Raw genomic sequence first — 144,179 nt, forward strand, 5'->3', positions numbered from 1 at the left:
ACTTTTAAATCTACTTCGGCTACCTGTTTATAGAGTTGCTGCTATATGGGCTTGTGATTTTTCTGGTCTCATGTTGGAAGTATGAATCGCCTTGAATCTCTTATGTTATGCGTGAGCAGGTACTTTAAGCTGAACTCAATGCCCAGCCAAGCATATTTCTTGTATCTCCTCCCAGAAGTACATGGAATCACAGTATAATAACTTGTGGGCGTCATACCTGTAACAAGACTTCACAGCCAAGTAGACACTGTCCTAAAGAATTATACAATGCCCTTCTGTTCTTTGGGGTTAAAATAACTTCACTTGAATAATGGGCAACTAAACTATAGAGTTAGGTTTCAAGAAATATCCCATGTTGAAATTTAATTTCTGATATTTTATGTTTTGTATTTCATGACATGTTAAAATTGGCAGCTATCTTTTTGGAGAAAATAATGTGAAGTTAGCTCAGAAAAATCACCTGGAATTTGCTTTTCTGCCTAAACATCAAACCAGGGAACTATTAAGACAAGGGGTAGTTTTGTGCAAATACCTGAACAGGTAAAATGGGGACTTCCAGCTATGCAGAAGTCACTTGCTTTGGCAAGATTTGGGTGGGACTCAGATTGCACACTTTGGTTCTGTTGGCAGAAACCAGCCCATCTTAATTTGGAATGCATCCTGAGTCGAAATGAAAATTGAAACGTTTCTAAATCTAGGATAAATTATGTAAATAAAAGCCCCTTTTCCCAATGGCTGAATTAGAGCATTTATTTTACAATGTTATAACTCTATTTGGAATGTTTTGAATCAATCTGATTTAATTTTTGATTTGGAAGTACTGTACTTTCAACTCACGCAAAGGTAGTCATTGCATTCCTGTCACGTACCACTCTTTCAAATGATACTAGTTATATACACTGCAGCAGTTTGCATCTGTTCTGAATACGGTGGTTTAGCCAACAGATCTGTTGTAATGTTGAGACAATGAGACTAGAATATCCTTGGGATAATAAGAGAGCTTAAATTTATTAAGAGTTTTTTTTTTTCACTCTGGTTCATTTTGCCTATTTCACACCAAAGCTGCTGAGTTTTTTTAGTTGTATTTTTTTCCCCCAATTTTTCAAATTTACTTGAAGGTCTCTGAGATAGGCCCCTACTATATTTGTTTTTTCAAAGTAGAACTCAGATGTAAAAGACTTAGAGAGCTTGCTAGCATGCACAAGAATCCCAAGGAGTAGGCATTTCATCTATGTCCAATATAAGAAGTAGCAGGATGGGTCCCTTTGGAATTCACTCATTTCATTTTAACTTGTTAGTGCTGAAAATATTATAATGACTTAGGTATTGGAAGATTGAACCATTAAAATACGAAGTATGAATTTTAAATACTCCGAAATGCCCTATGAGAATGTCCTTTTTTTTCTGCTTTCATAATATTCAGGCTAAATTGGCATGTTGAGCATGGTATACACTTTCAAATGAGGTAGAAACATATCTAACATGGAAAAGGTTGAGTTTCCCAAACTGATTTTTTGATATGTAAGCACCAGTTTTCAAAAAGATTGGGGGTCAATCTTTTATTTACTAGGGTAGATAATACTAAGCTTTCCCCAAAATATTCTTTCTAGATTTGCTTACTGTAAAAGGCTATTCCTTCTACCTGTTTGCACTAGCAATGACTTGGTAAAACTCAACTACACTTAATCTCTATTTCTACTAATCATGTCTTTTTTTTTTCTTTTTTAATTTATGGACTAATTTCGAGCTTTGAATAGAGATGCTTTTGGGTTGAGGGGAGGAATTTCAGATGCAAGCTGAAGGTTAAGAGACATTCAAGGTTACACTTTTTCTCAAAGTCTACTCTGTTACACATAACAAATCAACAAAAGATAACATTGGAACCACAAGCTCCCCTTTAGAAATTCCTTCATTGTACTAAGTGGTAAGTAACTCTGGGAATAACTTTCACAATTAATGTAGAAATGGGAGCTGAATATAGAACCATGACTTTACAACTAACTCCCCCTCCCCACGCACATATACAATGTCAAGTTTTGTTGCGTTTAGCAGATGCCCTTGAAAGTGTAAATTGCTACTGGGTACCATATATACTTATGAGAGAAAAGAAAAGGTAGGTTCCTCCAAGAGAAGAACAGAAAAATCTGAACTAGTAAGGGATAGAATGAGCTGCTCTGCTCATGAAGAAATACTCTGCCACTGAGAACTGCTACAGTGAGACCTAATAGGATTCCTATTGACGCATGTTTCAATGTACTCCAAATGTATCTTTCCCAACCTGTCTCCCATTCATTACACTGGAGCCAAGTGTTTAATCGTTTCCTTGCCTGTGCCCCTTATTTTTTACCACAATATTTTTGCTCATGCTATATTTTCTCTGCCTGGAAATCCACTGTCCCTATCTGTCAAAACCCCTCTCTCTTCCTTACTGGGGATTGAATCCAGGGATGTTTTACCACTGAGCTATATCACCAGCCCTTTTTAAAAATTTTGATACAGGGTCTCCCCAAGTAGTCCAGGTTGACCTCAAACTTTGTGATCTTCCTGCCTTAGCCTCCCCAGTGACTAGTATTATAGGTGAGTGTTTCAGCTCTCTTATGTTTTTTTTTTTGTGTGTGTGTGTGGGGGTGTACTAGGATTGAACCCAGGGGTGCTTTACTACTTGCTACACCCCTATCCTTTTATTTTTAAAATTTCAGATGCTGTTTCCCTAAATTGCTGAGGCTATCCTCAAACTTGAGATCCTGCCTCAGCTTCCCAAGGTACTGGGTAATATTATAGACCTGTGCCCTGCACCCAACTCTCTTCTGTTCTTTTAAGTTAACTGCTCAGGTGGCCTTGCAACATGCTGATTTATTTTCTACCTGCTTCATGGCACTCTGCTTTCTGTTACATACTTCATGCATTCCTTGTTCATAATTACTGGTACTTTTATATTATGGGAAAGTAGTAGGCTGTGTTTTATTCTGATGTCATGTTTTTATGACAAATTTAATGAAAAAGGTGGAAGCTTTGAAGAGGCAGATGTGGGGAGGTTAAAAAACGGATTAAACTGGACAATATTTCATATGATTGAATATGTTCTAGTGCAGATATGACACTATGGAGATGTCCCTGTGCACATTTCAACTCAAAAGGCCTATTTGCTTTCCCCAGGCTGAGACATTGTGAAAAATAATCCAAAAGTAAATGTATAAAAGTTGCCTGGAGACTCACTAAGCCAGCCAGTCTTGGGGCCCCTAGGAGGGATCCAGAGTGCCACTTGCCTCACCAACATTTAGAGCTGTACAGAGGGGTTCTAATCTGGCTTTTAGATTAGAAAGTGCTAAGACATTCCAGATATCACTGTATTGTAACTAATGGTCCTGTCTTGCCAAAGATCAAACTTAATAGATGCAGTTTAAGAAACACAGGTGAGGGCAAGTGGGTCCTAGGATACAGTGGTAGAAGCCTTGTCCCATGAACTGGACTGGCTAGTTTGTGCACATCAAGTTACCTAGGTGACACTTAGGAACAGAAAGACCTGGAGACAAGCAGAAGCCATTTACTTAATTTTGTGTATGTATAGTTAGGGGGAGGGCTCTATTCACACATTTTCCTTCTAACTCCATTTTCCCAGCCGGTTGCTAGAGCTTGGATGGGAGTAAAGAGCCATTAGAAGTCCCTCCTTTATCTGGAATACTGGCCAGGCTGTCACTTTGAATACTTATGTTTCAATAGTATCCCACACGAAAAGAAGGTCCCTTTTTACCTGAAAACCTGGTTGGAGTAAATGACTAGGTAACTGCCCACTAGAAGTTATACCATTTAAAATGTCAGTAAGACCATGGTTAATTCATACAGTAAGCTGGTGTTATGGAAAATTGAGAATTTGAGATCAAATATGCCATCGTCCAAGAAACCTTGAATTGAGACATAACTTCTTTCCCCTGAACTCTCCCCCCCTTTTGTTAACACATCTCTTGTCAAACTTGTTATTTATACCCGCATTACATCTTCATTCAAGTTCTGTAGTTAGGGATGATGCTCACTTTAATTCCTGTGCCTGTCGTTGTTTATAGTAGGTTCTTTATCTTGAGCGAATGTTCAAAGGGATTCTAGACTTAGGAAAGTCTTTCAGAGAAGGTAAATCTTACCCTTGACTCCTAGGCCCATGCTTCTCTCATACAGGACTACAAATAATGGATGCTCTCAATATCCTCCAAGTGCTACCCATTCCCTCCTGTCCTGGTACTTACTCCTTTTATTCTTTATTCTACAATTGAAAAACTAGAGGATGCCTACATATTAACTCCAAATCTGTGCATCAAATACCAGATTAGTAGGTCCTTAAACCTTGTAAGGTTGGCTGATCAATTTATGTTTACGATCATGTTTGGAGAAAAAAAAAAGACAAAAGATTGGTTTGTTTGGTTCCTGATCAAGATATAATCAAGATGGTATTCATTAAGTTACTAGATTAAATTTTTGTATGTTGAGCTGTCCTTGGTCAAATGAGTCCATACTTCTTTTATCAGCAGTTATAAAATTCAGTTAAATTAATAAATGTTTAATCCATATGACATAGTCAACTCCACTTTGTTTCCTTGATTTTATACTCCGTTTGGGAAGACAAGGCTTTTCAGGTGGATGACTTAGGGCAACAGAGGGGGAAAAGATTAGTTGAAGGTTAAAAACATATATATGGAAGAGGTAAGTTAAGACCATTTGGCTTTCAAAACTTAGCTTTCTATGGTCTAGAGTCATGTCCAAACTTTTTTGGCAAGGTTTTGACTTGGGATAATTGCCTTAAATTTTCATCAATGAATGGAAAGTAAGGTCAAGGTCATGGTGGGAATTATATAGAGACTAACATAAAACAGGTGCTCAGTAAAATATTGTGGCATTCAGATTTCCCAATCTTCCTAGTCTGCATGTGATGACAGCCATTCTATCAGTAGAGCCTACTATGGTGCCTTCTACTCAGTTGATACTTGAATGCTAGCTATGGAGAAAAGGCATATCAGTGCTTGATAAATGCAATCAGAGCTAGAATTTAGGTCTCTTAGTACTGAGCCCTGAGGCAAGCATGACATAATTCACCAGTGAGGAAATCTCTGGGGCAAGTCAGGGAATGTCACTAAACCCACTGCTCTGCAGGGCAGATAGATTGGGGAGGAGGCCTCCAATCTGTTTGCTTGTTTTGGTACCGGGGATTGAACTCAGGGGCACTCCACCACTGAGCCACTTTCCCAGCCCTATTTTGTATTTTATTAGAGACAGGGTCTCACTGAGTTGCTTAGCGTCTCACAGTTGCTGAGGCTGGCTTTAAACTCATGATTCTCCTGTCTCAGCCTCACAAGCCACTGGGATTACACGCGTGCGCCCCTGTGCCCAGCTAGGCCTCCATTCTGAAGGACCGTTCTTGGATGACATCTTCTGATGGAGGAAGAGGACATAAGAATTTCAGAGAGAGACTGAGACGATTAATGAGACTGCTTTGCAGTTTACACTGAGGAAGTGGGGCTAACATTCACTGTCATTTTGTTTAGATGACAGACCTGTGTTGTAACTATTATCCCCAAAGAAACCAAGCACCACAAAAGTCTTGCTCAATGAGGTCATGGGCCTGCAGTAGTTGCACCTCAGGCAGGCTTTGAGTGGGAAGCTGGTGCCTTTTCTACTGCATTAAGGAAACCACACACCTCAGAGTCAGGGGGAAGTCCTTTTTGTGTGTGTGCAATAAAGTGATACCTGGAGAAGTGGAGTAGAAAAGCCTTTCAAGATCAAGTAATTCAATACTATTGTTTACAGATGGGAAAACTAGCTTTAAGGGGAAAAACAGGAAGTGATTTTACTGTGACTGCCTCCATATTCACCATATGACATACTGTTTAACATTCCACTGTGTCTTATCATGCTTCTATCCATCGTAGTGGTCTTTAATGTCTGTTATTTGAATCTTTTGGAGGCAAAGAAGTAGCTATGTGAGGATGGGGAATAGGGGTGGGAAAAACTGGTTTCAAATAAGTTTGTCTTTTAATCAACTAATGAAAAATTTAAAAGGTCAAAACATTTTAGTTCATTTTTAAACCAGGGATTGAGAAAAAGTTTTAGTCTGCAATATTTTAATGCCAAGGCCAGACAAGAGTGAGGGCCATTTGTCAAAGTGTCAACCATATAAACATCTGAAAGAAGTTCCATTGATATAAAGCAAACATATGTCTCTGTGGAAAGGATGGGAACAGTGTTTTCTGATTATAAGGAGTGTTTTTTGGAGCTACAGGAGTCCAGAAGCAATTTCAGGAACATTCCCAGGGTGAGATTTTGTGGGGGAGTTTGGGAGAGAGCTGGCCCAGCACCAGCCACACCTGCTGTAATTTATTTTCATATTACTGTAGTTTAGTTAATGGTATGAATTTAGACACCCGCCCATGGTCTGAGGTGGCCCCACTTTTTCTGCTACTGCAACCAAAATAACAGGGATACACAGTGGGAAATATTCTTAAATCTCGTGGGAAGTTTCTTGTTACGATTAAGTTGTGGAGGGGGAAGCAGGCAGGGAGCTGACTTGGGGTCACTAGTGTTGTTTCCCTCGGGACATCTCACGAGTTCTGCTCTGATGTAGTTTTTTGATTTTTCCAGAAGCTTGGGCGGAAAGAATTCAAAAAACTACCTTGGGAAATGGGTTCCAGCCTTCGTAGGACATATAGGCTAAAATACCAAAGTGAAGTGGTGTCCTGATTTGTGACAAGAGTCTCAGGTGAGAAGCTGGACTCAGAGGCAAATCTCTCAGGGTTGTGAAATATCTGGCTCTCAGGGGAAAAGATTAAGACTGTGAACTTGAGGACCCAAACTGACTCCTCTTTAAAAAATCTCCCCCTACCTATCTACCAGAATGCCTAGGAGGGGGTTCCAAACCTAGCACTAAAATAGAGAAATGACAAAATCCTTTACAACACGGTGCACACCTTTTTTTCCTTTCTTTTAACCCATCAAAATGTCCAAAGTTTGGCTTTAGAAAATCTCCTTCAACTCCCATCTTTCCAGGAGAGTAAGCAGCCCAATAAGTAGCTTGCCTATGGTTCCATGTTGAGCCTGAGGTAATGCCAGAACAAGGAGCCTCTCACTGACCTCCGACTATTTCACAAACCAGGTTACTGGGTTTCTGCAGTTGTGTAAGAAAGCAATTGAGCTTGGAGAACTGCAGAGTCACAACAGGTAACACAGAGAATTGCAGAAGGGGCCGGAAGTGGGAAAGGGAGGCCCACAGGCTTGGAAGCTACACGAAGCCAGCAAGTCTTTCATCTCCTGATTAGTTAGCTGTTACTGCTTTGTAGCTGGTTAATGGTCTTATGTAGAATGTAAGTTTTATTGCTAGGCTCACTGAAAGGCATATTTTTGTCTTGCCATCCATTCTCTATGCCAGGACTTTTTGACCTAGTGTGCCAATGGAAATTTTCCAGAGCAATGAAATTTCAAAATGAATGGGGCAAGAGAAGAAATAGAAACCTCAACCTTAAACCAAACCCTCATCTCCCTCAGAAATAAATCAGCATCTTCTGGCAGAACTTGGTTTCATAAAACAAGACGTGCAAAATGATGAAACAGGAAATACCAACAGAGAAGGAAGCAGAGGGAGGAGTAGGGGGAGAGCAAAAGAGGGAGAAGGGATGTTTGGGATGCTAACTGGGGAATCGTTAATGATCCTAAAAATTATTGGGCAATAATTTCTGCTTTGAAACTCATTTTGCTGTTCTGAAGAATGGAAAAGCACCTAAAATTGTTGCTTTAAATAACCACACAGCTCCATCTAAATGGCACAGACTAGCACCCACGTAAGAGCAAAGCTATCTTGTGCAAAGCTGTCTCTATGGCTTAAGAAATCCTCTGGAAGCATCAGAATAACAGTTCAGTAGAGGTATCATCTAGTCTGGGCCCTCGAGAGTGGAGGTCACTCCGGATTGGGAGAAGGTGGTAGGGTGCCCTTGTCCACACTGAAGTTCTGAAATCCTCAGCTGAGATAGTCAGATCCAAGTCACTGCTTCCCTTCTGTTAACGTTGGATTGGGGAGAGGGAGATGTCATTTTAGAGCTTTCAAAAAGTTCTTTATTTCTGCAGGGATTTCAACCTATCCAAGGATGTTCCCTCTGTCCATTGGGACTTCAGGATACCAGGAGACCAAAGCCTTGCCAATATGTATAATTTTTCTTACACTGATACAGTGGTTCTCAAGGGCAAACAACTCAACTAAAACAAGGGATATTTTTTTTTTTTATTCCTCCCTTTAAACATAAGTTCTTGTTCCTGGCTTCATAGAAGTGGAGGAACATTGGAAGCTTCTTGATTAATATTTCTGGAGTTGGTTTCTAAGGGGAGGGGCTTAGTGAAGGAAAAGAAGCCAAATTCTATTTTAAGAATGTACTTCCTGTCTGTTGATTAGAAAAAAATTGGTTGGCTCATGAAGTAAAGATTCCATACATCATGGGAGAAAGGTCCTTTCACCCTTTCTCAACAGATCTTAGTAGCTTCTCAGAGTACAAATCACCTAGCTAGTAAGTCACGAAGGAAATATAACCCACAGAGAAAACACAGTCTTGCCTGTCTCTTCAGAGCTGGGGTGCAGGGTAGGTAGAAGGTGCAGAAGTTGCTGGCTGAGTAAGTATGATAGCTTCCAGAGTGCTGTTCATTGTCCCTGGTCCGGGCTTCTGGCCAGACTGGGAAATAGTTGCAAATCTCAGATCCTGACCCCAGTCCTAAAGCTGATACAGACTGTACCACCACCAAGCACTCTGCTTGCCAGATTCTTCTTCTAAGAAAGCAGTTGCTATAGGCATAATGATAACCCCCTTCAGTTTCAGTATGTCTCAATTAAGGATCTAATTTTCACAAAGGACTGTTATCAGGGGTGGTACCAGTTTGGCTAGAGCACTAACCTCCTCTATGCAATCTAACATCCTGGAGCCTTACAAAACACCATCTCTTTTATGATGCTCATGAAGATGCATATACTGAAGGAAAGGAACCATCTCTCATTAGTTTCTTTCCAAGTATTAAAAAAAAATAAGCCTATGAAAAATATTGGTGAACTTCTGAAAGTGATCCATTTCTTGTTTATTGCCAGCTTGGAAGAAGAAATAATAGGAGTCAAATGATTGACCCCCTTTGTCTTTCTAGACTCAAGCAAAAAAATAGAATTAATTCCAGATATTAATTACACATACACACAAATAGACATTTTTGTTTCTGTTCACATCTGTCTTTGTTCCTGTTTTATATACTTAGCCAAGAACTGACCCTTGGTGTTTGAAAGGACAAGAAGAAAAAGGAGTTCAGCCATTCATTTTGGCTGCTTTTGAAACAAGTGAAATACATTGTAAACTAATAGGGAAATATTACCATCTGGCTCCTGGGATTAGTTTCAGTTTTGGAGACCAGTGAAGTCATCAACTCCTCTCTGCCACTATCTAAGCCTCCCACTATGTATAAATACCAGTCTGTCCATGCAAAAGGTTTGAAACCAGTGAGTCAGTCATTGCACCTAAATCAGTTTTTCATTCACCATACCACTTGGCATCTGTACTCCCATCTCCTGTGCTCAAACTGAAGAAGAAATTCAGAAGCATTGCACTGCTGCTTGGAACCACCTAAAAAATATTGGGCCACCTAAAAAATATTTGATTTTCTATAGTCATGAAATTCACATAATGTATTGCTAAAGCCTTACTACATTATACATGGATAATGGCATCTTCTCCTCCAAAATGCTTCCTTTCCTAAATCATTGATTTTATCATGATTGATGTCCCTTTTTCACCATTGTTCACCTTTGATAGAATGGTACAAAAAGAAAAACAATCTGCAAATTTTCCAGAGAAGAAAGCCAACAAGAATTGTGAGGGTCCCTGTACTTGTATTCACAATCCACAAGGAGGGTTAAAAAATCAAAGTGACATTAAATTTTTTAGTTGGGCCAACATCCCATTGACCTGTTTATATACAGATTCATAGAACAGTTAGGGCTGGGTGGAGTTTATACCACTCTCTCCCCTTTGTGTATTCAGAGAAACTAAAGCTTAGTCATTTACCTAAGGTCACTCAGCATATTAGTGTGGCAGGACTAAAATAAGGTTCTTTTCACTGCTTGTAGAACTCTCCTTTCACATCAAATCTCTACAAGGAATAGTAAGTTTGAAATAATCTGAGAGAAGATTTTAGGGACATCACCCTCCTGTTTCCCAGAGAGCTGATTTCCTTGATTGTTGGATACTGTCCCCCAGTCTTGGCAGCTCCCAATGGCCCCATGTGTTAAATATGGCAGTATGGTGGCAGAAGCCAGGGACCCAGCAGAGGTTGGGTAAATGCCCAGGGGATTCCTGTGTCAGTGGGATTCTGGATATTGCCTTTGAGAAGGCCAGTTTGGAACCTGTAGGGTTTTTTTTTTTTCTTGAACAATTAAAATTTATTTTCTTGCATTTCTCTGGCCTTTGTTCTGTGCTCAGATGTTAGAGTCTGCTGACTGTGAGTGTGTAGGAAGAATTTCTTAGAAGGATTGATATTGTCTTTAATCTCTGACAGAGACCTGGTGCCTTTGTTGCCTCATTCACCTCTACTGTAGATTTCCTGAATTCAGTCCAGTAAGGAGTAAAGTGGGGAGAAGAGCATCACTGTTTATTTATTTATTTTAATTAAAAATAATCTTTACCTAAGTAAAGTGAATACAGTGCTCATGAAAAAAGGCTCATAGCAGTTCAGAGACCACTAGCCCTGAACTGGTAGTAGTCACTCAAGTCCTCTTTGACTTTTCCTCTTTTGGACACATATTTGTGGTGGGGGAAAAGATGGTCTTAGATGAAAGATTCCCACACAACTCAGCTGCTACCACTCAAGATTTATTAGGGGAAAAAAAGAAAAAAAGGACTCCAGGTTCTATCTCACATTATCCACAGCTGGGTTATAGTTAACCTCTTTGGTCTACACAGGCCAAGAGAACGGAAGGCAACAATCAATTGATCTTGGGCTTGGATGCAAACACCGAAGCCTCAAAGCCAGTACGTTTTTGGGACACATAATGCATTCTCTTTATCTAAATCACTCAAGTTCTTCATCGTGGCCTGCTTTTTTTTTAAATTAAAAATAATCTTTTTTTAAAATATAAGCCTACATATATATATATATATATATATATATATATATATATATGCCTATATAGGCATTAACAATTGTGCCACAGAGAATGGGAGGTAATTCCCTGGGGGAAGGTGCTTTAGGGAGCATTTAGGCACCGCTCCTCTTCCATCTGCTCCATCTTGGGGTTGCTGTACAGACACAAGTAAAACCCCAAAGCGTCAGGACACACTGATTGTCAGCCATCTCTCACCATGCTGCCTACAACTTTGATCAGAAGTCAGCACACTAAGGTACAAAGTAAGAAATGGAACTCCAGTATTAGGGCCATGTGCCCAAGCAGGGAAACTGCTGTAGACAGTAGTGCCATCATTTCAGGCATAGGGATGACAGAGGGGACAGAGTCCTGCTGTTTCTGCATTGCAGACCTCCCATCTGAATGTCCTTGTCCTTCATCAGCACCCTCCAGTCCCCCCAACCCCCAACTCATCTCCTACTCCCGCTCTCTTTTCTCTGGAGTGCCCTAACTATACTAGGAAAATTCTGGCACTTCAGAGTTAGGAGGAAAGAGAAATATTCGTCTAACTTTCCCAAATGTTAAAGCTAAACAAAGCACCTAAAAGAAAAAAAAAAGACTTATAAAAATATAATGGGGACATCCCCCCAAACTTCTCACATTATCTATGATACATGAAATGCCAAAATATAATGAACAGACTTTCTACATATTATCATCTCTTCCCCCACATACACCTAATCCACAGCAGCCTCAGTACTTCCCTTTCACCTCTTAAAACTTTCCTCTGTAGATCCACTAGGTAATAAATCTTTTTCATCCAACTGGCCCCCCACCTTCCCCAACATGCACCCATTTGCAATTCCAAAGAGACTCTCCAAAAAAATAGACATTTGAAAAAAGTACATCTGTTTATACTCAGTCTATCTGCATATTACTTCTTGAGATTATTACTTTTTTTTAACCATAAAAAAGATTGCATATTGGCAATATAATGAGAAAACCATGGCGGCCATTTCCGGGTACTGGTGGAGGGTTAGTGGGGGTAGGTGTTGAAGCACAGAAGCGAGAGGGCTTACCGGAGAATGAGTGTGGTCCCTCAACTTGAGACATGGGGATTGAGGTGGGGTCACTTGATTCCCAATCCTCAGGCCTCTGAACTTTAGTCACTCTCTTCTCTTCTGTCCACCTTTCCCCATCTCCACTACCCATGCCCATGTGTACAACCCTCTTGAAGCAGAGGTGGAATGGCTTTTTGGCATGTGTACACATGGGCCAGTTTGAAGACAGATATGGCATTTGGAGGGATATGATGTGGGACACATGCCAGAGCAAGCTTATTTTGTGACTGTTTCCACTTTGGGAAAAATTGTCCATCACTTCTGTGACTTTAAAAATTTAAGCAGTTACTAGGCTGATAGGTTAAGAAATAAATCTTTTGTTCTTGTGGTTTTGCATTAATATTAAGCATGAATATATATCATATATTACATTGCTTTCCTTCTGCTCTGGGCAGACTGTACTCTCCTTCCAAATAGGAAAACTGCACAGTCCGCGGACTCAAATTTTAAAAGTTGTTATTCCCCAACTCCCCATCCCCACCTATGCCCCACCCTGCCTCCCTGGCCCTCGGTTGGTTCCTATATTAGAAAAGTCCCGCCCGCCCCATCCCCATCAACCCACCCCAGGTTAAATAGATAGTGCCACATTCTAGAATTCATGCATTAGTGCATTTTGCTATTGCACATATTGCAGAGAGAGAGAGGGAGACAAGAGTTGTGTATGTGCCCCTCCCTCTTCCCCTCTCTTCCTTAGCCTCCCAGATTCCTGTGCGCTTCCCCACTGCCCTGTCCCAGCCTCCCCCAGCATCCCCCCACATCCCAGCCCTTCACTGGTTGTGGACGTCCTCTCTGCGGACAATCTTGTAGATGATCCAATAGAACATGTTGAAGATGAGGAAGGCCATGGGGAAGCCAATGCGGGATATTTTGTCAATCTTCTTGGCTCTCTGGATGAAGAGTTTTCGCATCTCCTCCGGGGACTTGGATGGTGCGGGAGGCGGGTTGGTGGTGTTGTTGTTGTTGGCGCCTTTGACCGAAATGCCATCCTTGCCCTGCAGGCAGGCTGGGCCCATGCCATAGGCAAAGTTGAAACGGCCCTCTCCTGCCTCATCCTCCTGGAACAGATTCAACATGGGGCTCTACTTAAAATAAGACAGGGGCTGGGCACCCTCCCTGCAAGGCACTCCCCCGGGGCCAGGCCATGCCCATCTGGCTCTCCCTGACCCCCACACTGTACTCTCCCAGGTGTCTGAAGGCTTTTTGGCTGGCTGGGGAGTTCTGCCTTATAGAGGGGCGCCACTTGCATGTGGAAACAGGTGCAAACCAGGGGATGGGAACATGGTTCAAATTCTGGAGATCCATGCTAGATCTCAGCGCCATCGTGGGCTGGCAAATCCCTTCCTTCTGTGAGTCTCAGAGTTCTTCCACTTTTTCCTGTTCTTACCTCACTACCTTTCAAGGCTTTGACCCTCAGACATTTCACTGGGTCAATACTCAGTGCTGTGTAATGGATTTTGGTCTGAAGTTCAGAGGACAATTTGGACAGATCCCCTGTTTTGCCTCTGTTGCTTCCTTGCCCTGGTCCCCACCCCCTTGTTACCCAGGAAGAGAACAAGAGCTCTCTACCTTCCTGTTTCACAAGCCAGGGAAGCCATAGTTTCTTCCTGCCTCATGTCCCCACGTCTCTGGAAGTTGTAACCTCTGGGTTTTTATGATGATCTTGTTCATCATTTGGTTCCAACTTACCTTTTCAGGGTGCCCCTCCCCCATGTGCTTTGCACCTCTGCCAGCTTTGTTGGACTATTTCTGTTTCCCTTGTGCAAAATGCCTGTTTCCCTTATCCCACTGGCTTGTCCCTGTTCCCGGTCAGTGTGATCTCGCCCTGGCCTGAATCATGGAAGCACTTTTGTCTGCTCTCGTCACATCCAGCCTTGCTATCTCTCCGTGAAAATTCTGCAGTGGCATTGAAACTCCAGTATTTTGGTTTCAGCTGAACTGTTTGTTGATTCAGTGTGTGTTTCTGGGAACGTTTTATCAGCTCACATGGCCTTCCTAGATATGGAGTGCTTTTAGGATAGGAATTCTGTCTTTTGCTTGTCTCTGTGCAGGACAGGGCTAACCGAGAATAAGATATTCAATACAGAACTTGCCGGTGCCTCTCTGTCTCTACTTGTGCCACCCTAGGATGGGCCAGCATCTGGATTTGTTGCAACAACCTTTAGCTTAGTCTGGAGGCTGCCAGCCTCCGTGACCCCCCCTACCCATCTGGATTGTTATAAAAGAGATCTTATTGGTTATCTTTTTCTTGGAACTTTTTAATAGGGCTGCCATTGACTTCAGGAAAAAGAAAATCCTTAACATGGTGAGCAAGGCCTCAGATGACCTGGATCCTGTCTACCTCCAGTCTCCCTGTGGCATTCTCTAGGTAGCTTTCTATGCCCCAGTCACCCTGCAGTATTTCCATATATTTGAAATATATCTGCCTTTTCTTCTTTGGATCTCTGTTCGAGTTGTCCTTTTTTTCCTGGAATACAACCTAGCCCTAACCCTTGCCTCTGACTCCTCTTTTTTCTTCTTCTTTTCATTTTTTCTTTTCTTTTCTCTTTCTTTCATTCATTCTTTTCTCTTTTTCCCCAGCACTGGGAATCACCCCAGGGTCTCATGCACTCTAGGCAAGAGTTCTGCTACTAAGCAAGGTCCCCTGTCTCTCTCTTTCTTTCGCCTAATTTCTTTCTCAGAAGTTCACTGGATTAGACAGAGGGGAATGAAGGGAGGAGTGGGGGGTGAGAAGAGAAAAGAGTAGAATGAACCGGACTTTCCTATGTTCACCTACGAATACATGACCAGTGTAACTCCACATCATGTACAACCACAGAAATGGGAAGTAATACTCCATGTATGTGTAAAATATCAAAATACATTCCACTCTATGGTCACGTGTAAATAAAAATAATAAGAAAAAATATTATTTTTTTTAAAAAGCCTTCCCTAAGCTCCCAAGCATAGGTTAGCTATGTGCTCAGTAAAAGTGCCCCTCACTCCCCGGCACTTTTAAAGCTCTTATTTCCTGGGGTTTTTTTGCCTAGAATGCAAGAGGCTCTAGGTTCCACCCCCAGCACTGGAAAAAAAAAAAAAGCTCTTATTCCACTGTACCTCCTTGACCAATGTCTGTCTCTCCCATTCGATTGTCAGCTCTGTGAAAGCAGAGGGAAAGCTTGTCATGGTCACTACAACCTCAACACATGTGAACAGGTCCTGGCACATGAGCTCAAAGTTGATTGAATAAATAAATGGTTACTCATACTTCTTCACTGTCACCAGCCTTAGCTTCCTGGTTTTTGTTCATTTGTTTAAAGGGGGTTGTATTCCTGGCACCGGGAGGGTCTGAGACGCATGATAAATGCCAGGGAAATGTTGGTCAAATGAATAAACCTGGTCCAACACCCACACCACAGAAGTGGAGGAAAATAGGCAAACTCTGTTACACATAGGTTCTCAACAAATATTCATTCATGAGTAGGGCAATAGAAGAGGGCTTATTTCAGGCCCAGGAGAGTAGTACTCGTTGGCCAGATTACTAGGCTCGATACATGAAAGGGGTCTAGCTCTGACTCTGTGACATTTAAATATAAATCTGCCCTTGTGGAGTGATGAAGTACACTCAACATTTGGGCGGGACGACTGTATTTATATGTAGGGAAGTACCACCACATTAACTTTCTATGTATCTTAGGAATGAATTTATTCTCTGCCTTTCTCATCTGTTAAACACCAGAATGGAAGGAGCTGAGGTTTGGAATTGAAAGTTCCTCTGAGTCAAAAGATTATCAATTTCACATTGTATCTGGGAGAAAGGAAATTCCTTAGGAATGACCGGAAAAAAGCTTGCTATTCCTATTACAACCAGCAGGTGGCAGGAAACATCTGCCTATCCGCTGTTGGGGTTGAGGCTGGGGTGTGGAGCTGGGGAATCTGGTAGTGTACCCTGGAACCTGGAGAGGTTGCTCATGAACCTGCTGAGTCTAAGCCTCACAGAATTTTCTAATAATCTGCCTAATGAGGCTGCCTAGGGATTGGAAGACTAGATGCTTTCTGCCCAACAAATGAGGTAACATGGGAGAATGGTGGGAGTTGGGGAGTTTGGCCAAGATCACAGTCTTCCAGAAATTCAGGCCTGTGTCTAGTTCCTCTCCAATCACAATCTGGGGCCTAAAATCCCTTCTGCATACTACTGCTAAAAGGAGATTTCTGTGACCCACACTTGGATACCTCTAATATATAAACCTCAGCTGGAATGGCTTAACCCAAAGGAGGTTCTTTGCTATGGTGAGGCCAATTCTGTGTCCTTGTAGTTTCTGAGATTTGGGCCAAGTTCAGAGTCCTTATGAATGAGGTCACATAAACTCAAATGTGCCAACAGGACAGCGGAGAGAACTGCAAGTGCTCAAATGAACTGGGGCTGAACAATCTGTTAGAAGAGGCGGTGGTAACCTGGAGAATGCATTCTGTACTCAAAGACAGTTCCGGCACATGAATTTCATGTGGGATTGTGTAGCCAGCATGGCCAGATGCTGTGATTTTGTCAAGTGACACCAAAAGTGTGGTTTTAAAAAGATCTGAGCACCTTATTCTAGATTTTTTAAACGCTGCTGGCTAAATCCAAGATATTTGCATTTTGGATTTAGCCTTCTTAGTACCAGTCAGTGACCTGTGCCTTGAGTTACGCCTTACTTCTTGTTTATGATCTCATAAATTCAGGATTATGTTTATCTGCTTCACTGCTTAACAGATAAGAGCTCCTGGTGTATGGTTAATGTTTTGGAAAGAACACCTTGAGCACTTCCCCTGCCTGTGCCATTTGTCCTTGCAGTGGGATCCTGGGGGCTTGCTCTGTCTCACTGTGGTCAGTGTCTCTCTTCAGTTGCAAGAGAGGAGAGAAAGAGATGATTTCTGAGATTCTTTTGCAGGAGGGAGATGAGCAGGAGAATGTGATCAATTCTGGATAGTGGTTTTGTTCACACCTTACCTGGCTGGAGATAAAAGTTTTTGCTTTCCTCTAGGGGGGAATTGGGTATGGGGACGTTGGAGATAGCCTTTGGGAGTACAGTAGCCCACCTGGTACCTAACCACAGGGGGACTCATTTACACTGTAGCCTATGCAAATACACCTCCTGGAGTTGTGTAGTGGTGGTACCCAATTGAAAGGTTTGGTTTAGTCACATTTTTGGACATAGTCTTTCCAAATAAGTGTTTCCAACAAGTGTCTTTAGCACAGGAAAATGCAAAAAAAAAAAAAAAAAAAAAAAAGTAAATAAAAATGAATCCCAGAGGACTGGGTATATAGCTCAGTTGGTAGAGTGCTTGCCTTGCATGTACAAACCCTGGGTTCAATCCCCAGGACCACGTAACAAAAAACAAAACAAAACAAACAAACAAACAAAAAATTCCAGAGACAATTGTATTTGGTCAGTTTCTTTCCTACATATTATTATTATTACTTGGTACCCAGGGATTGAACCCAGGGACTTAAATGCTGAGCCACATTCCCATCCCTTTTTATATTTTATTTCTAGAGATGGTCTCACTGAGTTGCTTAGGACCTCACTAAATTGCAGAGACTGGCTTTGAACTGTGATCCTTCTGCCTCAGCCTCCTGAGCTGCTGGGATTACAGGTGTGTGCCACCAGGCCTGATGCTTACGTATTTTTTTAATAGTCAGGGAGTAGCTAGGAATCTAGTGTACAGTATAAAAAGGACTAAGGCTAGGGGTCTTTTAAGACGGTCTAGCTTGCAGAACCCACGGTTCCCTTTCCCAATACATGGTGATGTCAACTCCAAGGGCTTCCTCTGTCTCAGAAGGGGTGCCTCTTCCCTTTAGCATACTGCCAAAAGTCAACTGAATCATGTCACTGATGTTTAAGAAACACATTGATGGAAATGTGTGTGTAGTAACCATTTTAATTCAAAAAAAATTTTTTTTGTAGTTGTAGATGGACAGAAATGCCTTTATTTTATTTGCTTTTTATTTTCATGTGGTTGGTGCTGAGGATTGAACCCAGGGCCTAGCACATGCTGGATGAGCACTCTGCCACTGAGCCACAGCCCCCGCCCTCATTTTACTTTTTGACAGTTTCTCTGGCATCCTCTAATTTGATCCCCACCAGTCTCTCGCATTGGACACATTAAGTCCATTTTAAGGCTGGTGAAACTGGGCCCAGAAAGAGGCTAACTTGAAGTCATATTCTAAAGAAAATCCAGGTGACAGTTTTTTTGTGATTGATAGCATTCAGTAGTTATTTTAAATAGGTCTGTCTGAAGCTTGTAAGACCTTGGTATGTCACAGGTGAGTGGTGTGACCTGATAGATTATAGTGTCTGGGGTCCTTGATTGCCCTAATCTGCCACTGGAAGTATTTCAGGGCAGGCTGTCTGACTGGAAGGCTTCCTCTTTATCCATTAGTGTGTTTTTCCCTTTGTTCAAATGTTTAACAAGACTTATTGTACGTTCATAATACATCAGGCTCCGTGTTAGGTACCAGACATGTAGTACTGAGCAAAACCAGACGTGGTCTCTGTCCTTATGGGCCTTATAACTCAGTGACTAAGAGAAGGACATTAAACAATCACATGGTAGAACGTGTAACTATGGACCAACACAATGTTTAGAAGGATAGAAATCGAGTTCATTTGGAACATGGCCTTGGTTAGCATACACAGCACCTTTATGCTCATTCGAAAAAGGGGGTCCGTTTCTCTGGGCATGTGAACTGGAGTCCTTTCAGATAAAGTGTCAAGCCAGAACATGGCTTAGGAAGAGTCCCTCCTCGGCTAGGGCCCTTGTAGGATACAAACTGCACGGACACACCTGATACCCTTATATGAAAGCCTTAACAAAGGACCTAGGCCTTCAGCAGCTGACAACTAGACAGGAGTGGGTTGATATCAAGTGTGGTGGTGCACTGGTACTGGAAAAGCAAGAAGAGAAGAGAGAATGAGATGTCTGATGTCCTTTGTGTATGAGGAGCTAAGAAAAAAGCTATTGTGGTTAGTGATCAGACAGCAAAGGGATGAGGCTAGAGAGGGAAGTGGAGTCTCTGATCCCCAGGAGAAAGGTCTTGTGGGGAGGTCGATATGGTCCAGGGCAGGGGGTGGTTGGATCCAACAGGTTGCCCTCTCCCCAATGGCATTTCATAACCTCTGAGTTAACAGATGTTGGTGACTTTTAAAAGACAGCCTGCCAAACGTCCCTTTATTCAATCCCCACACTGGGAGGAGGATTTGCTTGTGGCCCCTCCCTGGAGACAGGCAATAAAGACTTGGAACTTGGACATTCTGATTTAAGATCCTGTCTTTTCTAGCACAGTTTCCTTCTGGAACCAAGCCCAACGAAGTAACGTAGTCTTGCAGAAAAAAAAAAAGCCAAAAAAAAAAAAAAAACCCAACACACGTCTCCCACCCTCCCGTCTTTAGGTATATAGTTAGCTATTACCTTGACCCTTCAGCTTTTGCTCCATTAGTTCTGCCTTTAGGTAACCTGGTAATTTCTGCATGGTTGCCATCATGATTGTAGGAGTGACCGCCTGTTGACCCAACTAGGTCATTATGTGGGGTGTGGGGCGTGAAACTAAAGATCTCTAGGACTTTAATTCCTATTTCTTGCTTGCTTAGCCCAATGAGAAGGATGGCCCAGGGAAAAAAAGGTATCCCAAGACAAGACTTTCCACCCACTGCCAGCTGTCCCTCCTTAGGTAGTGACCCAAAGGCCTACCTTGTGATGTCTCCGCTTCCTCCTGAATCGGAGCAGCTCTTTGTGTTGCCGAGAAACAAAGTTGACAGCGGCATACTCTAGCAGGGCTGAGAACACGAAGAGCAGGCAAACTGCCATCCAAATGTCAATGGCTTTCACGTAGGATACCTGGAGGGAGGGTAGGGAGAAATGCAGCGGGGTGAGAGCCCAGGAGAGTGGAACAGCAGTCCCCCTTTACCTCCCACTTTATTTTCCACAGTTTCGGATGTGACCATGCTCCTAAAATATTAAATGGAAAGTTCCAGAAATAACACTTTATCCGTCTTAAGATGCACAGTGTTCTGAACTGCGTGATGAAATCTGGCATGATCCTGTCCCATCCTGTCCAGAACATGAAGCATTCCTTTGTCCAGCATATCCATACTATCTGTGTTACCCATCCACAGGCCACTTGGTAGCTTTCCTGGTTATCAGATTGAAAGTCAAAATATTGATGTTTTGTGTTCAATATTTTTTTTTTTACTTAATCATTGCCCCAAGGCACAGGAGCAGTGATGCAGGTAATTTGCATATGCCAATTTGGATATCTCTCACCATAGCATATATGAGGCTGTCATTTTAAAAAGGACTTGCTTGCAAGGTTGACCCAGGACTGGTGTCTGGGATCTCGCATTTGGGGACTGTTCCTACTTTCCCTAACTGATGAGCATGGCTCACTGTGCTGTAACTGCTTATACAAGAACATGCTTTATGCTGAACATTTGATTTCCACCAAGGAGTCTGAAATTTTGGTACACGCTAGGCAGAAAATACCAACCTCCAGTTAAAACTTTGGGTGCTCAGTACCAAGAGAGTCTCTGTCTCTCTGGACAGATGTATCATGCGTCTACAGTTTTGTTGTTTGAATAAGTAAGCTCTTTGTGACTCTTCATGGGAGGGAGAGAGTTAAGAAGCCAGCACATGGATTCTTGTGTCTGACTATGTTATTATAATCTAACAGTGTATCCTTAGTTTGTTACTATGATAAATCTTAGCTGGGAGTGCAAGGTTATACTGAGTCCTGAGTCCTGTCAGCTCTCTGAATGTGGCGATGGTCTTGGAGATCCCTGACACAAGTATTTGCTACTTACCGTGAAAGGAGAAGAATATGGTAATTAGCTCTAAATGTGCATGGAGGAGAATGGAAGTTAAGAATTTGAGGTTTTTGGAGACAGAGTCTTGTGACGTTGTTGCTGAGGCTGGTCTGGAACTCCTGGGCTCAAGAGATCCTCCTGTCTCAGCCTGTGGAGGAGCTATATACCACTGCACTTGGCAAGTTTTAGTTTTCCTTTTTTTTTTGTGTGTGTGTGTGTGTTTGCAAAGTTGAGTTTGAATAGTAGATGAAACAGAGTGTGTGTCTAGTGATAGTAGAGAATGGAGCAGAAGGTGGTGTCTGGCAGCCTGTATGGAATGCAATGTTGAGCCTGGTGCAAGGTTGGATGGACTAGAACACTGGACCGTGAACATATAGTAGGTAAACACCACTAATAAGTTCCATATGCTCCCCTCATCTCTGGCAGTCTAGACAGATGAGTGCTGTCTTTTTCTATGCAGGTGTTCTGCAGTGTCACTTACCTTGGGCAGGGATGCTCTGGAGCCAGAGCTCTGAGTGGTCATGGTGAGCACAGTGGTGATGCCCAGGCCCACACGGGCTGGTGCTGCATCCATGTTTATCCAAAAGGAAATCCATGAGAGGATGACGATGAGCAGGCTTGGAATATACATCTGGATCAGGTAATAGCCCATCTGCCGCTCCAAATGGAACCGGGCCTCAATACAGGTGAATTTACCTGTAAGATATTATAGTGAGAACACAAGTTAGGCTGGTGAGTGGGAGCAAAGGGTTTGGGGTCAAATAGCTTTGAGTGGAGTTCTGGTTCATCCATTTGTTAGCTGTGTGCTTCGGCAAGAGTATGAATGGTTCTGTATCTGTTTCCTCATCTGTGGTTAATTGGGGATAATACAGTTTGTCCTCCATAACAGCAGGTTCTACATTCATGGATTCAACCAAATGTAGGTAGAAAATATTCAGGAAAAAAATGCACCTGTATTGAACATGTATGGACTTTTTTTTTCTTGTTATCATTCCCTAAATGGTAAAGTATAACATGTATTTACATAACATTTGCATCGTATTAGGTATTGTAAGTAATTTAGAGATAAAGTACACAGGAGGATGGGTGTAGGTTATGTGCCAATACTACACCATTTAATATAAGGTTCTTCATTCTTGGATTTTGGTGTCCAATGGGGGTTCTGAAACCAATCCCTTGTTGATACCAAGGGATGGCGGTAATAGTAGTAGTAGTAGTAATACCTACTTCATGTGGTTATTCATATGGTTATTGTGAGGATAAAATGAGATGATGCTTTTGAAGAACTTAGCACAATCCTCACATATTATAAATGCTCAGAATTGTTACTTGTCTCCATCATCATCATCATCTCCAATATCACCATCCTTGACCTTGGTCCCCACTCCCTCCCTTGTCGTGAGCATATCCTGTACTTTCACTTGCTCAGGGATGAAGAGAGTGACTTTGGAGGCTCTGAGACTTCTCTGAGCTGACTCAGAAGGGGATCCCAGATGGACCAGAATCCAGGCTTTCTGTCCCTTCAACTGGGATTTCAATTTGCACGAGAGCCCGCAGTGGCTTCTCTCAGTCCCTCCCCTTCACCCCTTCTTCTCTGTGACCTGCCACCAGTCAATGCCTTTCCTCTCAGCTGGTTCAGACAGCAGCTCCCTACCAGCCTGCCAGCTGGCATGCCAGGTCACTGATTGTACCCCACAGTGCTTCCGTGAGCTCTCTCCCAGTCTGTGACAGGGCATGCAAAGCTAGTCTTCATCCAACACCAGTTCATTCCCGTATCGATCTCCCCGCCAAGGCTGTGCTAGTCATGGAGACAGGGTGTGAGCTAAGCAGTTGTGGTTTTCCTGTCTTCCTGTGGCTTCCAGGTGAGTGGACCCCTTCTAACTAGTTACTGATCTGAGCCGCCTCTTTGTACCTCCCTCTTGCTGAGGTCTCGCATGAGTATTCTCTATACTTTTGCCCTATCAGAAATGCCAATTCCTGGGTGATAGGGACTGTCCTCCCAATATGAGTTCTTCCCCTTCAGCCTTAGGAACAGGATCCATTCTGCTATCTGGAATAAAGACTATATTTACCAGCTTCCCTTATAATTAGGTATGGCCTAAACTTAAGTTACTTACCCCAGGACTCACGGGGAGAAAATTTCAGAACCACTTTTTGGTTTCAAAACCTATTCTCTTAACCGCTAGGTGATAAATACAGATCTGTGAGCACCACGGGCACTGTACAAGCACTATAGAATCAGTGATAGAATATGAGCATTTGAGATGACCTCTGGTCCTGGTTGGGGGTGGGATCTGAGGACAGCAACCTCGTATACCTACCTGTGTTGTAATGCTTGGTGCAATATCTCAAGTCCTTCTCTTCCTTCAGGATAAACTGGGGCAGGGTTAGTCCATCTGCCACCTGTACAGCTCCTTGCTCCTGCCACTCAAAGATGAGGTCATTCATGGTGTATCCAACTGGGATGGGATGAGAAGAAGCGGCAGTGATTACCCAGGGTCACTTGTTTGAAGCGTGTTGTGGTTAGGGTTAGAGGCTGGGCGAGCCATCAGTCACTTGATGGAACTCATGGGATCATGCAGCCTTCTCTTTCTCACAGAGGAGGGCAAAACTTTGTTTACAGCTACCCCATAACCCTTCCCTCTCCCTCTTTCCTCCACGTCCTGCCTTAGCTTGTCCTGGTGCCCTCCCCTCCCTGCCAAGCTGAAGAGCAGTTGACACCTGATGCTCTGCCTGCACCCCATCTTGGCCAGCATCCTCTTTTTCTTGCAGCAGATTTTCTTGGGTGGGGGAATGACTCTACTGTTCAAGCTCATGGTAGGACTATCTGCTGGGAGGGGATAAGGTATGAAATAGTGACCCAAGCTAGACTAATCAGACTCTCTGCCCCAGGACTTTTGACTCTTGAGAGAGGTAAAGGAGGTTCTGAGTTGGCTGGTACTGATTCCCCTCGGAGGCAGTGCTCCAAGCAAGTGGTCCATTAGTTCCCAACACTTAAATGCTGTGCTCTGGTTCGTGTACTTTTAAGTTAATCAGTTGGTTTCTATATTTGCAATGTAGGGAGTCAGGTTTTCTTTCTTTTTTTCTTTCTTAGCACTACTGGGAATTGAATCCAGGGAAACTCTACCACCGAGCTATCTCCCAGACCTTCTTAGTTTTATATTTTGAAAGATTCTCACTAAGTTGCTCAGGCTGGGCATGAACTTGTGATCCTCCTGCTTCAGCTTCCAAGTTACTGGGCTTATATACATGAGCCACCGCACCTGCTTCCAATCTGTTAAAATCCTGGTCCTTCACAAAGCCTCCAATACCCTCTCCTTCCAGAAGAGGAAAGGACTCCTCTGCCAAGTGGCTGCAGCATTTGCATGTCTAACAACATTCTTAGCACTGGCTGCCCTTAGTAAGAGTTACTTGTGCAGTCAGTCGCCTCTCCTCCGCTGAAGTGAACATTCCTGGGAGTTCATGGACCTTGGCCTACTTTCTCCTCAGTTCCTGATATGCACAGTCACAAGAGACATGGAACAATGCTTCTTTGGAGAATGCTGCTGACTCCAAACTTGGGCCTCGGTTGAAGAAGGTAAGGGCAGTTATATTTCTAGTGTATTTTCTAAAAGCAAAGCCCTTATGTAGTGTTTTGAGTTTTTACAGTGTTTTTGTTTTCTTTTCTTTTTTCTTTTTTTTTTTTTTTTTGGTAAATGGGAGCCTAGTTCTCTAGAAAGGACTCATGCAAAGGACTCACAGCTTTCCAGTTGCATGATACAGGTCTGGACATCCATGGGGAAATTCTTCAAGTCCATGGGGCAGGCCAGTGTCAGAGTGATTCTAGGAAGAGAGGGAGTTAAATGATGCTGAATCCATATTCAGAGAGACTGCGTCTCCATCCTAGTTACTAGCAGAAAAGCAATTATTCCGGACAGAGAAAGAAGATCAAAAAACTAGTGTTTATTGAATAAATGTATGTATAGTTCCAAGTTCCTTATATGGAAATAGAGGCTTAGAGAGACCAAGTAGCTTGTCTAAAGTCACACAGAGTCAGAGGAACTTACAGGTTTATTTGGAGTCTGTCTGGCTTCTAGAGACCCATCTTTAATAGGTTGCCTGGAGGTCAGGGGCTGTCCCTTCACCCCCCTATTCCAACTCTTCTGAAGAGTCCTCAGGTAGAGACAGAGTCCAAGTTATCAATGGAGCTGTACCAGGTTCAGGCATCCTCCCAGGGGCTGTAAGTGGATCCTGACTGCCTCCCCTCACATGCTGGGCTCCTTAGAAGTTATTTCAAAGAGGGCCCCTGTCTGCTGAAGGTTCACACCCAGCTGACACATCTGTGGGCTTCTGCCAGGGTCAGGTGGCAGGCGGCAGGCTCCCCAGGATTCTGGGCCAGCTATTTATTTCAGGTTGTTCAACCTTTGCCAGGGCTGCAGGCTTTCCCCCCTCAGGGGAATGGACGCCTGTGGCTCGGGCTGGGATATGAGACTTCCCCTGGAAAGGCTTTGCCAACATCAAAACGCCCACTGCAGGTGGCAAGGAAGAAAAGCTCTCAGATCATCAGGCCAACTACCTCTTCTGACAGGTGGGGATACTAGGGTGCAGGGGAGAATAGATTGGGACTTATCTAAGGTTGCAGAGCAAGCTGATGGCTCAGCCAGGAGGCAAAACCATGTCTCGGAGCCTTTGGACTCAGACTATCAGTGGGGTTGGCTTGTGCGTCGCTGGCTGGTTTTCCTGCAGCGCTGTCCTGAAATGTTCCCCGTCACACCCCAAGATGCCTAACTGATGCTGTTCTGGGGAGACTTAGCTGTGGGCATCTCAGCTGTGCATGGAGAAAACGGCCCTTTGTGAACCTTCTCCCTCCAGCTCACACCCACAGCTCTGCATGTGGGTCCCTTCAAGTACAAAGGAGAAGCAAGAAAGGGAAAGGGGGAAGGAAAAGGGAGGGGAGGAAGAGGGGAAGGGAGGAAGTGGGGAAAGGAGGGGAAAAACAAAGGGAAAGGGAATGCAGTGGAATTCTGAAGATAAAAAGCTCCAAAGTGGGGCAGCTGTCACACTGGGTTAATTTCCTGAAGTTGAATGACCTTGGGAACATCACTTTCTGCTGATTTGTCCTTCTGTCATGCAGCACTGGGACTTAGCTTCCTGGAGATATGAAACTAGCCTGCCAGCAGTAAAACTCAAGCAGGGTGGCCCGCTCCTCCCCCAACCATTTCCTAAAAACCCATGGCTCTCCCCCTCTGCATGCATATGGCACTGAGGGAGGTGAGCCTGCCCCTGGGGGTGGGTTCCTCACACCCCCTCCCCATCTGTCCCATGGAAAACTGGGTCTAGCTGCACCTGAGGGTTAGGTGTAACCTCTCCCACAGGCCTGACCTTGAAGTCTCATCTCCCAATAGAAATAAAGTCCATTCCCCTGAAGAACTGAAGGGAGAGGGCGAGTCATTTCTGACCAGTGTCCTTTAAAGCACTTTGAAATAAACACGTATTCATTCGTTGAATATTTAAGTACCTATTGAATATCATTCCCTGCTGTAGGCTTTGAGATTAGCCCAGGTGGGAATCTGGGTTCTGTGATGAACTAACTGTGGGAATTTAGGCATGTTATTTGAATTTTTCAGACCCTCACTTGCCTCATCTGCAAAATGGGCATAAGAAAACCTATTTCATACAGTTGTGGAAAGGATTAGATATACAAAAAATACTTAGCACAGTGAGTAAATTCTCAATGAATGGTAGCTGTTAGTTTGCATGTGTCAGGCCATGTCTTTACCTCTTGGCCATTGGTCATTGTCCCCATACCTTGGGGGAGGAGATTTGGGACTAGGTGGGGAGGAGTGGCAGGGCACTCTGAAAGCTTTGCCCCTATCCAGTGTCTTCAGAATACCCCGCAGCTGAGGAAGGGGGTCTAGCCTCTTGATTGTCAGCTCTGTGGTAAGGGGGTTGACAGAGGACAGAGCAGTCCTGCCTGAGCTTGTGGCAGATTCATCCACCCGGCAGGCCATCAACTTCCTGGTTGCTATGATTTTTCAGGCATTGTGCCATTGCTTCTGCCGATGGTATTTAACTCCTCTTTCTTGTTCTGTTGAAATGCTGAGTTACTTTAACAACACCTTTTCTAGCATCCCTTCCCTATCTCCTTGGTTATGTGAACCACTTGCCCCTGGGACTCCACGTGGTATTTTGTTCTTACTCATTGAGCTTAGGTTACAAACCTGCGATGCCTATGCTGCAGAGGGGTTGAGTTGCAGGGCCTGTTCTTCTCTGTCGGACCCCCACTTTGGTGCCTGCAGTGGGCAAAGGCACGTTCTCAGGAGGGAGTGGACGGACCTGGAGGGAACTCACCTGATGCTGTAGAGGACATTGCCATTCCGGGAGATTCTCAGCAGTTTGTTGTCTGTGGTGATCTCATGGAAGTGGGCCCCCTTCTCGTTGGCAAAGAACAGGTCAGGTTTCCAGATGGAATCCAGCATGGATGGGTCCAGGTCCAGAGAGTCATCGGGGTATTCATTATAGGCCAGACGGGGGTCGTTCCACTGTTGCCGCAGAAAGATGTTGACCCTATAGTCCTGGAGCCAGGAAGCAAGGAGGAGGAGGCAGGGTCAGGCCAGGGGACGCCAACTCTCAGAGGGCTGTCACCTTTCAGCCAGGGTCCCCCCAAAATCCCTCCTGGGGGACATTATTGGAGTGTGGTTGCATCTTACATGGGGTAAGAAGTAAAGTCTGTGCCTCAGGGACCTTGAGAGTTGGAATGACTCCGGACAATTCTCTCAATACCTGGCTAAGTACACTCGACTCTGAACTGAGGTTATTTAAGTGTTATTATTTCTCTTAAAAATTTTAAAAGGTTTTGGGGCTGGGATTGTGGTTCGGTGGTAGAGCGCTTGCTTAGCATGTGTGAAGCAGTGGGTTTGATTCGCAGCACTACATATAAATAAATAAATAAATAAATAAATAAATAAATAAATAAATAAAATGAAAGTCTATTGACAACTAAAAAAAATTTAAAAGGTTTAAAGACTAATGTAATATACACCTGTTTTCATCATCCTCTTTTGTCATGTTTCCTTCATTTTCTTTTTGGATAAAAGAAATGACAGATCAAGTTGTATCATTTAAGCACGGTAACTTCTCTGGACCCCACGTGACCCAACTCTCTGCTGAGGGCTTAACTGTCCCTGCTGATCCTGGTGGAGCTGAAAAGAGTCCATTTAGTTTCCATTCACAACTAGAGGAGGCAATAAATAGTGTGTGTTGGTCTCAGTGGCAGAAATCTGGGTAATGCGATTGAATCTTTCATTAGGAAAACTTTTGTATTTTGTCAGTGATTCATGTACCATGAATCATGTGGCACTACAAATAGAATTTGGGGTTTCCCAAGGAAGAAGGGCATAGATTCTGTGTTGGATTCTCAAAAGGTCCTATAGTTCCCCCAACGACTTTTTTTTTTTTTTTTTTGATACCAGGGATTGAACCCTGGTGTGCTTAACCACTGAGCCACATCCACAGCACTCTAGATAAAATAAAATATTATAAAATATTTTATTTAGAGACAGGGTCTCACTAAATTGTTTAGGGCCCTGCTAAGTTGCTGAGGCTGGCTTTGAACTGGCGATCCTCCTGCCTCAGCCTCCTGAGTTCACCACCACCCTTATATCCCCAAAATTAATAACCTCATTTAAGTCCAACTTTATATTTCTTTCCTTCAAGAAATAATGTCCAGGGCTGGGGATGTGGCTCAAGGGTAGAGATCTTGCCTTACATATGCAAGGCTGTGGGTTTAATCTCTGCATCTCTGCCAACCCCTCCCCCCCCAGAAAAAAGAAAGAAAGAATGTTCACACATGAGGGCTGTTATTGCTCTTTTTCTGAGGGTGATGTATGCATGAGGTCATACTATGTGGGTTTTTTTTGGTGTGCTGCTTCTAAATCCTCATTAGTTTCAGTCCATCATCATGGGGGAGGGCTAACAACCTTCCCACTGTGGCCCTCACCCCTGCCTGATTCCTCCCTCAGCACATGCCTCACTGTTTTTGCCTGCAGAAATATCAATAACTTCATAAAATGTTCCAAGGTATTTTATAGGCTTTTCCTCTAATTTAATCAAAGACTCTCCCTCCAGCACCATAGAAAGTGACATTTGGTCTCATAATCTCGTGTCTTATAAGTCCCGTGGTGGAGGGAGAACTTGAGGCCAGGCCTAGATGTAGGTACTTTGTGTTTTTTTTTGCTGATGATAATGGATACCTCTGAATCTGGCCCCACCTGACCAGGGGGTTGGAAACAGCCCCTCTCCCCCCCTGTGGTTTTACGTGGTGTGTGTGTGTGTGTGTGTATGTGTGTGTGTGTGTGTGTGTGTGTTATGATGAGGAGTGATGAGGAACGGGAAGAGTCCCATCAGAGTGAACAGAATATAAATGGTTCGGCAAAAAAGTCTTCAGTCCCCAAACCCCTGCTGTACTTTTGATGTTCCTGCCAGTGACATGTCAAGACTGTTTATGTAGCTGGAAGGAAGAAAAGAAAGTGACATTTCTTAAAATGGTCTGTTAGGCACCAGGCGCTGTTCTAGATACTGTCACACACATTTAATTCTCACAAAATCTTTGCAAGCAAAGATTCAGATTCCCCTCCGCGAGGGTAAGGAAGCAGGTTTGGAAAGGTGGAGAAAGTGTCTAAGCCTGGGGTGAGTGAATCGCAGGTCTGGGGTCAGAATTGGCATGGGTGGAACCCTTTAGTGAGTACTCCCACCTGATCTCACATGGGTGCAGGGAGTCGATTCTTGCTGGGGACACCCTCTCTTGTCCTCATTGCTTGGGCAAATTCTGCCTGTTCGGCTTAAGCCTTATCTCCTGCAGGAACCTGGATGCTCTGGCACCTGTAGGCTTTTTTTTTTCCCCCCCTATCTGATCTCCTAGGAGATGGGAATCACCAGAAGCATTTAGCTGAGCACTTGCTCCCTGTGTGTGACTTATTTCCTCAAATTGTTTGGTAGCAATTTGAAGGGATGTAGCAGATTTAGTTTCTCTTGCTCCATCCCTCCTACCCTCCCAGTCAGTGTACATATCAGCTGCCCAGACCCAGGAGAAGGGGAAGGAGAAAAAGTCGGAACAGGTTGGAGCATCATTTGATAGCTGAAGACCCTGAGACCCTGAGAGGGAAGGCCTTATTTAAGGTCATGTAGCATTTCAGGAAAGGACTTGGTATTAGAATCTGGCTCTGTTTCTCTAGACCTCATTGTTAGAAATTAGGTGAGATGGTCTCTAAGAACCTACCCAAATCCAATAGCTGAGTGTCATGAGTTTCATTTTACCCAAGAACACTTAACTTAGCATCTACTAAGTGCCTGGCACTGTTCTACATCCTGGGGAATCTTCTGAGAAAAAGAAAAGTCTATTTATTCAGTTACAGAGCTTACAGGGTAATGTTGGTACCATGCTGAGGGCTCTGGTGGGGGCTATGTATGGTGTTGGGACTACAGAAAACAGGTGTTCTGCATCTAGATGCAGGGCTGGAGGTCAAAGAAGTGTCCAGGAAGAAGCAATGTTTAAAGTGAGACCAGAGGTTGAACCAAAGAGGAAAAGCATCTCAGTCACTCGGAAGTACATTTGTGAAGGTCTTGAGGCAAAATAAAAGGGTGGAAAGACTGACAGGTAAATGATGAAGGAGAGGAGTGGGAGAAAGCAGAAAGGGTCTTGCAAGCCATCCTGAGAAATTCAGATTTTATTGCAACAGTAATATGAATCTTTTGAAGAGTTTTAAGTATAAACGGACATTATTCCACTTGCATTTTACTATTAGTATTTAAAAATATTCTATTTTTTTAATTGCAGAAGTAATGCAATTTGTTGACAGTAAAAATATTAAAATGTTCATTATCTACAAGAAAAAAATAGAACCCGTAGTGTCTCATTATAAGATGACTAATGAAAATTTAAAGCAAGAGACCTGGAGAACATGCTCAGTGTCTGTCCCCAGGCAGCTTGACTCCTTCTGCGGTAGCAGTCGGCTCCTTCTCTCGGCAGCTGCTACCCAAACGAGTTGCCACCATTGATTTTTCTCCTCCCAAGTTGGTAAACAGCAGTGGGAAATGCAGTTCAGAAGAGATCAATGTAATTGGTGTAACAGGCTGAAAGCTAAATGCTGTATTGCTGACTTTGCCTTGTACTTCTGTTGGTTGATGTTCGACATGCTGGGGATCCATGTTCAAGTTCAGGGGCTAGAGAAGCAACATTTGAATTCTTCAGCCCAGAACTCCAGCTTCCATTTACAGTAGCATGTTTCTAGGTCCCCCAAGGTAGCCTGTTACCCCGAAACAGGGAGATTTCTAGAGTTCAAGTCCAATGGTCTTTAGCATCAACTCACTCATCTTGCCTTGAGATTCCTTGATGTTCTGATTTCTGGTAACTGGGCAACTAGCTGTTTGGCTTCTAGAGCATAAGCTCATCGTTTGTTCATTCTGCAAACACATATCAAGGACTTGCTATGTGTCACCTGCAGTTAGATCCGTCCCCAACCATACCCTTACTGTGTCTAATTTGAGATTCTAACTTCTAATAAGCTCTTAATTTAGTATTGCAGTAAAATAGAATGAAGTGCTTTTAATAGGAAAAAGCTAAGAGGTGTGAGTTGGTGGGAAGGATATGTGGAAGGTATGAGGCCTGTCCATTGCCCTCAGAACCAAGAGACATGGCACCAAAAGGTGGACCCCAAGAACCAGATTCAGAGACCTTTTGAAGTCTCAACTTCCAGCTCTCAAAGGGATATCTCTTCTCTCCACACCCAAATCTACAAGCATCTGTAAGACTGAGTTGAAGTACAACGGGGTGGTGTGTGGAAGTAGAAAGTCTTGGTCTCTACACTCAGAGCTCAAATTGTCTAGCAGGAGAGAGAAAATTTATTCACAAGTACTTGCCATAGAAGACGGCAAGTGACAAGGGTCATGAGAAGTCCTAACAAACTGCTGTTAAGTATTCTCTCAGGTCTCAGAGATTCATTCCAGCCTGGAGGGGTGAATCAGGAAAAGAGAGAAGGTGGTCTTTGAAATGCCCCCTTTCCGTTTGTTCTTCTGCTAGCATCTCTAGATCTCGAATTGTTCACTGGGAAAGGAGCCCGGTGGTTGAGAGGAGAATGACAGAGGTGACACCTAGAGGCTTAGAGCAGGACCGGATAGAGGGAGCAGGGCCACAGCCTCAGAGCATTTAGGATTGGGATGCGTAGCTGGGGTAAAAGGAATCTCATATTTTAAACATGGGACAATTAAAACTAAAGCTGCTCTAAAAAATTAAAGTCATGACAATAATAAAAAAAATGGGACAATCAAAGGAGTAGAGGCATTCAAGTGGCTCCTCCTCGCTCAGTCACTAGCAGTAGAAGTAATACCAGCGCTCTCACTGAGGACCTAAGCACACGATTTAGCTTATTTTATCCTTAAAATAATCCCATGACATAGCTGTGTTCACCCTGATACTATTTTATTCACGTCCCACAGTGGTAACGGGTGGGGAGGGCTGGATTTTGAACCTATTTTATCTCATGATATAGAGTCCTTGCTTTGCACCACTGGGCTGTCATAAGGCGGTGAAATGAAGGGACGTGAGCTCTGGATATGCTTGATTGTCAAACCAGGGTATTTGCCTTTTATTTTGTAGCCCATTTGACACCGTTGAAGACTTACTGGGTGGACCGGTATCAAGGTTCAACTTCATAATCAGCAGGGCAGGACTGATTGTGAGGTATTGGAAATGAGAGGAAACAGATACAGGGAGGTCTGGTTTGAGGCCGTTTGACAGTCCCGTTGAAAGGTTAAGAAGAATCTAAACTAAGACAGTAGGAAAGGGAACTGGGCATAGGCAAGAGAATCATAGTTATTGATCATCATTATCATCATCATCATCATCATTTGCACCATCAAATATTATAGCTAGAAAGAACCTTGGGGACCTCTTTCTTCTTCATTTTACACAAGGCTCAGAGAAGGAAAGTGCTTTTCTCCAGGCCCTACATCAATTAAGTGACTAAGATGGAATGCATATGAAGTCATTTTTACTTCTATCCTACTTCTTTCTGTTTCTATATTGTATACCTTTGGAGGTAGCCCCAGGCCCAGGAGGAGGAGGACACAGATGAATCTGCTGTCAGGCTGGCTCAGCTTTCCTGGAGAAGTTTTAGCATGGGCTTGGCTCTGACAGGGTTTGGGATTAAGATGCATAAGAGCTGAGTCAGTCTGCCAAAGACCAGGAGCCATGGGGTTCATTCCGAGTGGGGATGCTCAGGCTTGGTTTATGACCTATTGCTTCCTTTCTTACTCTCTGCTCTTCTTCTCACTTTCCTGGACCTCTGAGAAGCACTATGACACGAGTCTTATGTGTTTTTTTTTTTTTTTTAACCCTGCAAATATGGTAAGAGCCTCATTCTCTGCACTGTCCTTTGAGCATGTGAACCTGGCTCAGCTGGCGCAAGTAGGGTTTACTAAACCATCGCAGAGTGGCAGGTACAGTGTGAAGCACTTTATAGGGAACTTCTCACCAAATTCTCACAGTGACACTGTTTTGCAAATAAACTGAGACCTGGGGATATTAAATGCTTTGTTATAAATTGAGTGGCAGAGCTGAGATTCAGCTCCAGGACAGTTTGACTTCAAAGTTCTATACTTTTAAGTAACAAACCTATTGGCTCTTATTACTAACAATGTCTTATAATTTGCTACTTTTTGTTTTTCCAAGCCGTCCTCACATTAGATTTTGTCTGTGAGGTTGGTATAGAAGAGAAGATTCTTCTCCCCATTGAACATATGTGGAGATAAGCCCTCAAAGCTCAAGTTCCCATTGCCAGATATTGGTAGATCCAGGACTGATAGTAACAAGGTAAATAAGACGAATACATGGAGACTTTACCATGCACAAGAAATAAGAACTTTGTATGTGTGTTATTTTATCTTCACACTATTCCTGTAATGTATGTTATATTATCATTCCTGTTTTACAAGTAGGGAAATCAAGGCATTCAGAAATTAAAATATCATTGCCGACATCAGACAACTAGTCAGTGGCAAAGCTGGAATTCGAACCCAGGATGTTAAAGCCAGAGTCTAGGCATTTAAACTATAGAGCATCAAGCATCTCCCAGAATTGCCTTGAGAATTCAAGACACCACAATGCTATCAGTTATGGCCTCTGGCTGCTGTTACCTACCTGTGGGTTTGTAGTCGCCCACAAGTAGCAGGAAGTATCACAAAAGGCAAAGAACAGAAAGCTTTTGCCCCAGGTTTAACAGTGCCTTTTTCCTTATTTGGCCCACAGATTTGACTCAGGGTCTGGTTATACTCAAGTCCAGTGCTGGCAGACTCCCCAGATCCTGCCTCTTGTCTCCTTGTCCAGATGCCTAATTTGTGCTTAAACCTCTCTAAGTCACCATGCTGTCTGGTGCATGCTCATTTGGAGATCACACAGTCAGAGCTACATTTGTTGTTAAGAACTGTAGACATTTGGATCAGTGGAGCTGAGCATCATTCTAGGTCTGTAGGGAATCACTAAAGCCCAGTATGAGTTTAATAATCACATAAAAATGCTAATAGCTGCTACTTTTATTGGATGGCTAACATTTGCTAGAACTGTAAATGTATTTATAAACTTTTTATCAACCTAACCTACTGGGTATTACCATACTCATTTTATGTATGAGTAAACAGTGAGGTTAAAGCAGAGGTTAGGAGTCTTACCTAAAGTCATGTAGTTATAGGTACTAGAACATCTATACAGATACAGGACTTATGGTTTCCAAGTTCACACTCTTTTTTTTTAATATAATTTTGTTCTGTTTATTTCCTTTTTTGTAAAAAAAAATCTAAGCCAAGTTCCATCTACTCTATTCTAAATTATCTATTTGAAATATTTATAATTATTATATTTAAATATTTATTTGAACTAAATATTTTAAAATTAAATACTATTTAAATAGTAAACATTTTATTAAATATTTAAAACATCTCATTAAAATTTTTATTCAATATTAGATATAAAATTTAAAACAGTCTCTGGGGTAAATGAAGGAAATATAGTAGACTGAGCTCATGTGACAGGTTCGCTCATAAATATTCTCATAGTCAGTATCAGACGGACAACTTTGGATTGTGATATTGAACCATGGGGTGGATTTATAATTGGTTGCCAAAGGATGCAAACTGAAGGGTAGATATTAACTCAGAAAGAGGAAGAATGACACTGTGGCAGTGAAGTCCACAGTCATGAGACATGCCACTAGAAAACATGGAAGGAAAATCATCAAGAAGGCCCAACAGAGGCGCCCAGTGCTCATTTCCTGCAAAGAACCCCAAATAACAAATAGATAACTACACTGTGAGGAAATGATCTAAGGAAAAACACTGGAATTTGGCAAGGGACAGATGGGAACACTGTAGGACATGAAAATTCAGTTACATAGAGAAGGGACCAAAGTACTCTGCCTCTATGACACTGGTGTTTTAGTCAGATTTTGGATTACTGTGTACAAAAAGACCAGACAAGAACAAACTTAAAAGAGAAAAAGTTTATTCTGGTTCATTGTTTCAGAGGTTCAGGTCATGGTTGTCCAATTCTGGACCTGAGGTAAGGCAGAACATCATGGCGGAAGGGTGTGGTGGAGGAAAGCAACTCAGGACACAGCAACCAGGAGGCAGAGAGAACTCTTCTCACCAAGGACACAATATAAAAACCAGAGGCACACCACCAGTGACTTACTTCCTCCAGCTAAATTCTACCTGCTTACAGTTACTGCCCAGTTAATCCATATCAGTGGGTGGATTCACTGATTAAGTTACATCTCTCATAAGGAAATCATTTCATCCTGAAAATTCTTGCATCTTCCTACCCATAAGCATTTGGGGGGCACCTAAAATATAAACCATAATAACTTGTTTCCTAGATGGATCAGCTCAGAGGCAGGAGAGACTTCTTAATGTAGGGAAAAGGTAAGAAGGAGATTTCCAATGCCCCCCATTACTAGTGCGATCACTATAGTCCTAGCTATAGGAGAGTTCATTGGCCCCAAGCTCCGTTTAGGGAACTTCCTGGAGTCCATATAGCTGTACTGCTTCAGTATAAATTGTTCCCCTTACTCAATGGGACTCAAACTGCTATAGCATAGCACCAAATTGAGAACACACATTGATTACGTTGAATAAGTCATATGAGACTATGTTACTGTGATCACCCAGAACCAAAGCCATGGCACCCTACTTAATCAATACCTTAGTCCCTAACTACAGGAAAATTCCCTACAAAAGCTAAAAAGAGATCATGGTTCCACCATATGTTCATATATCAATAAAAACACACACACACACACACACACACATACACACACACTCACACAAAACATGAAAAGGCAAGGAAACATGACACTTCTAAATGAACCAAATAATTCTCTAGTAACAGGCCTCAAAGAAAAGGAAATCAACAGATTGTCTAAAAGGAAATTCAAAATAATAATTTTAAGGAAACTCGGTAAGGTATTAATGAATAAAGATAATTCAACAAAATCATAAAATGATTTATAATATGAGAAACGAAATAAGAAATTCAACAGAGATCAATATCATGAAAAAGACCTGAACAGAAATCTTGGAGATCATAATTGAAACTCATTGAAATAAAAATGTAAATTGAGGGCCTCAACAACAGATTAGATTAAGCAGAACAAATTGGTGAATTTACCAAAAAAAGAAAAAAAAAGAAAAAAAAGCAAATGAAGAAAACTTATAAGACAAAATATAAATGTGTAAATGCATTATGGGCATTTCAGAAGGAGAAGAGATGGGGAAACGTGTAGAAAACTCAATGAAATAATAGCTGAAAACTTCCCAAATTGTGAAAGAGATATGTATATCCATGTCTAGGAAGCTCAAAAGCCCCCAAATAGACTCAATTCAAAAAGGTTCTTTCTGAGGCACATTATTATCAAACTATCAAAAGTCAAAGACAAGAGAAAATTCTATAAAAAAACAAGACAAGCGGCTGGGTTTGTAGCTCAGTGGTAGAATGCTTGCCTTGCTTGCATGAGGTCCTGGTATGATCCTCAGCACCACATGATAAAATATATAAATAAAAAATAAAGATACTGTGTCCATCTACAACTAAAAAATAAATATTAAAAAGAGAGTCAGGTCTTACATAAGGGAATCCCCATTAGATTAACAGAAGATTTCTTACCAGATTAGGAGGGAATGGGATGCTAAATTCAAAGTGCAAAGACAAATTTGGAAATATAGGAAAGAAGGTCACTTTCTGAAAGCTAAACTGATAACAGAGATGAATACAAACTAGAGGAATTTGGAGAAGGCCCAGCATCAATCAAAATGGTGCACATGTGATCTCCATGTTTTAATACAGGAACTCATTTTAATTGAATAAAGGGAACCCTAATTTTTTATACTGCATCTCATTTAGAGAACTATTTTATAAACGTGTGAATTCATAATATGGTACAAGAAAGGGCAGATCAAGAAGCAGAAATTTGGGACTGGGGATGTGGCTCAAGTGGTAGCGCGCTCGCCTGGCATGTGTGCGGCCCAGGTTCGATCCTCAGCACCACATACCAACAAAGATGTTGTGTCCGCCGAGAACTAAAAAATAAACATTAAAAATTAAAAAAAAAAAGAAGCAGAAATTTGTAGTTGGAAATCTAGCATTATCTGGGGGGCCAGCATGGCCATGTGTAAAGGAACCAACTTTCTTGTCACTGGAAAGAGGTTATCTGTGTGGTGAGTTCAGCATGGTTTCTTAGATCTCCCTCTGGCTTGAATCCAATTTCCCTCAAGGAGGTTTACCTCCCTTTCCTCCACTGGTAAAAGCAGCTTTTGCTTGACTTTCCTTGTACCGGATAATGGTAAGAAGCACACATGAACATTCCTATTATTAGAATGGGAAGCCCCATTGTAGATTGAAATAACTCGGCAGTCTGATTTCACCACCTTAGTCTTTTGTGGATTTGATTTCCTGAATTTGATCTCACGGAAAGCTACACTCTGACCTGTCATAAAGTCATGATTGTGATGCCTTCTTTGGTGGTGTACTGAGATAGAGTCATCCAGCAGGGGAGGCTAAGACTCCTCTTAATCCCATTTTCTTCCTGTAACAGAATCTATTGGCCTTTTTGAGGGCTTACTCCTCTGCCCTCATTTACCAAGGCTTTGTGGAGTCGAGCCATATATATGACTGAATGCCATTTAATAGGCTTTCTCTTGGATCTCCCAAATCCAAGAGTACCGAAATAAGCTAATAAAAGCTGTGTAGAAAGGTGGAAAGGGTAGCGGAAAAAGCAACAACCAAAAAGATCTTGTTGACAACAAAAACCAACCTCACAAAATATCTAGAAATAAACCTACACAAGAAATGCGTGCATTGTGTACATTAAGAAATCCAACAACTACAAAACTTTATGGAAAGCCATAAAGGAAAAACTATATAAGTGGAGAGATATACCATGTTTATAAAATATCGCAATGGTATTATTTCTCCCCAAGTTAACCCATAAACTCAGTGTAATCCCAATCAAAATCTGAGGGGATTCTTATAAGCCTCAAAAAGCTGGCTCTACAGTTCATAGGAAAGAGAAAATCGACTGGCAAGTTCAAGAAAACCTTGTAAAAGAACAACGGAGGGCTTTTTCTATCAGATATGGACACAAAAGTTTAAGTCATAGTGATTAAAGGATTGGTGTTAGTCTAGGAACAGGTAGGAGCAAGGTTGCGTTATGTTTTGGAGGTGAGGTGTCCCCCAGAAGCTCATGTGTGAGACGATGCAAGAAGGTTTGGAGGAGAAATGATTGGTTTATAAGAGCCTTAACCAAATCAGTGAATTAAGCACCCGATGGGATTAACTGAGAGGAAATTAAAGGCAGGTGGGGTGTGGCTGGAGGAGGTGGAGACATTGGGCGTGTGTCTTTGGGCATATATTTGTATCTTGCTAGTGGAGTTTCTTTTTGCTTTCTGATCGTCGTGTGAGATGCTTCCTTCTGCCACACTCTTCTGCCATGATACTCTGCCTCACCTCGAGCCTGGAGGAATGGAGCCAGCCTCCAAGGACTGAGACCTCTGAAACCATGAGCCCCTAAATAAACTTTTCCTGCCCTCAGATTGTTCTTGTCTGGTCTTTTAGTCACAGTAGCAAGAAAGCAGACTAGAACAGGAAATAAACTGGAACTAGAAACTAAAAATGTATATATGGGGATTTAGTGGATGAGAAAGGTAAAATTTCAAATTGTTGGAGAAATAATAGCTATTTTACAAATGGCATTGGAATAATTGATATCTAATCAGAGAAAAATAGAGTTAGACAACTAACTCCATAGAAGATTAGATTCCAAATGGAGGTACATATAAAAATCGTCTCTATTACTCAAAATGCTCACTGAACTTACGCAAAGATACTCAAATTCAGTAGGAATTTGGAGTATAAATCAAAAAAAGACAATCATGCACCATTTTGAAATGATATTTGATGGAAAAAAAATAAAGCTTGATAATGTTTTGGATTGGCAAGGATGGAGAGTAATGAACACTACTGAAGGGAATGTAAATTACTGAAGTGTCTCTGGAAGGAAACTGGGTAATAGTATCTATCAATGCACATTGGAAATTAACATAGAATTATGCAGCAGAATGTTCACTGTGGTATTGTTCATAATAGTAAAAATTGAGATGGACCTAAAGGTGCACCATGGGGAAAGTATTTGAAAACCATGAAACAGTGGTATGTCCACACCATGGAATGTTATAGGGCAAAGTCCAGAAGCTTACATGGCATCATTATATCGTGTACTTAATGTAGTATTAATAAGTCATTTGTTATGTCCTCTCCCACATTTCCAAATTTCTGACCTGAAGGGAGTTAAAGAGAATGAGGTAGACCTAGATGTGGTGATGTTGACAGAGATGCCCAGCCAGGGTGGAAGGAGGAAAAGCAAATTGTGTTATTCAGAGGCATGCATGTATACTTAAATGTATGTGTATTCAAGGGAAAGTGACTGGTGGCATGTACACTACATTTTATTTGTAGTGGTTACCTCAGGGTAAAAAAGTAGGAATTGAGGGGAGGTAGAGCAGGAGTGTTCTTATTTCTCTCTTGCTCTATTTTCCTTCCTTCATTTCCTTCCTTCCTTCCTTCCTTCCTTCCTTCCTTCCTTCCTTCCTTCCTTCCTTCCTTCCTTCCTTCCTTCCTTCCTTCCTTCCTCCCTCCCTCCCTCCCTCCTTCCCTCCCTTCTCTCTTTCTCTCTCTTTTCCTTTGGTACCAGGGATTAAACCCAGGCATGCTTAGTCACATTCCCTTTTAATTTTTTATTTTGAGATAGGGTCTCACTGAGTTGCTTAGGGTTTCACTGAGTTACTTAGGGCCTCACTAAGTTGCTGAAACTGGTTTGAACTTGCGATCTTCCTGCTTCAACCTCTGAGGGATTACAGACGTGCACCACAGTGCCTGGCTCTTGCTCTATTTTCTTTTCTTTTAATTTTTTTTGTAATTGTAGATGGACAGAATGCCTTTATTTTATTTGTTTCTCTTTAAGTGGTGCTAAGGATCGAACCCAGTGCCTCACATGTGCTAGGCAAATACTCTGCCACTGAGCTACAGCCCCAGCCCATCTTGCTCTATTTTCAATTGGATTAATTACAAATGATTGTTTTCAAGTATTACTCAGGTACATATATAATGGAGTTCTACTCAGCCAGAAAAAAGAATGAAATTATCGCATTTGTTGGTAAATAGATGAAAATGGAGAATATCAAGCAAAGTGAAAAAAGCCAAACTCAGAAATTCATATGCGGAAGCTAGAGTACAATGTAAGAGGAAGGGAAAGAACCAATCAAATACAAATTAATAGATGAGTGAAAGGAAGTGGAGTAAAGGAAGGAGAATGGGAAGGGAAGGTAGGACAGGAGGGAAAATGGAGGGGCGATCATGAACTGAAATCAATGTCCATGCACATATGAGTCTCTCAGGATGAACCCAATTATTAAGTATAGCTATAAAGCTCTAATAGAAAAAGTAATGCTTTGCACAATTTACAATAGCTAAATTGTGGAACCAAACTAGATGCCCTTCAGTAGATGAATAGATAGGGAAACTGTGGCATATATACACAATGGAATATTACTCAGCATTAAAAGAAATAAAATCATGACATTTGCCAGTAAATGGATGGAGTTAGAGGATAGGATGCTAAGTGAAGTTAGCCAATCCCCCAAAAACAAATGTTAAATGTTTTCTCTAATATGTGGATTCTGATCCATAATGGGGATTGGGGGGTGGGAGCATGGGAGGAATGGAGGAACTTTGGATAGGGAAAAAGGGAGGGAAGGGTAGGGAGGGGACATGGGAGTAGAAAAGACAGACATCATTACCCTAGGTACTTGTAGGAAGACACAAATGGTGTGACTCTACATTGTGTACAACCAGAGACATGAAAACTTATGCTCTTTATGTGTACTATGAATTGAATTGCATTCTACTGTCATGCATAACAAACAGAATAAATAACTAAATAGATTAATTCAATATACCAGAATAAGGATGATGATGCCATCCCTTTGCTCTGCTCTGACCACTCCCGGGTGTATTAAGATGGAAATCAGTGCATGGATGCAGTCTAAGGAGAGGGCCCCACATGCATGGTGAAGCGATTGACATCTAGAGAGAATGGTTGAAGAGGCTAGGCTTGGGAGGTGTCCAGAGAGCCAAGTTCATTGACTTAAAGGGTCGTCAGGTAAATAGATTGTTTCTGTGTAGCGCCGGGGTCAGGACTCAAACCACTGGTAAGTAGAGATTTGAGAGTTGTCCAAAGATGAAAAGGCTGCTGTTTGAGGTAGTAGAGTCTCTATCACTGGCGCTATGCAAGCAGGAACTACTTGGCCACGATGTTTGTGGCAGGGATTCTAACAACAGATGAAGGTCAGACTAGAGAATGTCCAAGGTTAATTCTTTTCACAAACACTGATTAGCTCCTGTGATTCAAGCCATGTGTTGGGCCCTGGAAATGTAGAGCTGATTAAGAGGAGAGACAAGGTCCCTGCTCTTGGTAAAAAAAGTAAACAAGTCAACGGATGGACCAATAAGAAGCTTCAAAATTTTAGGTATTGCTCTGAGGATAGAGAACATGGTGGTGTGATAGAGAGTAGCTAGGAAGGGGAGCAATTTTTTAGGCAAGAGGGTTGGGATACCTGAGCTGAGAGCTAAAGGATGAGAAGGAGCCAATCCTGCAGAGATCTTTCTGGGTAGAGGGAACAGAATAAGTAAGAGAATTAGGAGGCAGGCAAATTCTGTGATCTGACCTGGGGTTTCAAATGAACCCCCAAGTAACAGTCGGAACTGGAAGGGGACAGGAGGAGCAGACGGAGGGAAGTCAGGTGACTGTTTTTGTCAAGCAAGAGAGAGAGATGATGTCAGTTTTAACCAGAGTTGACAGCAGCAAAGATGGAAAACAACAGATGGATTCCAAGGATTCGCAATATCTCTTTCGCTCAACCCAGTTGAATGGCAATGGGCAGTGAATGCTTCCTAGCCAGTGTGTTAATATTTGTGGTTGGGCTGAAGGGGTTTACTCTTCCTTGTGAGAGAGCCATTTCCTATATCTTTTTTTCCCCCTGTTTTCCTATATCTTGAGGTCTTTTTTGCAAATACCTAAAGGGATGGATGGGCAGAGTCTTCTCGTAATAAATGTTCTGATAGAATTAAATAAATACCATTTAGCATTTTAATTGGAAAAACCCTGGGGCAGAAGACCAGGGTGGGGTTATGTCGTCACATGGCTCTGCCATCTCATCTCATCTCTTTACCTTTTGCGGTACTGGGGTGGGAACCCAGAGCCTTGCACGTGAGAGGCATGTGCTCTACCCTGGCACTACACGCCCAGCGGCCACCTCCCTCTTGCCTCATGCTTAGCAATGGTCCAGGCCAAGGACAGGCCTCCAGGAGTCAGGGGGCCTGGAGATCAGAACTGCCTTTTATAATCTTCCCATGTTTTTTTTCCCTTATGTTTTTATCCTTTTCATGTTTTCATCAGCTGGAAAAACTTGGGTGTATCAAGACTCTCTGAGCCCCATTTTCCTCATCTATAAAATGAGGCTGTTGTATTATATGACCTAATTACCATAATTCATTAACCACAGTTATCTGGCTTTCAGAAAAGTATTCAATACATGACAAACACCAATACAAAACCTCACACTCCATTCACGGCAGAGCTTTTAGAAAGACCTTATCTGTATGCCGTCTTTGTATTCGTTTGCCTTTTGCTTTCTTTATGCCTCTGAAATCACTTTCCCTAATTTCGTACATGTTTCCTCCTCCTATGTCCCTCTGCCAAACCTACGGATGCTGTTCTATTTTCCTCTATGATTCTATTTATTTTATTCATCCATTTGGTGCTGGGGATCAAACCGAAGACCTCACCTATGCTAGACAAGTGCTCTACCACTAAGCTACATCCCCAGCCCTTATGTTGTAGTCTTACTGGACCTTCCTCTTTTTTTGGCACTACTGAGCACAGACCTGTTTTTTCAAAGGCCTCATCCTTTGACTCATCCCCTGAAACTGTTCTCTCTTGGAAGATTTTAACACGGAGAATAGCACGATCAGATTGCTCCAGTAGCAAAATTACTCCAAATCACAGAGCAGCACTTTTCACAGTGCTTGGCACATGATATGCATTCAGTAAGTACTAGCTTCTGGTATTTTTGGTTATTAATATTCTCTGTGTTCTATAACACCCTGGGCATACCTCTGTAATCTCACTCATCAGACTCTACTATTATCTTTGGTTTCTTTGCCCAATAGATTCCTTGAAAACGGAGACCTACTATTCCCTGATGCCTTGTTCCTGTTTATTTCTAAAAACTTGGGAGGAGTGTACTCTTCAGGCAGGGCCATGTGTTTTTATTTCAGTGGTAAAATGGGAGCAGATATGGCCGATGTCACTTATAGGTAAAAAGCATTTACTTGTCTCTTGTTATGGATTGACTATTTGTGTCTCTCCAAAATTTATAAGAGGATTTTCTGATACCCAGTGGGAATGTATTGGAGAGTCTTTTAGGAGGTGAAGTGAGGTCATAATGGTGAGGCCCTAATCTGATAGGATTAGTGTTCTTAGAAGGAGATGAAGGTGTGTGTGTGTGTGTGCGTGTGTGTGTGTGTGTGTGTGTGTTGGTCTCTCTGTCTGTCTTTCTCTGCATGCAGAGAGAAGTAGCCCTGCAAGGACATAGTGAGAAGAGAGCTGTCTACAAGCCAGGAAGAGAGGGCCTCACCAGAAACCAACCTTGATGGCACCTGGATCTTGGACTTGTAGCCTCCAGAATGGTGACAAAGCAAATTTCTATTGTTTGGCATTTTGTATGGTGGCCCAAGCGGACTAATGCACCCGTGCATCCTGCCTTTAATGGAAAATGTGAACTTGTGAGTTGATGTGGAAATGTAGTGCTGAGCCACTGCCCCGAGACAGTAGCCCTGGAGAGTCCTCTAGATCTGCAGCAGGCTTTGTAGGAGGGGTGAATCTTTGTTGTTTTAAGGCACCGAGATTTGGGAGTTTATTTGTTTCTGTGAAAATGCTTAGCTTAAAGACCGAAATGGAACTCCATCCCTAGAACCTCAACCACACTGAGCACATATAGGACCTTCATAAGTAGGGTGAAAAGAGCCCTGGATTGAAGAGAGAATAGCAAACAGATACAACCAACCAACCAGAAAGGCATTTCCCCATGTGTATGTGTTGGAGCCCTTGTGTGATTAGTTCCGCGGATAATAATGTTCTACATCTCTGTAGCAGTCACCGAATGCTTACATCCCCATTGCTCTGGGTAATCTATGCACCATTGTTAGAACAGGGTGCCTGGGGGACCCGAGCCTCATAGGTGGCGGCAGGGCTGCAACTCAAACCCTGGTGCCGGGGGTTTGGATCACTGTTTCCCAGGGCGCACAAGACGGCGCCTTTGTAAGCACACGTGTTAAGAGAAGCTGGCTTCTATCTCTAGATCAGGACCCCTTTCTTCCACTCTCTTATGTATTCCTGCATGTACTTTTATCTATTTTATATTTTTTAAATTTTTTTTAGTTGTTGATAGACCTTTATTTTATTTATGTATATGCAGTGCTGAGAATGTCTCTCACACGTGCCAGGCAAGTGCACGACCCTGAGCCACAGACCCTGCCTATGGACTTTTACCTTCCTATAGGGCAGATTCAAAAAGAGCCCTGGGAAGGTCAGATGAAGGACAGGCCAAGTCAGGCTTCCCCGGGATGGGAATGGACCGAGGCCCCGTGGCTTTGCTGGCTGCCTCTCTCTGCTCTCAGGTCTGCTAGCTCCAGTGAATAGAGCCAAGCCCCGGGAGGCAGACACTTAGGCCTGGGGACTCCAGCTGTCTCTGGAGCTGCTCTGCATCCTGCTGCTCCTGGGAAGCAAACCTAGTCTGGAAAGTTTCTGACACTGGGACTATGTCCATGTGCACAGCCAGCTCTGTGTGGGTGGAGAGCCAGAACCCAGGGCTGACCGCGGCACCTATTAGCTCTGGGTTCACGGGCAAGTTCAATCCTCTCTCCAGCGGCCTGTTTCTGTGTCTGTTCAAAGGAGCACCCTTTCGCTTCTAATTCTCTATAATCGAAGGAGACAAGCAATGGCTGGGAAATCCCAAACATCCAGGAATCAGATATTTCTATTTGGCTTAGGAAACCATGTGCTGGGGTCAGAGAGCTCTGATTTCAAATTCTACCTCTCTTATTCATTAGCTATGTATCTTTGGGTAAAAAAACCCTAACCTTTCTGATCCTTAGTTTTCTCACTTATAAACTGGGTATATAACCTTCCCTACTTTCTGGGGGTTATTGTGAGGCTGAAATGAGGTGATATATACAGAATTGCTTCACACACTGCCTGACACAGGGTAGCATCTGAAATGTTCTTCAAGAACAAGCTGTTGTTCGTGTTGTTATATGAATACAGGTGCAGCATTGCTCCCCAAGCACACTTTGAGTGACAGGTGAAAGGCCCCAGTGGGAAAGTGGTCCAAAGGGGGTTGGTAGGGTCTTGGGGAGAAAGAAGATGAAGGGAAGAAAAACCTAGAGAGCATGGGGCCTGGCTTTCTGTCCCCCTGTTTCATGCCATGTGACCTTGCTCAAGGGAATATATCACACTAGCCATCAGATTCTCTCTGTAAAACTGGGTTAGACAGTTTCTAAAGCCTCCTCCACCCCCAGGTTTGAGATTCTAGGTTTTTTTTCTTCTAAATTATCTGCAAAGAAAATGTAACACATACAGGTAATTAAGAAGCTAATGAAAAAATTCACAATATCACCAAAGGTGCAAGCTGTAAATGGCGCCCCTGCCCTGCCTTGGATTACCTTAATAAATAGGAGGGAGCAACGTGAACTGTGAACTTCTCCTTAGGGAGCTCTCACTGCCCAGCCTTCATTTCCTCTCTAAAGATGATTAATCTTCACCAAAGGGGCCATCTCCTCTGGGCTTCTTTTATTGGTCATCTCCATTATCACTTGGTGTGTGAGCCGGCATAATCTGGGGTTAGATTTCTTTTCCTTCTCTTTCTTTTTTATTTTTCTTTTTTGTTCTTTTTTTTTTTTTTTGGCGGGGGGATAGTACTGGGGATAGAAGCCAAGGGTGTTCTACCACCGAGCTACACTCCCCAGCCCTTTGTATTTCATTTTGAGACAGAGTCTTGCTAAGTCGCTGAGGCTGGCCTCCGATTTGTGATCCTCCTGCCTCAGTCTCCTGAGTAGCTGGGATTACAGGTGTGTGTCACTGTACCCACGATGGATTTCCACTTTTGAGAACCCTTTGGTTTTTGCTTCTCTGTGATTTGTAGGTCTCTGGCCCCCGGTTCCTTGAGCTCTTCGCTGTTGTGGCAGTGTGGTAGAGAACACTTATCTATGGGTTCTGAACATCAGGGCTCATTCTTTCTTGGTCTCTAACTGCCTGTGGGATGTAATTTCTCCGTGTTGGCTTCCTCAGCTGTAAAATGGGGTGTAAGCCAGGTCCACTTCACAGAGTGGTGGGAAGACCCAGCATTTGGTAAAGGAATCAAGTGAGCAGGTGAATGTGAAAACGTGCTGACGGGGCAGGTGACATTTAGTAACAACCGCTGACTTGCATTGCCTGTGTGCTCCGAGTCAGGCCCTGTGCTTAGCACTTTTCACACTGTCTCTTCTGACAACAGGTCACGAGATGAGGCCATCTCTATTTCCATCTTACAGTTGAGGAAGCTGACTTAGGTGGCCTTGCCCAAGGTCACAGTGCTGAGTCTCAGATTTTGTCTGGGTTTTGAAGACAGTGCCTTGATCACTGTGCTATACTGTCTCTCTAGAAAGCAAAAAGTGGCAAGAAGGAGGGGGTAGAAGACATGGGGGTAGGGAAGGGAGAAACCAAGGCTCAGAGAAGTCTAGGGATTGTTCATGGTCACACAGCTAATTAGTCTAAGTGTTGGGGCTTCAGTGTCCAGAATCTCCACCACCATCATCATCATCATTGTCTTTGACATCGTCATTATCTTCAGCCAAAATATTTAGTAACATTCATAAAGCATTTACTGAGATGAATACTTTCCTGCATATGGTACACAAAATAACCTGATGAGGTCGGTGTGATAATCACCCCTGGGGTTTTACAGATGAGGAACTTGAGGCTTAAAGACATGAAGCAAATAAACTCCTTGCAGATGGAGAGTGAATTCAAATTCAGGTCTGTGACTCTACAGCAGGGGCTTTTAATCTCCACCCAGACAGAATAAGGATATGCCCTTATTCTTTCAGGAATCTGTAATAAGGAGATAAATCTGTTGGGTCATAAAAGGAAACCAGTGTGAGTAGGGGTGGGAGGGTGGCGTGCAGATACCTGCCCTGACCTCAAAGAGCCAGGCCCCTTACATAACCAGGTGGTCCAGACTGTGACTTGGTTTGCTAACCGTCTACCACTGAGGAAGAAGAGTGCAAAAGTAATGGGTAGTGCAGGTGCCAACATGTTTCTGATTTGGGAGGAGAGGAAGGGAAGCAGAGGGCTCCTTCACAATTTTTGTGAGACAGTCTTTCAAGGGGTAGAAAACCTCGGCTCTTTGGCCTGGACACCTGGTGAAAAGCAGCCACTGTTATTCCTAGTTCACAGCTGCCCTTCATGTACTGGGTCTTCTTGATCATATCCAGACAAGTCTCCTTGCAAAAGAATAAACTCTGGGGACATTTGCTCCATGACCTGCAAAGCCTAGTGAATTTTGCCAGTCTTCGACTAAAAATTTAAATCTAATCTTCATAAACGTTTTTAGGAGTGAATAATGGTTCGAACTCACAAACAATATATCCTATTTGCTTTATTTATTTAAAAATTACTAAGTGCCTACTATTGAACCCCTGAGCTAGATGCTGAGGTGGCTCCAGGAAAGGGAAAAGATTCCAGTCTGCAAAGAACTTACGTTATAGTCATAGGAGGGACAAAGAATACAATGGGTACAGTGGCAAGTGCCGTTGAGGGAGTAGTAAAATGTGTCTTGACATAACAGAAGAGACCCACGGCGTCTAAACCCACACACCCATGCACACATATGTTGGAGAGGGAAGGTGTCCTGTGGAGGGACTTCTAAGCACCGTCTTGAAGGAGAATAGGAGTTGGCGAGGGAAAGAGGTGGAAGCAGGTGCTTTAGGCAGAGGCCTCAGGACATCAACCAAAGCCTGTGAACCCCAGAGAAGCCGTCTGTGTGGCGAACACTGAGCAATGGGCATAACTAGCGTACGGTGGGCAAGAGAAGAGATGAAGCGGATCAGGATCACAAAGGGCCTTAAAGGCTTTGCAAGGAATTTGGGTTTAGAGCAGAAGCAGGTGGGCAGCTACCAGGAAGGCTTACACAAGGGAGTGGGTGGCTAGATTTGTGTCTGAGAAATGCTTCTTTGCGGGATCGACTGGAGTGGGGCAAGAAGGCTTTGTAGGAATGTGTGCAAGCCATGACAGACACTTGAACTGGAGAAGGGGCAGGTGGGTGGAGAAATGGATGATTTGAGAGCTCGGAGCAGCAGTATACTGCCAGGTTTCTGTTAGCGACTAAAAGGCTCAGGGGTCACTCCAGTTAAATTGGGCTAACTGGGCTGCACGAAATAACCACACAAGAGACACAAATACCTTTTTCTTTGGGGTCGCTGTGACGGCTCCTCTGATCTTAAGGGTCCACAGAAAGAGAGAGAGCAAGAGCACTTGCTGACTCCTTTTATTGAGAAGCTATTCAAATGAGGCAAGGGGTCAGGTTTCAGGGGGCTGAGTATCTTCACGATGCCCACTGTCAACAGGTTGACTGACACCTGGGTAGGCCACACCCAAGGGCACAGTAAGAGAAGGGGACACACACAAGGCACTTCCATGGAAGATTCTATCCTAAACAGGGCAAGGGGTTATATTACAAAGGAACAGGTGAGCGTAGCTCCACCCAAGGGCTGTAGCAAGACACACCCATGCACCAGACACTGACCCTCGAACCCAAGAAGGGTGGGGAATGCTCTGCCACATTTCTGTGACTGAGCGCCTCAGCACCCAGCCAAAGAGTGTGACTCAGTCAAGTGCAAGGTTGGTCTCCCACAGTATACATGGCACTTGGCTTCACTGGCTGCCTGTCTCTCTGCTCAGAGGGTTGATTTTTGGTTGCTCTGATTATTTTTTCACATTCTAGATCATTCTGTTCACATGAGTACAATTGATTTATTTTTTGTTTGTTTCCAAAGGTTGAGAAAAATGTTAGTTATTCGAATATATCTGTGATCATTAATGTAATATTCACTCCTTGTAGAGATTTGAAAAATACAGCAATACTGAAAGAATAAAACAAAAATTATCTGTAAGTCAGTGATTCGGAGACAATTGCTATTAACACCAATTTTTGCTTTATGGTCTTTTTTTTCTCGTATAATTGATCTATTTTAAGCTTTTATTGCAGAAAAAATTTTAAATACACTAACAAATGGAGCAAATCGCGCAGTTAACCCAACATATCATTTTAGCTTCTAGAACCAGAAGTCTTCTGCCATTCTGCAGTCAAATTTTAAACATATGACCAGGTTTTCACATTTTCTTGTAATCTAAAAATTTAGCTTGTTGAATAGTTTTGTTTTTTGTAATCCTGGATATTTGGCAAGTGTTAGCCGTGTTATTATCATTATTTTTTTTTATCCATTTTCATATGTTATGTATATTCCCACAGCTTTGAATAGTACAGTAAAAACACTGGAGCCCTGTGGTTTACCACTGAGACCTGACAATAAAACACTGAGTTTCTACCTCCTTGGGGAAGATCAATACAGAGGATAACTATTTCCGGGAGAGACATATCCCCAGTGGGAAGGAGCAGCTTGTATTTTGACTCACTCACCATGGTCGTCTCAGCAATGGATCCGAAGCTGTTGATGAAAATGTTGCAGCTCACGTTCACGGGAGGACCTGCCAATCAAGAGAGATTCCTGCTTAGCCTCGGGCCATGGAGAAATCCACAGTATAGGACCTATTCCAGAACACTGACTTCAGGGACGGGTCCCCTTGATGGAAGACCTCCTTACTTGCCTGCTACCCCACCCCCAAGCACAGGAGGGGTAGGGGGGGGCTCCATTTAACATCTCTATGCCAGACTTCCTTGTCCCCAGGTGAGCAGCAGGTATAGAACACCAGAGGCTGAGCTGAGATGTGCTTTCATTAACACAGGATGATTCATCATGCTGCCATATGGTTGAAATCCCTTCCACAAACCCCACTGGCTGCCTCCTAATTTATGTCTGAAATGTATTTATGGCTCCAACATTTGGAGGCCATCTTGGGAATCGCAAGGAACAGCAAGTTCCTTGCCCTGAACTTATGAACTAAGAATGATTGCCTGAAAGGGCGATGATAGGAATTACCAGTGGAGAATCCAGAGGGAATCTCAAGGAAAGTCCACATATTTGTTAAACATTTTCAAGGCAAGTTTTTTTTTAATTTAATTTAATTTTTTTTTTTATCTTACAGCCAAAGATAGGAAAGAAGTGGAGGAATATTTGCTGCATTGGTATCTCCTTGTTGGAGAGCATTCTGTCTAGCTGGAGCCCAATTTCTTTTATCATATTTATTATAGCAGTTACCACTTTCCAAGCAATATAGCATTTGCTGCTGTGCTAAGTTTTACTAAAGATCATCTCATTGCATTCTCCCAACAACTTCATGAGAAGGAATGGTTATGTTAGCTGATGAGGAAACAGAGGCTCTGAGAGGTTAAATTATTTGCCCAGTGGCCACCACTGTTATTCAACGGTTGAGCCAGAGTTTGAGTTCAGATTTGCCTTCTACCAAAGGCGGTCATCATAATGTCTACACTCTAGGAGAGATTCAGGGGAAGGAAGAGGCATGCTTGAGTTACAGACAGTGGCAGAATCCAGAATTTTAATCACTGGGCTTCCACATTTGCTGACAAGAGCATCAGTGTAAAATAATAAAAGAGGAATGCAAGACCTTGGGTATGGGTGATAAAAACAGCAGGAGTCGGGCTGGAGTTTGTAGCTAGAGAGCTTGCCTAGCATGTGTGAGGCACTGTGTTCTTGATTCTCAGCACTGCATGTAAATAAGTAAAATAAAGGTACATCAACAACTAAAAAAAAATTAAACAAAACAAAGCAGCAGGAGTCTAGGTGAGAAAGGTTCTGAAGATTGAGACAGAGAAGACTTTGTAACAGTGATGACCTTGAGCTGAACTTGAGGGTGGTTAGAGCTTCCATAATAGGTCATAATCCTTCACAGGATGATTGCAATTTGCAGTTTTTGAAAATTTTTTAAAGTCCAGTTTCATGTTGATCCCCATGAGGGACTGAGGTAGGCAGAAAAGAATCATTGTCCCCACTTCATTTATGAGCACAGAGTTTTAATAACGGCCTCAGTCTCATTTAGCTGAAAAGTAGTGGGGGTGAAACTTTGGACTTGAACCAAAGTTTGCTGAGAGTGGAAAGAAGGAAGTAAATCTCTGTTTGTCCTCTGGTATCCAATCCATTCTGTTCTTCTTTTAAAGGTGCCCCAATTATTGTACCCAGACTTAGCCAAGATCTCCTTCTGTTCTGAGACCTTGGTGCATAGGAGGAGACTTAGGCTTGGGTTAGAATCTGGGTTCTTCCTCTGCAGGAGTGTCAGGACCTATGGAATTTAGGCATGACTCCAAGCACTCATTGGCTGTTTGACCTCAGGAGTGCCCCTCCCATTTGACAGGCCTCAGTTTCCCTATCCATCTGGAGAGAGAGTAGCTCTTGAACTAGGTAGCCATTCTCAGCCCCAGAGGGCTGGGATTATCTTAGGGAAGCTCTCCACTAAAAATTGCTCTGCTTCAAGATCCTTTTGAATTTCAGAGTTACAAAGTTTCAGGGCTGGAAGATTGCTTACAGGTTACCTCATCCTTGGCTTTTAAAACAAATGTGCAGACCAGACTCTAATGGGCACTAGAATTACCCAGGAAACTTGTTATTTTGCAGAATTCCTGGCCCAACCCCACACTTGGTGATGCCAGATCTCTGGAGATGGGCCCTGAGGCTATTGTTCAATGAGTTTCCTGGGTGATGCCCATGCATAGCCAGGTTTGGGGACTAAGGCAATTCAGCAGCTCTCCTCTCAAGACTGATACCTACGCACCCCCAGTAGGGGGATGCTCAGCCTGTCTCGAGCCCTTTTCCTATCTGGATAGCTCTCTGTGTTATTTTTCTCCCCCTTCCTTGAGTGGAAATGTGCCTCATTGTTACTTCCACGTAAACAAAAGCTTGTTCTTTTTTTTTTTTTTTTCTCTCCCTGTTTAGCCTCAGACTTCGGTTTTTTTTTTCATTTAGCCTCATACCATTAAGATGCCCCAAAGAGTTACTGCCCATGGCTAGAAATGACATGCAGGTTCCCACCCAGGCCCTGCAATTGTCTGGTACTGTGAAGCCCATATAAATTAGATCCTGATTTATGTGTGCAAGAGGGCGCCTGCCAAAAGGACCCCCTGGGGAGTTGCGGTTCATTGACATAAATCTGAAATTAAATTATCTCAAGAAAATTGCAATCAGGCTGCCTTTGGCAGCAGGATAATGTATATATTTCATTAAATATTAAAGTTTAATTTTGCTTTTGTGTGAGTGTTTGCATCGGGCTGTGCCCCTAATCCTGGGAGCCATTGTAATCCACGAATTCTTAGAAAAAGAGGCAGAACATCAGAGCTGGAAAGGCCTAGTCCTACTGGCTAATTTTACGGATGCTGGAAAACAGAGGCCCAGATACAGTGAATGATTGATTCAGGGTCACACTCATCATGTACATGGGGGAGGATTACAGTCCAGTTCTAGTGCTTTACAGCTGCAGTATGATTTGCATTACCCTTGGGCTCTGTGGACCATGCCTGTAGTTCCTGGCCACCCCTAGCTTTAAGAGCTGGGAAATTTCTGATGCCTTAAGGAAGCTGCTGAGTGATTGATTAATCATTCTGTGGAGTTTTTTTTTTTTTTTAAATGCTGGCTTCTCCCTATGTGTTGAGATCGTTGGGGGCCTGACCTACGTGCCCTTTTCAGGAGCCCTTTGGAGAACCTTTTTTGGGCCTAAGTGGAAATGCAAAGGAGATTGTGGGGCTCAGGGGTGGGATATCGCTCCTTACCAGCTTTTTAAACTCTCACCACAGAGAAAGTAGCAAACCCGTCCTTCAGTTCCTAACGTGACGCTCCAGAGTGGGAAGGGGAAGGGCCCTGATTCAGTGGTCTGGATGAAATAAAATGTTATTTCTTTTCTTTTTCCTGTGGTACTGGGGATTGAACCCAGGGCCTTGTACGTGCGAGGCAAGCACTCTACCAACTGAGCTATATCCCCAGCCATAAAATTTTTATTTCTTGAAAGTATTCCCGCTAAGTAAGTAAGTAAATAAATAAATGAGTAAACAAGCGTTAGATAAAGAAGGGAATCATAGTAGCTGGATTAAGATCCCTGGTCTTGACAGCATGGATTGGGAAAGTCATTTTACAGCTCTAAGCCTTCACCTCGCCTATGTGTTGACTCATTGGGTCACTCACTCATTTATGGAGGGTTTATTGAGGGCCTTTCCTATGCTGGCATAAGTGACCCACCCTGGGCACACCCACGTGGAACAAATGAAGGAATCTTTGTCAGGAGAGCAAGACCATGACCCCAGAGGATGAAGTTCTGAGAGAGTCCACCAGGGGGCGTGGTGGACTGGAATTCCTAAGAAACCTCTAGTGGTAAAGGATGGGACCTGGTGGGGAGGCTTATAACCCATTCCCCGTGGGTTGGGTTCAGTCAATGATGTTTTTAAAGGTGGTGACTTAATTGTCAACTTAGAGAATATTGGATAAAACCCTAGATTTAAGTCCTATGTCAAGGCCTGGCATCCCAGGGCCCACATTCCTTCCTGCCAGGAGCCACAGGCAGGAGTTAAAGAGAGGCTACCCTTCGATAAGCTTGTGTCTTCTGATTTTTTTTTTTCTCCTCATCCTGTTTCATTCATGAGAAATTCTTGCCTGGCCCATCAGGGTATTTGAGATTGTGACTCTGGTGAAGGAACTGGGTCAACGGATTGGGTCAACTGTGCTATGCCTGCAACCTCAGGCCTGACTCACCCGTCTTGCTAATGATGATGGAAAATATGGCCTCAGAGGCAAGGGGCAGGGGCAGGGGTAGTGTAGGAGTGTTAAGGTGAACAGGGTTGGGGGGGGGCCCAAACACAAACCTGAGTGCATCTCATGGACTGTTTTCTATTTGCAGAGACTTGTGGATAGAGCCCTCTGAGAAGGGGACTCAGAGAACAGGGGCAACCTGAGCCAATATCAGAAAGCCATTACAGCTGTCACATCCCTTGTTTGCTCTTGGACTGGAGCCCAGAGGAGCTGAGGAAGGGCATCTGGAATCAGGAGTTGGTTTGGAGGTTGACCTGCAGGTCCCTGGAGTAAGATTTTTGCAGGGGTGCTAGGAGGAAGGTCATTAAGACCCCCAGACTTGAACGAGGCAGTTTAAGGTGATTACACCTTCAAGGCCTCAGCAGACATAGAGAACTGTTCTCTTGTTATAGACATTGAGATCTCAAGGCCCTATGAGAGCTCAGAGAACCTTCTCCGATCGCCTGGACTAGAGTTTGCAATTTGATAAACCACAGGTGTATCTAGGTCACAAACAGGTTTCATTTGAATTGACATGTTTAGATGTTAGGAAGTCTCACAGATCTTGATTTCTGGCTCTTCTCAGACTACCGGGTTCTTTAGTAACACGGGGCCAACATTCCTATAGGACCTGCAGTCCGGGACTTAGGGGAGGCCTCTCCATTCAGAGAAGACTGCACTTCATTTTGTCTATGGTCTGCACACCCCCTATTTTTTTCCATGGGAACCTTTCAGCAGATGAATTTGAGTTGGAAGACCTTTATCCAAAACAGACGGAAGTGGAGCTGCTTGGGAAAAGGTGAGGTGGAATTGATGATAATACCCCCTTGTTTCTCCATTTTGGGGCACCCGATGATAACCCCAAAGCTCCACAAAGCATATGTTTTAAAAGCTGCAGGTGTTGCCAACCACATCTCCCAGAGAGAGGGAGTGGCTTATTCAAGAATAAATTTGTAGCTGGGTACAAGGGTGCATATTTGTAATTCCAGCAGCTTGGGAGGCTGAGGCAGGAGGATCGCTAGTTCAAAGCCAGCCTCAGCAAAAGCGAGGTGCTAAGCAACTCAGTGAGATCCTGTCTCTAAATAAAATACAAAATAGGGCTGGGGATGTGGCTCAGTGGTTGAGTGCCCCTGAGTTCAATCCCTGGTACCCCCCCTGCCCCCAAAGAGTAAATTTGTGCCTGAGCCAAAACTAGAACCTATTTTTCCACATTCTGTGTTTATCCTCTGTCTACACCAGAGGTAGTAAATAGATATTAATGTACTTATTGACTTCTAGTAGCCAGAAGTACGGTTGAGTCAGATTCTCTGAGGCTTTGTCTGGGCTTGGTGGGAGAGGAGACTGAGGAGACTGAATTGATGAGCAATGTCTGTCCTGGGTACAGAAAGAGTATTGGGATTTTACCATCTGCATAAATACCATGTTGTAATTTGGGAAAGCATTTTCTTATGGATCTGAAAGGAATTTTTTTTTCCTCTACCTTTAAAATTGGGCCTGATCCTGGCATCATATCCAGAAGTTCTGCCCATCAGCTTATCCAGGAAATCCGAGGGTGACATCGGCTTGGGCGCAGAGCGGGCAGCTTCAGCCTCCTTAGAAGCAGCAAGGCTAAGAAGAGCAAGAGAAAAGCAAAGGTTAACGGTGACCCTTTCTCATGTGGTGATCAGATCCCAGCCTTGTCCCGCCCTGTGGAACCTCTGGAATGTTCTAGCCCCAGAAACAGTCATATGGTCTCTAATGAAGGACGGCCCAGGCTAAACTGTTTACCCAACCCAAATATAAACCACTGTGGGATTCTGGCAGGCAGCCAAGTGTCTGACTGATGCTGAGAAACTACGGACTCCTGTAAGGTGTCATTTCTGGGATTTGGAGGAAATCACACTTGGCTGCTGTGTTCCCCTAGGGGGTGAGATTGAAGGGTTAACCCTTTGACAGCCTCTGCCTGGGTATCTGCCCTCTCGTAGGTCCATGGAGCAGATAACTGAACGAACCTTGGACAGGGAATTATCCAGGCTCTCTCCCCAAGGCGTCTTTTTAGAATCAGTCACTGAGTTAAAAAAGAAAAACAAAAGTTGCCAATGTCAAATGCATTTGGCAATACAAATCCAACCAGACATCCTCACCTCAGGTCTACACAGAGCTTTTAACAAATTCATATATGTGTGCTTCTGGGGCTACTATCTCATGCAACACGCATTTAAAAATTGCTTAATTGGAAAAGTTGAGACCCAGCTCACAGAAGAAACTAACGTAGATTCCAGAGTCAGTCAGTGGTCTTTGTCTCAAGAGTTGGGTACTTTGAACTCAAACTCCTGGGAACGCCTCACATCGTTTCTGTCCCCCACTCCCTCAGCAAAGCAGTTTCACATCCTCACAGTCTGAATCGCTCATGTCTAGGAACAGTGACCTTCCACCTGACAACCTCTCAAAGGTGCACAGATTTCAACAAAGTCAAGATCTGAGGCTCCAGGTTGAGGAACAATCGTTGGGTTGCTTGGGCCACTGAACTCTCCTAATCCTGAAATGACCCCCAGAGCAGAGCCAGAGCCAGGTGCAACCCAGAGCTCTGTGCTTGCGGGGCTGATGTGTTGGAGGGAGCGTGGGGAGAGACGTATGTCAGGGAGTTAAGTAGGACATGGCGGTCCCCAAAGATTCCTTCTCAACTTATTCTTCAGGCCAGCTCCCTTTCTGATCTCCTCAGTTGTAAGTGTTCAAGGGGTCTGCTCTAAAGGACGACTCACACGTCTCTATCTCGACTCTGGGCTCTCCCTTGAAGGCCTCTTTCCTCAGTTGCAAACACCTGCAGGCCCTGTGCCTCAAGTCCACCTGTGACTGCTACAGTTTCCTTCCCAAACTTGCCCTTCCAGATCCCAGTTTCCCCAGAGGACGCCAATGTATCCCTGTTCTCTAGGACTAGAAGACCCTCTCTTGTCCCCCTCTCCTGGCTCATCCCTCCTCTAGCAGGTCCCGTCAAGGCACAAGCCAGGTCACTTTGCAGCATCAGTATTTGTGCTTGTCTTACAAGAGTGGAAATCGTGGTGGTTTTATTTATTATTTGTTCTCTTAACCCCCCACGGTGTCTACCATAATGTCTCACACTTAATTGGAGCTCGGTAATTGCACGGTGAATGAATGAATGAATAAGATGCCACTTTAATCAAATATCCTGGCTAGTAGGAAGCGTTCATAAATATTTATATATGGATTAGCGATTTAAAAATAATGACACTATTTTACACAGTCATGAAAACACTGACACCATCTGGTATTCTTTTGAAGATTCAGAAGGTATTCTAGGATTAGACAATCTGAAGATACCTTATGCATACCCCGAAGAGCTAGTTTTGATGGACAGGATGAGGGAAAGGTGCATTTTTCTATGTGTGTGACTATGGATGCAGGTGAGTTTCTGAGATGTAGGTCTCTAGGTGTCCTGGGTATGATGTGCGTTATGTGTACAAATGGACAGACGTGCAGTATGTGTGCCGGGGTTGGAGCATGGACAGGAGTGTTTGTGGCTGTGCGGTGGATTGTTACATAAATATGTGCAAAACGATGGATACCTGTGTTTGTGATAAGGGTGGCATTTCGTGTGGGCATTTTTGTGTGTGTATGTGGGGTATACGGTCTGAATATATAAAATGCCTCTGTAGATTTTGTATCTTTGGTGTGTTTGTTTTTGAAGGTACTGTGAGATATAAGATAGCGCAGAAGAAGAAGAGAACAGGTGATTTGAAATCAGTTCTACCTCAGTTATTAGTTAGGTGTGTTACCTGGGGAAAGCGAAGTAACCTCTCTGAACTTCAGTTTTCTCATCTATCCCATTAGCTTCATACAAGGAGTATCTGAAATAGCACTGTAAATAATATCCAGGACAGTTCTTGGCACACAGGAGGCCCTCCACACAGTCTTCTTTATGCTGTGTGTGTGTGTGTGTGTGTGTGTGTGTGTGTGTGTGTGTATGTGAGGGCTTCTCCTCTCACACTGCTCCCAGGTGCACCATGGACCTGCATGGCTAAGCCCTCTCTCAGGCCCAGTGCTATCAGCCCCACAGTTTCAGCCTTTCCCTATTCAGCAGGAGACTCCTGGCCACTCTGCAGCTCTGGGGAGCAAAGGAGTCCAGGCACACAGTGGGTGATGTGAGACTCTTCTGCTTCTGATTCTCCCCTAGAACCTCTTTCAGAGTGGCAGTTTGATAGTCAGATTCGGGGACATAGCACTCCTCCCAGCAGCTACTAGAGCACAAGCCATCTCTTGGCTCTGAGGCCTCTTTCATAAGCCTGAATCCTATTAGGCGGTACAGTGGGAGAATGGATTCGTCCCCAATTATCCCAGACCGTTTGCTATTAGCATAACGTGCCATTTAATACTGGGATCCTCCACCGCTGTCCTCCACCGAGTCCTCTAGTTATTCCAGCTCACGCATCTGCAGCAAGGTATTTGCAGTCTGGTCACCTGGCCATTGGCTCACTGAAAATCCTGACGCTGAGGTGAACTGGAGGGGACTCTGAGAGGTTAAATAACTGGCTCGGGTCGCACGGCACTTTCTTTCTTGATTTATTTTGGTACCAGGGATTGAATCCAGGAGTGCTTAACCACTGAACCACATTCCCAGACCCTTTCTTATATTTTATTTTGAGACAGGATCTCACTGAGTTCTTTAGGGCCTCACTGAGTAGCTGAGGCTGGCTTTGAACTCGAGATCCTCCTGCCTCAGCCTCCCAAGCAGCTGGGATTACAAGTGTGCACCACCGCGCCCGGCCACAAAGCACTTTAATGAGAGAAGGGATAAGAACTCAGATTTTCAAGAGCTGTCTTGTAGAAATGCTACGACATAAGGAAAGGCCTTTTGTAAATGGTGAAGACTGTAAATCAGGATAGCTACTATGATTGTTATTTGTTTTTTTATTTTCTTTTTTTCCATATGTTTATTGGTGTACTGTAGCTGTAAATAATGGTGGGATTTGTTGTGTTGTTCCGTATTTATATATGCCACAATAAGACAATATGATCTGGCCAATCATTCCCCGGTATTTCCCCTTTCTCTTTCCTCCTCCTTCTTCCTGGACTCTTTCCTCGACTAATCTCCCTTCAATTTTCGTGAGATTCCCCCCAAAACCTCTCTTTACCTTTTTCTTCTCTAGCTTCCCCATGAGAGAGAAGACATGAGATCCTCCACCTTCTGAGTTTGGCTTATTTCACTTAACGAAATGGTCTCAAGTTCCCTACATTTTCCTGCAAATGACATAATTTCATTCTTGTTTTTTCATGACTGACTAAAGTTCCATTGTGTTTATGTACCACCTTCTCTTTATCCGTTCCTCCAAGGGTCAGAGGGCTGGTTCTGTGGTTTAGCTATCGTGAATTGTGCTGCTCTAAAGATGGGTGTGCATGTTATCACTGTAGTATGGTGACTTTAATTCTTCAGGATAAATACCAAGGGATGGCATAGCTGGGTCATATGGTGGCCCTATGTCTAGCCTTTTGAGGGAATTTTATACTGATTTCCATAGTGATTGTACTAACTTACAACTCCACCAAGGGTGTAGAAGTGTACCTTTTCCTCCACATTCTTTCCAGCATTTATTACTATGTTTTTAAATTTGTTCTTTTTAGTTATACATGACACTAGAATGTATTTTGACATATTATATACACATGAAGTGTAACTTCTCATTCTTGTGGTTGTATATGATGTGGAGTTACACTGGTCGTGTATTCATATATGAACATAGAAAACTTATGTCTGATTTAGTCTATTGTCTTTCTCATTTCCATCCCCCTCTCCCTTTCCCCTATTTGGCCCTGTCCAATCCAGGGAAACCCTCCCCCCCACCTCCAGCCTCTTGTGGGTCAGCATCTGCATATCAGAGAGAACATTAGGCCTTTGGTTTTGGGGGATTGGCTTATTTTACTTAGCCTAATAGTCTCCAGTTCAATCCATTTACCAGCAAGCACTATAATTTCATTCTTCATCACTGAGTAGTACTCCACTGAGTATGTGTAACACATTTTCTTTATCTATTCATCTATTGAAGGGTACCTAGGTTGGTTCCGTACTTTAGCTATTGTGAATTGAGCTGTTATAAACATTGATGTGGCCATGTCACTATAGTATGCTGAATTCAAGCCCTTTGGGTGTATATATTGAGAAGTGGAATAACTGGGTCAAGGGTAGTTCCATTCCAAGACTCTCCATCTTTCTTTCCAGAGTGGTTGCACCAATTTGCAGTCCCACCAGAAATATATTCCTATATCCTCACCAACATTTATTGTTATTTGTATTCTTGATAATTGCCATTCTGACTGGAGTGAGATGAAATCTCAGTGTAGTTTTAATTTGCATTTTCTAATTGCTAGAGATGTTGAACATTTTTTTAAATATATTTGTTGATGGATCATATTTCTTCTTCTGTGAAGTGTTTCAGCATCTATTATTGTTTGTGTTCTTGATGGCTGCCTTTCTAATTGGTGGGAGATGAAATCTCAGTGTAGTTTTGATTTGCATTTCCCTAATTGCTAAAGATGTTGAACATATTTTCATATATTTATTGACCATTTGTATTTTTTCTTTTCAAAAGTGAGGGGATTGGGATGATCTCCTAAGAATCCTTTTCAAAAGAGTCTGTTCATTTCATTTTCCCATGTATTAATTAGGTTCTAAGTTGGGTTTTTTTGAGTTCTTTGTATATTCTGAATATGAATCCTCTGTCAGAAGAGTAGCTAGCAAAGGTTTTCTCCTATTCTGTAAGTTCTCTCTTCATATCCTAATTGTTTCCTTTGCTGTGCAGAAGCTTTCAACTTGATGCTATCCCATTTATTAACTCCTGGCATTATTTCCTGAGTTTTAGGAGTCCTATGGAGAAAGTCATTGTGTACATCTATATATTGGAGAGTTGACCCTATGTTTTCTTCTAGGAGTTGTATAGTTTCTGATCTAAGTCCTAGGTCTTCGATCCATTTTTAATTGACTTTTATGCAGGGTGAGAGATAAGGATCTAGTTTCATTCTTCTACATATGGATAACCAATTTTCCCACCACCATTTCTTAAACAGGCAGTCTTTTCTTCAATGTATGTTTTTGGCACTTTTGTCACAGATCAGATAACTGTATCTGTTATTATTTGTTGTTGAAGCTTGTTAGATCCTGTTGTATCCCAGATCATCAAAACACACATCTGACTTCTAGTGATCCTGACACGCACAGCTTTGACTGACAACACTTGAAAATGGAGAAGATACAATCGCCAGATACCAAAGGATCCTTTGTTAAGAGATTCACAGCAGAATTCTTTGAAATTTTGAGGTTCTCTGGTCCAGTCTTTCCCATGTATCATTTACCAGTGGTTTTCTGTGATCCTTTTATAACTCATGTTCTGTTTGTATACCACCTCTACTATTTACTTCACTTAAAAAAAATTAAATGGTCTCACTTCTGTTAAATGTACACTCTTTCTTTGTAAAAAAGGAAACTACATTTTACTACTCATAAGTGGAAAACTTGTGTCACTTCCTGTAATAGAAGATAACAATAATAGCAAGTGTCATGAGAATAGGCAAAAAGAGAAGCATTTAAGATGCTGGGCTGTTGCTGCCTCTTGTCAGAGTCCTGAATCTGCAGGCTGCTCAAAGGAAGATCAGCAGTGTTCGAAGGCGTTAGAGACGTACTGACACCTCACTGAGACTTGTTTAGATGCAATGATGGTTAAGAGGATGGGTTCAATAATAACTTAATGTTATTTGTGTATATTCAATGATGATAAATCAGCCCCACCCCATTTCTCACAGTTCTGGTTCAAAAGTTCCCCAGTGTTTTCCCCTGTGAAATACAAAGGGTCTCCTTTAATGACAAAATAGCCATTTCCCTCACTTGGTAATCCTATATTTAGACAGTACAATTTGCACAGGATTATTTTAAGCCTCCCCCCACCTATAGGGCATCTGTGTTCTGTGCCTCTGAGTAGAGTAAACACGCATCAGGGGACACTGAGACACATTTGTAACTCTGTTGGTCTTAAGCATTTGCTCCTAGACTCTGAGATGCTGAGCAGAGAAGCTGGGAATGAATCTGAGAAAGCAAACACTCACTAGGATTTTCTGACCTTATGAAAGTATTTGGAAATGATACAAATTGTTTCAGGGATTACTGAACGTCATAGGTGGGTCAGGCTCAGTTTAGACAGCTTTGATTAGTAGTAATCTTTGAAGGACAGCGAGGACTTCTGGGATCAAGTTTTCTGTTCCCTACTGACGGCTTATGGTGATAGGTACTTTGGGTGGACCATTAGATGGCTGTCACCTCTAGTTGGGATTTGTCACATTGAGAGTGTGGTATTTAAAGAATCATGACAAAGACCACAGAAAGGTTTAGGAACAGATTTTGACAGAGGCCATGGGCTGTCATGAAGTGGGGACTGTGTGACCTTGGGTGAGCCAATTCCCCTCTTGTCTTCCAGCTTCCCAAAGTTATAAAGTGAGGGAATCGGGGTGATCTCCTAAGAGTCCTTTAGTTGTAAGCCAGCATTTTATGAATCTGTAATATTCTCTCTTATTGTTCATGCATCTGGTCTGAGAATCTGACTTTGCCTGAACTCCTGTGGGGAAATATGTTTATCTTGTTTCTTTCTCATCCAGTCTCAAGATCTCTCTCCAGTGAGCCAACTGATTTCTCAAGAATTTGGTGGAAGGAAGGCCAGATGGATGCTCAGATTCTCATTCTCCAGTTACAACATCAATTGGAAACAGAGAGTCAATGTGAAACTGTCAATGTGAATTTCAGATGAACTGGGGTTTGCCAAAAGAGTGGGGAGTAATGATTTCAATTCTCCCATCCAGGGCATCACACCTCCCAGAACCACTCTGGCTTCGCAGGGCTGTTCCCAGAGTCCACTGGCCTTGTTCACTTTGGGTAGGAAGTCCTGGAGGTCAGGTAGGAAGAGGAAGGGAAGGATAGGTGAGGGGCAGAAGAGGGACCGAGAGGCTGAGGGTAACCAGAGGTGGGACTTATGGGGCTAGAGACTGAGGAGGAAAGGAGGCAGGAAGTGGGGAGGAAGAGGAGAGTGTGACCGAGGAGGAGATGTCTGAGGCATGTGCTGTGCTGTTACCGAGGAATTGGGTGTGCCTAGAGGTTGTGCACTCAACTGCTGTGGATGGAAGGGCAGTGATGGGGGTTGGGGTGATTCCAAGAGGGTTTGGAGGTGCAATGGCTTTTGTGGCAAAACTTGAAGCTTGGTATGGACTTGGCTTGGAGAAATAGGAGAGGAAGTTTGCTTTAGGTAAAAGGAGCTGCTTGTGTAAAGTCTAGAGGCGAGAGAACTTGGAAAAGTGAAAGAAGTTTGATGCATGTACAAGATGTGGGGAGGTAGGGACCATGGTAATTGATGAAGATGGAGCACTAGTGTCCGCAGGAGTTGCAAGGATGGGATCCTCTGGTCTGTGTCCTTATGGTGTGTCTGAAAGTTCAGGTAAGGTTATCCTTCCTCAACCCATTTATGGTAACAATACTTAATCTGATGTCTCATCTCTCATCTGGTTAAACTGAACCGTGGCCTGGCCAAGCTTGGGGAATGGGTCCTCCAAAGACACCACCCAATGGTCAGTGTCTTTGGTTTCCACGCAACTTGTCCTCTGACTTGACCCACTTTGCCTCGGCAGGAGGTACTCAATGAACTGGAATTTATTCTGTGCTGAGGATGCCTGGTCAACTAGTCCAGCGTTGTTGGAGGGCCTGCTCTAGGTCACCCTGGGCATTTTATTAATACACAACTATCAAGGTGGCTGTGAAATTGAGCATAGAGCATTGAAGTAGGAACCAGGAACCCTGGGTAGCTTTGGATGGATGTCCAACTTTCTCTGTGAACTTAGTCCCACTACTTTTCCTAGGTGGACCTCGGTTTCCTTGAGTGTAAATGGCAGTTTTTGATTATGGCAAATAGTTTTACCTGGAGCGCTGATACCACTGGTCTTAACTGCTCAGAGAAGGATTCTGGGGCTGAACCAGAGGGAGGAATAGTGGGATAGATTATCAGTCTCTGCCAAGGCCCTGTGCTGGGGAGTAGTGGCACTTCTGGCTTCCATGGGCTCTCTTGCTCCAAAATCCTATGACTCTTTTGATTTGTTCAGCACTCCTTGTATGCATAAGCATATGAGGGTGGGTACAGGTTAAATATGTTACTGCCTACCAGAAAAAGTGCCCCAGGTGGATGGAACTTGTCTGTCTTTTTTGGTGCCTGGCATGTAGTAGCAATCCGTAATCATTTGTTGAATAACATTTGCCCTCTAATTATTTCTTGTTCAGTGGACAGAATAGATTAGGTACTTTAGCAATCATTATAAGAGGTGGTCACCTGTTTGAGGTGGCGTAACTGGACCGCTCTGGTATTTTGGAGGAGGAAGGCAGTATTTAGGAGGCGGCGGTGGGGCGGATTCATCAGAGAAACTTTGAATTTTGCTGATATTAGTTTCTGTGTAATTTTAAAAAGATTCAACATATGGCCTTGTTCAAGTTGGGCATTTGAGGGAGAAAGACTTCTCCTGCTCCATTGCAGGGGCTCTGCTTTTGGGAAAGGAATTGGAGGGTAAAGGACTAGGTGCTGTAGGCCCCTGGGGATAGGTGGAGCTAAGCCAGAGTGGCTCTCTTGGTCTTATGGAAGGAACCAGTTTCCTATTCCTGGTTGGTACTTGCCGTGCAGCTTGGGCCGGCTGGTTACCCTTGTTCTTGCCTGAGTTTTATCATCAGATCAACATCTGGCTTCCCCCAGCCAGCTGTGCAATTCTGATTTTGTTTGATTTCTGTAAGGGGCTTAGGCTGGCAGGGGAGTGCCTGACGTTTTATCACTCTTACTTCTTGATCTGCTCAGCACCCCTGGGAGCACAATGTCACAGTCGGCATGTCCTGAGCCCAGGGTCTTAGGGAACAAGACACACTTCTCTCCTTCTTGTTCCCCCTTCCATAGCTGAATCTCCTCCTACAAGGGGCCTTCTCTGGGTAAGGAGCATATGCACTTTCACATGATTCTCTTGTGATAGCAAAATACAATCCTGGATTCTCGGAGCCGGCAGGAACCTTGATATTCTATCTGCTTCTGCCCCAGATTCTCTAGGGATCCCTTATGCTATCATCAATTCTAGTCTATTCCTCTAGACGAATAAGTTTTGTGATTTATTTTATGTACCCCACAAAGCAGGGTCAACAATAGAATGAGGTGCATGAGGTGCCTAGCAAAACTCCAGGAAAACTCTCAGGCTTGTGCAAGTACCAACTGTGCCCTGGCAGGGACCACAGGCTGAGTGTGTCCTTAAACTTGGTGCCTTACTTGCCTTCCCTGAGTCCTGGCCTTGCTACTGCATCTTAGAGCATTAAGCCCCACTCTTCAGGGTAGGGATTTCTTGTAGATTGTCTGAAGAGGAGACTCTACCTCTCATATAACCCATTTTATTTCCCCAAAGCTTCATTTTGGTTTTTCTTCTTTAGTGATAAGAAATAATAACAACTAAGCACCTACTATTCCTATTATGCACTCTAAAAGACACACTCCACGCCCCCCCCCCACATATTGGGGGATACTGAAGATTAAACTCAGTGGCACTAGACCACTGAGTTTAATCCTCAGTAGGGGTGCTGAGAATTGAACCCAGTGCCTCACACATGCTAGGCAAGCGTTTTACCACTGAGCCATAATCCTGGCTCCAGCACCTCACTTTTGCTGAGGCTGGCTTTGAACTTGGGATTCTCCTGTCTCAGCCTCCTGAGCTGCTGGGATTATAGGCATGTGCCACCGCACCTGGCTCCCACTATGCATTTTGTATCATTTCATCCTCCAAACAGCCTGAGAAGTGGAGATGTTTGTTCCTATTTTATACATAGGAAAGTCGAGGCTTGATTGAGCGGTGATTTGACCTGCCCAGCTCTGGTCTTCCACGCTGCACTGATGCTTTCTTTTCTCTTGTCTCCTTTCCCCTTACTCCATGTGTATGTGCCAAGCCTAGACGCATGGAAGCCTTCAGTCTTTTCTGGTTCAAGGGCAACCTTCAGTTCAGTAACCTTCCTTTTCCTCAGAATCAGGGTGTCAAGCAAGGTCTTGTGTAGACAAGACCCAAAGCACGATTCCCACAGTCTTCTTTTTGGGCTCTTTGTAGACATGGTTTTCATGAAACACAGAGCCTGGTGCATGATCATGGCTTCATAGATTTTGTTGACTAGTTGCTATGTACCTGTAATTCCAGATTTAGCTGTGCAGCCATGTAGCATCAGTGATGTGTTTGGATGGAGTCAAAAAAAAAGCCCTGAACTCTGTTCCTGGTACCCTTCACCCCTTAGGGAAAATGCTTAATGTCCTCTGGGGAAATCTAAGGTGGAAAAGTAGGGAAGAAGTCCTCTCTCTCTCTCTCTCTCTCTCTCTCTCTCTCTCTCTCTCTTTATTTTCCCTAAGAGAATCGAGCCTTCCTATGCAATGACTTGGGCAACTGACCTAAGCCAAACCTATATGTCTGTTCATAAACTCCGTGTTCCTGCCTCTAACGTCACTCCCTATAATCCTACAACAACTATGTCACTTGGCCCTGATTGCCCCTATATGTCTCATTTGGGGAAATCTTCCTGTGCCTCTCACTTTCATTGCCATTCTGTAGTCTGATCATTTGGTGAAAAAACTCTCAGTGCAAGCCTATCTGCATTGTGCACCTCCATGTGGTACACCGTGAGGGGTCCTGGGGGTTTTCCAAAGGTGTGAGTGCTGGAGGCCAGGCCTATGGGGCTTATTCTGCCTGAGTAAAAGCTCTTAGCAGGCCCTGCGTAATTAGCATGCATGCCACGAGCTGGACAGAGAGAGCAAATGGCTCTCATTACCTTCAATGCAGCATTCTTTTTAATCAGATAAATCACACTACAGAAATGCATCTTTACAGAGGATGGAGCTCAGAGCTTCTGGACAAAAAGTTTTGGGAAAAACAATGACAATGATCAGCAGGGATTGGTCACTTGAAGCCTCGGGGAGGGGTATAAATAATGGGAAGAAATTGTAATAGCATCAAAATAGATGGAGACACTGGATCAGCCAATGAGAGGAATAGCTAGCTACCACTGAGAATTCACGATGGGCTGGACACGTTCCATACGTTACCATATGTAATCTTCCTAGTCATCCCCATGATGGCATCATTATCCCCATTTTATAGATGAGGAGGCTGACACATTGGTTTTCAGATATTTAGCCAAGATCTTGCAATTGGTGAATGGTAAGTCCATGAGTCAACTGGTCTCTAAAGCCCACACGATTAACTACCACAGTCTATTGCTTCCTTCAAGTGATAGTGATTTGCAAAGTCCCTCTGAGGAGCTGCTCCAGTTCATGATAGAAATGTTCCCATGACTTTTTGGAATTACAAGAGAGAATCTGGAGCAGGAGAGAATTGGAAAGTATGGGTTGGGAGCCACGTGGCAATCGTTTGCACACATATAACACTTTCCATTTCTATGGCACTTTCACATCCACAACAGTCTTTGATCCCCACAACCTCCTTGTGATAGCATCTCCATGTGCAGATGATGGTGATAAGGCTCCACTGGAGGATGAGGGACTTGCTTGGGGTCTTGGATGGTTCAAGCATAACTTAAGGGGGGATCTCTAAGTGTGTCTGAGACACCTGCTTGACCACCTGGCCACCCCCCCCACCACCAAGTGAAGCATGGGGTTGGGTAAACCTTCTTGACTATTTATTAAATTGATTCTATCAACATTTCTCTGAATTCAACTGTCTTTCATTTTACCCCTTTCTGTCCCAGTTCTCTCATCCTTAAAATAGTCTCAGTCTTTACCAAGGGCAGGCATTGTTTGAATGGTAAAAGCACTTTCCACAGTGCTTTTACAAATGCTGTGGAAAGAAACTCTTCTTTTTCAGATTTGTTAACTTTAAAAGGCACTCTGAGGGAATGATCATTCCATCTTAGTTTATTATTTCTTTTATTTACTTACATATTCAAAATAATAACAACAACAATAATAATAATGACAAAAATGATTACAGAATGACTATTATGTGTTCAAGTACTAAGTGCTAGAGCAGGATATAAATAAAAACAACAACTGCTAGTCCTTGTTGAGTGGCTCTGAAGTACCATGTATTATACTAATAGTTTTGTGTGTAATAATATTTAATCTCCCCAATAACTCTGTGAGTTAGGTATCATATTCCCATTTTACAGATGAGGAAACTGTGATTCATAAGATTAAATGGATTATCCAGGTTCACCTGCCCTCACAGCCTTCTCTTTTACCTTTATCAATGATGAACATGTGATAACCATTGCTTCCCAGGGACGTTCCAACTAGTAGAGGAAAATCTCTGTGAAGACAAATATGTGCTTGCCTTTCTGGGCCTATTAGGAAAAAGTACATCACTTTCCCCTCCCAAGTCTACACTATTTCTAACCTGTAGTATAAAAAAGCCAAACTGCAATAAACCCATGGGAAACGCATCAGCACAAATGGTGCCACTGATCCCCTCCAATGGTTTTCATTGGAATGAAGTTTGTGTGGTCTTCAAACATTCAGAAGATTATGGTGCAAAGGATGATGTCCAGAAAACAACCAATCCTTGCTAGGCACCAAGGAGGAAAGGATCTTAAATTGTAGAAAGAGCAATTTTCAGCAAAACTCGAAGCTGACTTTAATAAGCTCAGGGACAGGTCTTCAGAAAATGAGCACTTTCCGATGAGTTAGGAGGGTTTCGCTGAAGCAGGTATTTGGATATTAACATAGAATTGTAGGGAAGATCCAGGTCTCTAGTTCTCCAAATTGGTGATTCCCTTGAATCTCCAATCCAGAATCAAAGCTACCGCTATTCTCAGTAGGGTAGAATCTGTCTCATGCGTCAGGTTCCAAAGTCTTGGGAATAGATGGGTAGAAGGGCCAGACTTCAGGGACCTAGTCATCTTGTGCATTAAAAACAACAACAACAACAACAACAACAAAAGTTTGTTGACCATCTGCTATTAATTAATGACTGTATAACACAGTCCTGCAAGGTCAGTAGGGATTGTCATTTCTGGTTTATATATTATGCAAGAGATGACTCAGAGATGAACTGAGAATAGTGATAGCTGTCAATGGTCTAGTAGTTTCTAGATGCCATGCACAGAGTTGAGAACCTTTTCCTAGGAACTTTTTAATCCTCCTTAACAACCTTAAGGAACATCAACCATGTTCTTCTCTGTTTTTCAGATAAGGAAATTGACATTCAGAGAGGTCGACTGAACCAAGGTGACATGGAGGCAGAGTCGATACGTGAATCCAGCTGAGGTGGAATTTTGGCAGAGGCTTTGGAACAGCTGTTCAAATCTGCTAGAACAGCTCACTCAAATATGCATTGTTTTAGATTTCTGCTCCTCTGTGGTGTAGTATAAGCTTCTATACAAAGTCCCCGGGAAGCCATGGGAGTATTAGGAGAATTCAGGAGGGGTGTTATGAACAGCTAGTAGGATTCAATGAGATGGAAAGAAGATCGATGTCTGATATTGGAAGAGCAAGGTGCTATGTCCAGGGACCCTTCCTGTTTTCAAATGAAAAGATATCAAGTATTTTCATCTTGGGGTTTTATTCCTCTTCACTTCCTGCCTCCAGGATTCCCTAGTAGGGTCACCTCTTTATAGCTCAGGGGGACAAGATCAGAGCCAAGTTCCCACTGCCTCCTGCTTTTTTTTTTTTAACTTTTATTTTATTTGTTTTTATATGGTGCTGGGGATGGGGGAACCCAGTGCCTCACCCATGCCAGGCAAGTGCTCTACCACTGAGCCACAACCCTGGCCCCTCCTGCTTCTTTTTGCATGTCACAGAGGCCAAGGGAAGTGACTCAAGGACTGGGACAAGCTCTGGGTGCAGAGGCAGACATCCTGAGTGTGACTTCTTTCTACCTATTGTGATTCTTCCCCTTATGATCTTGGACACGTCCCTTGTTATTTTAAACATCAGCTTCCTCACCCATAAAGCGTAGGTACCCTCTGTGTTAACTTGTAAAATGCAAGTTGAAATCATGTCGAGGACTGGGGTATAGCTCAGCGGTAGAGCTGTTGCCTTGCATGTGTGAGGCCCTGGGTTGGATCCCCAGAACGGAAACACCCAAACCCACCATGTCAATGAAAGTGGAAGATACGAAGCAAACAGGAACTCATTTTTTGGTGGAAGGCTGAAATAGTGTATGTTCCAGGGTTCAGCAGGTGGTCTCAGGGATCAAATCCAGGCTCTACCATGTATAAGTTATGTGGCTTGGGACAAGGAACTTATCCTAAGTCTTTGCTTTTATGTTTGTAAAATAGAGAGAATAATAGTTGCCTCTCACCACATTGTTAGAAAGAACAAATATTTTTTTATAGTGATTTCTTTGGTACTTGGTGCATTGTAGATGTTCAATATAACTCTTATTGATTTAAAGAGAGTTGGTTGAGCTAGGCTTTGTGATAGGGAATAAGTATATGAACTTCTACAGGGTTTCTTTGTGTGCCACACTGGAGTCTATGAGGAGACTGGAGTCCACCCACTCACACACCTAGAAGAGTCGCACAGCGCTCTCAGGTAATTCTATTGCTTTGCTCTTAGTAATTTACCACTTAAGTAGTAAATTAATAGCATTACTTTGGCATTTTAATCAATAGGATTAAGATGATCTGATGGTAACAGAGTAGTAATTGCTGCTACACAGATGGACCTTGTCCAGTGGAAACCTGATCTTCCCGAGCTGGCTGGCTGCCCTCAGACCAGATTCTTTCAACCCTTTAAGAAAACATCATTTTCCTCTGATGATTAAAGCAATAAATGCACATTGGAAAAATTCAATGAAGTTCAAATTAAAAAATAAAACCCACTTGGAAATCCCATTATCTGGATACCTACTGTTAACATATTGGTCGATTATTTTTTTAGGTTTATTTCCCCCCCCCCTCTATAGATCATAATCAGTTTTTGTTTCCTTCTTTTTTATGAACCAAAGATTCTAAGTGAGCATTTCCTCTCATTATTAAACCTTTAGAAACACACTTTTAAATTGCTACATATGCCGGGTGTGTGGCTGCTTTAGTGTTCACTTAGCTATCCTCCTGTGGATGGCCATTTATACCGTTTTCAATTTTTAGTGGTTATAAATTATGCTGTGAAAAACCCCCTTGGTGACAAACCTCTGTTCATGTCCTAGAAGCAAAAGTGCTGAGTCAAAGGGTAGGAATATTTCTGAGGCAGAAAGGCTCTACCAGTGTGGCAGTGCCCCTCCTAGCCCCCAGGACCAGCAACTTGGGGTGGGGGGAAGAAAATAAATTCTTCTTCGTAGTACAGAGTCTGTTACAGGCAAAGACCAAAGGCAGTGGTGAGAAGTGAAAGTGAAAGAAAGTGAAAGACTGCTTCTACATTTCCCTCTTTCCCTCACTGACTCATATTGCCCATGGAGCCACAGACCTGGGGACACGCTAGGGGGCAGATGGGGACATCTTTGTGATAGGTTGTTCAGAAGCCCAACATTGCTCCATGTCCTGCATCTCTTTGAGGATTAAATTGCTTTGCTGTTGTCTTCTGTTTTGTGTCACATGTCATCCCTGAAAACCCTTATATCTTCTAAATGCTTAAAATGGGAGGTGGGGATAGCATGGTGGGCCCCATGTTGATTGATGTTGATTGTGTCACTTAACTAGCTGTGTGACCTTGGGCAAGTCACTTAACTCCTTCAACTGTTTCCTTATCAGTAAAATAAGGGAAATAAGAGACCCCCTTCCTAGATTGTTGGAACTACCTGTGAACATATGTTATAAGGGCTAATCACAGTTGCCAGGCACATACAATCCATGGAGTATGATAGCCATTTTTCACAAATATAAAAATTAAAGTATCTCTTCATTGGTTTAGATATTCTTCACTAAAATTTTAGCCCAGCCTAGGTGAAAACAAATAATCCTGAGCAGGAAATACTGGATGTGGGCTGTACTTTAAATCTTGGCTAATTTATAGTATTCAGTTGTAGGTCCTGCATTTTAAGAGGGACATTAACAGCTGGATCAGGTCCAGAAAGGAACAACTGGGCTGGTAAACAAACTTGAAATTGACCTATAAGGAATAATTAAAGACTCTGTGGGTGTTTGGCTCAGAAAAGATTCAGGCAGAAGGGATCCGTCTGCTGGGCTGTTGTGGGGAAGAGGGAACAAACTTAATAAAATAATGATCTTGAGTATTTTTCTATTTTTCCAGGCATTGAGCTAAGCCCTCTGCAAATATGATTTTTTTTCATCTCCAAGACACTGTACATAGAGGATGCATGCATTTGTATTCCTATTGTACAAATGAAGCCACTGAAGCACGTGGGTGAAAGTGACTTGGTTCAAAGTTACCTGGCTAGTAGGTAGCAGGGCAGGGATGGAACCAGATCGTTCTAATTCCATAGTTTGGGCACCTTCTATAGCCAATGGACTGTTCTAAGAGACCAGGAAAGGCAAGTCTGACTTTCAAAGGGTACAGCTGCCTGATACTTGTAAGGAAAGAATATTTTGACCATGACAGTCCCCTGGTAGCGGGGGTGGCTGCCTAGGTAGATGCTGGATTTCTGGCCATCAGAAATGTTCAAGTAGAGGCTGTAAGGATGACATCTGGGGTGTATGATAGGACCGTGACTCTACTGAATGCTTGTGCTTTCTTGAAAGTTGCTTAACCTCTCTGAGCCTCAGTTTTCTCTTCCATAAACTGGGAATACTGGCTAATTCTAGAAACAGTTGGGGAGAATTTAAAAAACACAGACCAAATTTTTAGCTAAGAACCTAGTATACATTATATATTAAATGAATAATTATTTATGATTTGCATATTTTCATCTGCAGCTCTCATTTATATGATGACACTATCTACACACTTCATCACGGGGGTCAATTTCTGAGCTGAGCAGGTCTCCAGCAGCATGAGTTTTCTTTTTTTTTAAAAAATTTTATTTTTTTTTATTTTTTAGTTTTTGATGGACACAACATCTTTGTATGTGGTGCTGAGGATTGAACCCAGGCCGCACGCATGCGAGGTGAGCGTGCTACCACTTGAGCCACATCCCCAGCCCCAGAATGAGTTTTCTGAGGCAGGTAACTACTAGTTTCTGTCTCCTCTGGCCAGTGAGAGGTTGGACTTGAAAATAGGGGCAGTAGAATAAATAAATGAATGTTAGACTAAACTGTTAGGCCACAGAAGAGATATTATGAGAACAGAGATTAGAATTACTTTACCCATTGATCAAATATCAGATGGATTTCACTACGCTGTGTGGATCAAGGGACGTTCAATCAATGAAGGCAATGTTTGTCTTCCAAGGTCTGCAGGCCTGAGATGGCTCAAACAATCACCAAGAGATTAGCTAATAGGACTGAGTGTCAGTCCATGCTGAATCTTTTGGGTTGGATTATAGCCCCATTGGCCGTTAGACGAGGGTGGTTGGAGGCAGTGGTTTTGAGAAGATGCCCTTGGGAGATCTGTTTCCTGGGACTTTCTCCTTTTGGTGGTCCCCAGGGTTTGTTTTAGCAGGCACAATGTGACAATCTTGCAATTTTGGGTTTCTTGGGACATATTTCTAGTCATTTCACTGGGATGTCTTCCGGGGCTTGGGAATATGCTAATCATAACAATAGATATATTGTTGGGCTTGGAGGAGGACGACCTTCCAGGCAACCTTCTTTTCTCAGAGGGAACAGGGCAGCATCCTGCCTCCGATCAGGATTCATTCAGACCTCTGTTCTGTACACATCACTTTAGGCTGATTGTAAACCACCATCAGCCGTGGGCCTCACCAGAGGGAGGCATGGAGTTGGCTGCGAGAGGAGGAAAGCTTTAATTGCTGAAGTTCTTGATGCTTTCTTCCTCCTCCTTTTTGCAACAAGAGAAGCAGATTCCAGTTGCTCTGGAAGATGCCTTCTTTTCTTCTGTTTTCCTCCTCCTTTCATCATTCCTCCTTAGCATTTACTTCTTCTTTTCTGTTTTTTTTGACCTTCCATTACCTTCAATATGGCAGACCTGAGAGAGTTCTTAAAAGTCATCTAGTGCAAGCTACTCATCCACTTTACAGATGAGAAGACTGTGGTCCAGAGGAGACTCATACAGTGAGTTCCTGGTTGACCTGTGTTTAGTGTTTACTAATTATTACTAGGGGGCTGGGGATGTGGCTCAAGCGGTGGCGCGCTCGCCTGGCATGCGTGCGGCCCGGGTTCGATCCTCAGCACCACATACCAACAAAGATGTTGTGTCCACCGAGAACTAAAAAATAAATATTAAAAATTCTCTCTCTCTCTCTCTCTCTCTCTCTCTCTCTCTCTCTCCTCTCTCACTCTCTCTTTAAAAAAAAAATTATTACTAGGCTTATGTTTTCCTTTCTCTCCTCTTCCCTCTTTATTGCTCTCTTGATTTCTCTTTCCCTATCCTTTCTTGTTCATTTTTAAAATTTTCCATTTTATTTCTTGCCCAATATTATTATTATTATTTTTTTGAGACAAGGTCTGCCATGTTGCCTCTGTTGCCTTGGCTGGCTTTGAACACTCAGTTCTTCTGCCTCAGCCACCTGGGTCTAGAGATCAAATTGCACTCAACTCCAACATCTTTATTCATCTCATGTTTCTTCATAAATCCCATGGTGATCAATGGAAAGGAAATCAGGATTTTGGGCAGCAGAAATGAGGGGGAAGTGTGTTGACAGGTTCCCCCCACCTCTGTTTCCCCACTGGGAAAGGCTGTCATTTGGGGTGAGCACCTTTATTTCCTTCTTCACATCCTGCCCCCCCACATCCCTGGAGGACTTTGTATGCCTTTCTCATATGAAACATCCTTCATTTGCACTTGGATTGGCAAGGTGGCCTAAAGGGGTCCCAAGTTGGTAAGATTACTACCTTAGTCTATCCCTGAATGGAGATGATAATAGTACTTACTTCATAGGGTTGCTATAAAGATAAATATTTAATACATCCAGAGCTTTTAGCCTAGTTCCTCACATAAGCTCCAACTACACCTTATTTGCTAACCTTATTAATTATAAATATTATTAGAGGAATTATTGTCCATAAGGCAATGTTGGAAGTCACAGATGTCATTCTAACATGAGGAAGGAATCGAAGACTGTGAGTACATGACCCACCAGAGAAGCAATTTGGGTTTAAATTTAAAGTTAGGTTTGCTCAGAACTGGCCCAGTTTCACAAGTCCTTGTGATAGTTTTCACTTTCTCCAAACCCCAATGAACCACTTGCATAACATGCCACAAGTTTTGCTTGATTCACATACTGTTTTTTATTTATTTATTTATTTAATAAATACCGGATTTTCTTTATTTATTCATCTATTGACAGACAACTAGGTCGTTCTGCAGCTTGGCTGTCGTAAATTGTGCTGCTATAAATATGAGTATGCAAGTAATGCTTTCAATATGCTGATTTTAATTCTCTGGGGGTAAATATCAGTGAGTGTATAGGTGGGCCATATGGAGATTATATTCCTAGTCTTTCGAGGAACCTCCATACCAATTTCCATAGTGATTGTACTAATTTACAATCCCACCAACAGTGTATAAATGTTCCTTTTTATCCACATCCTCTCCAGCACTTTTTATTGTTTGCATTCATTATGATTGCCATTCTAACTGGAATGAGGTGAAATCTCAATGTAGTTTCTTTTTATTTATTTATTTATTTATTTTGGTAGCAGGGATTGAACACAGGGGCACTCAACCACTGAGCCACATTCTCAGCCCTATTTTGTATTTTACTTAGAGACAGGGTCTCACTGAGTTGCTTAGTGCCTTGTCTTTGCTGAGGCTGGCTTTGAACTCACAATTCTCCTCTCTCAGCCTCCCAACCCACTGGGATTACAGGTGTGTGCCACTGCGACCTGCTCAGTATAATTTTGATGAGCATTTCCCTGATAGATAAAGACATTGAACATTTTTTTCATATATTTGCTGGTTGTTTGTATTTCTTCCTTTGAGAAGTGTCTGTTTAGTTCATTTGCCCATTTATCGATTGGGTTGTTTTTTATTAGTTTTTTATGGTAAGTTTTTTTTTGAGTTCTTTCTATATTTTGGATATTAATACTCTGTTGGAAGAATAGCTGGCAAATATTTTCTCCCATTCTGTAGATTCTCTCTTCATGCCCTCATTTTCTTTGCTGTGCTTTTTAACTTGATGCCTTCCCATTTACTGACTCTTGGTTTGGCATGTGCACCAATATGTTGAAAATGATGACCCTATGTTTTCTTCTAGCAGTTGCAAAGTTTTTGGTCTAATTCCCGAGTCTTTGATCCATTTTGAGTCAACTTTTATGCAGGGCTAGATAAGAGGGACCTGTTTTTATTCTTCTACACATGGATATTCAGTTTTCTCAGTATCATTTTTTCTAAAGGCCATCTTCTCTGATGTGTTTTTTGTTCCTTAGTCCAACCAATTTATGCTTTGGAGAATTATCACTTTTTTATTGTACAACTCACATCTTTTTGTGTTCTGGGAAATGGCTTACTGCAAAGAAACATTCTTCCTTGTGACTTAGATAAGACTCACAGATGATGCCCTGATAGCCTATGACAAAGCCAGACCTCCAAATTCCCATTCTTTGTCTCATTCGCTAATCTGAACTATTCTCATTTACTATTCTGGTTGGTTAGTGTCTGAGACCTGACCTGCTATTTATTTTTTAATTTGACTTTTATCTTAAACAATTTAAACATTATTAATATTATAGTGGAATTGGTAAATCTTCTACCAAAGTAAAATTCATTGCGATTTACCTCGAACACTACCATTGGCACACTTACTGGATTTTAGGGAACCTTGTCATGGGCATAAGAGACTCAGAATCCTCAGTTATTTGGGGGGCTGAGATCTAATCCACTGTAAATTTAAGGAATTGGGCCAGATAATTCTTTTCATGGCTAACTCTCTCTTCTTTTGTGACTAGGAGGATTTCATGAAATTGCATATGGAATTGGTGGCACTCATCCCTCTAATGAGACTATGTCCCACTCATCACTTTGTTCTATAGACACAAATAGCCTAACTCTGGCCTTTTGTTTTATAGTGATATTTTACTTCCAGAAGGATGATATCAGTGGGAAAAGCAGCTTCTAGTTGCTGCTCAGAAAACTCCAATGACCACACCAAATGGTCTCGGCCTCTAGGCTCATTTGTGCTTGAAGAAAACACAATCAGCTCGACCAGTTGTCTTTCTTTGGATTTGTCATTTTCTCCTACCTGGTTCAGGTTGTCTTTTATTAAAGAGGGCTCCAAATTTGTATGTCCCCAACTTTGTACTCTCTGACATCCTCTTTTTTTCTTTTTACAAAAAATACTTTTCATCTTTTAAAAGTAATATATAATATTCAAGCATTACAGAAATATTTAATGTAGGAAATAAAAGTCCCCCTTAGTCTCATTCTCAAGAGGTAATAAAAAGTATAAACAGTTCTGGGTCCATTTCTCTAGGTTTTTGTCCTTGTATGAGAACATGAATCCATATAAAAAAGTAAAAATGGGATCCTACCATAATACTCTTTTGCTACTTGCTCTCCCCACACCCACCTGATTTAATCATTCACCCAGGATATTTTTGACTTTTCTGCTTGGAATGAGGTCACCTGGCATGGCTCTGACTGATCATGTGATATTCATGGTCATTTTTCTCAGGGGTTCAGTTTCCTCACCTGTAAAAAGAGCAGCCTCCTCTAACTCCCTGTGATAGAAGGCTGAAGAAAGAGAAAGTTGTGTTTGAAAGGTGTAGGTACCTGGCCAAGGGGTAGACCCTGGTGGACAATTCTCTGTCCTGTTCTACTGTGGTATTGAGTTTATAGCACTTACCGGACCCTGAAATTCTAGCTTCCCAATTTGTTTAGTTGTCTGAACCTCCTTCTAGAGTTTAAGCTGTACGAGAGCAGGGACCCTGCTTATTCTGTTTGTTCATCGATGCCTCTGTCCTCAGAACTTAGAACAAACTATCTACTCTCAGTTGGGCTTCTAGTTGATAGATCCACCGAGAGAGAACAGGGCAGAGCAGAACTGGGCTGAGCCTGAGTAACAGGTGGACAGTTGCTCACCATGTCCTGGAGGTCAGCATCATCCCGCAGGCCTCCCCTGCCAGCCTTGTTCCTGCACAGGTATCGTTCTGTGGGTACTCTTGGCCACCTGGTGAATTAAACATCCTCTATTGTCCTGATTTTCTACAAAATTGTCTTCAACTTTTTGCTATATGCTCGATCCAGACAGATTAGTCAGACTTTCTTTAAACCTTCAACCACACTTTGCACCCAGCCCATTTTAATTATAGTAATAACAGCGTTTTCTATTTTGTACAGTTATGCACCAAACGCTGTGCCAACACTCTTCTCTCATTTAACACTTAGGGTAACCTGTCACTCCCATTCCATAGATAAGAAAAACTGAGGCTTTGAAATCTTAAAAACAATTTTGCTCCAAGGGCATATACCTAGTAAGTGGTGTAACTAGAATTTCAGATTATAACTGATTCCCAAGATAGTTTTCCACTGCTGGGTCTTCTGTGATCCTACTCAACTTAAGGATTACACATCAATGGCCGGAAGGACCCATAGCCTTTACCTAGTCCAATCTTATTTTAGGCCTGGGGAAGATGAGACTCACAAAGTCAGGGGAGAGCCTGCAGGGAAAGGAACATCTTGCTCCGATTTCCAGATGGTCTAATTTTGAGGCAGTATGGAGCACCACGGCTTCGCCTGAGCCTCCTCAGCCTAGTTTTCAGGAGGTATAGGTTTTTTACATTCCAAATTCTATGAGTTCCTTCAAGCCCCCTCTCTCTGGGCATGATGCAATCTTTTTCTTGGCTCCTGTGGAGAATTTTTCTCTTCTCCTAGATGTTTTGGGTCACAGTGATAAAACTACCTCCAATGAAATTCATGCTTTTTTGCAGAAATAAAGCCATTTTAGAAAGTTTGTCTTGTCCTATGGAAGAGGCCTCTCTGCAGGCCTGGCTAACCGTGGGAAGCAACCCTATCTGCAGTGGCTCAGATATTTGGAAAGGCCTAAAGTTCAGACATAGCCTGTCAGGCAGCAAGGATGGAGATGAACTGCTCACTGCAACATTGAGAGAGCCAAGACTGAGCTGCCATAGTTAGTGCACTCTCTTACTGGGACTCATTTCTTGGAGCAAAAAGAGGTCATGGTAAGACACAGCAGAGTTTCGGGATTAGTGGGTTGGATTTCTTCAGGTCCTGGGTTTCTGCAGAGCCAATAAGAGGAGGACGGGAACAGGCATATGGGGACAAATGAATTTGGTTAAGAAACACTGAGTTTAAAATATATGAACCACTGGGATGATGCTTTGTGAAAGGAAATGGAGCCAGTTGAAGACTGTAGGAAGCACCAGGAATATGTCCCTTGTCTTGTTTGCCTTTCGCATGCACCAAGGAATTCATGAAGTTCTTAGCCTTTGAGAGGCTTACAATCCATCAGGAGAGCTGCAAATCCCCCCACAAATATATGGAAAGTCACTTTGAGCAAGCTAAGAAACAACAGTAATACCTACATTTCCAAGGAGATTTAATATAGAAAGGAGAGTCTGTGACCAATTGTGGGAAGGGACAGTGGCAATCCAGGGGATACCAAGAAGGAAGCGTTGCTAGAGATGGGTCTCCATACATTCATGGGATCTCAGAGATATGGAGAGGGAATTACCACTGGTTAAGGGCTTGTGTTCTGCTAAGGAAAAGCATTTGGAATGGAGCTTCATCATTTATCAGTGAAGTTATTATCCTTAGTCTTTAAGATGAGGAAATTGAAGCTCAGAAAATGTTGAGCCAACTGCCAAGATCCTACGGGAAGCAAGTGGATCCAAATCAGATTAGCTTGAAACCAGAGCTGGCTCAGAGGTCTTTCTAGGCAGAATTGAAGGGAGGGGAGTTTCCAGATTTATGGTGGGGGTAGGAAACACTGCAAGCACAGAGGTGAGACTTACAGACAATGAGAAATCCGTTTTTGGGTTGGAATTTGGTTTGTGTGAAGTAAAGCAGCTGGAAATAGAGATGGGGGTTGCAAGGGTGGCAAGTTGAGTTTTGTGTTATTCTCAAACCCGGTGTTCTCAGGAGAAGGGCAGCATGGCTACAAGAGGCATGGGATGCATCTGTATGTATGTGACAAGGTATTGCTGAGTGATAAAAGGAAGACGAAGAACACGGTGTTTAGAGTAATTCCCCCAGCTTTTTTTTTTTTTTTTGGTAACAGCACAAATGGCTTATTACTGTAGCACAGAAGTTAAAAATGGTTCCTGGAGCCACACTGCTACTTCCAGGCTGGATGATCCTTGGGAAATTCTTCAACTTCCTCCCTACAATGGGATGAAGAATACTGTGTGCTTTATGGGACTGTTCTGAGGATCAGCATGGGTTCAGAGTCACTCAACTTCTAGAATGGCATCAGGCACATGATTTGGGTTATTATTATGTTATTCCAGTCATCTGGGAGCATGAATATCCAACTGTTAAATGATTTATCCTAGGGAATAAAATTCAGTGTATTTTGTTTTGAAACATTTCTCCCTATGTTGTTTTAATATTTTACGGCAAACAAGTGTAATATTTATAATGTCACAAACCAAAAGACAGGAAAACAAAATAAAAAGCCAGCAGGTCTATTTCAAGAGTTGATATTGGGAGACTTTATTTCTAACTGTATTTTTTTCTTCTATTAGCAACAGGTCTGCTAGGGACGTGTTGGAAGGTATCTCTGGTATCAGTCAGAAAGCTACTGAAAACCGGTGTCTGAGACAGCATGGTCCAGGGTCCCACATCTAGAGTGATGCTCGTGGTCATAAAGGAAGACTGGCTTGGTCCTTGCTCCCTCCCCCTTTGTCCTCACCCTGACACATCTGGACTGGGTGAGGCTTCCTGCTCTAGACAAGTTCTGAGGTGCCCATTGGGTCTGCCTTGGGAGTGGCCATCTTGGACATGTGGTGGGATCTCTGGCACTGGGGATGGGACTGACTCTCTGACCTCTCATACAGAAGATAAAGGGAGACTGGGGTTACTTAGTCCTGTGTTTGTAAGGTTAGTGGTGAGACTGACAGATCCTTGATCTGAGTACAAGGGACCAATAGTTAAAAAAATTCTGTTCCTGGTCATGAAAACCAAAGGTTGACCAGTAGAATAGAGGAAAGGAACCAGGGGAAGGAGGAGGGGAGAAAGGGGGATGTATTGGGGATTAATATTGGCCAAATTGTATTGTTAGGTTGTGTGTATGAATGAAGATGTAACTGTTATGTACCACTATAATGCACCAATAAAAAATGTGAAAAATTGGGTTCCTGAGCCAGAGGCAATGCTGTCCCTCTTCCTGACTTCCCAACTCAGAAGTTTTCTCCCATAATCCTAAATAGCTCTTTCAATTGAATGGTTTTGTCCACAAGGCAGCTGGGGCAGAGAAGAAAAGAAGCCATGTAGTAAATCATCTCCACCTTTTGACTGAGCTCTGCATAGATGCCTTTGTGATAGGTGTGAAAGTTAGTGAAATTCTGTGCAAAGGGTGAAGATAGGAAACACACGTCTATTATAGATGCCTCTTAGGTTTGTCATAACCTAGAACAAGCTGGAAGAGATGAGCTCTTTATTACCCGGAGAGGCAAACTCATCTCCACCAGGCAAACTTCCTCATCCACCTCAGGCTCCTCCCCCTTCTACTCTGCTTCATTTGTGGAGTTGTGATGGCAGCGGAACAATTAAAAGAGTGATTTCTAGAGTCAGACTTGGTTTTCAATCTTGGCTCTGCCTCTTACCAGTTGTCTCACCTTGATCAAGTTATGTGACCTGTTGGTATCTTCATTTTGTTGCCTATAAAATGGGAACATAATGCTATTTACATCTCAGTTTTTGTGTGTGTGTGTGTGTGTGAGAATTATGAGATGAGGCATATGATGTTGTTAGTTTCAGTACCCAGGATTCCATAAATATTCAATAAGTACTAAGGATTATTACTGGTGAGTCATTGCAGTCTGGGCTGAGCTGGGTCAACATGAGAAGGACAGAAGAGAAGGCTCAGGAAGAAAGGGATATTTGGCTGCCTGTGCTATCTATTAACATAAAAGATACATACGTTCTGTGCCTCAGCAACTCCATTTCTTGTTTCTGTTATCTGCCTAGAGAAATGCCACATGTGTTCACAAAGATGCATGTGCACCGTGACTACTGTAGCATGGATTGCAGTGGAAAAATTAGGGAAAAAAATGTATAAATGTCTATCAATAGGGAGATGGCAGAATACAATTAGACCTCCAAAGCATAAAATACTCTGCAGTGGCTAAAGGAATGAGGTACCTCAACAGGTAAGGCTTCTCAAGACACACAGAAACAAGAGCAGAACAAACTGTGGAATTATGTTGGCAAAGTGAGTTCAAGAAATGAGTGTGTGTGTTTGTGTGTGTGTGTGTGTGTGTGTGTGGCTATACACACATGTATTTGTATGTAGTGTATAATGGATATGAATAAAAATGATAGAGAGGGATAACAGTTGGAGGGTCCTGGAGGTCATTATCAAAGTGGGTTTTGGGCTTAAATATAGTATTAGAATTTCTTTAAACAGTATGCGTATATTTTACCATTAAGAATGATCAAGAGGGCTGAGGTGTAGCTCAGTGGTAGAGCACATTCCTCCCATGTATGAGACACTGGGTTCCATTCTCAGCACCGTATATAAATAAATGAATAAAATAAAGGCCCATCAACAACTGAAAAATTAAAAAAAGAAGGAGAACACAGGAAGAAAGGCCTTTCTAGTTAAAAACAGGAAGACCATGGCTCTCTCAAACCAAAGTCCTCATGGGAAATTCCCGCTCTCCTCTCCTAATCTTCTTTCCACCTCTTTGGCCCACTGGTAGAGAGAGGGGACTGTTTTCTTGATGTCTGTAGCAGTTCACAGGAGCTGCAGAGTGTGGGTGTGTATCAGTGTATATCCACCTATATGATCTATCTCTCCATATTGATAGATCTATCAGCGTACATCTATCTATATAGATATACTGTATACATACACACACACAGACACACACAGACATATTTCAGTGTGGTGGGTTGGGAGCAAGGAAATCTGTATTTGAATTCTGGCTTTACTGTGAGATTAACAGCCTGGTTACTTATGATTACCAAGTGGAAAATCACTTTTCCTCTCCAAACCTCAGTTTTCTCAGCTCTAAAATGGGCACAGTGACCACAGTCTGCTGTCTACTTTTCAAGGTGATGGGCTTGGAGCTATGGGATACTCTAACCCATAAAGAGCTTTGGTAAGAGTACAGTAGATCTGCCTGGCAGCCAGGGTTGTGGTGGCCTTGCCGCAGTTCTGTGGAGCTGGGGAGGATTGCAGAGTGCAGTGTGTAGCAATAAACACGCAGCTATCCAAAAGCTGGAGACCACGGCAGTTAATCTATTTGGTGTGTAAGATACTAACATGCTTTGTAGAAGGGCAGACAAAGGGGTAAAGAAAGAAGGACACGGTCCTGAGATCAGATAAATGGGACAGTGGCATCTGGACATCTGGGAGTCCTAAGCAATCCTCCTGTTATGCAAGGTTGATGGTACAGTGTGCACAGGAAGGCTTGTAAGTGAGCTCCTTGGAGAAAAAAAAAAGACTTCCTTCTTCTGACTATCTTGATTCACCTCCTCTGTTGATCCAGGCAGGCCCTCACTGCTATGACCCAAGGCCCCAGGAGTCCTGGATTAAAGGTTGATTCCTTGGGTGGTCCTTCTCTCACACAAAGTTCCTAGCTAAGTAAAGGAGAGCTTTTGGTTTACTAGGTCTTCAGGGACCAGAACCAGTTCAGGGATGGAGCTAGCTCCCTGAGGAGTCCTCTTGATGTGCAAGGGTTAATATTTATGAGACTGACGGTGTTTGAGAGAACTGAAGGAAGGAAAGTGCAATGGTAGTCGGGGCATAGGGACCAGTATACAAATGCTACGTGTGCCATGTCTGGGGCATGACTTTGAGGGTCCTGTCACTTCATGACCTTGAGGGATTCATGTATCCTCTCTTCCTCTAAAAAATAAAAGGGTCGATTTATGTCAGGGTTTTGGTCAGGGTTATTTAGAGTCTTTCTGCTCAAGCCTAGTATTAGCACCCCCTGAGAGCTGTCAGAAATGCAGATTCTCAGGCTCCCCAGGCCGACTCTGCCAGCAGCTGCGTCTTTGTTACACTCTCTGTGATTCCCATGCACACAGGAGTTTGGAAAGCACTGACTTAGGGACTCCTCTTGACCTTGCAGGTTTTTCTGTTCTCATTCTGGGAAATTCTGTTTCAACAATTTACAAATCTGTATTTTACTTTATTTATTAATTTTAGAATATTTTGCAGTGTTGAAGATCAAATCCGGGGCCTTGCCCATGCTAGACAAATGCTTACACCTCCGGCCCTGACTTTGATGAATTTCTAAAATCACTTATTGAGATATGATTGACATATAAGAAGCTGTTCATATTTAATGTAGAGAACTTGACGAGTCTGGAGTTAAGTGAAATCATCTTCACAATCTATGCCATAAACATATCCATCACCTCCAACGGTTTGCTCCTGTCCTCTCATTTATTGTATTTATTGTTATTTTTGTAATAAGAATATTTTACCCTCTTAGAAAATTTTGGGGAAACTGTCTTTTTGACAAACCCCTCACAGTGAGGGACTACTGAATTGTAGAACTTTCTAGACCTTTTGCTGCCCCGAGACTCCAAAGGACAGTGTGATATCTGGTGCGGGACAGGTGGGTAAGTCGAGAATGTACCCAGAGGGGAGCTGAGGCTTCTTCTCTCTGTGCCTGGGGGTCTCCCGTCTACGGGGCTAGACAGAATGCTGCCCAGGAGCCATTGCCCATTTCACGGCTGGGATTAACGTTTGTTGGCAGTTCCCTGTTAAGATGGTAAACTCATTTAGCCACGGACACTGAAAAACAGCCGAATTCAAAGGCGGAGAGTGGTAATCTAATTGCACTGAATTAGCCTCGGGAGACTCGGACAATCTCAACTTCAGGAAACCACAAAGGGCTCCTTTATACAGAGTTTGAAAAGCTCTGGGGTCTGGGCAGCCCTCAGAAGGGCCTGCGGTACAAAGCCTGGGCCCTGTTAGCTTTGTTTCCTTCAATGTGCTCTCTGAATGGATTTGCTGGCTCCCCCTATGGTGTTTTGGGTTGTGTTAGGCTTAGCGGAGGTTGCTTCAGGGGAGCCGGCTGGAGTTCAGCATAGAGTCCTGAGGACTGACCAGGTCTGAGGGTTCGTCCTTGGATCTTTGCATTTTCCGGTGGATCCTTCTGGCTTATGCTGAGGTGCTTCTCATTTCTTAAAACCAGGCTTTTCCATAACCGTGGTGATTTCCTCTTAATAATTCTTTGTCACATTGTGTATGTTTATTGCCCAGTTTGTTTTTTTTAAAAAAATTAAAAAAATACCCAGAGAGGATGTGTTGATGGTATGCTTTAAAAGTCAGTTTATACCCATCAGATGGTCATTTGGGAATAAGGGAATGGGGAGCATTAGCACTGTGAAGGTTTGTCACTAACCTGCATTTTATTTATTCTTCTGCAGCAAATGATAAACCTCAATTTACAAAAGAAGGATTTCTTCTAGGCTTCTCCTGGGAAGCAGATTTCCAGTCTCTGTTTGCACACTTCCACTGACAGGAACCTTCACTACCACTGAGGAAGCCCTTTGCACCATTTGACAGAGCTACCAGAAAGTTCTGAATTACATTGAGCCAGAATTTATGTGTATGCATTTAAAAAAAATCTACCAATTCTTCTCTTGTAGTTACATAGAATAAATCTAATGTTTCCCAATATGGGGTCCCTGGGCACCTAGGAGGTGCATGAAATAGTAATGAGGACTCAGAATCCATCTTAAACAAGCCAAAGACTGACAGACTGCATGTTTACATCTGGCAAAGCTTTATGGATTATTTCAAAAGCATCACATGTCTTTAGTTTTGTTTCTTCTTAGGTCAATGGAGTGGCATTATGCTGTGATATTTGGTATTTATGGCAGTTATGTATGCCTTTGATTAATAAAGATGGAAAAATAAGTTAATACTGAATGGGATTTAGTAAATAAATTTCTAAAGCATAGGCTTTGTGGAGTAGTCATGCTAAGAAGAATCATTGATAGGAAGTATGAAACTTTGGTCTGTCTGTCTTGCATCATTTTTTTCAGACTGAACACAGTGATCAGGTGTCACATTTTCTCAATATTCTAAGCTTTTCTTGGGGGAAATTGACACATTTATAGTATCTGTCAGTAATCATCTCCAGGTTAGGATAATCCTCCAAAGAGTGAAGTGGCTTTGTGAAGTTCTCAATTCTTTCAGGTCTTGACCTGGGATATACCTTGGTATGGCTATATATTTTTTGGTAGTAATTAAAACGATACAGCTAAAAATAATTTCAGAGAGAGTGATTGATCAAATCCTTTCATTTTACAGGTGGGGAAATTGAGGGCCGGAAAGGTCATAGAACCTTCTCAAGGTCACACTCAGCTAAATTCTAGATCCTGGGTCTGCGGCCTTTGGGCCAGTGCGGCTTTTCCTAACGCGTACTTTAAAACCCGCGAATAGAATCAAGATGGCCATGCGGGGAGACAGTGCCATCCATCTTAAAAATCATTCTGGCTTCTGCCAGCTGATGAAGGAAATAAAGTTAATGACGCCCACATAAATGTGACGCTGTTGCAGGACGCACGCACAGGCTGCCTGGAGGAGAGCTCTGTGGGCCTTCTGAAGAAGGAGAAGGACGCTTTTAGTGTAGCTTTAAAGGAAGAAGTGTCTCCTTTTCTGCAAGGACAGGGACTGTGACATCTGCCCTGCAGAGAGCCTAGCTTTGGACTGCACATGCTAAGTAAGTGTCTGGTGAAGAAATGAAGGCAGGGCCACCACTAGAACCAATTCATCCTGAGCCTTTGTGGGTCTGGGGCCCTGTCTTTGATAAAGAGCATGCCAGAGGCCGAAGGGGGCTTACAAGGGTTGGATTCAGTCATTTGAATTGCAAACTGAGTCCTCACCGTGGAAGAAGCTTGTTATGGCCAAGCTGTAGGATGGGAGCAGAGCTGGCTCTAGAAGCAGGGGCTCTCAGGTCACAGCCACACTGCTCTTTCACGGCACCATATAGTCACAACCTCTTTCATAAGATAGTCTCAAACACAAATTCCCTAAATGTCCCCTGATAGGTCATTACCAGTTTGGCAGATGTGCAGATGTTCGTGTGCTGATCCATAACTCCATTTACTAGCCTTGGGTCCCTGTCCAGGCTGACACTTGGGAAGGAAAAAAATGACTCCCCCCACCCACCCCTGTTAAGGTTTCTAAACCCAAAAGGAGGGTGTACTGATTGACATTTTTTGTTGGTCCTGATGCAAACTTGCCCAGCAGCCTCCCCTTTCCTTAGGAAAAAGTCCTTGGCCTATTTCAGAAGCTCTTAGACACTTTCCGCAGTATCAAAAATGCAGCAAGTAAGACTCAAGGCAGGGTATAACTATGTCACCAAGAGAAAAAGATCAAGATGGTCGTCTGCCCTCTTTTAAAAAAATATTTATTTTTTAGTTGCAAGTGGACACAATATCTTAATTTCATTTTTATGTGAAGCTAAGGTTAGAACCCAGTGCCTCACGTGTGCTAGGCAAGCATTCTACCACTGGCCACATCCCCAGCCCCCCATCTGCCCTTCTTGACAAGCTCAGAGACCCAGCTGCCAGAAGGGCCACCTCAAGGGAAGTTTATTTACTTTTCAACTGGGTAGTTATTTTTAGGACTGCAGTATAAAACAATGTGCTTATCATGTTCCTTTTGATCCTAGTGTGTTTGAAACATCTCCCCTTCAAGCTCTAATGACTTTTCTTGGTAAATGAGTACCATATTTAATACAAAACCTGTGCGAAATACCATCTTACTGGAATGGGAGATGGAAGGGGCCCATGAAGAAAACCTGATCATGTTTTGGGAGAGCCACCCATAGATTAAACTACATCTATCTTCCTCTCTTTATTCCCTTCTGAAGCACAAGCTAGGTCCCTTTTTTTTTTTTTGTTTCACTGGGAGGGTTTGTATATCTCCTTGGGGACATTTTTCTAAAGGAAGCTGGAATTTCTTATTTTAACTTCCTTATTATAACTCAGATGTTAAAGCAAAGCATTAAAAATTTGGTCATTTCAAATGGCAGATCAAAACTTGGGCAATTGAGTCTCCTTTTCCTGCCCTCCCGGCCATGTCTGGAGATATTTTTGATTGTCATGACTGGAGGTGGGAGGGGAAGGGAAGCTACTAAACATCCTACAGCGCACAGGACAGCCTTCGTAGCAAAGAATCGTCCAGTTCAAAATGCCAATAGTGTAGAAGTGGAGAAATGCTATTTATTGTGGGTCTATTTGACTTGTTGATAAAGCAAAAGAATTCTGGGGTCCTACCAGACCTATCCTGGACAAAAGCCTCTGTAAGGGCTCTGGGGATTAAAGCCAAGTTACCTCTGGCTTGAAAGATGGTTTGAAAGGAATGTGTTCCCATCATCACAACAAAATGTTTTTGTCTGTTATTTTGGTTTGTCTGGATATAAGACTCCATCTCCCAAATGAGAAAAAAATTTAGTTTATTGAATTCTAGAATGCCACCTGCAGTATTTTAGAACCTCAGGCTTTACAAAAACCAGAGCAGGAACTTCTGCCAAATCACCTCTTTTTTCTTATAGGGACACAGCTGATGAGCGCCGCAATGCTGTTGGTCTCCTAGGACCCCAAGTCTCCCTTTCTAAGGCTTTGATTCGTTCTCTGTGTTGGCATCACATGAGATTCTGTCTGTACTCTCTTCAGTTGTTGTTCTGTTTGTTTTGCTATCATTTTTTGCCATTTCATTGCTTATAGGTTGCAGCAGCAGCCCCTCTGTTAGTGAGTGTTTTCTGAGCCCCCACGTTTTTTCAACAAGGTGGGCAGCTGGCATATCTTAATCTAAGGAGTGCCTGGGACAGTTGGATTGGTTCATCCCAACGCAGCGCCTTAGGGAAGAAGGGGGTATTCATCCGGGGACTGCTAGGGAGCTGCCAGCACCCATTTACCCATTTTAATAAGTCTCCAGGTTTTAATACTTCTCTATTTTCATCTAAAATTTGAAAAAAATAAAAGAGTGAGAAATGAAAATACCCATTGAAGAAAGACATTCGACTCAGTTTGCCTCCTTCTGACCTTTTATTTTCTTTCGTCTGTCTGAAAAAATTGCTTAGGGTACTCCCCTGGTTCAATTCCCCATATTTATGGTTCTGAAATGGAGTTGCTCCTCAAATGAAGTATCTATTCCTGTATTTTGAAAGTGCCATGGCACCACTGCTTTTCCAGCCTGCTATAGTTGTGACTCATTTTTTTCCTGATAAACACATGGAATTGTGTCTTACGTCCATTGAAGCTCATGTGTGCCTTCACACATGTAGGGGACAGAGATGTAAACTGATGCTTCCTGATAGGCCACTACTAGTTTATTGAAGAATTAATGCAGCAGTAGATTCGTAACCTTATCAAAATGATTACAATGCAGACCTTTTAGAATGAGTCTCCTTTTTGTGAAAGACAATGTCTGGGAATGGAAAATCAGCATTGCATACTGTTCATCAAGAAAAAAAGGAGTGTGGAGGGGGTAGAACGATGTGCTTGGTCCTATTAATTTGCTCTTTAATCTCTCTGGTTCAGTTCTGTCTTGGTAAGACAAACAGAGAATCAATTTGCATACAAATGTTACCAAGTACCCCATCTCTACAGCATTTCACAGTTCTACCAGGTACAAAGGGGGGACAGGATCAGATAGTATTAAGAGGACACTTTCTGCTTTAAAGTAGGTAAAATTTACAAGGCCTTGAACTACAGTACTTTTTTCATTCTACCTGACAACTTGACTATATACATTGTGAGCTGTGGTCAGGATAGTGACCTAACAACTAATTATTCAAACCAGAGATTAGAAACTGTAGAACTGGAACTTTGGGTACCTCAGAGAAGAGGGGGATCTTGTCTTCATCTGGACAGAAAGACATAAAGAGAGAGAGACTTACATATAGAAATTTACAATTTTGGGGGGAGGTGTCATTCATTTAATAGACAAATCAATGGAGTAATCAAACAAACAATTTTTACGCAATGCATTAAAAAAGAATTATTTGCTGTTTTATGATGGGAGAGGATAATATTTGGTGGTCACTGAGTTATTTGAAACAACTGTAGTGGGGTTTTTCAAATGTCTTTTAATCCAATGCCATGGTAAAACATGAGAAGCAGGCATCTAAAATGAGGAAGATTAATGATCCCTGCAAGCTGTGGAAGAAGAATAATTTTTTTCAATTCATATAAATGGAATTTATCATAACCATCTCTGAAGATGGCATGATTCACTCACTTACAAAAGGCCCATCTATTTCAATACTTCCTAAAGAGATGATTTTTCACTTTTCACTTGTACTAAGACAAGAATGCCAAGCCTGTAGGCAGGAAAAATTTAACGTAGGAGACAATGGATAGGGGAACTCAGCTATAGAGTCAAGGATAGGGATAAATTAAGAAACAAAACAAAGAGGCATTATCCATTAGTTCAAGATCTGCTGCTAACAGAGTAGTTTGTAAAGGTGGGTAGGGGAAAGGAAGGAGTCAAAGTTTGATAGGGGGAACGTTTCACAGTATCTGTTCTTAAATTCATTCTGCACCCAAGTTCAGGGCTTTACAAACGGAGGTCATAACTCTCTTGTTTCCTAGCACTAAGCCTCAGTAAACGCCTCCCTATCCCCCGCAGAAAAAAAGAAAACAACAACAAAAAGGATAGAAAATGGTATGTTTTGTGTCCAGCGAGTTGGAGTGCAACCTTCCCTATCACCGCTAGTTGTCACTTGGCTCCCAGACGGGAGAGCTGAGGTTTTCGGCACTGCGGTTACAGAGAATGCAGTCCTAATTAAACTGAGTAACTCCTAAAGCTTTCCCTTAAAGTCCTCAACCGAGTGAAAGCTAATATGCACAGGGGTCCGGGAACCAATGTCGGGGTGTAGCAGGCAGAAGTACAAACAAACCGCAAGAAACAGGCAAACAGCTGCCAGAGCTGAGACTGTCTCAGACCTCCACGCACAAGCCAGACACCCTGCGGGCGGGGGGTGGGAGGGGAGAAGGGGGCGGGGGATGGAAGGACCCGATTGCAGCGATACACAGCAACCCCCTCCCCCAAATGATGGGACCACGGGCAGAGTCAAGCGTCTGTACTCCTTCCCCCCATTTCTAACAGAGCGATATGGTCAGTAGAAAATTGCATACCTGAAGAATACAATGGTCTCCCAAAGGTAGAGTCGAAGAGTATTGAAGCTGTACATTTTTCAGTTCCTTGTGCTTTGTAGTCCACGAGTTACGGGGGCAAAAAAATGTTTCAAATTGGCACTTACAAAACCAGCGAGAGCTATTGAAAAAATAATCCAGATGTTAAGGGGAGGTGAGGAATAGGGGTGCGGAGAGAGAGCCTCAGGGGAAATTGGAGCGAGGAGGCTGTAGGTACCACGGACAGCGGCGGCCGCGTAGCGTTTCAGCACCACGGAGAGCGTCCAGCCCCGCTTTTCAGGAGCGCGAAGAGTATTGCTGTTTGTTAAACTCCAGCGTGTCTGTTGGCTCCCTGCGGCGCTGGGGAGGCACGTTTGGGGGTGGGTATATTTTCTTTTTTTTTTTTTTTTACCCCTGTTTTTCTGTTTAAACGGCCAGCTCCGTGAAAGGGCAAAATTCTTCTGTGGAGATCAGAGGGCTGGCCGCGGACCTTTAGATTGGGCGAGCATCTTGGGTAGACGCAGCAAGGCTTGATGGCTCTGGGCTGGCCTGAGGGGGTCAGGGGCAAGGGGAAAGCGGTGGACGGCGCAGCCTTCAGTTAAATCTCGCAGAGTGTGCCAGGCTGGCGCATCGCGACCGAGTCCCAGAATCTTGCTCCCCTGTCTCCGTTCCGGTCTGCTGTCGCTGTGCAATCCCTGTTCTCTGGTCCCCGCAGAATAAGTTATGATCGCTGAAGGAAAGGTGTCCCATTGCTTAGGATTGCAGGCGGGAGAGAGCCCAGGGCAAGTTTCAGGGGCTGCTAGGGTCCATGGCTACCCCGAGGGGCTCAGGAGCCCAGGGTTTCAGATGCATCGCGGTTCTCTGGGCTCGCCCATCTTCCTTTGGCCAGGACTCCTCCAGATCTTCAGACTTTCTTACTGCATTAATTTAACAAACTGACGGGGTAGTGGATGGAGGGGCGGGCAGGGGGCGATGGCCGATAGGAGGGGGTGGAGAGGGGAAAGAAAAGGGGGGAAAACTCCTTAGTATCTTCAAACCCTCCCACTCGAGGTGTTCATTGGCCCGCGGCTGCGAAAACCAGATCTTCTCCCGGTATTTGGCCAATCGCGTGTTAGACCTTGGGTTGAGTTTAACGCTTCGAGTGCTGGGCGACATCCGCTTCCCCCTTTTCCCGGGGCCCCAGAGTCTTTATGAGCGTTCGGTGCGGGGTGAGGGAGGTTACGGAGTTAATCTCTTGAGGCCTCTCAAAATCCTACCATTTACAGAACATAGTCGTTAAGTGTGTAAAACACCCTGGATCCCAGTTCAGATGTGCTTCTGATCTCAGTTTATCATTTCAAAAGGGAAGAGTTGAGCCAGATCACTGAATTTCTTTAGAACTCTGAAGTTACAATATTTGGTTCCGGAAGGAAAGGAGAGGCTTTCAAAAAGAAGTCTGGTGGATAGAGGAAGTCCCCATCCAGGGTCACTGCAGCAGAAAAACACAGGAAAGAATTCTTAAATAGTTTCCAGGGTCAAGAGGGAGCTGTCCTCTCCGGCACCCTTTTGGAAGAGAAGAAAAATAGCTTTCCTCCAAGTGGACAGGAGACAGTTTTATTCACATTTTCTAAGCTGAGTTTCTAGAGCTTGTAACTTGCTCCAAATCAATGTCAGGGTCAAAATGTACCCACAGGTATCCAACACTTCTTGCTCCCTCTTCCTATTTTTTTCTTCATCTCACCTCTCTGTTTCTCCACCTTGTTTGAGTCTCAGCAACCAGATATACATCTCACTTTAGAGCCCATCTGGAGAGGTGGAGTTAATCAGATTTTCTCCAAGCTATTTGACTTTGGTGGATTAATAGCCTCTGCAGGATTTTCTGGCTGATTTAAACTCCCCAGGACTCTGGGGGCTCTCCCTTCCAAGGCTACTGAGGGATAGCAACCCCTCCCCCTTACTCAGTAACTTTAGGGACACCTTCTTCGGACTGTTTGGAGACTGATTTTTCCTAGAGTAGTTCTCAACAGCTCAACCCTCTCCACATCCAGGTCTTCTCTCTCAAGCAAGGACGTCTGGAAAGCTTTGTTTACCAGCTTTCTACCAGCAGGATTTCCCTTCTGTGCTGTAACAACACACTCTATACTACTGCTTCTTTTATTGGCTCCCATATATCAGAATTTCCATGATGCTCTGCATAGAGACTGAAAAGGAAATTTTGCTTTGATGATGAATATTCACATGAATCTGATTCAAATATATGTATAGATAGTAATATCTACTATTAAAAATATGTAATACATAATCAAAAGCTAACCTTTTATGTGCCTGGCACTCTGGTGCACTTGATGTAACCTCATTTACATTTCACAGTCATACCTTGAGATAAACATTATTATTTCTGTGCATATGTTTGTGTACATGCATATGGGTACATTTCTAAGTATAACTGGACAAAATCAGCATGTATATATTTTTTCTCTATATAAATTTATTAGTGATTTATATTCTGCCTAATTCTGAAGAGGATTTGAAGTATATATATGTATTTGTCCATTTGTATTTGTCAATGGGTCTCCCCCTTGCCATATGCCCTACTTACATGTAAATTCCCCCGACCTTATGTGTGTCATTGTGGTGCCCCAGAGGTACTAAAACACATTGGGAACTGGCAAGGTTGTCCTTGCCCTCAACTAGATAGGAAGCACCAGTGCAATCAGATGTGGATGCACAATGCGTAGAGGTTTCTTTTTCTTCTCCTTCAAGGGAAACTCTCTCTCTCTCTCTCTCTCTCTCTCTCTCTCTCTCTCTCTCTCTCTCTCTCTCTCTTTCTCTCTCTCTCTCCCTTTCTCTCTCCCTCTGTTGGTGCTTGTGACTGAGCATGACTCCAAGGTGGTGGTCTGTGAAGGAGATGAGGATATTATCTGGAGGGAGGAGTTTCTGTTTTTCAATAGGCTCCTCTTAACTATGAGGCTGATACTTTCATTTAATCAGCACATCTGAATTGAACATGGGCCAAGCATTGGAGGAATAAAAATACATAAGATGAACAGTACTTTGAACCCCTGACATATGCAATTGCTTCAGTGAAAAAAGAACCTCATGGTTGTTAATCTACACTTTTTACTCTGTGCATCATCTTATGCTCCTAAACACTATTCCCAGATTTTCCCGTTCTTATGTAGATCAATGTTGAAAATAAACAGCTTGTGGAATTGGTAGGATATTTATGTTCTTATTTTATCTCTGCCTCAGAAAGGCTGTATGCATTGGATGAATGACCAAATTTCAGGCTTAAGTCAAATGAGGGCAGTAAGGCCTACTCTTCTCACCGAAAGGAACTGCATAGAAGAAATGACATTGAGAACTTATCTTACTATAACTCATCATGCGACTAAGCAAAAATTTTTATGGAATGGAACAGATTGGCTTCAGGTTGTGGTCCACTTTTATTGGTAAGTATTCTGCATAACCCACTATATAGTGTAATTTCAATATTTGACTTGTCTCTTTAGGTTTCAATAGCCAGATTTGAACCCTATTATGTATGAATAAATTTGGACACACAGTGAAACTTATTAGTAGAAAAATTTATTGTTTTATTTATTCAACAAGTATTTATTGAACATGTATTATGTGTCAGGCACCACTTTAGGTGCTGGGGATATAACTGGCAAAGATCCCTGTTCTAATGGAGTATATGTTCCAGTGGAGAGAGACAGAAACTAAACAAGGAAGTAAATGATGTGTTAAGCAATCAGCAAGAGTAAAAAGAAAACAGCAGGGTAAGGGCAGAGAGTGATATGGAGATGCTACTTTATGTGGAGTGATCAGATCTGGGAATGCCTTCTGGAAAGGGGGACACCTGAGCAAATAATTCAAGGAAGGGACTGAACCATGTGAATCTTGGAGAGGGGAGGAGAGTTTTCTTGATAGATAGAAAGGCAAATATAAAAGTTCCCAGAAAGGAATGTGCTTGGAGTGTTCAAGAAATAGCACGGAGGCCAGTGTGCCTGGACATAGTGAGTGAAAGCAATAGTGGTTGTGGGTGAGGTTGTGGGCTGGTACTTGGTAGATACGGGATGACTTTGGGTTTTTATTTTGAATGTGACAGGAAGCCATTGGAGGGTTTTGAGTAGAGGAGAAACAAGATACGCTTTAACATTTAAACAAGATTTGTCTGGCTACTATGTCCAGAGTAAAATGTGTGTTTGGGAAGGAGATAGGTATGGGGTGCTGGGGGAAGAACAAAAGGAAAGCAGGGACTAGTTAGGAACCACTGAAAAATCCCATGTGAGAAATCTTTAGTGGTCTTGTTCAACAATGTTATTTGCAGAAGGGAAAAATTATTCCCAGAGAGATGAATCTACTTACCGGTTAGACTTGTAGAATGGCTGGTAGAAGAACACAGGAAGCCTAATTATAATTAAAGTGTCTTTCTACTCTACTTTAGCTCCAACTAAAGTGAAGGACATGTGAAAGAAGATTGTGAAAATCTACAAGGGCAGGAAACTTATCTGGCTTATTATTGACATATACATTCATTTTATATATATACATATATAAATTATATACATGAATAAACACACACACTTTGACTCATGATGGGGTTATATCTGATAAACTCATAGAATCTTGAAAATATAATAGGTAGGAAATGCATTTAGTACACTTACAAAACATCATAGCTTAGCTTAGTTTATTGTAAATATGCTCAGGGTACTTATATTAACCTACAGTTGGGCAAAAACACCTAACACAAAGCCTATTTATAATAATGCGTTGACTATCTTGTGTGATTTATTGAGTCCAGTACACTGTGGAGTATTGTTTGTTTACACTTGTGATTGCATCAATGACTGGGAGCTGTGGCTTACTGCTGCCACCCAACATTATTAAAGAATATGGTATTCCATATTGCAAGCCCAGAAAAAGATCGAAATTCAAAATTCAAAGCATGGTTTGGTTTCTACTGAATGTGTATCTCTTCCCAACCATCATAAAGTAAACAAAACAAGACAAAAATGATAAGTCAGGCCCATAGTGAATTGGGGACCACTTGTATACATAAAGTACCTGGCACATAGGGGATATTCAGGAAATATTTCTTGCAGGGATGAATGAATGGATTAATAAAAGGGATGAAAGAAAGAAAAGCAAAAATGCTGAGCCAGAGGGCCTGGAGAGAGAAGAAGGACAACAGGAAAGAGTAGTGATAATCAGGTGAGATTACATTGTTCAGCTTATGTAATTAACATAATGCAAGCCTCTGTCCATAATGACATTCACAGAGGAGAATGCTGGGTGCTTCAACATTGCTTTGACAGGCTTCAATGATAGTTTGTAAAGAGAGATGGATATTTGGAGCAACTGAGCAACTTGCCTAATTGTGCTGAAGTATGATGATGAATTTGAGACTGAGAATGGAACTGTGGAAGAGCCTTTCTTCCAAGGAGCTGAGGCTTCCTGCCAGCCTTTCCTAACACAAGTTAGAGAATGCCCTTGCTACCTTTTTCTGCAAAAATCTGTTCTTTGTTTTTAAAGAAGGGAGCTTAGAACTACTTTGGAAATCTCAGTGCACCAGAAGACTCTTTAGCCATATGGAGTAGATGAGTAGGATATGAAGAAAACTTTTCCTCCCAATTTACTGGCTAGTCACCTAGTGCCCCGAAGAGTGAGATGGCTGGCTGGATCTAGGTCTCAGGATTATCAGGTGATGGCTCCTAATCCCTTGACTCCAAGGCCTAAAATAGAAGAGAAGGTAGGATCAGTGAGGAAGAAATGAAGGCCTCATATCAGTGCCGATCACATCCTGGCTTTCTTCCCAGAGAAATTCCCAATTTTCTTTTGAAGTCAAGTGTATACTTGTATTTTGGGCCCTAGTAGGTTGACATTCATTGAGAATTTTCATTGTCTTCTTATGCTTCACTTCCATCTTTCTCTCAAACCTCTTTCTCTTTTTCTTCCTACTTTCTTCTGTGCAGCCTTCACTTGTATTTCATGTTTATTCAGTCATTTCTTACTGACCCTCTTACTGGGTCTCTAAGTGCCTCCACAAGGACTTTTGTTGTTAAGAAGTCTTGGCAAAAGGGTACCATTTTCCTGAGTTTGTTCCCTCATCCAGGAGTTCATTATTTATTCATTTAAAAAATACACATGTATTGAACATCCATTGTGTGTGTCTGACACTGCATTGAGATTTTACATGTCTAACAAAAGGTTTGTCCATTCAGTTTGCAACAAATATTTATTAAGTGCTTTGTATGTGCTTGGAACTGCAGTGAGAGCATAATATCCGTGTCAGTTGAAAGGAGGAGGAGATGAAAAAAAATTCTTGTATTGCGTATTTAAAAACCACTTACGATTGAAATACACATGTACAAGTACATGCATTGTGATGAATTATTTATAAAATGGTCAACTACTCAAATCCATCTAGAGCCATCACCCAGGCTCATCTAGCTTCTCACTATTCACCCAAGATCTCTACTTTCCGATTTCATATATATATTTTTTTAACTTGGACACAATACCTTTATTTATTTATTTTTATGTGGTGCTGAGGATTGAACCCAGGGCCTCTCACTTGCTAGGTGAGAGCCCTACCACTGAGCCATAACCCCAGCCCCTACTTTCCAATTTCTATTACTATTGTTCTACTTGCTTTTGACTGAAAGAAAATGTTCATGAGGAGAGGGATCGACTTGTTACTTGCCTTTTATGGATTGTCTTTTTTCAGGTTTTGACATAAAAAGATTGTGGAGATGTCATTAAGTTGTTAATTTTTTTCTTTTATTCTTTAGAAACATCTAGCAAGATTGGGGTAATTTCATCTTTAAATATTTAAAGATGGTGAAGCTACGTGGGACTGCAGATTTCTTAGTGAGAGGTTTTATTTACAGATTCAATTTATTTACTAGATAAAGAACTCTTCAGATTGCATCTCCCCTTAAAGCAGTTTTTCAAGGCATTTGCCCATTTTACTTAAAATTTCACATTTATTTGCATAAGATGTTATAATCCTCTTATTTTGTTAGTCTACAGACCCTGTAGTGATGTGGTCTTTATCTTTGTCATATTGTAATGTTGGCTTTTTCTTTCTTTTCTTGATTACTCTTTCTAGGGGAGTAGCTGTTTTATTCATCACTTCAAATAACCAATTTTAGATTTTTCTGTATTGTCATTTTTTCCAATTATATTATTTTGGTTTTCAATTTGTGTGTTTTTCAGGAGATTAAATGTCTTTTTTTTCCGACTTCAGATGAATACTTAGAGAATTGATCCTCAACCTTTCTTTTTTTCTAGTTCTAAATCTTTTGGAGTTTCCCCCTGAGTTTTGCTCACATACCACAAACTGTGTTGCTATTTATCAATATTATTTAGTTTAGAATATTTTGTAGTATCCACTCTGCTTTATTCTTTGGCATTTAGAAATGCACTGTTTAATGATGTTATTTCATTGTTTTCTGGCTTGCATGATATATGTGAAAAGTCAGGAATGACTTATTCATGGTCCTTTTAAAGTAACTATTCTTTTTACCATTTACCCAATGGTTTTTAAGATTCTTTGGTCTTTATTAGTTTTATATAATTTATTGATTTTTAAAAAATAAACATCCTGCTTTGGGCTTATGGAACTTTTTTTGAATTTGTGTTCTGATGTATTTTATCAATAGTACTTATTTTTCCCTATATTTTTATTGGTATATTATAATTATACTTCATTAATAGTGGATTTGTTGTTACATATTCATACATGCACATGATATAACAGTCTCATTTGGTTAATATCATTCCCCCAGTAACTTCTTTATTTTTTTCCTCACTCCTCTTCATCTAAGTCTTCAATTATACATATGTTAGATCTTTTCATTATGATCTTTTGTTTATGGATTTTTCTATATTTTTGTTCTCTTTGTTCTTCTATATCAGTTGGGATCATTTATACTCTTTACACTCATTTCTTCTGGTGTATTTAATCTGGTTTTACATTTTTTATTTATTGAATTGATTTCAATTGCTTTAATTTTTAGTTCTAGCTGAAAGTGCATTAGCACTTGCCTTTTTTCCCTAAAATATATTCCAGTTCTCTGTTCAGAGTTATCATAATTTTATCTATTTTCTGGAACATATTAATTATGATTATTTAAAAGTAAAATCTGGGCTGGGCTGGGGCTCAGTGGTAGTGCACTTACCTGGCATGTTTGAAGTACTGGGTTCCATTCTCAGCACTGCATCTGGATCATCTATTGGTGTATTTCTATTATTTGATTTTTTTTCCTTTTGTATCTGTTTTCTAGCATGTTTGGTACTTTTGGAATGAATACATTAAATTGTGTGTGAAAGAATTACAGTGGCTCTGGATCACATTATCTTCTGGAGAGAACTGAATTTCCTTAGATTACCTTGATTCCAATCATGGATTGGGATTTTGTTGTGTTTCGAGTTCTGTGAGGGAAGTCTATTTTTAAAAATATTTATTTAGTTGTTGATGGACCTTTATTTATTTATTTATTTATATGTGATGCTGAGAATTGAACCCAGTGCCTCATATATGCTAGGCAAGCACTCTGCCACTGAGCCACAACCTTTTTTTTTGGCTCTGCAATGATATCAGATACTCTGGGATGTCTCTTTCTGATTTAACTTATTCTTTGAGCATAGCTCATTTATCAGGGTCTCAATTGAAAGCTAGCACCCCTTCTTTGTTGGACCCTGGACTCCAATTTTTGTTTGTGTGTCTGAGGGAAACTGCCAAAAATATGGTTTAGCTTTTCAACCCTTTGCAGCTAGCTTTTGAAACTATTTTGTAATTAAGCTTTCCCTGACCATTCTCCTTGAAGTACTACCATTCATTTTGCTTTATTTTTAGATTTCTAGAAAAATTTCCAGATACCCCTTACTTAGTTTCTCTTAATATCAACATTTTTCTTAACCTAGTACATTTGTCAAAACTAAGAAATTAATACAGGCATATTACCATGGACAAAGCTACTGATTGATTTGGAATTTTTCCAGTTTTTTTTTTTAAATCCCCCCTTTACTGCTCCAGGTTCCAATCTCAGGTGCAGCATAACATTTAGTCATCCTGTCTCTTTAGTTTCCTATTAATTGGGACAGACTCTCAGTCTTTCCTTGTTTTTCATGACTTCAGCAATTTTGAAGAGTGTTGGTCAGGCATTTTGCATATTGTCACTCCATTTGTCTTTGCCCAGTGGTTTCCTTTTTATTAGATTGAAGTTAGGAGTGTTTGGAAGAATATCACAAAAGTGAAGTGCCTTTGTCCCATGATGTCAGGGGATGCATGTTATCACCATAACTTAACTCTGTTGATTAACATTGATTGTTTGGTTTAGGTAGTATCTGCCAGGTTTCTCCGTGGTCAAGTTACTATTTTTTTTTCATCCCCATATTCTAATCTTCGGAAGTGAGTCATTAAGTCCAGCTCATATTCTAGGAGAGGGAAATTAGCTCCACCCCCCGGAGAAGGTTCTCAGCTACCTTTGCTGGACTTTTCAGCCTCTGATCACGTATATGGGCAGCTGAGAATTTGGCAAATCCATTGGAGAGAAATTGCATGCACAATGTTGGGCTCACTTCTCTGCGGTTCTTTTTTCTCGGAATCTAGGCTTCTTAGTTTCTGCCTATTTTTAAATTTTTGGTCTTTCTAGTTCAGTGAAACTTCTGTTAAGCTCTTGATTACTGTTTTCTGCTTTACTTTTTTTTTTTTTGTTGTTGTTGTTTGTTTGTTTGCTCTGCAATGAAATCAGAAGAAACCCTGAATGGAGAAAGCACCAATTTAGGGTTCACCTCAATGCATTTTCCTTTTTCATGGCCCTTCAAGTCTTGGATGTCACGGCTGCTCCCCCCATTGCTTTCAAACACTTAATTTCATTTTTGATCCAGTTTTTATCGCTGTTCACAACTCCTCCTAGGTTTGTTGGATGCAGACTATTTCCCGGCTACGAGGCAATGGGAAGCCATTGAATATTCCCACCTCCACTCTGCACTAGATCCATGGCTTTTTTTTTTTTTTTTTTAAATGAGTGAGCTGCACACCATTCATGGCTCCATTTATCTGGCTTCCTTTGGACCTATCTTTCTATCTCATCCATGCTTTCCTTATGAATCAGCTGTTATTTTTCCACTTTTATTCCATTAAACATTTTTTCCCTTCCCTAGCTGTCTTTTCTACTTTTACCCAACCCATATTCTGTTCTTCACACAGCACCCAGAGTAAACTTTAAAAAAGTAAACTTTAACCTGTGTGCTGAATTCCTTTTGCATTTAGAATGAAATACAATTACTCACCACTCACAATCAGCCCTGACTGCCCTCTCTGACCACACCGTCGCCATTCTCCTCTTCTCTCACCATGCCACAGATGTCAATTCACTCTTTGTCGAGTTCAGACATTTGCAGTGTTGGTTCTTTTGATCAGCAGGGTCTCAGTTAAAATTTGACCTCTCCAACAAAGCTTCCCCTGACCTTTCTCCCTGAAGTTCTTCTTCCCTATTAGTACTATTCTTTCAGTCTAATTTTTCTTCATAGAAACTATACTTACTATTTTTTAAAATTTTATATACTTACTTTTTATTTTAGAATACAAACAGCCTAATAAAAGGGCTTCTCCCAGTGTATTGCCAGTGTCTGTAATAGTTCTTACACATACTAAGCATGAAATGAATGAATGAACTCCTACTAGATTTATCTGCTGTATGACATGCACTGTGTTTCATGCTTCTGATACACACTCATTAAATTATCACAACAATCCTGTGGAGCAGTCATATCCCCTGTTTACAGAGGAGCAGTAGTAAGGTGCAGAAAGATCAAGCATCTTGTTAGTTATAGCAGGTAACAGGTGGAACTGGGATTTAACCCCTAACCTACATTTTTAACTCCTAATGTAATTTTTTAAACTGATGGTTTGTATTGTACATTTTCAGTTATTTGCTATAATCTATTATGTTTTTTTTAATAGAATGGTTTCTTTGATAACAAAAGAATTAGTCACTGAGTCACATCCCCTCACCCCCCACATTTTAATATTTTATTTAGAGACAGGTTCTTGCTAAGTTGCTTAGGGCCTTGCTAAGTTTCTGAGGTTGGCTTTCAACTTGTGATCCTCCTGCTTCAGCCTCCTGAGGTGCTGGGATTACAGGCATATGCCACCACACCAGGCCCCTTTATAGGTTTTTGCCAGAAGAGTTTTGAGAATTGATATCTATTATTTTCACTCCCCTAAAATTCATAAGATATTCTTCTTTTAACAGTATCTGGGCTTTCCTTAGGAATATTCTTCTCTCTCCTAGTGTTATTTCAGGTGGTTTGGTTGGAATTAGCCCAAGATACAGGGGTGGCAGGACCTGCTACAGGACCACCTAATCGCTATGCTCAAGTCTCTAAGCAGGTATTTATTCAGAAATAAACACATGACCCAAGTCTATCCAAGTGTAGCTAACTGAGTCTTTACTAGAAAGACTTTGTTTTTTTCTTTTCCTTAACTCTTAACTCTTTGAGGATTTAAATAAGAGATCCCAATATTCCCCTTCCACATCCAAAACAAAACAAAACAAAAATAATGAAGCCAATACAGAGGAAATAAAAATTGAGAATTAGAGAGAGTCAGATTTCTGATGGTATTATTTGAGTATCTATTTCCAGTCAGCCTCAGACCGTGATATCCTCTTGTCTTTTTAGGTAAATGGACTAATGAGTTTATTTTGTGCTTAAGCCAGTTTTAGTTGGATTTTTTCCCTCCTTACATTAAAAAAAAAAAAATAGCCCCGACTCATACGATGCTTCATCAAAGCCCGCTGATGGCTGATCATGGGGATTCACAACTGGTACTTAACCCCAGAGGGCAGCCTGACATGAGGCAGAGGGGGGTCTTTCATGACCTTGAAGCAAACCTCACCGTGCATCTCCTTCAGCTCTCTGCTTTGAGCCCTTGATTCTGCATGAGGGCCGTCTCTTGTTTCTCAGGTGGTGGTAATCATGAGCCAGATGGAGTGGTTGCTGATGCTTGGATATCAATTAGCAAAGTTCTAACTGCAGGGAAACCTCTCAGACATGTCCTCAGTGTCTTAATCTCTCAGTGGGCCTCTCCTCGAAAGGCTTAGGTGGCTGATAATATGTTTGAGCTGTTGATCCTTTCTTTGATCACGTCTTATAGGATTATTCTGTAATGAGATGGTGCTGGGGAGAGCCGGGGCTGTCATTTGGTTGTCTGGGCTCACACTGGAGCCATGTTGCTTGGCTCTGACATTTGTTTCCCTCTCTCTTCTGCTTGTTCTGGGTGGAAGCCTCGCAGTGGGGCTCTCACCAAGTTTCTCCTGATTCTCCAGAAACGTGGAAATGTCAGGCTCATCTTCAGATATAGGAAAATAGGCTTGAACAATTCTCTTGCACAACGGGGAGCAAGTCCCTCTCCTTGTCTTCTGACTTCAAAACCTTTGCACCTGATCCTTCCGGCAACTCAGGCATCAGCAGGGCAGATGTTGTAAGATCCATTTTACAGATGAAAAGGAAGAGATGCAGCAGGAGCGTGGCAGGGCCACACAGGGCCTCACAACCCTCCAGCCTCCCAGTCTTTTTCCAGAAGCAGATGGTCAGTAATACTTCTTGTTCTCCAATACCAGGCCTGACGAGCAGCTCCTGTGTGTCATCCCCACAAATCACCCAGCTGGAGAAGAATTCTCCTCTGAACTTGCACAGCACTCCGTCAGGTAGCCTTACAGTTTCATAATTTCCTACCTTGTAATATGATCATTTGTGTGTATTTTTATCTTCTCTCCTAAAACTTGCGCTCCACGGTCCCCTCGGCGCACAGAGCGTTTGATCTGTGGTAGGTCTTCTGGCAATGTTTATTGAGAGTATGAACAAGTAAATAAATGTCTTAATATTTTTTTTTCCCTTCGGGTATGTGGGGGGGAGTATCGGAAGATAAGGTGGTAAATTTCAAGCCACCAGAATTACTGTTTCTGGGATACCTAGTGGAATGTTATGTGGAAGAAGGGTTGAATTTGTTCTGTGTTATCCCAAAGGGCAGAAATAAGACCAGTGGGTAGCCATTTCAGGGAGACATAATTCAGCTCAATATAGGATTTCCTGCAGCCAAAGCTGTTGGTAGGCGACGGAGGGGTTGTCTGCTAAGGCCGAGGTGTGTGTCATTGAAGGCATGAGAGGAGGTTCTTCGTATCACTTGGCAAGGAGACTGCCCAGGAGATTCCAGCCTGTTAGGAGGCTTTGGGCTTTCAGGGCTCCCTCCTGATCAGACAGTAGTATTTAAAAGATCTTCAGGGCGAATGGTTTTTGAATGCTCTTGGAAGCAAATCTTGTGCTCACTCGGTGAGTCCTCACTCATTTAATATAGACATAGGCAGGGACTAAGTTCATGGGCTTTTGGGTTCCAATTCCGGTTCCCCTCTTCAGGAATGGGTGACCTTGGCAAAGTTATTTCACAACTTTGAGATTCGGTTTCCTCATCTGTAAAATGGTGGTGATCCTAAAGACCCACATCATGAGAATATGATGTCCTGCACAAAGAACAACATAGCACAGCACTATGGGAGGAAGAGCCCAGTTATTTTTGTTGTTAAGGCCATCACTGTCCCCTGTTCCACGGTGATCATTTGTCTGTGTGTCCTGGGCTTCCTGGGGGCTACCTCAGTCTTTTTCTCCTGGTGGTATCTCAGGCTTCAGGCAGAAGAGGTCAGGAGAGGTCCCTCAGAGACCCCAAACTTGTACTTCTGAACAGAGAGCTGACAGCTGACTGCGAGACTGGAGATCTGAGCCTCCAAGGCCTCCGGCCACTTTGCAGAGCCAACAATACAAGATGAAAAAACACAATATCATTTCTCCAATCTCTTCTGGGATTCTAGCTACGGGCACTCATTAAAGGCAGTTTTCTCCTGGATTTCAGAAACTGTTTTAAAAGCTTAAGAGTCTAACACTGAGTTCCCAAAAGGCTGACAGCAGTTTCTTCAGTTCCCCCCCAAATCCCTGACCTGAATTTCCAGTGGCTGGGCCATTAGTGCATCAACAAAACATGTACCCCGGGAATAGAAAAATCCATTCTTGTCCTTTGGTCATTTTGGGAGCAGCAAGGAAAGATCTTCAGTCCCCAGCCCACCCCTTAATTGAGAGAAAAATCGCTCCCAGAGCAGTTCTCTGTCCTGGAAGTTTTGAGATCGAATGAGGGTGGAACTAAAGTGACTCAAAACTTCTCTTATGTAAATTGTTCTTCTATATGAGTGCTGTAATAGATTATACATAGTAGTCATTTAATAATTATGTTTTGTCTACTTCATATGAACTCCATTTTAATGAAGGGAAATATTATTTCTGCATCAGAAATAAACAGGTGCAATACCTAGCTCACCCCACTAGGAAAGGATTGAGTTAAGATTCTGAGGCAGATCTGTCTGATGCCAATGCTTGGACCATGGATGGTAAATTATGATGTCTTCTGTTAGGTGAACTATGCTAGGGAAAGGCATTTATTATTTATGTAGTTTAACAAATTAACAAAACACAGTGATAGATAGTCTCAGACATAGCAGTTATAATGAGCTAACATATCCATGCAGCATTCAGGTCGATTGTGAGAAGTTGATGTTCATGTCTCTGATGTAGAGATAGGGAAATAGATTCCAAGGTAACCAAGCTAGGATGCAAACCCTGTTTCTTGAACAACTCAGGGATGCACTTTGTACCACATGGCAGGTGTAGTTCTACCAGAAATACAATCCAAATTATGTCCAATATACAATGAATCCTTATATATAATTATAATGTTCTAATTAAAATAATAATAATAATAATAATAATAATAATAATAATAATAATAATAATACAGTAGAAAAAGGGAGGTTGGAGGGAAGGTGAAGGTACTGGGGAAAAAGATTGATCAAAGTGTCATGTGCATGCATGAATTATGGCATAATGAATCCCACTATTACATATAACATAATGCACCTATAACATTATAATAAAACTGTAAAAAAAAGTCAGCCTCAAAATATACCTTTTTTATCTTTTTCAAAGTAAGTTTTTTTGGGGGGTCTGTCAGTGGGGTCCACAAATTTGGAAGGGAAGGCTTTTGGTATCCTGTTTAGAAATAAGAGAACTAAGGCCAGGAGATTTACCTAATGTGAAAAAGGGGGTGGCAGGGGGCATGTAAGCAAGACAAAAGCAGTTTTTTTCACATGAAGCATAGCTTTGGTTTTCTATTTAATTTTTCCCCCTTACCTGTCCAATTCTTTGTGGTCTTAAGTTGTGGTGTTATAGCTTTCCAGTCCAGTGTTTTCTTGAGTGTCCCCTTTAAGGTCATTTATTCCGTCAATACATTATATGCCAGGCACTGTAGTAGTTGCAGAGGAAAGAACTTATCTGAAAACCAGGCATCCTGTGTCTCCCTGTTACTTTTGTACTCCTCCACCCCACAGGGGCCTCTCCTATTCCTCAGTGACCTCATCCCTTATAGCAAAGTTTGTCTTCTGGATATGGATGGCAACCTAATGTGTTACCCATGGTGGGACAAGGCCAATGGAAGGTTCTTGGAGACAAGAAGAGAGCTCAGCATTAAGAGCTCAGATTGTGTGTGTTCTGGTCTCTTTTTATCCATCTGACCTTGGGCAAGTTAATTAACTGGTTTTGGCGTTGGTTTCCTAATCGGTTAAATAGGGTTATTGTGAAGATCACAGGAGATAATTAATACCAACTGTTCAGAAAAAATATATGTGCTCTTTTATTATTAATTGGAAAGATAAGATTTATATAAACACAATTAAAATACAAAGCAGGTCCTATACTTTCATCGGTGCAGGATCCCTTGTGGCTAGCTCAGTGACTGGCATTCAGTTGAGGTTCTAGATCTGCAGCTCTGGATGCCATCGATGGAAGGCTTTTTTTTTTTTTTCTTTAGAAATGAAGGAAAAGAGTTTGGTATTTATTATGTCATTTAATACTACCAACAACCACCGAGGAGGGTAATCTGGCTTTCTTGCAGATATTACAGAGGATGAAGCCAAAGCTTGGAGAGTTTAGTGATTTAGCCAGGTCACAGGGTATGGAGTAGTAGAGTTGGGGTTTGAAAACAGTTTTATCTGATTCCCAGGCCTGCATTCACTAACTTATTCAGTTAGTGATTAATCATTCAGGACAACGTTCTTTGAGTATCTCCACTGGGGAAGAGGTACTGGAGCAAATTCTGGGTATGCAGTCGGGGAGGTGGCATAGTGCCTGCTCATAGAATTTATTATCTAGGAGATGAACTCCTATAATGGAAGAGAGGACAGGATGAGCACATTAAGAGGAGCCATGGGGCGGTGTTCATAGGCACACTCCAAAGGGACTTATGCCTTCTCTGTTTCTAAGGAGGGTTGGAGAGGGAAGAAGATGGTCACTATGATCTAGACACCTGGAAAGACTCTGGAATTCAGATTCTGGGATTAGAGATGGGCTGGAGGTGGCTCATGGACAGGAAGGCATTCCAGAGAGCAAGATGAGTTGGGGTGGGAGTGGAGCTCCTTGGGAGACAGAAAGCTTTTGAGTCTCAGCAGCACTGGTGGGGATGAGTCAGAGAAATGAACACCAAACTTCAGAAAGTGCTGAAGAGCAGATTAAAGAGGTCGAAGACAAGGTAGGCAATGCAGAGCTAGAAATCTACATAGGAGAGGAAGGAAAGGGAAGGGACTGGGCAAGGGGGTCGATCAAAGTATGTGATGTGCGTGTATGAATGTGGCATAATGAATCCCACTACTATGTTGAATTGTAATGCATCAATTAAAAAAGAGTCTACACAGGCTTGGTTAAACGTGAGAGTCCCAGACTCAGAATTTGCTATGACACCTGAAGGCCATGATGAATTTGTAGGTGGGAGCAAGCGGGGTGGGGACGGATGGACAGACAGACAGACAGAAAGCCAGACTCTTTCAGACTGGAGCAAGAATCTTTAGATTTCAGGTAGGTGGTGGGCACAGAGTCAGAAGAGGTCATTTGAAGAGGCAGGAGTTTTGGAGTTGCCTCTCACTGGGTCCTGGGACTCACAGGTCTTATCCCACTTCTCTTGATGGAGGGTGGGAGATTGGACTAGGTGAGGTGAGCCTTTTGCCAACCTCTGAGTCCTGTGTGCATTAGGAGATGACCATCACTTCAGAGGTACAAGAATGGATCTTGTGTCTCTGGCTCTGCCAAGGGCCAGTCCTGCTGCTTCTATAGGAGCTCCTAGAAGAGGCTCTGCCTGATAGTTTCTGCAGCTGTTCTGTAGCAGCATTGCCTTTCACTGTTACTTCACCAGCCAACAGTGAGGTTGTCAAGTTATCAGACACTCTGGGAGCACTCCTGGGGAGGGGGAGGCAGTGCCTGCAAACTGCATTTGCCACTCTGTGATCACCTGGTAGTCTAGAAAAGAACAGTGTCCATATTTATTTATGGGCTTCCAAACAACTAACACATTTTTTAAAAAATATTCTTTTTTTTTAGTTGTAGATGGACACAATATCTTTATTTACTTATTTTTTATGTGGTGCTGAGGATTGAACCCAGTGCCTCACATGGTTCTGTGAGGTAGGTACTCTACCCCTGAGCTATAGCCCCAGCCCCCCAACAAACACATTTTATGCTCATTGTCTCATTTACTCCTTTCAGTAATATTAAGAGAGAGATCAAGTTGTCTCCGTTTAATTAGGAAACTGAGGTGAGGGTTGAAATCACTTAGCCAAAACTCCCAGCAAGAGAGTGATGGTGTTGAGATTGGTCCCTGTGTGTGGCTCTACTAGGGCTGGTGGGTATCACCATGCATTACATCGCCACTCTTGGTTGGGGACCTCTTGGTTCTGCTCCAAGTGTCACGTGCCCACCCCCCACTTCGTTCAGTACTTGTGACACTACAGTGCAGTTGCCAGTCTAATCCTCTCGCCCCAACTAGATCTAGCTGGAGGAAGGCAGAGAACTTATCTTACCTGTTCACTGCTCTATCACAGCACTCAGCACAGGGTGCTATGTTAGATTTAATATTTATTAAATATTCATTTAATAAATATCAATTAAATGAATTAATGAGTATAATGAGCCTAGGTACGGCTCCAGGCATTTCCCTAGAATCTCATGGGAAGGAACATGAGATAATGCTCAGCAGACACAAGTTCCTCTGCTGCTAAGGAAGCTTCGGAAAAAGAAGGAAAAAGGAAGTGGGAGAGACAGAACATTCATTTCAATTGGAAAAACAAGGCAACAAAATATATTATTTAATTTGAGAAAGACGGAGGAAAAATGTACATGCCATGCATTTCTTTCCAATTAATCCTGTTTTCCAAATTTAGTCTCTCCTATTTTATCTTTATGATTGTTGCCATATCTGTGAACCAACTATAATATGATTTTACTTAATATTTTTCTTAATAGCAGCCCACTTTTCAAACCATGCATTTTTTTTGTAAAAGAAATCTTTATAACACTATGATAAATGTGAAGCCATTATTACTTGCTTTGAAAAATAGCTGATGTGAAAACAGGTATAACAATAACGGAAAAAGTAATTAGATTCTAGCAGGTGCTGTTGCCTGCTAACACACCCGAGTCTGGGCTGTTCTTTTTTTTTTTTCTGCTAAGAAGCATGATTAGGAAATGGTGGAACAGAGTTAAAGACACAGTAGTACCACGCTCAGACTTCTTTCTTCTTCATAATGAGAAGAACTTGAAGAAATAACTTCCTTACTACATGACTCCACGTGCTTTCCTGTTGCATCCGAGTCTTGCCTGACATCATCTCCTGCCCCAAGTCGGGTCAGTGTTACCTGAATGGGAAAATGCCAAACCAGTGGACATAGCCTTCTCTCTTGAGCATCATATCTTAAGACAATTCTTCTAAAAGCTGTCTCACACCTGAAAAGAAACAGGAGGGTTTATTTCTTCCTGTCTCTGCTAACAGCCCTGTTTGCAAGGGGGTGGGAAGAGATCAGAGCCAAGTTGCCAATGGTCAGTGCCCTTCTTTCTGTCTGGAGCTGCCTCGGCTCCAAGTCTTAGGAGGCTCCCCACAAGCCAAACTGGAGATCCTGGAGTTGAGCATCAATCTTGAGGAGGAGCAGGTAAATCCAAGGGCCTGGGAACCTCTCTCTGCAAACAAAGCGAATCTGCTTGAAGTCACCTCTTCAGCCCAGAACATTTTATTCTAGTGAAAGCTCTCTCCTGCCCCAATTCACTCACTGTGAAAACCAACATAATTTATCTTCTGGAGGGAAGGGTGCAGACTCCAGCTTGGTGGTGTTTTTTTTTTTTTTTGGCTCAAGCAACAACTCAGCTTAAGTCACGTGAAGAAAAAGGGGGAGAAAAACCTACAGAAGACTGCTAATTTGCAAGTTTAGAAATAAAAACATGGGCATTATGGCAAAGGCTGGGGAGAAGGTGGCCTCAGTGTTCTTGAGAGGCAGCCTGGGTTTGCACATCAGTGTCGTCTTTGCCCTGTTTCTGTTGTGATCACAAACATCTTTTCCTTTTTTGGGTCTTGGTATCAGAAGACCTTGGAATTCTGGATGTTCCCTTATTGGAAGGGAGGGAACTATTATTCACTGAGCACTTTCAGGTGCAAGGTATCTCTCCTCTCATTGTTATTTGCTCTCCACAATAACATAAAGGAGTGTGGGGAGGTCAGCCCTGTATGCAGACCAGAAACACCTCCTACAAGGTCACAGAGCCTCAAAAGAGCAAAGCCAGGACTGACCTGGACTATCCTGATTCTAAAGCCTATGCTATTTATGTTGCTGCCCCCTAAGAATTGTGGGAATAGAACTGGAGATTTGGAAGGAACTCTTAGGCCTCTATTTAATGTTCTATCCACATATAATCTTTTACAGGGTCCCCAACAGATTGAGCTTCCGTTTGATTCATTTTCCTGTGGAGGCAACCCGGTCCATTGAGGAAGGACATTAATTATTAATAGGCTTTCACTGAAGCAGAAATCACCCTTTTCTTTCCTTTCCCTGGGGACCTCTTTACCCTCCATGGATATCTAACCTAAGACCCTTGGAGTGACATTAACATATTTAGCTTTCATAGGAGGGGACCCCAAGAGACTAGGCATTTGTCTTATTTTGTATAAAGTCGAAGCGAGACGTGATGGTTTTCCTTTCATATCTGTAAATCCTATAGGATTTGTTCCATTCTTTTTTTGACTCCATGATTTAAAAAGTATTTCCTGGACCAAGAAAGCTATTCATTAAAGAGCAGATGAGAGGATTCTGAGGTCATTTATTTAGGCCATACAGGGCCAAAGGCCTATATGTTAGGGCAGTCCAAAGGTGCTTGCTTTCTGGCATAGACAAACAGCTTGGCCAAGACACCAAGAAATTACAGCCCTCTCCTTAAGACTCTGCAAATGGTGCCGCCCACCCTTTCTGCCTGTGGTGTTTGTCTGCGGGGCCTGAGGACATGCTGGGGCAGAAGCCAGATGACTGGGGTTTCCCAGGCTGCATGTCCAAGGAGCAATGATTCCCTCTCAGGGGGTTACCAGGTACAGCAGAGGACATTTCTGAGGAAAAGAGGTGGAAGAGAATACCTGGATTTGGTTCTTTGTGATAATTTACTCTTGTTATCTTGGCCAAGGCTTTATTCTCCCCAAGAAGGGGATGACAGTAGTAGCCCTTTATATGTTGCAGTCCCTGAGAAGAGAAACCCACTGAACCTCTGTCCTTCATTGGATGCTTACCTGTGCAGCCTTGGGCTGAGCACAGTAGCTGCCTGCCTTCCACTGGAGTAAAGGGGTTGTCAGTGTTTGCTCTGCTGGGGCTTGCCAACACCTCTTTCCCAGATTCCCATTATTTGGCGTCAATTTCCTAGCCACTCTTGGGCTTTTCTTGGTCCCTGGGGGTGGGGATGGGGCGGCATAAACACAGTTCTTTGGTAGTAGCTACACCACCTCTGAGAAATATTCTGGTGGTGGTTGACTGGCCAGAATCCTGGAATGATTATTTCCTGGGTGCATTGCTTTGGTATGTTTCCTGACTTACAAGTTCACTGCTCTCTTAGAAGATTTCCTTTCTTTTTGCATTTGAGGGTTGTTAGGAGTCTGCACCTGAAATGAAAATTGAGACTGTTTGTAAAGGAACAAAGGGGGTAGTTAGGGATAAAGAATATGGCTGGGACAGACTTCCTGTGTCTGGATAATGTCCCTGTTGTTTCTGAGCTTTGGGGACAGGCTATCTAACCTTACTATCGGAGTGGGAGAGTGATGGTACTCGCCTTACAGTCCTTGTGAGGAATAAATTGTATGCAAATTAAGCATTGGGAATAGGGCCTGATGTGCAGCTAGAACAATTCCACTGTTGGTCCTCATATTTGCTATTACTGTTGGAATGGGCTGCAGACTGCTGGGAGGGAATGTCACACGGAGAGAGAGAGGGATGTGTTAAGCAAGACTTCCTGAAGGAAGGAGGCTTTACCTGATTTGAAACCTGGCTAGAAGGAAATTCTAGGCAAAGGGAAGCTTGCAAACAAATGCCCTAGATGGAAAGGTTGATTTTGGACAATGAGTAGGATGCCCTAGAGAAAAAAAATCCAACTCTGAAATGCTGACTTATCAAGGGCATCACTTTTTTTTGGAGCCCACACACATATTTAAGGCGTACTTCTGTGGCCTGAATGTGTCTTCCCAAAGTTCTTATGTTGAACCTTAATCCCCAACGTGCCCCTTTGGTGGGGGTGCTTTGGGACATGGGATTAGTGGCTTTACAAAAAGGGTTGAAGAGAGCCTGTGAGCCTGTTCCGCATGTGAGGGCACAGTGCGAAGGTACCATTTTTGAAGTACAGAAGTGGCTCTCTCCACATGTGGAATCTGCTCCTGCCTTGAACTTGAACTTCAACTTCCCAGACTCCAGAACTGACCTGTTTGTGTCATTTAGTGATAGAGCTCCAGAATGACAGACAGGTTCCTTTTTGTTTTTCTCAGTGAAGGCAGAACTTTCCTCTTTCATGTTTGGTGGGGGTGGGGGAGATGTGGAAGAGGGGGAGATCCAGAGCTTTGGGTTTGGATGAACTGGGATTTGAGTCCTGGCTTTCCTCTTCACTGGTGGAAGGACTTTGAGCTAATTATTTAACCATCTTGAATCGCAGTTTCCTCACTCATGGGTGTGTCCATTTAAATGAAGAAGTTTCTTTCTTGCTTCCTTCTCATCTTCTTTCCTACTCTCACCTGGCTCTGGGAGAAGGAAATCTCTTGGGCCGCTCTCGAGCTGCCTCCTGTGAATTGATCTGGTAGCCAACTCTGGCATAGGGCCAAGGAGACGGCATCATAGGAGAAAATTTTGTTGGTGTCATTGAAACAAGAATTTTATAGAACTTTATAGAACTGGGAAAGTCCTGAGTAGCTCTTTGGAATGGGTCACAGGCAGGTAGATTTGTGAGAGCTTATGTTAAGTCAGGTGACAGTAGGAGCAGCTGAGCACTGTTGCCCTCTGTTCACCCATTAGGTAAATTGCTTCCTCAGGTAACCCCCATATCACTTAAATTTGTGCACCCCAATCTTGCTCAGCCTTCTGAGAAATGAGGAAACTGAGGTCAAGAGAGCAGAAGTAACTTATCCAAGGTCTCACAATGGCTGGATTAGGCTACCTGGGTCTCATTCTCCCACAGAGAACGGTGTGTAAAACAGTAGGGTAGATTTGGGGATGTAAGGAGATGATGCTTCATAGACAAAAATGTCTTTTTTTTTTTTTTTTATAGGAGAGGTCGATTTTTCTTAGATTGTTTTTACTGTTTACTCCAGAATGAGAACTCCTTGTTGGATCATGTTCATGTTTACAACATCCTGCGGATTGGATGTTCTTACTCTCCTTTTAGGCTTGATGTAAAAGATAAAAAAAAAAAAAATACAAAAAAAAAAAAAAAAAAACCACCCAGTCCTGAATTTCCCTGAGAATCGTGACGCTGGCTCCCTTGCCTCTTTCAGGGCTCATCCCGAGGGTGAGTTTTTAAACATGATGAATTACTGTGGTCAGTGGCGGCGGCAGCATGCCGTGCCCAGGGGAGCCAAGCTCTGGGTTCCTTGGCCAGCCTGCGTCTCTCCAGCAGGCAGACTAGCCTGCTGCATGCGTCCCTGCGTAGATACTGTCACTACTGCTGCATTCCCTCTGTCCCAACAGAGGTGTCACAAATCATGGTGAGGATGTGTCCACTCCCTGGCCAGGCAGCGTGGAGAGCCAAGGTGGGTATCGCAGAAAGCCAGGGAAAATTGCTTGTGGTCCCTGGGGGCTTAAATTACCTACACTGGTCCTGCTAGATTTTGCAGCGTTTCTTTGCTCTCCGTCTTTGCTGGGGTGCAAACATGCCTGGGGTGCTGGTCATTCTGTCCTATAGACATAGCCAACACTTGGCTATTCATTTAGATATTTCAGCAGGCATTTGTTGAATGAGTTGCCAATCTCATGCTGCATGCTATGTGGGATGCAGAATTGAAAGACAAATTCCTGTCATGCTGATGTTCTAGTTGAGGATTTGTAAGCATATGGGATGGAAATCACCAGAAACTGTATTGATTCATACATTGCACGTTTAATGTCTGCCTTCTGCATGCCAGGAGTTGCTTTATCATGGTTGCAGTTCATTGGTCATTGAACTCAAGAGATCTGGAGGATGGAAACAATCTTATCCATAGCAACTAATACTTATTCATCAACTACATAACATAGAAGCCAGGATTCCTCTGTGAGGGAGGAAATGTCATCATCCTACTTTGCAGATGGGTCTGAGGCACAGAGAATCCCAGAACTCCCCCAAAGCCACTAGCTGATAAATGGCAGGGCTCAGATGGATTCTCATGCCTGTTTGACCCCAAGGCCTCAACCATGAAAGATTTGGCTATTCTGGTGAAGTTGAGCTGGAATTTGAAGAACAGGCAATACCATCAAGGAAGGACTTCTATGGGTCGCAATCAGAGGCTTGAACTTTCCTACATGTTTCAAGATTCCCTACTATTTTAAAGATAAATGAAAACTGGTACCAGCATATCATAAATGTGCCCTAGATCTCTTGGTCTGTGTGCATCTGTTGAAGTGTTCCCCCCCACACACTTATTTTTCCTAAAAGTTGTAAAGTTTCTGGTCTTTTTCTTTTCTTTTTTTTGTACCAGGGATTGAACTCGGGGACACTCGGCCACTGAGCCACAACCCCAGCCCTATTTTGTATTTTATTTAGAGACAGAGTCTCATTGAGTTGCATAGCGCCTCACCATTGCTGTGGCTGGCTTTAAACTCGCGACCCTCCCGCCTCAGCCTCCCAAGCCACTGGGATTAAAAGCTTGTGCCACCCTGCCAGGCAAGTTTCTAGTCGTATACTTAGGTTTTGGATCCACTTTGAGTTGACCTTTGTGCAGGGTGAGAGCCAGGGATCTAGTTTCATTCTTCTACATATGAATAACCAGTTTCCCCAGCATCACCTGTTAGAGACTCTTTTCTTCAATGTATGTTTTTGGCACTTTTGTCAAGAAATGGATGACTATGTCTGCGAGGTCCATCTCTGTTTTCAATGCTATCCAATTAGTCTATGTTTCTATTTTTGTGTGGGTGCCGCACTGTTTTTGTTATTATGGCCTGTAGTATAATTTGAAATTGGAATTGTGTTCCAAGAGTGTTCTTTTTGCTCAGGATTGCTTTGGCTATTCTGGGTCTTTTGTTCTTCCATATGAATTTTAGGATTTTTTTTCTAGTTCTATGAATAATATCTTTGGTATTTTGATAGAGATTGCATCAACTATATTGCTTTTGGTAATAAGACCATTTAAACAGTATTAATTCTGACTATCCATGAACATGGAGGTGGATCATTCTAACTTTTAGTATCTTCTATTTTTTCAGTGTTCTTTAATTTTTATTATAGAGGTCTTTCATCTCCTTAGTTTTATTCCTAGGTATTTTATTTTTTAATTTTTTTTATTGTAGGTGGACACAACATCTTTATTTTTATTTATTTATTTATTTTTATGTGGTGCTGAGGATCGAACCCAGGGCCTCATGCATGCAAGGCAAGCACTCTACCACTGAGCTACAACTCCAGCCCAAGTTATTTTATTTTTTGATGCTATTGTAAATTAAATTGTTTTCATGATTTCTTTCTCAGTGGATTCATTATTGGTGTATAGAAAAAGTATTGACTTTTATATACAAAATCAATTTTGCATTTTGCTCCATGGCTAAATTTGTCTATCAGCTCCAGAAATCTCCTGGTGGAACCTTTCTGTTCTCCTGAATACAGGATCATATCATCTGTAAATAGAGATAACTTTACTTCTTCCTTCCTTATTTGTATCCCTTTTCTTTCTTTCTCTTGCCTAATTGTGCTGACTAAAATTTCAAGTACTATGCTGAATAGGAATGGTGAGAGTGGATTTCCTTGTCGTCCTCTTGATTTTGGAGGAAATGGTTTCAGTTTTGTCCCACTCAGTATGACATTGGCTTTGGTTTGTGATATAGAGCCTTTATGAATTTGAGGTAGATTCCTTCTATCCTTTGTTTCTTCAGGGCTTTTATGTTAAGGGGTGTTGACTTTTGGTGAAGGCTTTTTCTGCATCTATTGGACAATTATGGGATTTTAATCCTTGATTCAGTTTATGTGGTGAATTATATTTACTGATTTGTGGATGTTGAGCTACCTTTGCTGGGCCTTCCAGACTTTCCAGTTGCTCAAAACATGAATACCACTTTCTCTGTCATTGCACTTACTCCTGCAAAGAAATAAGCAAGAAATTATTTCATCCCCCCATTCCCTGCCCCGGGTGCTTTTTCTCCAACTGCCATGTGATGGCTTAGGCTGCCTGACTCCCCCAGGTAAAAACTGCATCACTTTAGATGAATTACTTTACTCTGTTGAGACTCAATTTCTTTATACACGGAGATGATAAGAACAGCTACCTGGGAGGATGCTGTGAGAATTACATAATACTAAGAGCATAGTTCCTAGAATGGAGTTAAGTACTAAGGGAAATCAGTTCTGTGTGTGTTCAATGCATATTTTATGTGAATATATTATATAACCATATTTATTTACTTTATTAGAGCAATATAGTTATACATAATTGTGAAGTTGATTTTGACATTCATAAATGCACATAACATAATTTGCTTCATTTCAATCCTCAGTATTACTCTTCCCTTCCCTCCTAACCTCCCCATGACCCCTTCCTCAACTCTGTTGGTGTTTCTTTTCATTTTTTAATAGGTGCATTAAAAGTTATACATAAAAGTGGAATTCATTTTGATATATCAGTGTATGCACATAGCATAGTTTGGTCAGTTGCATTCTGCAGTTCTTCCCCTTCCTATTCCTTCTTCCTCTCCCTCAATCCCTTTCCTCTGCTCCAGTTTTCTCCCGATTTTCATGCATTCTTCTTTTAGAAGAATTCCTTACTTCTATCTAGATTTTTCATATGAGGAAAACACTTGGTCCTGAACTTCCTGAATCTGGTGTAGTTTACTTAGCATGAGGTTCTCCAGGTTCATCCATTGACTGGCAAATAATTATAATTTCATTCTTCTTTATAATTTTCATTCTTCTTTATTTCATTCTTCCTTGGCTGTATGTAATATATATCCATTGTGTGTTATATATGTATATAATATATACAAACTCCATTGTGTGTAATATATAAAAATAACATATATACATATTATATATGTACATATATAGTGTACATAATTATATATAGTGTGTGTATAGATGTATATGCATATATGCATATATATAGTTTCACATTTTCTTTATACCTTCATCTGTTAAGGGATAACTAGGCTGGTCCTATAACTTGGCTATTTGTGAACTACACTACTATAAGCACTGATGTTCCTGTATCACTACAGTGTGCTGATTTTAGTTTTTTAGAATAAGTACCCAGGAGTGCGATAGCTGGATCATATGGTGGTTCCATTCCTAGTCATTTTAGAAATCTCCATACTGCTCTCCAAAGTGGTTGTACTAATTTGCAGTCCCACTAACAATGTATGAGTGTACTCCCCCCACCCTCATCCCAGCATTTATTATTTATATTCTAAATGATTGCAATTCTAACTGGAGTGAGACGAAATCTCAGTATGGTTTTGATTTGCATTTCCCTAGGGATGTTGAACATTTTTTTTTTCATATATTTGTTGGCCATTTATATATTTTTTTTGAAAAATGCCTGTTTAGTTCATTTGTCTATATATTGACTGGATTATTCTTTTTTTGGCATTAAGTTTTTTGAGTTCTATATTTATTCTGGATATTAATCCCCTGTTGGAGGAGCAGCTGGCAAAGATTTTCTCCTATTCTTGTAGGCTTTTCTCTTATTTCCTTTGCTATGCAGAAGCTTTTATATATAACCACATTCAAATTTTGATGTTTTCTTAATTTTTACTGTGTGCATTATATTTTGCTTTTATTTTGACCCTTTTCCTGGTCTCTAATCTCCCCATGGTATTTTTTTACCTCATAAAACTTAATATAAGGCCTGAAGTACAATAAGATTGAAGGTCTAAAGGAAATGTTTTCAAGTTTGTGTCAGATAGTGCTGAGATAAAGCTCAGTCTCCCATTTTTTAATCATTTATGTTTTTAATTTGTTCATCTTTCACTCATATAGCCCACTCACCAATAATGGATTTATTTCCTCCTAGGCAGGTGTGATTGAAAAGAAATTTTAAAAACTTATATTGCAGATGTTTAAAAGTACCAAAAAAGCAGAGACCTCTACCCAGTCTTGGTAGGTATCAACATTGTTCTAATCATGTTTTTACTGGTCCAAAAAGAGTTTTTTTTTTTTTTTTTAAATTGGAGTCTTTTAAAGTAAATGCCCAAATTATATCATGTACCTTTAAACACTTCACATCTATCTGTAATTGATAAGGACTTAAAAATCACTGTGCCACCCGGTGTGGTGGCACATGCCTGTAATCCCAGCAGCTCAGGAGGCTGAGACAGAGAATTGTGAGTTCAAAGACAGACTCAACAATTTAGTGAGGACTTAAGAAACTCAGAGAAACCCTGTCTCTATACAAAATTCTAAAGAGGTCTGGGGATGTGGCTTAGTGGGCGAGTGCCTTCTGAGTTCAATCTCTAGTACCTGCCCCTCCAAAAAAATCACGGTGCCTAGTAACTTTTACAATTGCCCCTAATATTATCTATAACTATTTGAATTTCCCATATTGACTCAGAACCTTTTAATAGGTGACTGATTGAAATCAGGATTTAAATCAGGTTCACACATAGCATTTCATAATTATCTCTTAAGTCTATTATTTTCTAATATTATCCCCTTCCACCCACCTTTTAATTCCATTGATTTGTTAGATAAACTGGGCCTAAATTAATTAATTACCCATATTATGCATATGGATTTAGTTGATTACTTCTTCCAGTGCTAAGTTTTTTTTTTTTTTATTATTCCCACTATTCCTATAAGCTGGTAATAAGTCAAGAGTATGATTATATTCTGCCTCAATGTGTCTGGCTAGCTAACTGTAGGTTTGGCGAGTATTATATTTCTTGTTTGTACTACATCCTGGACATGTAATGTCAGGTTTTCTAATTTCCATGACATAGTCTGGTCCCACCATGACCAAGTTCTCCATCAACAGTTCACCTAATGAGTGTGGCATTGACTGATCATCTAGTCTAGATCCATCTTTTAATTAGGGGTTGCAAAATTGCAATTTTATAATTATTTTATTCCTTCTAAGTCTTCTTTTTAATTTTTAGATCCTTTTTGGAATCCCTCTTCTAATCTTTTTTCTTAAGTGATATTCAGGAAACTTCAAATATGTATAGGTCTGGGGTTTCCCAAATTTTATTTATATGGACTGTCTACATAAAAAAAAATCAATGGAGCTCTTTAGAAAAATATAGATCTCAGGATTCCACTCCTATTGATTCTGACTTGAGATCTGGAGAAAGATCAGGAAAGGCTCTTTGTTTTTAAATTAAGTTGCTTTAATCATTCAGCCAGTTCAAACAAAAAGAGGCTTTTGATCTATCACCACTTACCTTGCTAGGATTGCTGTCTGCAGCATGTGTGTGTCCTTTGGAAACCGTATATCAGATTGAGGACGGGGGTGGGGGAAGGGTGGGGGGTGGGGGTGGGTGAGAGACACTGAAATGAACTGGGAATGTTCCTTGGATATTGTGGTTCCCCATGATGGCCCTCACTTGGAATTGGTGGCTACACTATTCTTTGCTGATCCTGGTCTCCTTCATTGCATGGACCTAGGAAGCCTCAAATCCTATGACTGATTCCTTTGTGCCTCTCCCCAGTCAAGATCTAATTACTCTGAGCTGTTGGGGCTTGAGCACGACAGAGGATTTTCTAGGATTATGCTCAACATGCAGCATTCAATTACTGCTCCCCAGGAGGGTAGGGGTTAGCAAGGCAGGGAGTTGGCAGGATGGATAGCATTTCCAGATGAGAATGGCAAGGGGCTTGGTTTCTCTAAAACTTGAGGACTCTATAGTTGAGCTGCCTAAATTTAAGTGCCAGCCTGGTGAAAAGCAAATCCTAGGCTCCCAATATCGGGTGACGGATTTCAGTGCAACTGGGAGTTAGCATTTGAAACAAGCTTCCTGATGATTTAAACTTCCTGATGATTTTGATGTCTGAGGTACATGGATCATCATGGTAGATTACTGTAATGGGCCTTCCAAAAACTTGGGAGGCTGGAGGGTCAAAAGTATCTCCTTGGATAAAATAAAGGGACAGAAATTTAATTTTTAAAGAATATTGGATGACTTTTGCAATTTCTATATTTAAATGAATTAAACGGGGACTGCTCTGGTGGAAACAGGCATAGTACCTTCAGTTTACCTGTTGGCTTCTCACCAGGCTTTGGGATTGCTGCTGTAGTTTCCACGGGCAGCCCCAGACTCTTGTAGAACCAGTTTGAAAACTACTTGTACTGGGCAAAGGCTGAAGTTTCTCTGCACTCTAATATTCAATGACTCTGGCCTTGATCCTTCTGTACAGGAGCACAGACTCAAGTTCTAGGCAGTTGTCCTCTAATGAACTTAATGAATGAGGATGCTGTAGGGCAGCTGATTTCCCACCTGCTGGGGGTGAGTGGATAGGGTGGGGTGAGGCATTCTGAATTCCAAAGGGACAATATTAGAAAAGAATTGCATATGTACAGACTTTCCTTGTCTTTATTCCCTAAATACTGCAGTATACTATCTATAAAGTATTTGTATTATGTTAGAGATCAGATGTAATCTAGAGGTGATTTAAAGTATGTGGAAGGATTTGCATAGGTTATATGAAAGTACCATGTTATTTTATATAAAGGACTTGAGCATTCATGGATTTTTTTAGTATCCCCTAGGAGTCCTGGAACCAATCCTCTCTGAATACTGAGGGATAAGTATATATGGTAATATGGTGTACAAAATTGGAGCTATAAGCAGAGAAGAGAGTTTTGAGTACTACACTGATAAAACTTGAAGAATGGATTGAGTTTACTTATTATTTATAAAGAGACTATACATATCAGGGTGTATTTTTTTTTTAAAGAAAACTTGTAATATGTGTTGGGCTCATTACAGAAATCCAGTTTTATAGAGGGGATGTATTAGGTCACATACTGGAAATTTTAGAGATCAGAAATGGCCAGATCCATATTGTCACTAGGGCTCTCTCTCTCTACTTCCTGGCCCTACTTTCTGCTGTGTCTCGCCTTCATCCTAAGCAATGACTTCTATTTATGTATGTCTCCCAATAATTCTCAGCTTATTATGATCTTTTCAGCTGAAATCTCAGAGGAAGAATGAAGCCCTCTCTGTGCCATGCCCAGATATTCAGTTTGGGAGGAGACTCAGGGTCAGATTGGACCATGAACTCTCCTTTGAGCTACTCTCTGTGCACAGGGGAGGGAGTACTTTCCTCTGCTAGCCTGAGTCATAGTGCAGTATTTTGAGGGATGAGAACAATATGTTGGCCCTGCACAACTGGTGGGTGGATGAGTTATTCCTCAAAGGAGAAATAGTTTTCAGGCATGCAAAATCAACAGCCTTCCACCCCAAAATATGGGAGTAGGAAAGAACAAAATCACTGGTCATTTAACACTAAGAAAATACACACACACACACACACACACACACACATCTGAGTGTGAGAGCAGAAAAGTTCACGCTATTTTATGTGGAAAAAGAAGATAGAACACAGTTAATAAATAATATCCTATTTAAAATTTATAAAGCACATATTCTATTTGCATATGCATTAATATAAGCACAATGAAAATATAAAAGTGAAATGCACTATTGTATTTCCTCTTGATAGTCATGAACCTCTTTTCTTACCATTAAATATCTTCCTTTATTAGCCCTTCTCAGGACTGTGTTGTGTTGTATGGTTGTGCAATGATTCAGCGGCTATCTGGACTTATTTAGGACAGCCAGGCAGTACTGTTAGAGCAGACATTGGGAACTGCTGTCCCAGATGTCCCATTGACTTATTTCTTAGGTCAGAGGATATGTAGCTTGCATTTCCTTTTTAGGCCCTATCTAAAGGCCTGTAGCCACTCAGGTTCCAGACAAGCTTGGGAAGTTGAGTGGGACCTTTAAGGAGGGAATCGAAGCCTCCGGGAATAGATATGTCAAGGCCCAGGCATTTATATATAGCCTTTGCCTCAGCAGCCTTGTGCATAGCTGGGATTTTGGGGGTCAAAGTAGGAAAGATCAGGGACAAGTAAAAGTTGCAGGAATTGGTTAGTGGAAAGGAGTTTGTCCCAAAGCTAAGGTTTGGATTTGGGCTTGTCGATAACTTAGTATGACTCCAGAGCAGTCACCAACATGCTAAGGGTGGGGTGCTAAGGGTGGGGTTTTGCAAAATTGTTATGCATGAAACATCAGCATATGCAGTGGACCAGGGGAGGAGAAGAGTAGCCTTTGCTTTGGGTTCTAGAGAGCCCTTATTGGACTCTGCAGGGGCCTCACTCACGGTGCTGTGGCCCTAGCATAAGACCTCTCAGGCAATGTGCAGGCCACTGAGGGTCACAGCTCTAGTGCCCCTCAACCCCTCCTGCACTCCCTGAAGAAGATTGGTTTGTTTGCTGACTGCCCCACCTAAGACACAAAGTGAAGAATTTAGAAAAGAAGCCAGAGTGGTCTCCTGCATCTCAGAGCAGTCTCTTTCAAACAGGGGAAAAAATAAACAGAAGAAGAAAAAATTATAGACAGGCAGTGAGTGCCATTATTTGTTTTTAAAGTTGAGATATAATTGTGTATCTTCATAGAGTACAGTGCTATATACAATGTGTAATGATCGTATTAGGCTAATAAGCACTTTCGTCTCCTCAAACATGAATCATTTTTATTGGTTGGGAACTTTCATAATCTTCCAGTTATTTTGAAATGTAGATGTTTGTAATGAATAGTTACCCTACCATACAGTAGAAACTGGAAATATGTCTTCCTCTTTGTGCTATGGTCTCCCTTATCCAACTTTTTTTTAATCCCCCAATTTTCCTTGTCCTTCTTATCTTCTGATGACCACATTTCCACTCCATTCTTCAATGAAATCAACTTTAATTTCCACAAATGAGTGAGAACATGTGGGATTGCTAGATCATATGGTATCTCTGTTTCTGAAGACTCTCGCCATATTGTTTGCCGTAGTGTTGATACTAATTAGATTCCCACCAAGACTGTAGGAGGATTCCCCTTTCTCTGCAGTCTTATCAGCATTTGTTATTTTTTGTTTTTTTGGCTACATAGTTTTTCTAACTGGGGTGAGATGATCACTCATCATGATTTTGATTTACATATTCCTAATGATCAGTGAGATGGAGCATTCTTCAGATACTTGTTGTTGGCTATTTGTATGTCTTTTTCTGAGAACTGTCTATTCAGATCTATAGTCTGTTTTATAGTTGTGTTATTTTTTGTGTTAATTTTATCTATTCATTTATTCTTATTTATTTATTTATTTATTTATTTATTTATTTTGTACCAGGGATTGAAACCAGGGGTGCTCAACCACTGAGCCACATCCCCAGACCTTTTTTATTTTTTATTTTGAGACAGGGTCTCTCACTAGGTTGTTTACAGCCTCACTAATTTGCTGAGGCTGGTCTTGAATCTGCAATCTTCCTGCCTCAGCCTCCTAAGCCACTAGGATTACAGGTGTTTTGTGTTAATTTTTTTGAGTTTCTTATATATTCTGGACTTCAATCCCTTGTCACGTGACTAGTTTGCAAATCTTTTTTTCCATTTTGTAGGTTTTTTTTTTTTTAAGAGAGAGTGAGAGAGGAGAGAGAGAGAGAGAGAGAATTTTTAATATTTATTTTTTAGTTCTCGGCGGACACAACATCTTTGTTGGTATGTGGTGCTGAGGATCGAACCTGGGCCGCACTGCATGCCAGGCGAGCGCGCTACCGCTTGAGCCACATCCCCAGCCCCCATTTTGTAGGTTTTATCTTAACTCTGCTAGTTGTTTCCTTTGCTGGGTAGAAGTGTCTTAGTTTGATATAATCCTCTTTGTCTACTTTTACTTTAGTTGCCTTTGTTTTTGGAATGCCAAGCAAAAGGTCTTAGCCTATATCAATGTCTTGAAGAGTTTTCTATGTTTTCTTGTAGTAATCTCATAGTTTCAGGTTGGTGGATCTCTTTTTTTTTTTTTTTCCAAAGGAAATTGTCCTTTGGAAGTACACTGTGGGATCATTGGAAGCCCCTTGAGTCAGATGGCCTGGATCTGACCCCTGCTCTGCTTCTTTCTGACTGTATAGCTTGGAACATGTTATTTAATCTTTCTAATTCTCACCTCAGTTTCCCCCCATCTCTAAAATGGGAATTAAACTAACAGTTCCCTCACAGACTCCATGGGAGTGTTAAATGAGATAATGCACATAAAAACTCTTACACAGTATCTGATAGTAAGTGCTCAATAAATATTAGTTAATGCTATTACCATATACTCAAGACAAACTCAGACTGTCCTTGAGTGAAGCAGAGATGAGTTTTGTTCCCTTGTCTGATCTGCCACTTTGTCCAGGTGTTAAGGCTCTGAGGAAGATAGTTTGAAAGTCAGTTTCTAGAAAATTGTGTTTTGTTTGAAAGGGAAAAGAACATGCCTCCCAGCATGTCATGGAAGAAAGTGCACTCAACTGGGACCCCCGAGTCCTGCATTTGAGAATGGACTCTGCCCTAAACTCACTTTGAGACTCTTAAGTTGCTTATGTCTCTGGGCCTTGGTTTCCCAACTTGAAAAGTGGTCCTTTAGATGGCTGGTCTTGAGATGGATGGTTCCTGAGTGCACTCAGGTTTCAGAAAGTGCTGGTGATTGCTGGGAACTGGGGGAGTCACACCGACTGTAACCTGGCTCGTTGCCTTCTTTGAGTGGGAATTGGGCCTCTATGGGGGCAGTTCTGTGCCATGGCATTGCTATGCTGCTGGCTTGACCCATCTTGTTTCGAAGCTGAACCAAGGCAGACTCCAAGGGCTCAGGCAGTGGGCCAAAGACCAGGAGCTAGTGCTGCTGCCCCCTGCACATTCCTGGTTCCCTGCATCCCACCCCAGGGCTCGTCTCTCTCTGTCATCCTACCTTTGGTAACTCCTGGACATGCACTTTATAAAAAGGGGTTGCCCCAGGCTGAAAAATTCAGTGTGTCCCAAAAGCCACCTATCTTAAAATATCACCATCTCTCTGCACTCACATCTCAGACACATTTGTCAAGAAAGAAGGGCAGATAGGCTGCCAGCCTGCATCTGACCTTTAAATTACCTCCCTCTTATCGGCTGTGGCTGATCAGCTGCTCTCTTTTTGAGAGCAGGTAGGTTGACATGAGATTGATTGGTTTTCTCTGCAGGGGATGTGACTTGGCCCTCTCCAACCCTCTGACCTGTAGAGACCCTTTGAGCTCTGAGCGTCTCTGTCAGAAACAAGAATATGGATTAATAATGCAGGGTGGGGCCCTCTGTCTGAATCCAGGAAGAGGAGAGAATAACTGATAAGAACTCAGAAAGATGACCAGTCTTTGGGACTTGGTTTCTTTTGTCCCAGCATCTTAGGATGTTTGTGACAATCAAATGAGAAGTTGGGTAAGTAGAGAGAAATTCAGGTGCCTGATGGACCAAGGAAGGATGCTTTGAACTTGGCAGCCATTGTGTTGTGGTGGGGAAAAAATGCAAGCTTTAGATCTTGCAGAGCTGGGTTTGAATCTCCATCCTGGTACTTATAGGAGAAAGAGTATTAAGGTAGTTGTGCAACCTTGGACAGATCACTAAAACCTTGTTTGCCTTAGTTTCTTCATCTGGAAAAGGGCAATTAATTATGTCAATGTCAAACTTGCAGTATTATCTTAAGTATTAGGATAATAAACTTGCCTGGTGTGTCTGCCTTCTAGCTAGCGATCAAAACAGTAACCCTTGTTATTGGTGTGAACATATTTTGTATAACAAAGGCTAAGGGCTTGCAAGGGAGGTGGTGATTTTATTGGTTAGCTGTGTGATATATTCCCATTGGATCAACTGATAACCTTTAGTTGGTTCACACACAGGAAGGGCATTGAGTGGAGTTGAACACTGGAGTTTTTCTGGCGGTTTAGTCTGGTGAGATCTGTTTAATTGCATTCTGCTAAGACTCAATTAATGAGAAGTGCGGTTGAGTCACACTGGCCAAGAGGGCCATGTGTGTAATAGGTCTAGGGATTTCTTTGGTGTTTGGAAGCAAGCCCAATTTGAACCAGTATGTGACCAGTCTGCCAAAGCAGCTACTGGCTTAACAGGATGCAAACACAGGAACAGAAGCAGCAAACCTGGAATAAGAAGGGGAGACCTTCTTTCATCTCTTCCAGCTGTGACACACTGAGAAATCTGCGTTCAGTTCTCTAAGAGTCTCATTGTCAATCCTATGTGCATCCTGAAGAAGCTGATTCAGATACAAAGGGTCTGGAGCCCTTGTCAAATGGGGATCAAGGAGGAGAATGGGAGGTGAGGAACAATAGGAGGATGTCAGGAAGATTAGTGGTTTTAATCCTCTGCTGCACTCCATGGGGGAAAAGGGAGCTGTTTGGTCCTGGATACTAGGGTGGTGGGTGGGAGAGGCAAATGTGTCTTTGGACACATCCTCAGCTTCATTTAAGATCATGCCTTTTAGCATAGAGCTCTCTGCCAGGGAATTGGACCACCTCGTGATGCAGTGAGTACTCCACAACACAGATACTCAGAGACCAGCCAAAGTGTCGTGGTAGAGCACGGAGGTTGTGAGGACAAGATTCGGTGTTAGGTCTGGGTTCACATCTCAACTCTGCTGCCTGCCAGGCCTCCCTAGATGTGGTTTGCTTAGCAATAAAATGGAGATAGAGCCACCACCTGCAGATGAGGACTGCAGAGGATAATCCACGTAAGACCCTTCCAAGCTGTGGTTGCAATGGCCCTTATTAAAGATGCATTCGCCAGGGTCTGCTTCCCGCTCTGCCTCTGAGGCAGGGAATGCTGTGAATAAATAGGCCATGGCTCTTCTGCATTGTTCTCCTTTATTCTTCACTTTGAACCAATTGCTGTCTCGCTGCATTTTGCTAATATAATTCTAAAGAAAGCTGGCTCGGTGTGATTGTTTTTTTTTTTTTTTTAGTGTTTCTTCTTCATTAATTTAGCCCTTCCTCCCCAGCTGATGAACATTTTTGCTTAGTGGAAGTTCATTAATTCTCCCCTCCCCCAGCCATTCCAGCAACACAATTTAAACAACATTAATCCGGTGTTTAGTGAGAGAATGGAGTTTTATAATGGGAAGCACTCAGTTTGAGAGTTAATCTTTTCTCTTTTTTTTCCTTGTTAAACATTTCAAAATTCCCAATTTAATGACAAATCACCATCACTTGTATTGGAGGAGGGTTTAGGAAGAGAAGGGATAATAGAGAAGGGTTATGGGATTTTAGAGCCAGATTCTTATGCAGTCTCTGGTTTTACAGATGAGGAACTTGGAGGTTGAGTTATGGGCTACAGGCCATTAAGAAGTAAATGGCAGAGCTGCTTGGATGTGAATCCCTTCTTGCTGTACCAAGCTGCCTTTTGTAGGCTGTGGTTGCAGTAGGCCTGCTCCTATTCCCCCACTGTCTAGCCTGAGCTTGGTGAGTTTTTTTTTTATTTTTTTTTTAAACTTCAATGAAGTTCAGTTTTGTGGGCTGGATGTTGCCCATGTGGTAAGACTAGTTCCTTCCCTGAAAATGTTACGGTAGGATAATATACATAAAGCAATTACACAATTGTTGTTACCTGTTCATTATTCGTTGAATGAGGAGATAATAATTCGAGACTGTTTAACTATTGATAGCTGCTATCATCATCATCATCATCATCCTCACTGCTGATTTTTGTCATCCTGGCAACAGAACACAAGGCCTTGGATGTGCTAGGCAAGCGCTCCATCCCGGACCCAGGCCCTCAGCCCCTAATAGTTACTTACCTTTGAGCTTTCCCTGTGCCAGGCCTCTGCTGAGCCTTGCTACCAACTATGTATATCCAAGTAATATAATATGTCACTTTATTTCCCCATTCCCGTCTTCTCTCTTGCTTCCCAAACCTCATCCATTTCCTATAGGAATTAACAGTGACACCCTTAAAATGGAAAATTCCCTGGGTTGTGTTTGAGAGCAGCAGAGAGGCAGTTCCTGGGGAGCTGTGTCTTAGGGCACAGCTGGGGGTAGAGATACCTCTTCACTAAGGTGGGGCTCTGCAGCTGTGAGCAGCAGAGGATGGTGGGGGCTCACTGTGAGTACAGGAGGAGCAATCTGACTAATCCTCCAGTACACCAGGGGTTCTCAGTCGGGAACAATGTTGTACCCCAGGGGAGGCTTGACAATGTTGGAAGGCAGCTCTGGGAAGGAGGAGGGAGGGATGAGTCTTGCTGCTGGTATACAGTGGGTAGAGACTGGGGTACTGCTGAACACCCTGAGCCCAGGGTAGCCCCACAACAAAGAACTGTCTGACCCAAAGTCAGGGTGAGATGACCCTGCCTTATGCCTCTCCTGTGGCTTGATTTTCACAATGAAGAATAAAGTAGAAGGAATGGAACTAATTTTTTTTTTTTTTTTTGGTACTGGGGATTGAACTCAGATGTGCTTAAACACTGAGCCACATCCCCAGCTCTTTTTTATATTTTTTTTACAGGCAGGGTCTCAATGAGTTGCTTTAGGGCCTTGCTAAGTTGCTGAGGCTGGCTTTGAACTCTCTATCCTCCTGCCTTGGCCTCCTGAGCTGCTGGGATTATACACATGTCCCACCACAATCAATGGGAGCTAATATTTAATAAGAGCAGCAGGACCTCTTTGGTGCCAGCCACTGTATTAGGCTAGAGCTGGGAAACTGGATTTTAACCTGCATGGAAACTCGATCAATTGGTATAGCTTCTTGGATGGAGAAGGAATTGAAGGGGATTCATTCTGAGGAAAGAAGTTTGCAATCAATTGGCTCCTCATATTGCACTTTTTAGCTGTGCAACATTGGGCAATTACCCAACCTTTCTGTGCCTCAGATTTCATAGCTGTAAAATGCTAATGATAGTAGTTTTTACTTCATTGGATTGCCACAAGAATTAAATTAATATATCTGAAGAGCTCAGAGCAATGCCCAACATGCAGTCAGCTATCATCATCATTATCACCATCATCATCGCTGGGGACAAAACAGTCTTACCATTTCTAAATTCAAATTATATACAATACTAAGTAGGCAAGGCGTGTAGAATTGACCTTATTTTTAGGCTGAGGAAATGGTGTTTTAAATTGGACAGAGAAGTGATCCAGATTTAAACTAGTGGGTAAGTTTTCGCAGAGTGTCATCCTGATTCATGAAGTGTTTTCTCAACCAGCTTTGTCCCTGGCTTGGCTCTGGAGCGTGAGTGCAGCTCCCCAGGGCTGGTCTCCACTGCATGTTTGTGTTGCTCAAGCTCCTCTTGAGTATCCTCCTGTTGCAGGCCATGAAGGGTGCTTTGGCACTTGCTGATATAACCTGCCTGTGGGCTTTTAGACAAAGACAGAGTCATTGAGACCCAAGGTTCACAGGTAGGCAGTCTGTATGTGGTGTATTTTATCTGTTCCAATTATGAAGTTTGAATCTGTGGTCAGCATTTAATACTCAAAAGGTAGCACATAAAAATGTCAAATTCGAGTGTTTTTGAAAATGAAATTATCTGATTACACTGGGACCCAATTTACTGCAATGGGTCAATCAGAAATTGACCAGGGCAGCCTGTCTCCTCCCTTCAAGTGCTGAATGTGCTACTTTTCTCCACTCTCCACCCTGCCTTGTTGGGTTCCTCAGCTTCGAGACTGAGTGGCAGCTGGTTGGTTTCCCTTGTTCCATTGCCTGCCCTGCAGCCTCCAAAGTGCTGACCCTTACAGTCAAATCACTTTCACATAAGTTGATCTCTTGTTTCCTGGGAGGGAATCAGGCTGGGGATTACTGCCCCCACTTTCCAGGTAGGGAATGAGAGGCTCAAAGCTAAGCAATGTGCTCAGGATTACACAGTTGCCTTAGTACTGAGGTGGGAGAAGGGTTGCCGATGCTCAAGCTTTTCATTTGGCTTAAAACAGATTGCAAAAACTTGGAAAATGCAAATTTATAGAGACCCAAATTAACATAATTGGCAATTTTACCTGACCTGCTAAGAATATTAAAATAAAACCATAAACGAAATTATCATCATTTTAAAAATTAAGGGTACATTATGACTATAGAAGTGAAGGAAGGACAAAAAATCTCAGTATAAAGGACTTTCTCAAGAAAATCTGTGAACAAATTTGCACATATACAAATAGAATTAAGCATTTCCATATATATATATATAAAATCTCCCCATAGTTTTTCCCTTTCACCATGGCAGGACCAGAGAGTAGTATTTGAAAAATCACAGGCTTGGTAGATCCTTAAGGTTATTTCCAGTAATTCAACTCACATATTTCTTCTTTCCAATGCTGCAGTGAGGGCCAGTTCCCAAATAGCTGTCAGAGTGCCAGGAAGTGTCATGTTAAGTGACTGCCTTTTTGGTCTTCATTCTGCTCCTATTCCAGTGCCTCTGGCTTGGATGAGAGGAAAGGAATCACCTGGTCCTTGTGTTAAAATGGTTTCTCAAGAGGTGAGCTCCTTCCTGGCCAGGATCTAAGTCAGACAAGAGTTAGGACTCCCCAGGTTAGGGGTGACACAGAAACTGGACATTCAGGGCCTGTCTAGACTTAGAGAGCACCAGTCTTTTCACTCCTCTGAAAAGAGTCTTGGAGAACTGGAGAAAAGTGCCATGTAAATGAGGGGCCAGGAGACGAGCGGTTGTGTTCCAGTTTTGTGACCAAGTTATGGCACAACCTTGGAACAAGCTACTTCTCTCGGTGCCCAAATTTCCTTCTTTATAAGGCAAAGGGATTAGAGTAGATGGTGTTTAAATTCCTCCCTAGTTCTGACATGCTATGATTCAACCTAATTCAATTCATAAAATCAAAATAGAAGTGGGGAAGGCCCCGAAAGTTCATCTAGTAGAAGCACCCTTCTTCCCCCTGCTCTATTCAATGAAATGCAAATGAAAACTACTTAGCCACAAGCTTCAAGGGACACCAGATTGTCTCTTCTGTTCCCAAGAACAGTGCTTTGTTCTGAGAGGCAGGGCGGTGGAGTTGTGGGAGTTTGGAGGTGGTCAACTCCTGTCACTTCCTGTGACTTTGATCCTTCACTGGGCCAGGGGATTCCCAAGGCAGGGAAGAGTCCGCTTGACTTTTTCTGCTATATGTGTTATGACTTGAATTTCTCTTTCCTTCTTCTTTTCAGCAAGGAGTCAATTATGACAGCCTCTGTCTAAATGTTTCCTTTGGAATGCCAGGGAATGAGGGTTAGGGAGGGGGGCTGGTGGGATTCAGAGGTCCATAGGATATCAGGGTTGTGGGGCACAGAAATGATTCAGCTTAGTTTCCCATCTGAAGCTTGAATCTGTCCAGGTTCTCTCCTATCAGGTGTTTACCTAGCCTTGGGTTCTTACCCAAGGGAAGCCCTCTTCATGCTGTGGCATGACACTGAGCGATGGTCTTTTCACTGTCTCCTTTTTGTGCTTTTTTTCCCGTATTGTTTCTGGCTCTGCCTTCTGCAGCCACTCAGAAGAAATGTTTTCTTCTGAATGCTCCGGGTCTGCCCGGCTTCTTTTGGCTGAGTAGCATGCTGTGCACCATCACCCGTTTTCCTTAGGATATCATTCCTAGATCTCATCACCTGGGTTATCGCCCTTGGCTTGTGAGTGACCTGCTGACATCAGAGTCTCACCCTAAGTGACCCACTTTACAAATATATATTAAGTGCCTATTATGTGCTAGGCATTGTCCTGGGTGCTGATGACAGAGGGATGAAAAAGATCTGGTTCCTGGCTTCTGGGATGTGGTAGGGAAAACATATGCTTAGTAAGCAATTCTGAGGGCAGAATTCCAGCTCCACCCTTTACCATTGGGTGGCATTGGGAAAATGGATCTTTCTGGTTTTTAACTTCCCTATCTATTGAAGGGGGGAAATAACAGGTCCTTCCTTCGTCAGGGTTATTCGTAGTTAATAAATGAGACTACTTAGAACCAAGCTTGGCATGCTGTTAATACTGAGGGAGTATTAACAATTATTCCTGCCACAACAGTGTGGTGCAGGGAGATGCTCAGGGGTGTGGAGGGCAGAGTTGCAGAATCATGGAAGGTTTCTTTCAGGAAGTAACAGGGAAGCTGAGACTCAGATGGTGAGCAGGAGCTGGTCAGGTGAGACGGGAGAGGAGGAGGACCGTCCATGAAGAGGAAATAGCAGGTGCAAAGGTTCTGGAGAGGGGACGATGCTTTGCAGGTGGTAGGAGCTGAGAAAGTCCATGGAGGTAGAGTTTTGTTAGTGAGGGGCCAACAGCAGGTCATTTGCAGATGACTTGGGTCTCCTGACAGCAGTGGCCAGCCACGGAAAGACCTTACATAGTGGAGAAGTGAGACAAAGATTTGTGTTTTATTCTGGCCACTCCATCACTCTCAAATACATCTCAGGGATCCTCATCACCTCTTTGAATCTGTACCCTCTTACTAACGCTGCCAAGGATCACATTTGCTTTTTAGGGCCTGACAAAACCAATTGCTCCTATCCAGGGTCTCATTCCATAAGGCCTTCCTTTTGCTCACAAGTCTTCAAACTCCCTAAAGAATTACATGCTAAGAGCTTAAAGTATTATCCCACACAGAAGAACGAAAATCCTTTAGGCTAGAAATCTTTAGATTACAAGTGCAGAAACTCCAATGGCCCAGTGTCAGGCATAATAACCTGTGGTGCAGGGGTGACTGCTTGGCGAAGCAGGGCTTTACACGATCCCGCAATCCCAAGGTGGTCCTAGCCCTCTGCTCTCCAGGCACAGACACCATAATTACGTGCCATCTTGAGACACTCACAGGTATAGCTGGACCTTTGATTCAAGAATCAGTGGAGGGATGATTCTCATGAAGCCCCTGCCCTTACTCCTTTCTAAGATGCTGAAGCCTCTGCCAAGCATCTTTCCCTCTCTCTCTCATATGTGGCACTAAAATAACAGGGCAGGAGGTGGGTGGATTGTGAGAGACCTGCTGACATCAGAGTGACAGATCAAATAATTTATTTTCTTCTAAATCCGGATTATGTTGCTGTAGCTCCTGGGAACTATTTGAGTGCCCATCAGTTGTGAGCCTTTATTGAGGTGTGCACACATAAGCACAGACACAAATGGAAGCAGAAAGGAGCCCATATTCACAACATCACCAGCCATGAAAACATCTGGGCCCTTACGATGTCTCTGGTTCACCTGTTGGCCCACATGCCCATATACATCTTAGCTTTATTTAGGTCTGATTGACAAAGTTGTATATATTTATGGTGCATGATGTGATATTTTGGTATGCTTTGTTAAATGATCACCATAATTAAGCGAATTAACATATCTGTTAACTTATCTGCTGTTTTTTTTTTTGGTGGTGGGAATACTTAAGATCTACCTCCTTGGCAAATTTCAAGTATGCCACACTTGTTAGGCACATGTTGTTAGGCACAGTACCATGCTGTACGTTAGATCCGCAGAACTTGCTCATCTGGCGTAACTGCGGCTCTGTACAGTGTGCCAACCTCTCCCTATACCCCCACCCGCACCACTCCCAGCTCCTGGCATCTGCAGTTCTACTCTCTGCTTCCAAGTTTGACTGTTTGAGATTCTACATAGATGTGAGGTCATGCAGTATTTATCTTTCTGTGCAAAATTCATTTAGTATAATTCCTCCAGGTTCATCCGTATTGTCACAAATGCTGAACTTTTTTTTTTTTTAAGGGCTTAATCATATTCCATTGTAAATGTATGTAGATAACCTAAATGTCTGTCAACAGATAAGCTGTTTCCATATCTTGGCATTGTGATTAATCTTGCAATGAGCATGGGAATGCAAATATTTGAGACCCTGGCTTTATTTCCTAGGTCTATACTCAGGAATGGGACTGCTGGATTACATAGTGTTTTTAATCTTTTGAGAAACCTTTTGCTTTCCACAATGGCTGTACAATTTGCATTCCTACCAGGAGTGGGCCAAGTCTTTTCTCTGCAACCTCCCCAACACTTAACATCTCTTGCCTTCCGATAAGAGCCACTCTAGCAGGAGCTTACACACATACATTAACTCACTCCAGTCTTCCCTTCAGATCTGGAGAGGCCATTTCACCATCTTGGGCTTTCTCTTGCATCCCCCATCCTACTGAACGGCCTGACAAGTGTCTGGGCTCTTCTGCTCAGAGTGTGCTGATGGACAGCATCATCATCCCCTGGGGGCAGTCAGAGATGTAGAATCTGGAGCCCCACCCAGACCTCCGGGGTCTAAATCTCTTTTAATGTGATTCCAGGTAATTTGTGTGCATGTTGAAGTCTGAGAGTCCTGGGTGAAGTACTTTCTCCCTTGGTAAACAGAATGGTGGCTCCAACCAAAGCAGCTCTATGCTTATGTTTGACTTCCCTGGTTCCCACAGAGGGCCTTACAGGAAGGAAGGGCGTCCCTCCCAAGACGAGTCTGAAAGCGCCAGCATTGCCCTGGGCTGGTCTTCAGGCCTGGGGATCTGCATCCCTTCATGGCCTCCTGCATGGCCACAATTTTCCATCAGGACCTTCTCATATATGCTTCCTATTTTTTAGAACTTTCTCTTCTACTTCCCCTCCCTTTGCCTGGTGAAATCCCATGCAGCTCTCGGCTTTAATTTACTCCTCCTGTGGCCTCCAATTTCACAGCGAATGCTCTCTTCCTAACACTGAGTACACTTCAAGAGATTATAGATGCCAAGAGGTATTATCATCTGGTGATTATCTGGCATACAGTAAGTATTCATTAAAAGAATAGATGATGTAGGAGCAGAGGTCATCCCTTCATCTGTTCTTGTTGAAAACGTTTCTTGAGCATCTACTACATGCCAGGCAGTGTGTGAGGTCTTGGATACACAAAGCTCAGGCCTGGGTCCTGACTCCAAGTTGCTCAGTGTGCAACAGGTGGAGACGGCCTGCGAAGCTCTAGGCACAGGTGGAGCCCACCTGCCCCCATGAGACACAAAGAAGGGTGCTGGAGCCTCTTCCTGAGAGGATTATTGACAGCTGGCTAGGGCTCCTCTGCTTCTCTCTCTGTGAGGCTTAAGCTGTTTTAAGGAGTGTCCTCAGAGGAAACCCTTGGCTCAGAGGACAGTATGAATCTTGATTTTTGATTTTTTTTTCTTGATTTCCATGAGTAAATTTCTCAGGCAGGATATTGATTTTTAAAGACTAAATCTTTATGCTTTATTTATTTATTTACTTATTTTTAACAAGGTTCCTGTGTTTCAATTTGTTGGTTCCCTAGTTCTTCAGTTCTTCCCAGAGGTCAGTGGCAGTGTCAACCTAAAGAAGGAGAGAAAGCAGAGCCTGGAGGGGGACAGCAGGGCCGTGACCTTGCTCTGTCTCCTGTTCTTTCTGGTTCCTCCTCCTCTTCCACCCCTCCTCCTTCCTTTCATCCTTTCTTAGACGTTGGGGCTACCCCGTGCCTGGCTCACCACCTCATGGAGCAAGCAGATAAATAAGCAATCATAGCAAAGTGTGAAAGGTACTCTGATGGGCAGGGTAGGTGGTCCAGGGAGCTATGACAGAGATATCTGTCCTCCTCTAGAACTGGGGAAGCCTTCTTGGAGAAAGTGACATTTAAGTTGAGTGTGGCAGAGGGGTGATGAATAAAAGAAGTGTCGAGGGTGAGGCCAGTGGGGTGGCAGGAAGTGGGGAGAGTCTGGGTGGTAGGGATGTTTCAGGGAGCAGCACAGAGCATGTGCAAAGGCCCCGGAGCATGATCGGGCACACTATGTGGGAGGAACCAGAGAGGAGGGCTGGGGCACAGAGCTCAGAGAGATGAGGGGTAGGGATGGGGGTGAGCGGCAGACCTGGGAGTCAGGACCTGGGGCCTGGGGATTGAGCCCACTAGTATTTCAATATGTGTGGGAAGTTGAATGTTGAGTGTTTAGTTGACACTGACTCTACTTGGGGCTTCCTTTTTCACATGTGGTTTCTTCAGGCTTATTTTAGTATATTCCATCATTTCAGCGATTCATTTTTATTTTATTTCCATATTTTTATGGTGCATCATAACTGTACATAATAGTGGGATTCATTGCTACATGTTCATATGTGCATGTAATATAACAGATTGACCAGTCTCATTCCCCAACATTCCCCCTCTCCCTCCCTTCCTCATTTCTTCAATCTTTCTCTCTCTCTCTCTTTTTGGTACTGGTGATTAAAATCAGGTCCTCTTTACCCCTGAGCTACATCCCAGCCCTTCTTATTTTTTATTTTGAGATAGAATCTTGCTCAGTTGCTTATGGCCACATGAAGTTGCTGAGGCTGACCTTGAATTAGAGATCCTCCCACCTCAGCCTCCCAACTCGCTGGGATTCCATGTGTGCACAACCGCACCTGGCTTTATTTCTACAATTTATAACCACCATGCAAGTGACATAGAAAACTAGAAGCCTTTTTATTTGTATTATTGCTTTTTATCCTACCTAGTAGAATTATTGATTTTTTTGGGGGGGATATATGTATAATCTTTGCCTGCATATACTATCTATTTAAAAATAGTTATTTCTTTTTAAAATCTTTAATTTGTTTTAATTAGTTATACATGACAGTAGAATGCATTTATGCACTTTGATATATCATACATAGATGGGATATCATTTCTCATTTTTCTGAGTGTACATGTTACAGAATCATATTGGTCATGCTGTCACATATATACATACAGTAATAATGTCTGTTTCATTCTACTCTTTTCCTATCCCCACATCCCCTCCCCTTCTCTTCTATCACTTCTTCTACCTAATCTAAGGTAAAGCTTCCTGCCTTATTGTGAATTAGCATCTGAATATTAGAGAAAATATTCAGCCTTTGGTTTTGTGGGATTGGCTTATTTCGCTTAGCATGATATTCTCCAACTCCAACCATTTACTGGCAAACGCCATAATTTTACTCTTCTTTAAAGCTGAGTAATATTCCATTAATAGATGAATGGATAGATAGTTATTTCTTATGAATCACATATGTGGTCAAATTTACTTTTGATTCCATCAAAACTAATTTATCTAATACAAATACTTGTATCAATATGATTGTGTAGGACTCATCAGTCACTTTATTTGCACTCGATCCTGGGGAAAGGGGCAGCTAATAGACTGAGGAGTGACATGACAGGACTTGATTTGGTACAGAGGCTAGTGTGGACAGTATCTTCTAGGGCTAAGTCTGAAGGCAGTGAGATTAGTAAGGGAGCCGTTGTCATTGCTCAGGTAAGAGAATGGCATTGCGATATCCCCGTGGAGCTGAGCAGGGTGCGTGCTTCTGCAGACTGGGCTTAGCAGTGCTAAAGACCACCTCGACTCTGACCACCACTCAGGCAGCGCAGTGCCATGCCTGTGCTAAGTACTCATAATTTTATTTAATTCAATCCTTGCATACATCTTGTCAAATATATTAGAAGGGGACAGGGATTGACACCTTGCATTTCTCTAGGGGGTCTGGTAACAAAACAAAGTAAGGTGCTGCTTAGAAAAGGATTTTCAAAAATGCCATCTGTACCATAAGGATGATTCTGAGAAGTGAACTGGTGATTTCCTAGGACTCTGGGCCACACTAGAGGGGGTCCCTGCGTGAGCCAACTGGGCTGCATATGTGTAGGATCTCAGACTTTAGAACGGTTCTCTTCCAGGTACAAATCTCCCCTGCCACCCTGCAGATATCTAAAATCCTACCAGAGTCCTTGGTGAAAAACAAGCTCCAAGAAAACTCTACTATGAAGTTAAGGGCTAACAAGTGGACTCAACGGTGCACACAAACCCTGTTCATGGATGATACGGTTACCGACTTTTTGTCCTGTTTCTTGGCCACGGATATGAATTTTCACACATTTTTCTCCCATTGATCTACAGTCCTTCTCATGAAACCCTTAAGAGATTGGGGGAGAAGCCTGGGATGATTATTCCCATCCAGGAGACGAGGAAATGGAAAGATCTGGAAGGGGAGAGAGGGTTTGAGATAAATGGCAAACTAGGACTTGAGATCTAGGACCTAAGACTAGGACCTGAGATCTTCCCACTGCAGGGAACTTGCCCTGGCTCAGGACGAAGTCTGGAGTTAGCGGAGACTGGGGATGGGATTAAGCAGAGGACAGGAGACGGGGAGAGAAGGGTGCTGGTGTGCCTCTGGTGGGAGTCCATGTGCCTGAAACTTCCTGGCTCTACTCTGAGCTGCAGTCTCATGGGAGCGAATGCTTCTCCTCCTCCCAACCTAAGGACTTTTGTTGGACACATTCATACTATTTGCTTTCTGCTCTGCCTGAGGGTGATAGAACACGTCCATCTCTGCTGTGTCACTTTCCCCTTTCTAGTACTTTCCTGGGAGACTTGCTGGGGGGGGGGCGGATAAAGTGAAATAAGGATCCAAAGCAGGTTGTAGGTGGCATTCAACCATCAGGAGTGGCTTCTGCCCTGCTCTTCTTCTTTCTTGTCATTAAACTACGAACAGTACTTAAAGAAACATTAAAAATGGCTTCCGTGTATATATATAGAAGATTGGGTGTAAGCAGAGGGTGAGCCTGGACTCTTTTTTAATTTTTTTGTTCTAATTATTTATACCTGACAGTAGAATGCATTTTGACACATCATACATAAATGGAGTATAACTTCTCATTCTTCTGATTGTACATGATGCAGAGTCACACAGGTTGTGTGTGATCATATGTGCCCACAGGGTAATAATGTCTGATTAATAATGTCAGACATTTATTTCCTACCTCCATACCCCCTCCCCATCTTTCACTCCTCTCTGTCTAATCCAAAGTACCTTTATTCTTCCCTAGTCCTTCCCCCTTATTGTGAATTAGCATCCACATATCAGAGAAAACATTCAGTCTTTGGTTCTTTGGGATTGGATTTATTTCGTTTAGCATGACATTCTCCAGCTCCATTCATTTACTGGCAAATGCCATCATTTCATTCTTCTTTAGGGCCGAATAGTATTCCATTGTGTATATACATACTATAGTTTCTTTATTCACTAATCTGTTGAAGGGCATCTAGGTTGGTTCCATAGTTTAGCTATTGTGAATTGAGCTGCTATAAACACTGATGTGGCCATGTCCCTGTAGTATGCTGTGGCCATGTCCCTGTAGTATGCTGACTTTAAGTCCTTTGGGTAGAAACTGAGGGGTGGGATAACTGGGTCAAATGGTGGTTCCATTCCCAGTTTTCTGAGGAATCTCCATACTGCTTTCCATAGTTGTTGCACCAATTTGCAGTCCCACCAGCAAAGTATATCTCTCCTTCCAAACGCTCAGCTCCTTGAGAGAAGCCAATACATTTTATTTATGTTTTATTCCTCACAGAATCCCACACATGGTGATGTTTGGCAATTGGCTGTTAAAGAATTAGATTTTATTTGCATTCGTGACATAAGGATCAGAGACAGTTGGACATACATGTTTTTGGACTTGACACTGTGACTGGAGTGAGGGTCAGTGATTTGGTTCCAGAGGTGGGGTTTGGAGGGAATCTAGGCAGTGTTGCCTGTAGGTCCATCATGCAAAGTCATCTCTGCAAAACATTTTAAGTTGTTCCCACAGCATTATCTGCAGAAAGTCCTGTGCAAAGGACACCAGCAGCATTTAAAGCTGCTTCCTCTTCCCGTTTTACTGGATAAAAATATATTAACTCCAGGACCATCTGGCCATTGAGGAAGACCCAAGGCAGATGCCATAAATGGTAGAACAGATGATCTTCTCACAGCTACAGAATAACTTTCTCTTTGCCTCTTAGCTGTGTCTGAGACTCGGGGTGAGTGCTGCAGTAATTATCTCAAGGGCATGCACATCTGGAGCACCTCAGGGTATGGGAACATCATACAAGGTTGTGGTCAGGCGATCTTTCAGACATGTCTGCCAAGTGCCTGGGCACAGAGGCCAAGGAGAGACAGCAGGGAGGATGAAGGGTAGATAAGCTTTGCTCACAGGATGGAGGTAGAGGAGTTGCATGTATAATGAACTGGTCATTCTAAGCACTTCCCTGCACATTTTCCTCTAAGAAGGCCTGCTTTGTGGTCTGACTGGGTCTCATTTTATTGTGTCATGATTTCCATTTCTAGGTACCTAGTGAATATGACCCAGGACTTGGGGTTGGAAATCCCCATTCTAGTCCTGGTTCTAGCCACTCAGCAGCTGTGTGATGATCTTGGCAAAGTGTCTTTCTTTCTCTGAGTCTCAATAGTTTCATGGATACGAAGTTAGATAAGAAATTCATAAAATTGTGATTTCGTGATATGGGGAAGCATTTCTTATCCTCATATAGAAATGGGTTTCAGTCAACAACTTTGGCAGAACTGTTGAGAGCTTTGGAAAATAGATGAGGGTGGGGTCACTCCAGCAGTAGAATCCCTGTGTGAGAACAACATGTCTGTCTCATCTTGCTTTCTGTTTGTCCCTCCACAACCTCTTTCCTTCTGTCTGCCCTCGGCACACTGGGAATGTGACTGCATTTTAGGCACTGCCCCACAGATCACTGGAAATCCTAAATGTCTTACTCCCAGCTCTCTTTGATTTTTAAGCACCAGAGTCATCCTCACATAATGTGGGTAGCCACTGTTGTAAAGAAAATTCTAGAAGTGTGACACTATTATATATTTGGCCATTATACTAATGCCTTTATCGAACACTTACTATGAAATGAGTGGTTCTCAGGGCTTTATTTAAATAATGACATGATTAGTAGCTAATACATTAAGCCTATTAATGTGCCAATGCCAGTTACTATTATAGATTCTTTACATATTATTAAATCAATAAATCTTCACCACTACCAATCACAGTAAGTACTATTTTTTTTTGAGAATTCTAGTTGTAGATGGACACAATACCTTCATTTTATCTATTATGTGGTGCTGAGGATCTAACCCAATGCCTCACACGTACTAGGCAAGCGCTTTACCACTGAGCTACAACCCCAGCCCCAGTAAGTACTATTATTATTAGCATTTTGCAGAAGATAAAACCCAAGCCCAGAGAGGTTAAGTAACTTTTCAAGTGGTCACATGGCTAGTAAATAGTAGAGTTTGGCTTAAATGTACATAATTCTATAATAGAATCCATGTTTTTACAGGCACTATAAAATAGTCTCCCAACTATACCAAGTATTTAAAATTTAATTATCCTGGTTTAAGCCAAGCCTTAGGACAGAAAACTGGCTTTAAGTTACAAAGATAGTGCTAAATTGAAACTCAGGTGTGGGTGATCTTAATCCCAGATTTCTAACCACTGTATGTTGTCAACAAACTCTCCTTTAATGAAACAGTTTCTTGAGATCTGCCAGATCTTCTTGTGCCCACTGGTCAGATAAGGCTGGGAGAAAGAAGTATTTGCTTAAGGTGTCACAAGCCTCTGTACTTTCTTCTGGGTGGTCATTCACCCCTACTTTTTCCTATGACCCCAAAGAATGACCTCCTTGCCATCCACATTGAGAGGGGAGATCACACACAGCCGAGAAAACAGTGGCTGACATTCTCGGTGAAGGGACGGATATGAGATGCCTTTTCTCAAAGCTGCTTTTGAAAAAGAGAGGATGACAGTATGAAGACTTCAGGTCCCTGGGTGGGAGGAGAAGGCATGATGGATTGCGGAGAGTTTGTGCAGAGCGGGGAGGCTCAAATTGTTGACGTCAAACCTCCAGCTGCACAGTTCTAATTGGGATTCGGCTCTGTTTTATGCATACCTTTTCTGCATTGAAGCAATTTTCTCTGTAAATTTGGGCTTCCTGCTGCAGAGATACGTTTCCAGCCTAGCCTCATTGCCAAGAGTCCAGTAGCCATCCAGAGAAGGGGCAGGGCGTTGGACATTCACACAGCTCGCTCAGGGCAGGAGAGCTGCCCATCTCAAAGCTGAGACTTGTGCGCACGTGCGCTGGAGGAGACTACGGATTGGGTGGCCACAGGAATGCGGCAGATGGAGGTTGCTGGGCTGCAGTTGGGGCTGGAGGGGAGAGATGAGGCCCCTCAACCCGCATGTGCATCCCTACAGCCTTCTCCAGCCTTGCCTGGTATCTCCCTAGCCCTGAGGCCAGGCAAAAGAGCGTTCTGTGCTGATGCTCCTGGCGCCTGGGAACAAGCGCGTGGATAGGGCGGGGAGTCCAGAGAGGACAGACGCAATGCAGAGGCGGCTGAGGCAGCCCTCTGGGCTCTGGTGCTGGGAGTGGGGGAAGGCAGAATAGAGTAGGTGGATGACCTTTCCGGAGTTGGACTATCGGTCAGCGATGGCTATCTTTCAACCCATTTTCTTTTATGGGGTGAGAGACAGATGGGGGATAGGGGTGGACAGAGCTGTTATTCCCATAGATTTGGGATGATTGGGAACAAGGAAGAGGTCAGGGATCAGGCAGGAGCTGGGGATGTCAGCAATGGGTGACCTCCATGCCTTGGGTTATGGGAGCATTTTTCAGTCACCATAGAGACCCTGAGGTATTTGGGGCTGGAGGGTGCAGGGAGAGGATACAGATCCTTTATGTTCAGTGGCCGGGGAAATAAACGCCCAAGAACTAAATCTGGAGTTAAGACAATGGAGTTTGCCTTCTTGTCACTGCATAATTTGCTCTGTGACCAGTGTGAATGATATCACATCCCAGGCCGTCTGTCACTGGGGCTTCTGGCTGCTTCACTTCCCTTGTA

At 42.5% G+C, this 144,179-nt stretch overlaps 1 protein-coding gene and 1 long non-coding RNA gene across 11 annotated transcripts; one reads left to right on the forward strand and one right to left on the reverse strand.

Annotated features, from left to right (window-relative positions):
• Window positions 1–12,800: 12,800 nt before the first annotated feature.
• On the reverse strand, window positions 12,801–93,342 carry Glra1 (glycine receptor alpha 1). 2 transcript variants are annotated; one of them, XM_005325472.4, is made up of 9 exons: window positions 91,989–93,342; window positions 56,183–56,310; window positions 50,436–50,503; window positions 27,393–27,616; window positions 24,802–24,884; window positions 23,384–23,521; window positions 21,544–21,758; window positions 19,951–20,097; window positions 12,801–13,322 (listed from the first exon to the last, which is right to left on the reverse strand). In XM_005325472.4, the coding sequence occupies exons 1-9, from the start codon at window positions 92,042–92,044 to the stop codon at window positions 13,011–13,013; spliced, it is 1,371 nt and encodes a 456-aa protein (XP_005325529.1). In that variant the 5' UTR covers window positions 92,045–93,342; the 3' UTR covers window positions 12,801–13,010. The 2 variants fall into 2 exon arrangements, with proteins under 2 accessions (XP_005325529.1, XP_005325530.1); XM_005325473.4 differs by having other exon boundaries at window positions 12,801–13,298; window positions 91,989–93,339.
• LOC144378036 (uncharacterized) lies at window positions 22,690–87,110 on the forward strand. 9 transcript variants are annotated; one of them, XR_013439511.1, is made up of 7 exons: window positions 22,690–22,924; window positions 24,157–24,639; window positions 50,268–50,703; window positions 69,924–71,270; window positions 73,675–73,740; window positions 81,398–81,583; window positions 86,262–87,110. It is a non-coding gene; the product is annotated as an uncharacterized LOC144378036 (long non-coding RNA). The 9 variants fall into 9 exon arrangements; XR_013439514.1 differs by lacking the exon at window positions 86,262–87,110 and having other exon boundaries at window positions 22,699–22,924; window positions 69,924–70,001; window positions 70,535–71,270; window positions 81,398–82,444; XR_013439507.1 differs by lacking the exon at window positions 86,262–87,110 and having other exon boundaries at window positions 22,700–22,924; window positions 69,924–70,688; window positions 71,185–71,270; window positions 81,398–82,444.
• Window positions 93,343–144,179: the final 50,837 nt, after the last annotated feature.

Source organism: Ictidomys tridecemlineatus, chromosome 1 (genome assembly GCF_052094955.1).
Source record: "Ictidomys tridecemlineatus isolate mIctTri1 chromosome 1, mIctTri1.hap1, whole genome shotgun sequence".
Taxonomy (NCBI): domain Eukaryota; kingdom Metazoa; phylum Chordata; class Mammalia; order Rodentia; family Sciuridae; genus Ictidomys; species Ictidomys tridecemlineatus.

Excerpts from the sequence above, each read along its gene's own strand:
- Glra1 (XM_005325472.4), bottom strand. The coding sequence starts at position 92,044 with ATGTACAGCTTCAATACTCTTCGACTCTACCTTTGGGAGACCATTGTA. Across the intron at positions 24,885-27,392 it reads AATGTCCTCTACAGCATCAG|AATCACTCTGACACTGGCCT; the intron begins GTGAGTTCCCTC and ends CTCTCTTCCTAG. Across the intron at positions 21,759-23,383 it reads CACCAAGCATTACAACACAG|GTAAATTCACCTGTATTGAG; the intron begins GTAGGTATACGA and ends AATATCTTACAG.